Source organism: Dreissena polymorpha, chromosome 6 (genome assembly GCF_020536995.1).
Source record: "Dreissena polymorpha isolate Duluth1 chromosome 6, UMN_Dpol_1.0, whole genome shotgun sequence".
NCBI classification, from domain to species: domain Eukaryota; kingdom Metazoa; phylum Mollusca; class Bivalvia; order Myida; family Dreissenidae; genus Dreissena; species Dreissena polymorpha.
The window spans coordinates 26,008,402-26,152,580 of record NC_068360.1 but is presented as its reverse complement, the minus strand read 5'-3'; the positions used below and the strand labels follow the sequence as shown (position 1 = coordinate 26,152,580).

The 144,179-nt window shown below is 34.2% G+C and overlaps 6 protein-coding genes across 7 annotated transcripts; 3 read left to right on the top strand and 3 right to left on the bottom strand.

Annotated features, from left to right (window-relative positions):
* Positions 1-37,765: 37,765 nt before the first annotated feature.
* LOC127836536 (LHFPL tetraspan subfamily member 6 protein-like) lies at positions 37,766-68,666 on the bottom strand. The gene is made up of 4 exons (XM_052363192.1): positions 68,449-68,666; positions 61,390-62,072; positions 45,582-45,680; positions 37,766-41,089 (listed from the first exon to the last, which is right to left on the bottom strand). Exons 2-4 carry the CDS (start codon positions 61,793-61,795, stop codon positions 40,965-40,967), a joined length of 630 nt encoding a protein of 209 aa, XP_052219152.1. The 5' UTR covers positions 61,796-62,072; positions 68,449-68,666; the 3' UTR covers positions 37,766-40,964.
* An 11,279-nt stretch (positions 68,667-79,945) lies between these two features.
* LOC127835133 (uncharacterized) lies at positions 79,946-95,952 on the bottom strand. Its single transcript, XM_052361435.1, has 5 exons — positions 95,936-95,952; positions 91,536-92,102; positions 89,662-89,814; positions 86,459-86,708; positions 79,946-84,679 (listed from the first exon to the last, which is right to left on the bottom strand). The coding sequence occupies exons 2-5, from the start codon at positions 91,982-91,984 to the stop codon at positions 84,503-84,505; spliced, it is 1,029 nt and encodes a 342-aa protein (XP_052217395.1). The 5' UTR covers positions 91,985-92,102; positions 95,936-95,952; the 3' UTR covers positions 79,946-84,502.
* Positions 95,953-97,124: 1,172 nt separating this feature from the next.
* On the top strand, positions 97,125-100,799 carry LOC127835539 (uncharacterized). The gene is made up of 4 exons (XM_052361974.1): positions 97,125-97,513; positions 98,536-98,699; positions 99,965-100,122; positions 100,416-100,799. Exons 1-4 carry the CDS (start codon positions 97,125-97,127, stop codon positions 100,797-100,799), a joined length of 1,095 nt encoding a protein of 364 aa, XP_052217934.1.
* A 2,179-nt stretch (positions 100,800-102,978) lies between these two features.
* LOC127835538 (uncharacterized) lies at positions 102,979-103,998 on the top strand. The gene has a single exon (XM_052361973.1). The coding sequence runs from the start codon at positions 102,979-102,981 to the stop codon at positions 103,996-103,998; it is 1,020 nt and encodes a 339-aa protein (XP_052217933.1).
* A 2,131-nt stretch (positions 103,999-106,129) lies between these two features.
* LOC127834536 (caspase-7-like) lies at positions 106,130-115,487 on the bottom strand. The gene is made up of 8 exons (XM_052360438.1): positions 114,934-115,487; positions 112,584-112,661; positions 112,119-112,151; positions 111,695-111,805; positions 111,298-111,491; positions 110,880-110,967; positions 110,195-110,371; positions 106,130-107,761 (listed from the first exon to the last, which is right to left on the bottom strand). Exons 1-8 carry the CDS (start codon positions 115,250-115,252, stop codon positions 107,535-107,537), a joined length of 1,227 nt encoding a protein of 408 aa, XP_052216398.1. The 5' UTR covers positions 115,253-115,487; the 3' UTR covers positions 106,130-107,534.
* Positions 115,488-119,926: 4,439 nt separating this feature from the next.
* Positions 119,927-142,017, top strand: LOC127834537 (U6 snRNA-associated Sm-like protein LSm5). Of its 2 annotated transcripts, none has more exons than XM_052360442.1 (5): positions 119,927-120,053; positions 134,350-134,445; positions 136,687-136,714; positions 138,683-138,755; positions 141,080-142,017. In XM_052360442.1, exons 1-5 carry the CDS (start codon positions 120,014-120,016, stop codon positions 141,110-141,112), a joined length of 270 nt encoding a protein of 89 aa, XP_052216402.1. In that variant the 5' UTR covers positions 119,927-120,013; the 3' UTR covers positions 141,113-142,017. The 2 variants fall into 2 exon arrangements, with proteins under 2 accessions (XP_052216402.1, XP_052216399.1); XM_052360439.1 differs by lacking the exon at positions 119,927-120,053 and adding an exon at positions 122,884-122,970.
* The last annotated feature ends 2,162 nt before the right edge of the window (positions 142,018-144,179 follow it).

Sequence of the window (144,179 nt, the reverse complement as noted above, 5' to 3'; positions counted from 1 at the left end):
TGGAGATTCAAGTATTTGACCTTTAAATGTGGCCTTGAACTTGAACCGGCATTAATGACATGTGCCTTCTGCAAATTGTTTAACAATGAAATATACATGAAAATCAGGGAAATCATTGAAAGTGGATAAACTATCTTTATAGGCAGACACAAAAAGAATCTGTGTTTGTGTGTTTAGTGGTTTTTCGCATTTTTCAACAGTATTTTATTCATATCATGGCAGATTACTAACTCACACTTACCTGGGTTAGCTGGTTTTACAGTACTGAGTGCACATAACGTATGCCAGTAATTACATACCTGAGGTAATTTTTAAGATTAGGCGTTTACCGATCCCCGTATGGATGAAGAAAGATCAGTAGAACTTACACCTAATTTTGTAAGATATTATCTTTTTACATTTAACAATTCATATGAAATACAATTACATTTTTACAATCAAACCCTTAATCGAGAAAAAAATCACTCGCTAAATATAATTCGAACTGCAAGCTTGATACTGTTATCATGTAGGCCGCAAAAACCAATAAGAACGCGGGTAGGTACGACTATACTGGTTTAGCCCCAAGAAGAACGGTGATTTAAACATTGAATTGATGTGTCATACTTTACACGTGATATACATACGATATGTAATTGCCGCTTATGATACGTTGAAATCTTACCATATGTGGAGATATGTGGTATACCATAATGTATATAAATACATTTCTATGAAGAACACAATGCATGAAAGCATTGACAAAATTAGGTTATTATTGACTTTTTAATAATCACCTGCATGAACGTTTATACGTTTATAGCAAAACAAACAGTAAAGACCGGATTCATTTAAATTTTACCAATATACTAGTGGTAACAATGACTAGCATATATCAATATTGTTGTTTAATTCGAGAGAAACGTCTGCAAAAACTTGTTTGTGTTCATAAAAGAAAACATTTTTCATATCTAGGTTACGAGTTTATTTAATGAATAATTGTGTTGATAACTTCTTTTCGGCATTAATACCAGGAAGCATTGTCAGGGACAGCCAGTAAATACTTCATAGTCGTGTTGCTACTTGTCTTGCTATTTAATATATTTGAAATAGGAAAAAACAGAACAATAATAATAAATTATGTTTAGCTTTGATAAAATACACTTCATTGAATAAGTATATTTACAATATTAGAAAATAGACACCCGACGTTGAAACAATAATAAAAAAACACAAACATCAATGAACGCATGACAAACAGTGTACGGGATCTAAATTGATGCACAGAACCATGAAGTCATGTCATTGCTTGTAAATTCAGGGGTAGTGGATTAACATTAACAAGACAGAAATTATATTTGGCATTTACGTGACATGTAATGGTTAATCATTGAATCGGCTCTCCCTTCTTAGATAACATGGGTTATCCACTGGAACCACTTCGTAAATAATATAAGTTTAAATAGAAAATGCTATGTCATTGACTGTATACAATGTTATTATTTTTTTATTGCTTCGTAAAACTGTAAAAATGTTTTTTTTTTAACTTCAGAAGTTTTTCATTAGAACGAGTTAATTTATTGGAGGGTTTTGTTTGAAAAATGGGGAGACATTCTGCAGCCTTTAAAGCTGTGAAGCCCCAACAATTAAAAGATACTATGAAATATTCACTTTCCATGGTCGGAATCCTAAAGACTGTGGGTAAACAGTGTATGTTGCAACTGAATTCATTATGTTACACTGGATTTGGTTGCCTTTACCTACTGACTTATTAAATGGAGATAGCGTTGTCATTGACAACAAAATCAGCGGTAAAATCATCAGGTGGTGTACATTCTTCTTCGGCGTCGAAATTTCACAAGGAAATGTATACCCACGTCCACTACCACACCAAGCGATGTGTCCATATCGATGAATCGTACAGTGGTTTTGATCTGAATCCGTTATTAATCAAAATACCAGACGGATTCGAAATCTTTCAATAAAATGTAGTTCACATACACGTTACTTGATACAAATAAATGTAATAACATTAAAATCATCATACCTTGTGCAGTTGTTAGTGCTTCTACCGATTGTTATAATTGTTTGGTAGCGTTGGAATCTATCGGCATGTTTCGTCAACAATGGGATAACATTTGAACAGTTAATTCCAAAATCCCAACCCCTTGTTGTTATAACAATATAAAGGTTTGATTATTGATATTGCAACTGTAATTAAACAGTGTGTAAGGCAAAGTTAAACATACAGTGAAACATATCACCTATACCGGCATTAATTCCTGGGCACAGCGTCATTTTTCGCACGAAAATATTTAATTGTAACTTTAATTCTTACTAATATATATGTCAAAATACCTTTAAAGGACAGTATCCTGACTGGTTCTCATTAGCCCTACCAGGAAGCTCACTCAAACATTTTTATTACGCTTTGCATGCGAATGCTTGCATTTGTCATTTGAACTGTAACATATATTAATAAAGGTAAATGTATTTTGATTTCGTTGTGTCGTCCCATATTATTGGAAGTTCTACATGATTTCAAATTATATAAAGTCATATGAAATAGCGGATGTTCGACCAAGCTCCTGTTCGGTGATTATGCGATAGTTTCTATGTATGACAAAGTCCTGTGTTAGTTAAATTTTACCAACTGAAACATTATAAATCTCTCAGTGACTATAAAGTAAGGTTATGACATTGAAGGAAGGTTTGTGATTATTTCGCATGACATCCTGTATTAAATAGATTGCCATAATGTTAAATCCATAAATAAATGGGTAAGTTTGCTATAGAGCTTTGCTTTGAAACAGATGAACGCTCAACATAACGAGGTTACCTTCTCCTGCATAATATATTTTGGTATTTTATACGCTACTTAAATGTTCTAGTAAAGGAATCGTTCGTGTCTCGAGAGGTTTTAACTTTGTATATTTATATGTCATAGACCTCTTTATCTTACCGGCATGTTTTTATTCTAATTGATTGAGCTATGGCTTATTGTAATTTCCTTGCAGCAGTGTTTTGGATGTCAGGTGAAACTGACCCACACCAAGACCATAGAAAGGTGCAAGTTCATAATATTATAATCCCTAATACTTTAGGGGAGTTTGGATTCAATAATAAAGGATACAAGTAGTATGCTTTAAGCATTTCAACATTACTTACAACCACAATAAATATATGTTTATTATTAATTGACATGCGTTTCATAAGTCCTAAGCATTTATATTGGAGTGCGAGTATGCATTTTATATTTGTTTTCAGATTGGAAAAAAACACACTATTTGTCCATGATTTATTTACATTTCATATCGCACAATGAGTTTTTAAATAATGATGTACACGCGTATTCAACTCTTAAAAACCTTAAGGTTGGTATTTATAATTGTAGTGGCTTCTTATAACGTCTACACTTCATTCCGATAAATACTGACACTCAAAATCTCTTCATTTCAATGCGTTGCCCCAACCTTATTTGTTAGCATAGATCAATACACTATTTTTTTAATTGTAGGTGGAATGGTAAAACACGAATAAGCAAATCATATTGTAATAAAAGAATATACAGAAGGTTGTCTAAATATGAGTGATTTGTTTGCTTTTGTAACATCTCTGAAGTGCTCATGGATCCATAGAATGGTCACTAGAAATGGAAAATTGACAAAATATTGTTAATACTTAGATTGATTTTCAAAAATTATACATCTGTTTTCGCTATCCTGAAAACTTAAATAACAAGATTCAGAATGAGTTTTGGAAAGATAAATTTAAATCATTAATATACCTTTGTAGAAAAGAACCATCTAAAATCAGCTTTAGCTTCAAAATCCAATATCCAATAACCCAGACATAACAATTGGTAGAAAAAGTATGTTTTTTAAATCATGGTTTAAAAACCCCATTCCTTTTATTGGGGATTAGATGCACAGCACTCAATTTGTAACCGTTTATAGTATGAGTTTTGCAAAGTATATAACTTCAATCCACACTATTTATGTTTCCCATGAATTATTAACGCAGTGACAATATACATGATGCTCAGAAGCTCTCATGACACAATTTTTATGAAGCCGTTTATCTCTACTAGCCTACGGCCTATCTTGATAGACACAAAACGTAAAAAACCTATGAATGAAATAATTTCCAAAATCGAGTCTTCACCAGTATGTGTGGATACATGGTCTAACTTTTTTTTAATATTGAAACAAAGTAATGGCAACATAATTTTGATATGCCTCTTCTTATTACACAGAATACCAATTAACAGTTGTTTAAATAAAGAATTTTAGATCGAATTATAGGTAAAAATTCGTTTTTATTCCAAAATAGGTTGTGCCACTCCAGCAAACTGTACTTTATGTGAAACTGAATGTGAAACTTTTCAGCATATATGTTTTGACTTTTAGCATGACAATCAGTAAATAACAGAATTGATGTCTGAATGTTATCATCTTTCGAACCTTCTAAATATGCATTTCTTTATAGTTGGACATGCAAAACACACATGGGTCTTTCAATTTAATATTTGTTATCATAATTTTATATTTATAATTGTAAAATGATCACAACCTGACCCATTCGTGAAGTTGCAAAATCGTACCTGTCCTTGAATTGTCATGCACTAAATGAAATTAACAATTATAATGATTTGTGTAAAAATAAAGAATGGGAACTACTGTTACCTCTTCCCCAGTAGGTGCGATATGGGATTTAAGAAGTATTGTATGGTTAACTGTTTCTTTAAACATATTGTTTATATTGTTATGTAAAAGCTATTGATTGTTAAATGTATTTAAAGTGCTTAAATATGCACATATAACATGTTAACTATGCAAGAAGTGAATATTCTCGATCCTCACATACATATTGAAGAGGAAAATAAAATATGTTCAAAGGAAACAATTTGTTTAATACCGTGCACACGGAAACTGTTGTTATTGTATTCTAACCCGATTATAAGACGCCGAACACGCCGGACATGCCTGTTTGCGGCATTGTTTGTATCAAACCGGAGCAAGGATACATCGCAGTAAAATAACGCAGCTTCATAGTCTCCTTCCATTTCAGAGCAGTGTCCAATCAAGTTCAATGCAGTCTCTGGATGATACAGGTTGATTCTATTTCGTATATCCCACATAAAAGAATCAAATACTCGCAATGCACGAAGCTGATTGTTACGTTCACCGAGTCCCCCATACGTGAGGTACTGTAGATAGTGTAGGAATGGACGAGCATCCACCTCAGCGCAGTCCATCAATTCCTTGTCGTCATTAGTTCTTTGAGCCACTTCCTCTTCAGTGATATTGCGATTCACTTCAAACAATAATACGAAAGGAGTGCAAAACGATTCCTCCCTTCGAAACTTGACACAGAATGCAAATGGCAGGTCACTGAATCCGTTGACATAGCTACCTGATACCACGTTAACAAACACCTGGACCTCATGGTCTCCTTCAATACTTCTGCATCCGCACACAGGCTTAACCTTGCTGTGATACCTCCTATCCACGTCCTCCAACACTTGAACTGCTGCTTTCATTTGCTTTCATTTGCCCACAACAGTACAAAATCGAAGCCAACTTTAAGAGACTAGAAGCGACATCCATGTTTAAGGATTTTTGAATCGTCTTATAATTTCGTTATCAACAACGCTACGTAGTCGCAAACAGTTAGATGCTTGCATAGAATTATTTAACGGATAAATCTGTTTAATAAATTCAAAAGCAACCCTTTTCAATATGACATCCGTATCGTATCGACATGGTGAATTAAAAAAATGATATCTTGCTCGAAGGATGTAGTAAATTTGTGTATTCTTAAATGCATAAGACATTTTTGCAAGCGCCGATATTCAGAAATAAACCTATGCCTTAACGTAAGCATAGAGGTCCAAGTTCTCCAGCATGTCGAATTCGCCGAATACTGCACGTTTGTAAACGACATCTTTAATTATCTAAACCAATATTAAAAACATCTTGTAAGTTTTTCCTTATCATGGAGTCCACATACACTAAAAGGTTTCTCTGCTGGCGCTTAGAGAGTTTTCCATCGAACAAATTCACTCCCCTTATGATATAATTATGTAGCCTTCCCAATTTAAGCCATTTCCTTAATATGTGTAAGTTAAGCCAAAGAAGAAACATAAGGTTATTTTCGCACCACAGACAAGGAGTTGTTCTTTCTAAGGTGTAAAACATTATAGTTTTACAATTAAAGCTTGTTATAGAATCTCCGACAATTTTAACAAATAAAGATTTTTTAATAAGTTTTAATAGAATTCAACATTTTATTTGTATCATGTTAACGCTAAACATCAACATTCGTTCTATCAGGTTTGGAGACAGTCGCCATTCCTCGCGTTTGTAATCGCTGTCTGGATGTCCGGCAGGGACCAGGAAACAAGGAGTTACCCGTGCTGCATCAAGTAGCTGGGCAGGTGGCCAGTGTCTACCTGTACATCTGTCTATCCAGAGTTGTATTTCAGGAAGAGGTCTGCATACGTGAAATGCAGTTACAATATCCCAATCAGGAATCCAGCTCACAGAAGGTCCAATTGTGATCTCTCCTAAATATCTAAACATATTCCCTATGTCCTCTTTCCTTCGTTCAGCACTCAATAGTACTTGAACAGAATGTTTCCTTACAAACATGTCATCATACAGCCTGGTCTCCGGTTCTGGTGTGTCCTTTCTGATGACTTGTAACAAGTATTGTTCAGGTGGAGTGATGTCGTCGTTCAGCATCAGAAGGTTCCTCATCCCAGCCTTTCAGTCTCCCCAGACCCTCATGATATTCACATCGCTGTCACTTACTAGAATATCAACATCAGACTGAAGACCGGGAGTTGTCGTCCCTTCGGATTGGCTTCCGAAATGAAAACATTCATGATTGCCTGCTATAAGTTGCGATATTATCATGTCCATGCGCTCCCTGTAAAAGTATGTTCTTCTGCGCTCCATTACGGTATCTTTTCCGGCTCCACTGCCATCAAGCGCTTCCGACATCCGGATCGACAGTTCTGCGAAGTGCTCAGGAATCTAGATATACACATATTATTTAATTTTTGGTCAAAAGCAAGTATTTTTGGTATATCATTATAATGTTCGTATGAAAAGATTATACAAAGTTATATAACATGGATGATATAAATATTTATGCAATTTGCTTTAATTGCAAAACAAATTTATTTATTTCTTGATAATTCTTTACGTGTGCATCTCATTCGAGAGTTGTGTACCAAAACATTGGGTGTTATATATGAAAACCGAATGTTTATCTTTTAAGATTAACTGTTTTAAAGTGTTATAGTTAAATGTGTAAAAAGAGTTGAACATGTACATGAGAACCGATTGATCATTACATGCGCATGCACAAATAAATAAGACAACATACAGTTTGATGAAGTTTCAATTATCTCGTAAAGTGACCGAACGCTCGCTCAGACGAACCATGCCCACCATTCCGTCTGGCCACCTTCTTTCCTTCCGCAAGCAATGTATGTATATAAGTCTATCTTGTTTGTCTTGTCAGTCAGATTTGTTTTGTCGGAAATGTTTGTTAGTCGGTCAGTCGGTTCTGCTTTCCGTCCGTCCGTTAGTCGGTCATTCCATCTGCATGTCTATATATATACCTGTTCGTCGGTTGACCCATTGTCTGATACCGTTCTTTTATATTTATTATGTTCAGTGTAAACTATAAATAAAATAAACCTAATTTATATACCTGCATGCTTGTTTCAAGTTAATGACCCCGCTTGTTGTTCGACAACTGTGATGAAGTGAACTAAATGCACGCTTTTCTGACACGAACATAGCCCTCCTATTTGTAAATATGCACCTTTTAAATCATGAATAAAATACTAGAAACTATTGTAAACAATGCACAATGGGGATGAAAATGTAATAGCAAGTATAATACAAGTACTAGCTTGTTAATCACATAGTCGAATATATATACATGAATGGATTTGCTGAAAGCAATTTTTATATTATATTTATTATTTGTTTTGCTGAAAGCGATTTTTATATCATATGTGTTACTTATTATTTTATCATATTTACATCATAACAATTGTACACAACTAGCATGTATAAATATCATATGTTTAAGAATTGATAACTGCAAACCGATTATGTATTCAATAATTGTCCGTCTAAATTTAAAGCATTTTAAAGAAATATTGTTCTATACTTTTTTAGCCAAATTTTACAATAGGCACTACACTTACTGTTGAAATGACTACTTAATTGAAACACTATGTCTTAAATATGATAGGTGCGTTATTCTAATGGCGGGAAAGCCCACAATTGCTATTAAATTGGCATTCTTTTCAAAACTCAACAAACATAAAAAAGAGCATAAATGTTTCAGTCTAAATTAAAAAGCACTGGTAATGTGCAGTATTGATCTCAATTCAATATTCACTTTAACGTGTGCTATATTTATGATCAATGATCAGGTCTCAATTGAATGACTTCAAGGTTAGAATAGATGATTGCCTTTTGAACGTTAAGTATACGTAAGCATACCCATGTCTTAAGTGTATCAATACACAACAGAAGATTCGCCATGAATAGAATAATGCTCGACTCAATATGTCCAAGTCTTAATATATAAAACACATTTAGTATATAAATGTTTATATTGTATCGTATGAGCTTGCTTACATTTACAATTTACAATTAATAGTCATTATAAATAAATATATTACGATTTACAGTATTTACTAAAATAATTACAGGTATAATTAAAAGAAATCGTAAAACCGTGTTGGATGTCCAACAAGTTTCGCATTGTTAATAGCTGTAAAAACATATTATTCTTACATATGCAAACAACCGTACTTAACTAGTTTATGTATTTACATACCTGATGTCGTTTTTAATAGGTGTATAACTATGCCCGTATGGATGAAGATATGTCTGTTGAACGCACACTTTTGTTCGATATAAACTGTTTACATTTAACACTTCACGTCATATAAAAACTTACATGTTATGACCATCAGCTTTATCAAGAAACAAACTAACTTCATATTATATAAACTACTAGCCTGGAACTAGTATTACGCAGGCCACACTACTAATAAGCACACTGGTAGTTAAGACTAAACTGTTTATCCGCAAGACGAACGGATATTTGGACACTCGTTTAATTGTTCATAGTCGACATTATTTTATTTGCAGCTACATAATGCGTTAAATTACGATCATGTTTGAAGATAGGTTTTATAAGTTAAACTATATAAATAGATTTGCATGAAGAACAGTATGCATAAAAGCATTAAACCAATTAGGATATGCGATACTTTAACAGCCAAATAGTATCTATACTTGCCTAAGCGAAGTAAACAATATCACCTGGAGCATTGGTATGTTTTCTAAATTAATGTATGAAAATGGCTGTTACATTAAACTATATTGTAGCGTGTATCCACGTTTTTAACATCCAAGTAGTATCTGTCATTTCCTCAGCAAAGTAAACAGTTTACACAAAAGATAGATTTCATTAAGGGTGTTTTTAAAAACAAAACGGTATGGGCCAATAACTCCGTCGGTTGGTGGCAGGTTTGGCGTGTGTGTCTTTCCCAACAAAATGTTCTTTATCCTGTGTTACGTTTTGATATAACGGAGGGTTTTAATATAAGAAATAATTACAATCCCAATGACTACACTATGTGTTGTGCACCACTTCCCGGCTCCTCGGTTAAAGGTCATTGTTACAAAGTATCAAGATCATGAATTTATTTCAGCTCTATAACTTATTAATGCATTCAAAGATTGCAACATAATATTACCAAGCGATTTTGCGCTTATAACTTCCATGCTTTTTGCAAAAACAGCGCGTTGTTGGTTGATGTTAAAACCTAATTTGATCACATTCAAAATGGCAAAAATTATATTTCTCCAAATCCAGTTCGAAAATATGCAATAAATTGTTTAACTTTCAGTTGTTTGGAAATAGAGTCGTTTAGTGTAGAAATAAAGCATTTCGAGGTTGTATCCAGTTTACTTATTGTATTATACATGTTCTGTTTCATGCAAGATTTAAAATAAGTACATACCATTTTTTTAAATAAACACTTACACTGTTTTTTAATGTTTAAAGAAATCGCTTACATTAAATCGGTGTATGTCATATTATCAAAAAGCTGAGAAAACCCTGACCAATTCCATAATTAAAGGCCAATTCGCATGAATTGTTGTTTCCGCTTTGTAACATTCTCATGTCTTGAAGGTTTAAGATACAACTTCAAAGTGTAATACTCCATATAACCCATTCAGGTCCATGAAAACGTGCTCAAAGGCTTCAAACCAGCATTCAACATATTAGTTTATTATGGGCTGTCAATCAGACATATGCTTCCAAAGGTTCACAGAGCAATGACCCACTTACATTTTGACCAAACAGTGTACAGCCTCACTTTATGTACATTTCATCCATTACGATTGTACTTCTACCGATTGTTATGTGCGTGATAAACGTTCCTTTGGGGACAACAGTTTATTATTATAAAAATAAACATTTTAATGAGCGTTTATGAAAATAAGACATTATTGTCAAGTAACCTTTAATGCAATCCTTTAAAAGCTAGTATTGTTCTTGAACGTATTGACGGTCGATTTGCCCTTTAATAACGTACATGTAAAATATGATCACTATCATTCGACAATTCAAAAGGCGGGTCTTGTACCCATCCTAGGTGTCATGATTCAGTACTGATCAACTCTATATACGTTATGATACCCGTTGTGAATAAAACTCTTCGTGATTGCCAAATCATATATAATTAATTGTTCGCGACTTGTTTCAGAAAAATTGTGTATGATACATGCAGGAAATTGTTATCTCGAAACGCAAACGAATCCATTACATTTGATTACTACAGACTTTAAAAAACCGAAAATTTATGCCAAAATCCAGGACGGCAAATCATTGAATGTTTACTTCAAATTATATTTTAATAATGTCAATTAAACTGTCTTGCAATAACTTAATTTGTAGAACAATACAATATTGTAAAGTCATTTTAAACTTAAAGAAAAAGAAGACATGAAACCCTCACCCATTGCTATGAATAAATTAAGATAACTGTGCATAGTGTGTCTTTAAGTCTTTAACTATAACCTCACTTCTAATAGTTGTGTGAGAGCGTGCAGATTGTGTACATGACTCACTTCGTCCGTTCATCTGTCCATTGATCTTTTACACTTCAAATCTTTTTAAAAACATTTCTTGTAAACAAATATGAATTCAAGTACATATGTGTCCGATAGGTATCTTACAACAGTCACTTAAACAGGTTTATGTCGTTTTTAGTAAGAGATTAAGTTTTAATGTTCTTATCCGTCAAGCAACACGGACTATAGGTATAATATTATATTTCACATTTTACACAGTATTGTTCAACGATATTTCATTAGGATATATACCGGTTCCATGTGTTTTTGTATTAAAAAGCAATAAAATTTAGTAGTTCTGCTACAGAAGTCGTAGTAGTAGTACTATTAGAAATAGTAGAAGTAGTAGTAATTTTAGTATTAGAAGTAGTAGTTGTTGCTGTTGTTGTGGAAGCTGTACTTTTTGATGTCGTCATCGGAATATTTCTTTAATGCACCAAAATACTTAAATCAAATGCAGCTGGCATGTCCAGGATTATCGCTAACACTAGCAAAAAGGAACGTGTTGTTGTAATCGAAGGAGTTGGTAAATGATATATCTACCTCTGCTTAAACCACGCTGATTTGTATTGATAATATCGATGGTTTCTAAACAATGCCCAAGACAGTTTTTTGCCGTAAATCACATCTATATATCAGCTGCCTAAGATGTTACAGCAAGGGGTCTGGTAGATTTATAATTATTCGTATCCTTTCCATAATTGTGCAATTGCATCACGCAGGCATTCTTTCCGCTCGCTCGAAGCCACCCAGCTTAGTACATCTGGTTGAAGAGATGGAGCAAAATAGCCCGACCATTCTCCGGCAGTTGTTGATAAATGATTAACGAGACTCTGTCAAAGACAGCAGCGGAATTCTTCCTGCTCAAGATCGCTGTTTATATGCAGTGGCTGTGAATGGAAGATTTAATGGAGTGGTGCCATGCCCATGCTCGGTTAAAAATGTACTTAAGTTGAGTTTTAGTCTCCTTTTAAAATTTTAAAGTGTCTTAAGATATTATTGAATCACTGTTTTGTAGTGTTTTATCAAACAAACTGAGCCTTGTCGTTCGGTTTTAGCGCAAGTGTATCAGTATTTTTAAGAAGATGTGCAGGATAATAATAATTTACTTTCATTGTGATTTTTGTTTAAAAAAAAAATTACCGATTTACAGGATGACTGCAAATGTTTGTTTTTTTTCCCAATATTACACCCTTAATAATGGTTCATCAAGTCCTGTAGTATTAAAAATTTGCTGGTGAGGGATATTTCTTCAATTGTTTGGTCAATAATGTTTTCCACTGGTATACCGCATTCGTGCTGTGTTAATTTCACCACGGAAAATGTACATGTTTAAGAGTTTTGTTATTTGAAGGATTCGGTATACAGTTCTCTGCCATTGTTGTCAGTCTATCTGTAAAACATGTACAGAAAACTTAATTTGAGGTACGGTATGTGATTTAATGTGAAGTTATCATCACAGATATATCCCTCTGCGTTGTTACAAATATTCTCATTATATTAAGTTCAGTAAATGCAAGTTGTTTTGCCTCGGCGGTTCATTCTGGGATAATTATCATTACAAATAATTAGATAATTTTCATCTGCTGACTCCACGACACATTTTCGAGTATGGTCTGCATATTTCGAGCCCCAGGCTGAATGATGTGCATTGATACCCCGGAAATATAAATTTGGTCAGAGTGGAGTGCATTTTCACTTCTTGAAGTTGACCTCCCAGGGATTTTCCATCGCAACCCGTGGAATAAAATAAATTACAATGATGCAACTATACTTGGTATTTACAAGTACGTTGATGGCTTGTAATTTCAATAGGGTCACCCGTTTTCATCACAGGGTTTAGATAGTATTTAATTACTGACTCTGTTTATGTTAATTTAATGCAAAAGAAAACATGTTAAGCAATAGGACTTCATCATTTTCATGTGTTATTGTCTTATTATTATTGCTACACGAGATCTAAAATGTATAAGTTTGTTTACTGTTGCTATGACATTTTAGCATTATTATTTATATACATTCACATAAACTTTTTGTTTTTAAACGGGGTATTTAATTGTGCAAGGAATACCAGTACAACATGCTTTTAAACGCGCTTATTAATAGCATACAATAACCGATTTCAAATCTACAATTACAGCATTTGTTTACTGCAATTAGTTGTATGGTAACCGAATGTCCCAAATACTTACATCCCTGCAAAATTTGAATACATTTTAATTCCCGCGTTTGTTTTAATGTTTCGATTAAAATAAAAAATAAAAAATAAATTTGTGTATTTTCAAAGGCGACAGTGCTAAGCTTCCAAGATTCATGCACAAAAAGAGATAAGTTCATTTATTTATGTACAGTTATATATTTTAAGTCTACAATTAAAACCATTTGTATTAACCATTACATTACATGTATTTAAAGGTGTAGTAAGTCAATGTCCAACACCCTACATCTGCTTTCAAAGGGAAGCAACTGTTCAGTGGCATTGCGGTCGTTTGTTTAAATGTGTTTCCCTTTACATACTAATGAATAAAAGGAAGAGAAGTGGGTTAAAATGATCATCAGGGGCACAATCATCAATAAAGATAAAAATATTTGATAAACCATCATCAATGGTGAATTCCTTATCAGGATTTAAATTACCAACAGGAGCAATCATTATCAGCGTAAAATCTTCATCAGGGGCGAATTCTTCATCACGGGTAGACTCGACATCATGGGCTTAATCTTTAGGGGCAATATAACAATCAGGCACAGGCAGGAGCCAGATTAGTAACACACATCGTAATTTATTCAAACACATGTAAAAGATTGTTCAAGAAATATCATTGCAAAGCATGTCGTAATGCCTTTTGCATTTCTTTACTGCTTTAACTTTGTTACCAAGGCATCTTTATGTGAATACGGCTTTTTTTAAGATTTAGTTTAAGTTTCGACTTAGGTATAGTGTTAAGTGATGTAAAAGACGGTCGTCGTCTTGCTATCTCTGTCCGTTGAACATGGCATGTAAGGAAATTTACTGTACTTTAAACATACATCTAAAAGCTCATATCATTAAGTGTCATCCTTCTGGTAAGGATGTGCCACATTCATATTTCTAGTAACTATTCGGATACAAACGGAGATAATTATTCTTTCAAAGAATAAACTTGTCCCCATGAACATTGAAAACTATGTATATAAAAATCTTACAAAAAAAACAAAAACATTTGGGGGTTCATATTTAAGTTTTGGCATTAAAGTCATTACTCTAGCATATATGTTTACACATGTTTTACGAATGTTTAAAAAAAAATACAAATTATTTAAGTGTTCGCAGACAAACATTATTATTTATTTATTGTCAACAATGTGTACGTTATATATTGTATGTTGTGCCGTATATTAAAGTAATGTATTGTGTTTTCATTCAAGTGTTGTACAGTTAAGCAAACCAGAAACAGTCAAATACATTTAAACATTTTCTCTTAAATATTAAAAAAACACGAACTTCTTAATTTACTGAAGCCGCCAGGCCTAGTTATATCGAAGTTCTAACTACATTCAGTTTTACGACAATAAAGGTGGTTTTCTTTTAACTTTGACTGAAAAGGTGACCTATTCAATGAGAGTAACCATCCGATTTGTATGTTGTACAAGTAAATTATTTTGTTCAACATTTAAATTCAAATTATGACATTTCCCTTTATTGTCATCATTTGTTTATTGTATGAAACACAGTATTATATAGATAAGAATGTGTGGCAATTTATTTCGAAGTCATGAAGGAATTAAAACATATGTAAGAAATAAAGTGTTCTTACTGGATCTTTGATATTAAAGTATTACCCTACTTTCAATACTTATTTTACAATATTTAACTTTAAAGAATAACCTGGGCCTTGAAAACAGTTATCAGTTTTTTGTGCATAAAAAATTGTATGCTAAAGATTAACATTTTTTCTACAAAATTTCAGAATCCTTTAATAGATAATGAAAATATAGCCTTATATAACATTTAAATTCTTTTTTTTCGACATTTGATTTTTACATATGACCTTGACCTTTGAATTCGCTGACTGGTATTTTTTAGCAACACTTTGTCTGCCATCGTGTATCAACTATGCCAAGTTATTTTGAAATATGTTTATTTATCACATGCCATACCCTGTTTCCCATGTAATATAACCATTACATATTTTTTTTATTACACATGTGTAATACAACATTTTTAAGCGTTTTCATTGGCTTAGTTTTCGTTTATTGACCAATCGCATTTTGTTATTTTGCTAAAATGACGTTGTAACGTCAAATGACGTCACGAAATGTAAACAACATTCGGGATTTACCATTATGTTTGCGTAAATATTTATTTAATTTGCTCATTTAAAAGCATGTGATAAAAAAAATCTGACACTCGTTGTCATATCATACCATATTTTATTAAACTCGTCCTGGAAATTCGTTACAAAACAAAATTCCTGAACTCGTTTAATAAAATATGGTATGATATGACAACTCGTGCCAGATCCTAAATATATGAAAAGATATAGCTTAAATAAGCCCTACATAACATTAAATATATATATTTGACCTTTAGGTATGACTTGGCCCTTAAACGAAGCTATTTGGTGGTTTATATGGTACTCGTCATCTAAAGTGTGTAAACATTGCGCAAAGTTATTTTAAAATTCTTGAACACATAGGGAAATAGATGTAGAATATTCCTTTATTGAACATTCAAATGCTATTTTTCGCTTTTGACATTGAATTATCAACTTTGCTTTCAGCGAGATATCTGGTTTTTGTACCGTCTAATATAGATTTACTTTTGAACTCCTTAAATACACAATGTTAAAGGTCGGATAAAACGTTTAAGCGCTTAAAAGGTCACTTTGAAATATGATATTGACTTTAAAATAACTGATCGTGATTGTGCAGCCAATCGACAACCGAAAACTTGGATGTTGTTATTTCGTCAAATATTGCCCCACCCCTGGCATTCGAGTGAACAGATTAAATGTCATTTCGAGTTTAAATGCCTTGAATAACGACTAGTTTGGGTTGTTCTTGCGCGTAACCTTTCTCATTTAGATTTGCGATAAACTTATAATCGTGCGATACCTTAAGGCAGCTAGATTCAGGACTGGTTTCAGAAAGGGCAGACACATACCGACAGATTTCGTGGATGAAGTGATTTGAGCATATGCAATTCATACTGGGAGTGGGGTTATACAAGCCGCAAAGTGTGTAATATTTTTAAGCACTTATCGTAAAAATACGGGACAAGATCGGTTATGATGACGACATCGGTCTCAAGGGAAAGTGGAAGTATTCGTTCAAAGTAGTCACCGCCTATTGCTGCACGCATAGAGCAGTGTTACACAGAAGGCTGATGACGACCGTTTTGATTTCGAACATTTCACTGTACTCTTTGATATAACTTTATAATATATGGAATATCTACAACAAAGAGTTCTTGTTTCAAATGTTGTTGCACGTTAATATGTAACAAACACATATATAAGATTTAATCCAGTATTTGAAACATTTAAAATCATGCAAATGTATGATAGCCACTGATTAGAAATATCATTTTTAATTAACTCTGTCTGAGATACAAGAGTTTGAAGTTAGAGTTGCTAATAATGTATCCAGTACAATTTGTTCACCAAGCAAAAAACGGCCTCTTTGAAAATAAAAACCTATTTCGAATAATTGGCTTTCACGTGCTTTTCAAGTGATTCAGTGGCAAGTACTTCAAAAGAAAACATCCAAGTGAGCGCCTTACAGAAAAGAATGTACTTTTAATGAAACATAATATAGAAACGCAGTGAAACACAAACACTTTCTGCACTGACATTGGGCTAATTAAATAAATACTATAAAATCGATGCACTTAGTGTCCATTTGAACATGGTGTTTGTTTTCGTATTTGTTTACCACATTCTGTAAATTTTACCACACTCATATCAATTTTAATACAATACTGACATCATGCATACATTCACTTGTATTCATCAATGTAATGCGTAAAGAATTATAAGATGAACAAATATATGATATTTGAGTATATCGAAAATGTTGGTTTTGAATTTGTCCTACATTCGATGAATTATTATCAAACGAGCAATATTATTATTACATAAAAAGTCACAAAATGGCATAATCTACAATCTAGGGCCCATGCATAAATTGTTAAGGGTGACAATTATAGTCCCACCATGTATTAACCAATATTTGAATGTACTACGACAAGGATTTAATAACAAACAACAAAATCTTTTTATTTGATTCGAAGTTAAATTAGAAATGGCGCGGCAGAGGCCGACGCGTATCCCCACGCCGCATGTTTGACCCAGGGGGCGCCCCAGGTTTGGTAATGGGGCCATGCATAGTCGAGATTGACAGTATTGTCATAAGAGATGTTCAGTATCAATTTGAAGTAAATCGGTGTAGAAATGAAGAAGTAATAGTAAAAGGCAATTTTGGGTGGGCGTGGTCTATGTGGGCGGGGGCGCCCCAGGGTTGGTAATGGGGCCATGCATAGTTGACCGTATTGTCATAAAAGATGTTCAGTATCAATTTAAAGTAAATCGGTGTAGAAATGAAGAGTTATAGTAAAAGGCAATTTTGGGTGGGCGTGGTCTATGTGGGCGGGGGCGCCCGAGGGTTGGTAATGGGGCCATGCATAGTTGAGATTTACCGTATTGTCGTAAGAGATGTTCAGTATCCATGGGAAATAAATCGGTGTAGAAATGAAGAAGTTAATGTAAAATAACATAAAACATGAGTGAAAATCTCTGACCCGGCCCCACCCAACCCCCATAACTTTTGACCCAGGGATCAGATCAAAAATCGAAATAGTGCAGGGTCGCACATATGCTCATAGCTACTTGTGTGTACATGTAAGTTTCAAGGTTCTAGTGCTTATAGTGTAGGAGGAGATAGTTTCCAGTACGGACGGACGGAAGACGGAGATAACCACAATATCCCCACTTTTTCTCCGAAAAGCGTGGGGATAATTATTATAGGTTCATACTACAGTATTTCGAAGGATTACTTTTGTATTTTAGTGGTAAAGCATGGATTATCTTAATGCTAAATCAAAATAAAAACATTTGAAATGATTTTTGATATCTTGTTAACATAAGTTTTAGTACCTTAAGCTTTAAGGTAGAAGCTATCATTAAGCAATACAATTTGGCAAGTAAATTTAAACATCGGAATATTGGAACGTCAATGTTAAGATATATTGGGCACGACATATTGATTATGTTGATGAATATGAAAACGTAATTATGGATTTAACTTTCAATGAAAGTCATAAAACAGTTCAAACAAATCGAACATAAACTCAACAAGCGTCCATCTTATTTATAATTATCCTTTGTGTAAACTCAGTACTGGGATGACAGATTGACACATTAATCTCATCAACACCCAAAACATGCCGATAGAATGTTCCATTCCCAAATATTGTCCATTTAAGTGTTCGCATGCTACACACATTTCTGGTAGTATCTTAACACCAATTATCAAATCGGAACAACTTTATTTATTTTGACATATTTAATGGAGTAATGTTGAAAGCAGACGAAACGTTCGTACAGGCGGAGACTGGGCTTTATTTTCATAGGAGACATAATTTAATTTTCTGATGAGGCATGTCCTCTTTTTCTAATGAGGCTTTTGTTTCTTTGTAGACATGGCTTTATTTGCTGAGGGAACATGAGGTCATTTTCTGAGGAAATATGACATCTTTTTCTGAGAATACATGGCTTCATTTTTCGAGGAAACCTGATTATATTTTTGGGAAGGCATAACTTGATTTCTCAGAAGACATGGCATCAATTTTCTTAAATGATAATTATGCGGTCGCTCGTGTATACATATAAAATGGGGACAGTATTTGATGAGTATTTATCTTTCTGAACGATATTGAGCAAATAAAACACTGCTGGAACTGTGAAGTGACCTGATGTTTCATACAGATAATGCATGCATATCGTATTATACTTAGTGATAAAATTAATAAGTGTTTAAATTTTTTATTTAAACGCCATCAGTTAGTAAGCGGCATTATTTTACAAACCAGTGTGTTTACTTCAAACAATTGATTGATTCTGTTGAGCATTATTCATACGAGTTTAAAGCCATATACACTGCATGTTTCATACAGATTATGCATGCATATCGTATTATGCTTTGTGATAAAATTATTAAATGTTTAAAAATTTTACTTAAACGCCATCAGTTAGTAAGCGGCATTAATTTACAAACCAGTGTGTTTACTTTAAACAATTGATTGATTCTGTTGAGCATTATTCAGACAAGTTTATAGCCATATTGACTGCATTTTATATAAATAAGTATATGTTATAGACCAATATAACATTTTTTGTACCATACATATAGCTCGACAATATTGACATGATATTCGTAAACTCATAAATTCGACGCATTGATTTGCATCTTTTAATCACACCCATTACGTTTCGTGCATGTGTCTTTCGAGATAAATGACAATACAGAAGTAACCTAGTGTGATATGTTTTATTTTTTTACCAGTGAATTGTATTACGTAAATATATTTTTCTGAATAACAGTTCTCACACGCATGCATGCATTGTTTATGATTTCGATTGTTACTAACTGTAAATCATTGTCTGACAACTTGTTAAAGAGAAAGATTTAAAGTACGAACGTTAAGATAAAATGTCACTGTAGCGGGAACGTTAAGATAAAATGTCACTGTAGCGGTAACCAAACGAACCAATGCAAACGTAGCAATTTTATATGATGCAAAATAGACATACGACACTAAACACTCAATATAAAACTATTTAATAAGCCAAACGTACGGATACTTGAAACATTTATGGTAGACACATCACAACTGAGAATAGACTCTTCAAACAGTTGCGATAAACACAGGACAACTGAGAACTTGAAACTGTTATGATAGACACATCTCAAATGAGATTAGACTCATTAAATAGTTGCGATATGCACAGCAAAACTGATCGATTGTACTTGAAGCAGTTATAAAAGGAAAAGCCCGACTGAATAAAGACACTTGAAACAGTTACTATAGGCAAAAACAATTAAGAAAAGAACATTTATAATAAACACAGAACGTAAAAGCAAGGGAATTTCAAAAAGTTATGATTAGCGCATAACAGCTGATCAACGGAACTTGAAATAGTTATGGCTGGCACATAACAACTGTGCAAGGGCACTTGAAAGAGTTATGATTGGCGCATAACGACGCATAAAGGGTACTTTAAAGAGTAATGTTTGGCACATAACAACTGAACAATGGTAATTGAAGAGTTATGATTGGCACATATAAACTGAGCAAGGGCACTTGAAAGAGTTCTGATTGACACATACCAACGCGGCAAGGGCAAATGAAAGAGTAATGACATGAAACGCGTAACTGAATAATACAACAGTATGATCAGTATAACACATGTAAGTAAAGACTGAAACAGATATGAAAACAATCTTAGTAAAGGCTGAAACAGAAATGATGCAAACAACAAAACTTAGTAAACACTGAAATAGATATGATAGCGCATCGCAACTTAGTAAGGGAACTTCTTGCAAGAAGAAGGATATTAAAAGCACAGCTGGAAAATGACAATTGCAACAGTTATGATATGCACAACAAAACCGAGAACAGACTGAAACAGTAATGATGCGCAAAATACAACTGAAGAAGGGCATTTGAATTAATAATAATATCTAAAGCACAACTGGATAATGACACTTGACCATGTAGCATTTGGGAAGATCAGATGATTGGGGGTACTTAAAAAGGTTATTAATGATTAAGGGCATTTTAACAAGTGATGATTTGCACGGTCAAACTAAGTATGGACACTTGTACATTCTATGATTGGACAAGCGTAAATGAACATGTATGTCACCATGCACGTTTGAAAGCACTTAACCAATATAATAGATGTATAGTATGGCTGTAACTAGAAAAGGTTAGTTTCTAAATCAACGGCTGTGTTTGGCATCATTAGTACAGAAAAACAGGAAGAAAACACATACCAAGTACAGCGTTTCTTCTTACTTCTTAAGAAATTTAAATGAAACATCACCAAACAATACAAGTGTGGTGCGAGTAGTGACTCATAAATGTAATAACTTCAAAGAATATTAATAATTTCTCTTCAAATAAGTAGATACATTTCAATTTATTTTCCGTTATACGTTAATTTTAATGTGAAGATATTCGTATCATAACAGCCCATTTTCATTTTTAAAATCAATCAAACAAACAAACAACGATATCTGTCCATTCAAGACTGTTCTTCATGGCGTTTTCGTGAACTCTATGCGTCTGATCATTGCGTAGTCAGCACTAGTGCCGAACCAGAAAGCGACTTTCCGCGCTAGAGAGGGGTTAACGACGCTGTCATATTTTAACAATTCTTGTCCATCCAGCATAACCTGAAATATGTTAAGAAGTCTTTATTGTACTTTAATCATATAAATAAGTTTTGGTAGATATTTTTTCTAAAGAATATGTAGAAACATCAATGATTTCACAAATCCGCGGTTATCGGTGAGCGGAGTAGTAGTAACGCGGACAAATTAGTATCATTATTAAAACACTTACTGATTATGTCGTAACTTTAATTATAATATGTTTTGATGTTAGTATTTATATTAATATTGTTCTCATTATAATTAATACTATTATTATTAGTTCAATGGTATTAGTGTTATTATAACCAGTACAAATTGCTCAAATTACATTATAATCCGCCTAAACGACAACAAGACAGAACGGCGAATATACCAGCCAGAACGACAAAAAGAGCAATAAATGCCATAATTGGTGTATAAATGCCCTTTTGTCGTTCTGGTGGGTAGATTTGTCGTTCCCTCTTGTTTGCCTGTTGGAAAGTTTAAAAGTTCCAATAGGACGACACGACAAAAAAGAGTTTTTTTTAAATGCGACAAATTCCATATGAATAAGCGCTCTTTGTTTCGTCCTGGCAGGTATTTTTCATTCCCTAGTGAATTGAACTGTTTGGCAGACATCAGCCATCCAAAATTCGAATGACCAGAATAATCGTATTGCCAAATTATAGATGTCAATGAAAAATGTGTTGGTGAAAGCATTCTCTGTGAACATTGATGTATAAGTCATGCCGTTACAACATATACCTATACATATGTAGTGACACGCCAATTTGGGTAAACTGGTTCTGAAATTAAACTTGTCTTTGGAATTTTCTACCTGGCCGAAACATTATTTACTACCTCATGCTTTTTTATCAAACACATGAAGTTGCTCTATTTAGATTCTTAGTTCTACCATGCATTCACATAGAATTATTCTTCAGCCATAGAGGTGCAGTACTAATAGAACTAAAACTCTGTAACTTATATACATTTCATCAATCTTTTATCTTTGGGAATATATTCTATAGTACTTTACTCGCTTTGAAACGTTCCTGAGATTGCTCTCAGAGGCAGGATATAACCGGACACTACTGGTCTAAAAGGTGCACATAATATCAATAACACCATTGACACCTCCATTGACAACATTTGTGACTTACCTTTAGAGTGGACCCCTTTTGCAACGTTAATGATAAAGTGTGCTTTATGCCGTTTGTCAGTGAACAGCCTTGGAACGTCTTCGTGTTATTAAACGTGCCATTGGGGTCAGCTCTATCTTGCACCACTGTTCTATTCTCTACTTGGTTAAACACCAAGTGTATGAAATATGCGTTGCTTTCCGTCTTAATGCTTACTTTCAGCCTATAATATAATAATAACAAAACACATGATTTATATCATAGTCCATGTCTTCACAGATACGAGAAAAAAAAATTCAAACGCAACTTTAAAAGACAAGATATACCATATAAAAATGAAACTACATAAATAATATCTTTAGCAAAAGTCATCCTTTTGTCATTGATTCAATATAGACTAAGTTACCAATTGCCGAAGAAAAACAGGTAATGACATACATTATACAGCATACCCTTCGTTTTTCTATAAAACAAAATACTAAGCAAGATGACTCTTAACGGTCAATTCAAAACGTAAGTGTCTTAATCGTTTGAATGGCTACCCAAACATCACACTAAGCCAAAATTCATCTCAAAATAGGCATGAGTAAATAAGGATTAACCTCATAGAATGGCAATTCAAATTAAACATCAATACAATACAGTTATTTCTTTATTTCTTTTGCATCATGATTAGATTCCACAGTCACGTCGTGAATTTGAATACTATGCCGACATTTTAGTACACAATCATATACAGAAACTGTTTGCCTTTCACGTAAAACTTCTTGCCCTTCAAGTATATGTTGTTTTTGTGTATATAGCACATTGACCTAATAACTTTTCGATGTGAACTATTACAATATTTGAGGCATTCATTATTAAATGTACTAGCCATCGGGTTAATTTGCTTTACACAAGTATCAAAGTAATTCATTTTAAATCATTACAGGCATGTAAAGGTAAGAGCTCTGAAACATTAAAAATAGTATGTAAGCTGCACTGTGCTTTTGTTGTGTATTTAACCCACTTATGCCTAGTGGACTCTCCCATCCTTCTAAATTGGATCAATTTATTTCCAAAATAAGGGATGTCTAGTATATTAATTTCTATATTTACAATATTTCTTACAGAAATTCCTTTAAGCAAACAGCGCAGACCCTGATGAGACGCCGCATCATGCGGCGTCTCATCTGGGTCTACGCTGTTTGCCAAGGCCTTTTTTCTAGACGCTGGGCATAAATGGGTTAAGTATAAGGATATTGATATACACATATCTTTAACCTTGTATTAATACTCTGACCTTGAAGACAGCTATCTGTTTGTTGTGCATAACATATTGTATGATATAGGGATTAATATAAATGCCAAGATCTTTAGAAATCCGTTAACACGTGAGGAAAATGTATATATATTTTAATTTTAAAATGATTTTTCGAGATTTGTACTTGAAGTATAACCTCGACATATAACTTAACTGGTGCGTAATAGTTAAACTTTGTCTTACATTGTGAAATTATAATGTCAAGTTATTTTTAATTATTAAGCCCTAAATTAACATTTAAATGCTATTTTTCTACATTTTTTTCGTGTGTATAAAACACCGTCTACATTGTGTAACAATTTTTGTTGTTAAATCCTTTAAGTTATGCGGAAAATATAGCTCGAATAATCAATAATTTAACATTTATATACTATATTTGCCTTGAAGTTTGATCTTTACCTTTAAGCAAGGTTTGATCTTTACCTTTAAAATCCTTCAAAGCGCGAAGTTAGAGCTCGTACACATCTTTAACACCGTACTACTTTATTTATAAGGAAGGATTCTGGAGAGGTTTCGGGACGCGGTCAAACAAACCGACAGACTTTGTGGGCAAAGTTATTCTAATTCTGGAAGTCGGGTTATCCAAGCTGCAAAACATGGATAAAATATACGCACACATTGCCAAAATACGGCACAAGATCGATGTTGATGATGATACCGGTCTCAAATGGAAGTGGCAGTCGGCGTTCGAAGAACGTGCCAATTGATGCACGCATCTGGAATGGAGGATATAATAAACACACGATCATTATGTATCCTGATCAGTTCGTGAAAATGAATATGCAAAAGCACGTAACCTTTTCACAGATTTTGGCATTTTTTAACTTATTCATTAAATGCTTTATATCGATAAATGTAAACATTGGATCGTAAAAGCTCCAGTAAAAAATCAAGAATAAAATTAAAAAAAGGAAAAGAACATTGCCCGGACCAGGTTTCGAACCAGTGACCCCTGGAGTCCTGCCAGATTCCTGAAGTAAAAACGCTTTAGCCTACTGAGCTATTCCGCCGAGTACACTTACTTGATGTATTTTATACCTTACATAAGCAATCTTCGTAGTGTCACAGAATTTAACGACAAAAACAGAACTCTCCAAATTATTCAATCGTTTCGCGTTGCAACGCTTTATAATTTTTCGGTTTTAAAATCGTCAAAAGATGCATATAATGGCTATATTCGACCATGGTAAATGTTCAGTATTACTGTTTCCTCACAAATATTATAACTAAAACGAAAATTTGCGAATCTGAAACAACTTTTTTCAATTTTGTCAATTTACCAAAGCGTGAAAAGATCCCTTTAAACTAAACTTGCTAATTTGATGAAACGCCTATTTATATAATTATATTCAATGGCGTTGTACAAAACATATATGTACATAAAATTGATAAAACATAAGAGGTATTGATAATATTATGCAGCATTAATTAAAGGATTAATGATCTTAAAATGTGTGATATAAATAAGAATGCTGTTAGGAACTTTAGCAATAAAACAATATCGGTTACACTATTAAAACACAGTAAAAGTAAAATATTATGTAATAAATTGATATAACTAGAGTTAAGACCATAATTATAATGATAATATGAGCAAATATTTGGCAACATAAAGACACTGTTTTTCATTAACTAAAAGGATACGTAAAAGAATATTTCTACACTCTGGCTGTCGGATCTCACAGCTACCGGTCACCTGTCATACTTAAGGACACTTCTTTTGGGCTTTAACCTTATTTGAACTATCGTGACTACAAGTCACAAATAGACTGACCAAGTGTGACTACAAGACACAACTTGAAGGTTAAAATTACAGTGTGACTATAAGACACAACTAGAAGGCCTAAGCATGACTAAAAGACAGCTGGTTGATGTAATTCAATCATTGAGCAAAGAAGCCCTAATGATTCTTGGTTACCAGTCACTTGTACAATAAATATCCTTTTCGAGCAAAGAAGCCCGCATAATTCTTAAATTGCTTGGTCCTATGAGTCCTAGTGACAAAGAACGTTAAACTTGTATTTATTCGACATTCAAATGTTTCAGTGTGTAATGTTTCAGTGTGTAATTTTTTTCTTTCGCACGGTCGTAAATCACTTCTTTTTTAAGATGTATTAATAAATGAGCCGATTGCGCTAAGGACCGGATATTTTTTTAATTCACAGATTATTCTACAGGGTGAGGTTTATATGGGTTGTTGTTTGTTTTGTTTTTCTTTAAAATATTTTGCATTATTTTTAAAAAAGGGGCAATCTAGTGAGATTAAACTAAGATTATATCATCTACAAATGTACAATATATTAAATCTCAATCCATTTGGAAACGTGAGGACCTTAATAAGTTGTGGCACGGTGGATTTTTTGTAAAGCCAATAGGTGTATAGTGTCTGTGTGCCGAGAAAGTTTCCACCCAATTTAATCGCTAGCTACATCAAACTCTTACTATGAATATGTACACGTTTTTGCATGCACTAACAGACAGTGGTTTCTTGACGATCTCGTAGAAAATGCTGCATTTTTTCCAAAAGAGATGTAGCCAATATCTAAGAAGGTTGCGCGAAGAACAGGATGAGGCGCCAATAAATATGTTTAGCTATTTAAAGTGACATTTTTCGTTACGGTTTCTACGTAATATTTTTCCAATATTTATATTTGTAAGTTGACTACTTAGTACTAAGATTGTCAAATATATCATTTGAGTCTCGTACGTTTTGAATCATCAACCTTTGGACATTTGGAGTAAAGTCTTGCACTTACCCCTACTTGGCCATCTTGCTGCTACAGTAAGTCATGTATTTTATACTTTATATAAGCAATCCAGATGATTAGAAAAGATGACGATAACTACAAAACTCTCAAAATTACTCAATCTGTTCGCGTTTGTAACGCTTTATAACGTTAAGGCTTTTTAATCGTCAAAAGATGCATATAATAGATATTTTAGAGCATGGTAAATATTCAAAAGTAGTGTTCCCTTGCAAATACAACATTTTGTTTTCAATCTTGTCAATTTACCAAACTGTAATCCGGTGTTTTTAACGTTAAACAACTTTCAGTGAATGGCAGTTAGCATCTGGGGTCATTATATATTAATGATTCGCATCTATGTTATAACTAGAGTAATCCCTCTGTTAAAGGTGGAATACTGCACAGATGGTAAGCAGTACATGTATACAAAACATAATAATCATAAAATGCAGTCAATAAAATCAGTTTGATTTGTACTTACATTTGTGAACTGTGAATGTAAACGTTAAGGCTACAATTTTGTAAAGCTAATTTACATATGGATATTATGGAAGTAAATGCTCGTGGAATGAGAGCATCAAATATGCGCATTTAAATGAGTTAATATGTTCGTATTCTTTTTTATGTTTTTCATTCGATGACTTGATTTTTATTTCCATGAATGGTTTGAAAACAGAAACGTGTAATTGGTCAACATGAAAACATGAACAAAGCTGCAATGCTCGTGGTTTACATTCAAGCTGCACCGGTATTGTTGTAGAAACACTTATTCGAGAATGTTCAGATTTTAGTTATTGGATTAATGGAGAATGTGGTTATATATCAACAAATCATTTTCATTTGGGTTGCTTACTTCTTAATTGAGATGGTTCTTATATTTTTTAATATTTCATATTGTTCTTATAGATTGTGTATATTTTCGCTAAGGCTTTGGGCTAAGGTATTTATGTTTTAAAATAAAAAGAAATATAAAAAGGAACATTATCTATCATATGCAAGTCATGTGGCTGTTAAATCATACATCGAGCATCGGCGCCATCTCCTGCTCTTAACGCCACCTTTTTGGCATTAGCTACATTTTCTTTTAAAAGTAAATTAGCTATTAGGTCTGCAAGAAGCCAGTATGTTAGTGCATGCAGCAACTTGTACAAGTTGAACGCAATCATTTGCCGGCGTTTAAAAATTCATTTGGTGGAAATTTGCTCGTCATGGGGAAAAAAACACATTTTAAAGTGACACTATGCAACGACTTATAAAGGGTCACACGTCCCCATATGGGTTGTTCTAGCATGTTCCTGTACATTTGTGGATGAATTTATCTTCGCTGCATCGTACTACATATCCCGATATTTAATATAATGCGAACTATGTTGAGGAAAAAAACTACTCACCCTGAAGAATTATCCGTGAATTTAATTTAAAACAACATCCGGTCCTAAGGGCCACCTCTAAAGCAGCATTGGCTCATTTAGTTGTGCATCTCAAAAAGGAGGTGGCGCATGTGATAAACGGCCGTGCTTTTAAATGATGATAATTTAATTGTTCACTATACACGCGTTCTAATTAACGTGTAAATGTGCATCAATAAATTGTTATCATGTAATTACAATTGTTATTACTGATGGGCACAGGAACGTGCACATATTAATGTAAATCATACAGTAATAGACTTGTTTTTTTAGGGGATTATACTGTTTCAAAAAAAGTCATCACTTTTCAATAAAATATATCAAGAAAAAGAAGTTAATGTCAATTTTAATAGATCTCCACTTGATCGTTAACTAACTTATAAGAATGTATTAATATCAGACGATTATAATATTAATTAAACAAATGTATCTCACCCCTCCTATCTCACTGAAGTCTTCCACATTGTGCTTCTTTATTGCATTCCCAAAACCACTTTCGTACACTGAGCTGTCGTACCAGCTGGAACTCAAAGAGACGCACTCCGTCGCATCAATTGCAGAAAACTGCAATGCTGCTGTTTCGAATTTCTGATTTAATCTGCCGCACTGCATCAAATTCAAAAGCACTTTCTTGTCGGAAACTTGCGCGTTTTCAAGAGCGTATAATGTTGACATCGCGCATTGCGCCGTTTTAAACAGTATGGTGAAGGCAATCGTTTTAATACCGAACATTTTACTATACTCTCGAATATAATATGTATTATTTATACAACATGCGGTTCTAACTCCAAATGAAATTGATGTTTAATTTTGTTAACAAATATAAGCAATATTGTAGTATTTATTATATATAAAATTAGACATTAATATGATTGCCACTTATTAAGATTTTTTTACTGAACTCTGTCTTAAATACAACACATCTGTTTTAGGAAGTCCAAATACTTGCTAACAATGTATCCGGTACACTATTGGTTCAACAATAGAAAATTGCCTCTTTAACTAGAAAAAAAACGTATTTCGATTCATAAGCCACCGATCCGACACTGGCTTTTCAATTGATAACTTCGCAAGGACAACCTATTATCGTTACCGACTTCTTAACTTATAATCAATTTTTAATTACTGAGTTCTTCGTTAGAAAACGTCGATGTAAGCGTCTTTCACAAAACAATTTTAATGAAACATTGAAACGCAATCAAACGCAAACACTTCCCGCGGTGACTTAAGGTTACTTTTTGTTAAACTATAATCAAAAATCGATGCGGTCAGTGCTGATTTTAAACAGTTGTTTGCTTTCATTGCTTACCTTTCTGTAGATAATTTTCATCTATTAATTAGTATTCAGTACCCACATTGTTGATTCAAGGTTAATGTTTCTGAGGCAAACAAAATTCGTGTATGGAACATAACTGTGTAGACAATAAGTACGATAAGTATGCAAAACAATTATGGGTCGTTTTCTATCGAGTGGAGCGACTTATTTTAACTCGATTGCTGAAAATAGTAAGTTAACAATTTTTGAGAAGTGCGTCCTGCATGCTTGAAAGTTTATTCAGAATTTAACAGAACAATGAATCGACATAAGGTATAAATGTCAATAAAAGACGAAGGCAAAAAATACGTTTTTGTTATTCTTATATAAACACTTCCAAATTTCATATGAACGGTGGAATGCTTCTGTTCTGCCCATGTGTGGCAATCGCCCTTATACTGTCAAATAGTTATAAATTTTTTGGGCATACGTTATGGACAAGGCAACACAAGGTGCGCCTTGAGACGGTTCTGTAAAGACTAAAGATAAACGAGAGAAACTGACTCATTACAACTGTCAAATTTGATATCATTGTGTCTTGCAGTCGTGTCAGAGGGCTGTCAGGTGTCATTTATTCGTGTTACCTTGAATGCAGGGGTTGTCATAAGGCACTTCTCGTCTTGCCTTGTTCCGCCAATGTGGGGTGAGAATAGCAGTTTTATGCCATTCAATAAGAGTGTTTCATTTCCAAACTAATTTTCATTGTGCAGTAGTCTACATGTGACCTTGACCTTTGAGTAACATGCCCCAAACACACCAGTATATATGGATAAATACATCAAGAGTTGTGTACAACTAACTATTTGTTAAGGTACAACTACACCGAGTATGTGAAAGTGCAAAGGTAAGTCAGAGGTGGCTATATTGTATAAAACTTGGATATCTTATCCGCCTGTTATCTTTGTCCACTGCTTAAATTTGTCCAAATTGGTTAAGACCTTGGTTAACTTTAACAACAACAAAAAAACAATATCCAAAGCATGTGATGGTCTCGTTAATCTTTTTATACAATTGGAATCCAAATTAAATTATCCAAAAACCAGAGATACGTTTACACGACTGACTGCAAGTGTACAAAGTTAGAGGTGAAAACCTTTGATAGGTGTCGAAAAATGGACACCAGTCACACACTTAAACAAGACTGATGTCCTCAACTACAATGGTCTTACAACAATAACTCAACATGCGTCAAAAAGTAGAGCTAAAACACATTAACATGATTAAATCAAGCAAGGGCAAATACAAAAAAATAATAATGACACTGTTTATTAAAGAAATTATTTATTTAAAATAAGACAGACTTTTTGTCATATCACAGCATAGCAATCAATGTGAAATCAATGTTATCAAAAAGTTAAGAAAATAAGTAAAAAACAAGTACTCCGCGGACGAAATTGTGCTACGGACGCAGGCAGGACATGAAACATTGTACCATAAATAGAGATTTAACCTATAAGTCTTAGTGTGACCTTGACCTTGGGGTAGGGACCTGGCTGTTCAGCATGACACATTGGACGATGATGATGAACATTTGTGCCGAGTTAAATTAAATTCACTTGAAAGATGACGAAGTTATGCTTCAGACACGAATGAGACATGAAACTGTATCATATATGGAGATTTGATCTATAAGTGTGATCTTGACATTATAGGTAGGTACCTGTGTGTTTAACGCGACACATCGTCTAATGATGGGGAACATTAGAACCAAGTTAAATGAAATGCGCTTAATTAATGACAAAGTTATTCTCCGGACACGAAACATTGTACCATATAATCATATATAGACATTTTACCTATACGAGTGACCTTGACCTTGGAGGTAGGGACCTGGGTGTTAAGAGCGACACATAGTCTAATGATGGGGAACATATGTGCAAAGTTAATTTAAATTCGCTTTATAAATAACGAAGTTATGATTAGGACACAAAACATTGTATCATATTGTCATATATAGACATTTGACCTATAAGTGTGACCTTGATCTTGGGGGTAATGACCTGGGTGTTGAGCGTGACACATCGTTTAATTATGGGGGACAAATCTACCAAGCTAAATGAAATTTGCTTGATAAATAACGAAGTTATGCTCCGGACACGAAACACTATCATATTGTCATATATGGACATTTGACCTATAAGTGTGACCTTGACCTTGGAGGTAGGAACCTGAGTGTTAAGCGCGATACATAGGCAAATGATGGAGAACATTTGTGCCAAGTTAAATGAAATTTGCTTGATAAATAAATGTTTCGGACACAAAACATTATATCATATATTCATATATAGACATTTGACCTATAAGTGTGACCTTGACCTTGAAGAATGGGACATGGTTGTTATGTGCGACGCATCATCAAATAATGGGGATCATTTGAGCCAAGTTAATTAAAATTTGCTTGATAAATGACAAAGTTATGCTTCGGACACCAAAAACTGTATCATATTGTCATAAATAGATATTTGACCTTTAAGAGTGACCTTGACCTTGGAGGTAGGGACCCTGGTTTGTAAAGCGCGACATATTGTCTTATGATGGGGATCACTTTTGCCAAGTTAAAAGAAATTTGCTTGATAAATGACGAAGTTATGCTCTGGACGCGAAACACTATCATATTGTCATATATGGACATTTGACCTATAAGTGTGACATTGATCTTGGGGGTAGCAATCTTTATTTACGGCGAGACACATCGTCTAATTGTAATGAGCATTTGTGGCAAGATGAGTGAAATTTTATTAGTAATAAATGGCAAAGTTATGATCCGGACAAAAACGGGACGGACACATGGACGGACGGACGATCGCGATTCCCATATCCCCATCCGACCTATCGGGGGAGGGGGGGGGGGGGTAACAACTTAAACTGAAGGATATAAATTGCGAAAAAAAATGAAAATTTGTGTAATACAGAACTATTTCAAACTCTTCACAGACAGGCCTTTTAAACTGAGTAAGCTTAATTAAATAAAAATCTCAAAGATGACAATGTATAACATTTATGTTCATTGGTATTTGCTTTTTTCTATTAAAATGTTACTAAAAGTATACATTAATAATTTATTAAATGTTACTAAAAGTATACATTTTTTATCATAAAAATTAAGTTTTAACTTTGTTCTCTAGAATAAAATCTTAAAAAAATTACCGTTTTACATAAAGGGACACAGTTTCCTTTTCATTAGCAGGAATATTTCTACCAGCTATCAAGCAATGTCTGGGGTGAATTGAAAATGTATTTTATAGTTAATTTTACAATATTTATTATTTTCAGCCTTATCAAAAATGACTTCCATTGTCTTAAATTTGTTCATTGACACTATTGCTAAAATATACACTTTCATTGTGAAAGAAATGTAATCTGGAATAATTTCAGCAAAATATGTTATATATAAAAAAAATATCCAAATATTTACACATGTTATGTCAATCTGACATTTAGAAATTTGAAATCAATATCCAAATTTGAACAAATAAATATCCACTCTTAAGAAACCCTGGTTTAATAAGTGTTCTATTAGAATTGTAAAAACATAGCAATTATAAAACACAATCCAACAGTACACAAGTATACATGAACATATATGCTGGCATCTCATGTTTAAAACCCTCAAGTCAAATAACAAGGCCAAGATGGCGCTAAATAAGTCTTTGTAAAACTATTTACCAACAGGACAGCAAGGAAATCAAAAGAAGAAATACTTTGTGCTCAAGTGTGTAAAACCTAATTTCCAAAATAATGAAAAAACATAAAAACATCATGAGTGTGACCCTCCTTGGGTATTTCTTAATACGGTTCATTAAATATTGATTAAAACTACATAGTTTGAGCTTGGTTACGGTTGTATAAAAAAAAACACCGGGGTTTTCATTGGTTAATCAATCTTACCCAACTACTCCCTTGCCATAAATCAGTCCAAGAAATACAGTTTTATTAAGTAAAACAGTTTTTTTTGACATGTTGAACTGATACCTGCAAATGGGGCATACCGAACCCATTCTTCGCAGCTGCAAACGTAGCACAGTATGTGTCCACAGTCTAAAAAGGTATCTCAATATCTATCTCTGCAAATCTGGCATGTTGGAATTCTAGGATAGGCAATACTCTGAAAAGAAAAAAACAAAAACACTCACAAAAGACCATACTAACACTTTTAACACTTCATGTTAAATAATTAAGGTCTTACAAGGGTTTATAAAGTGCCTCAGACACAGCACAAAGTAAAAAAAGCTCTGGGACAGCTGTAACAATAAATACAAGTTTACCAATGAAAACACTGATTTTTATTAATACGTGCCTTCCCAAATTATATTAATAAAAGAAGTGTAGAAAAAACAACATTCCAAACATGTTTAATAACAATAAATATCACTCTATTATACAATTAATAGATCTACTTTGTATTAGTTAATTAAAACATACTTACAGACCACGCGTAGAACACCACGTTAGGTATTCACGTGAAAGGCTCTGAAGTTCATCTATTTTTAGATCTGGCAACTTTCGCGAATATTTTAAGGTTTCGTGAAAAGTTTTCAAGAAAAGTCAGGTTTCATGAAAAGTTATCTGTTTTCGAGAGAAGTGATTTATTTTCGTGAAAACTTTAATTTATCTTTATGTGGTGGCAGTTTAGAGCACTAACAGGAAAACATTCGTGTTAACATAATTTATTTTATTTTCGTGAACATTTATCTGTTATCGAGGAAAAAAAATATTTTTCGCGAAAGCGCCATTATTTTCACGTTATTTCATCTGGTAAGTAGTGGCACAAATATGCTTCCATAAGAAACACTTCATAAAATCAATAGTTTACTGACGTGACCATTGAGATATGAGATGTTAAATATAGTGTTCTCTCATAAAACACAGTATTTGTGCATGTGTTCTGTAAATTATGACAACAAGCACGTGAAAAAGAACGAATAGGACGAAATCAGTTGCAAATAAGCACACTATAACACATCAATCGTATATGCATGCACCCTTTTTCAAACTGCGAAATAAGAAGCGTAAACCCGTTAGTAAAACTTATCAATGATGGCGCCCCCATCCCATCACCATCAGAAAATCTTAGAACCGGCCCTGTAAACACACAACAATAGCTAAACATGATCACTCATGTAAACCATTAAAAAGAAAACATTGTTATCAACGTGTTGTTTGTCAACCAATGCCCAGGTATTAGGGCGCTTAGTTCAATTGTTGTGTCACGTGTTCGACTCCGAAATTAATCTCCAGAAAATGCGATTAAACATTTTTTAAAGCTTTCTCTCGATGCTCAAATTCCCGCTTTAAGTATTCTTCTTAACAAGAAAGTTTCTAGATATGCTAGATTTATTTACATTAATATAATTATTTCAAAACTTCATAAACAATATAAATTACATGTTTTTAAAGTTTAAAAGGAAAATAAAAAGAGAAAAATATTCCGTACTTTATTCTGAGCTTTTTTTAGAGCCTTTATAGCTATTCATTAATGTGTTTAGCCTTAGATATGATTTCATACCAAGCTACAGTTTAAACCAGTTTATTCGAAAAACCTACTGCAAACCTTTTGTGAAATGTTGGTTCTTCCTGAAGTTCATATTCTGTTAAATATATAATCACTTAATGTTTACCAAAAGATCTTTGGATATTTGTATCACCTAAGTAAATGGCCATAACTGTATAAATGATATCATCAATGGTGAAATAATTAACATCGATTGCTTTTCAAATGACCACAGGTTTTATCCCAAAGCGACAGAACGACAAACATACGCGCCTACACGACGAATGAAGGTACTTAATGTTGTCGACCTTGTTATGAACGAAGAGGCTAGCAAATTAACTTAGGGTTTTATACAGGAGAAAGTATTGTGTTGACAAGTAGAACGAATACAGATCAAATGCATTTTCATTGTCATGTTCGTTCTTACTGCAATTAACATTTCTAAATAGATATTTGCACACCCAAAGGTTGCTGGAAGGCCATTCTAGACCTAACTTGCTAGATGCCTGTAGGCAAATTGTCGACCACACTCTAAATAATGCGTGTTATTAGCTGCACTATACTCATAACATATATCCCATCAGATCTTTAGTGTGTTATTGACCTTTGGTAAAGAAGCCCAAAAACTAAAATCCTCACACTGATTTTCTTATGTAAATTATTTATAAAATGGCATGATAAATAATGCAGTTGCTGCAAAGACAAACTGTTCGATGACCAAATTTGACATGTGTACAGTCTGGGTAACCTTGGCATTTGAGCTATCAGTCTGGTCATTCAGTCGTCAAGTCATTGCTCTGGGTAACCTTGGCATTTGAGCTATCAGTCTGGTCATTCAGTCGTCAAGTCATTGCTCATAGTGAACATTTGTTGTAAGTTATTTTGAAATTGCATGAAGAAATGCAGTATGATCAAGCCGTTTATAACATTATAATTGTTGAGTTCTTTAAGAATTGCATGATGACTGAAGTAACAGTTTAGACTTAACCCATGTCTTATTGTGACATTGACCTTTAAGCGAAGGAGACAGTTCTTAATGACCATAGTGACCGTTAAAAACAGGTGGCCGTAGTTCTGTGTCCACTTTTTAGATGGTTTGTCAGTTGGTAATATTGCTTAGTCGTAACCCCACCCAAGCGTCTGCCCACGCTGTAATGTGAACACATGCTTATTGCCAAGTAATTAGAATAACTTACATTGTTTCTTGTGAATAAAACAAATTAATATGTTATACGTTGACTTTATACACACTTGTTATTAAACTTATGAGTTTATAAACGATAAACGATAATATTTTAGTTAACATATGCATCTCGTTCATTCAGTAAATTCGACAGTCTAGTCGTATTGCGTTTATTTGCAGATATTTTTTATAATGACGGTCGTCACATGTAATTGATGTCACGTCCGTAAACGTATTAATAGCGCATCGATCTTATAAAGCGAAAGTACGGCATGGCAGAATAATCCATATTCAAAGAAACATACACTTAAAGCTTTTAAAATTTAAAATGGAATTGGTATAACAGAAGTGTTACGGGAAAAAATCCCCACTTGCATAAATGCTGAAAATTTGCGAAAAGAGTTGCAATTCGATGTCTGTTTTGTAGCCAAAATAGACGACCATTTATCATTGTATCGCCTTCTTTATATCAACACTCAACTTTTTGCACCACGAAACGACTGACTCGTGACCGCCATTCCCAGATTAAATATGGCTTTCGGAGTGAAATATAGTGGCATTTGTAGACAGGTGGCCGTTATTAGCAGTTGTTATACAGAAGTGTTTTTTCAATGTCCATACTGACCGTTGTCGTCAGGTGATCGTTGTTTTTAGGTGACCGTTTAATCAGGTTGGACTGTTTTAATGATGAAGTTGAAGAGAGTAAAAGTTTTGTTAAGGTTAATTTAACATTTAACCTTTATGTGTGAACTTGAACTGTCAGTTTTGATGACGGTTGTTACATTGATCTCATCGTCGCTACATGGCTAACATATGTGGTTTGCTTTTTTTATATGGCATGATGAATTACAGACGGGGCAAGATTTTTCAAAGCCAATTTTTATATGAACTTTAACTCACCTGGATTATTGAGGAATGAAGACGGATTTTTAATTAGACGTATCGTATTCTTATGTTGGCCATTTGTTATAAGTTTTAACAAAATTGCAAACGGCTGTAATTCTCTCAACTGCAACCCAACGTAATAAAATGTTTGTTCAGCATTTAAAATGGTCCGAGAACCATTTTACAAACTTGCCAATATCTTATAACAACAAATTGGCTAAATAAGTTTTATAATAATTTTGCTAAATTTGCTAAAGACAATTAAGTAAAACTGCCTTGTCAACGGGTGGCCATGTTTTTGCAAGGGACCGGTGCCGTTTTGAAATTCAGTCGAGACATAATTGGGGCAAATGTTTTGAACTTTTCATGCTTATTCAGCAAAATAAAAAGAATTGTATATTGTTCACTGGCTTTATCTTTAATTTGACCTTAAGACATTGATTTTTCTACCTACGTTTTAAACAATGATTATATATTATTAAAACGAAGTTCCAAGTAGATTGCGAAATTAATGTCGCCTAAAGAGTCTTCAAAAATATATTGACGGACAGGGAACGAAGGACTATAAGTGATCACAAAGCTAATCATGAGCATATTATGCTTGAATGCGCTAATAATAATGCATTATGAATGTCATATGTTACGCATACAATCAATCATTGTTACTGCTTTATCACACTTTTTGCGAGCCAGCTTAAAAATCAGGGCTGAAAGCATTCACAACTCAACATTTTGTTTTAAGCATTTATTACTGAATGTCGGTTCATACAGCAGTTACAAATATATTGCACATGCAAAGGTAAAAGTAAGTTGTTTTACTTATCATTATGGCAATAAAGCGCTCAACGCGAGTGAAGGAACACCAATTTTCAAAGACCTAGCCTGTTACTGTTTGTAATCCCATGTGAGCCAGATTTGAATATGAAATATTTAATTATTTTTAGATAAATAATAGTTTAATAAAGACTGAGTCAAAAATGTGGCCTCTAGAGTGATAACAGGGTTTTTATAAGATTTGACCAAGTGACCCATTTAAAGACACTCGTTACACAAAATCTTACTCGGCCTAGATAGTGTTAAGATATAAATTACGACCATGTATAACCAAAATTGCGTTGTAACACACCACACACAACAGACCCCGGGCATAGGATGACCATGATAGCTCACCATTAACACTTTGTGATCAGGTGAGCTAACAACTTCTTATAAAGAATAAATACATAGTAAATAATATATAAAAACATATAGGCAGATCAAAGACCTAAAAATCAAAGACATACGAAAACACCCAACAATGACATATAAAACATCAAACAAGCACATATAAAAACATCAAACAAGCACATATAAAACATCAAACAAAGGCATATAAAAACAAAATACAAGGACATACAAAAACGTCAAACAAGGATATACAAAAGCATCAAATAACGGGCAGGATACAAAATATTAACCGTTTGTACTATGCAATATGCATTATACAATGAAACATCTGCTTTTTGTAAAAAAACATATACAGAAAAGTGTAAGAAAAATAATGCAATTTAGCAATATCTTAGGCGATTAAGAATATTGTAAATCATTTATGTGATATGGTTTATCAGTGCCATTGTTTAAAATTTAATATGTTTTTGGTGATTGATAAAAATTTAAATATGAAGTCCGTTGACAAGCTAAAGCATATTATACATAGGAAATTAATATTAACAGAAATTTGTTTCGGCATGCTCAAAATATAAAAGCAACACAGCCAATTAAACAATACCAATACATTTTCTTAGCTTGTTCTTCAAACGATATATTTTACTTTTAAAGTTAGGCTTGATTTTACAAAAAAATAATAATGTTTTCTTAATTAAATCTCGACTTGACTTTATGCAATCAGATGAATCCCCCCCAAAACACATACAATTTAAATATACAATACATGTGCGCTGTGCATTATATTACATTAACATTATGTAATATGTACATGTATTTACATTGATTATACCATAAACAACCATTAAGCAGGGAACCCCATTTTTTTTTGGATGTTTACACAAATTTCTTTAATATAAATAAAAATAAATAGTTCAGAGTAATATAACAAATGTTTGCATCTCGATACACAACTTTACAGCCTCAACATGTTACCTCAGATTAAACAAATCATGCAAGTAAATGTGAACATTTCTATTTGCACTAAGCAATAATTGCTGCTACAATGACAACCAAGGATGCTTCAAATGCAATACATGGCTCAATATTGCTTGTTTAGCATCAATGAAGTCAATTCTTTGAAGCCATTTCTATATATTTCAAACGTTCCAATGAAAAACTCTTCTTTTTAAAGCTGCAGAGTTCTGATTACAAATAATACAAGTTCACCCAAAAAAGAAATCTGAATTCCCACAAAAGTCATGATAGTCATCAATCCAGATCACAACAATAATTCAGATCAACACAAAAATCCATACGGATTCAGACCACTCACTGCAGCATTATTATGTTTACATGTCAGATTTGGAATCTCTGATGTTTTTGAGATTTCAAATGTTTTTTTAATAAAAACATTTATTTGTAACAAATTATATATTTGGTTAAATATTAAATTGCTTACAAGAAATTTACAAGGAAGTAAAAAGAGATTGAACATTACTGGTTTAATCACAATTTTTATAAGTTAATACATGTACACCTGAACAGGTAAAAAAAAATCAAAATAAAGTACCATCATAATCTGCGAATGGCTCACATTCTTTTCAAAGTGGCGAAACAAATATTAAAATGGTAAAAATGGGTGGCAAAAGAAAAATAACCCAGCGAGAGCCCTGCAGTATACAGGTAAAAATTAACAAAACGGCTCTATTTCGCTCACCTGAGAGGAGTCGGTTCATTCAATCTTTACCAAATGTCAAACTTGACCTAGATATTGTCCAGACAAACATCCTGGTCAAGTTTCATCATTATTTCATCTGCGAGTCATGATCAATGTACCTATGAAGTTTCATGATCCTAGGCGTAAGCATTCTTGAGTTATCATCCGGAAAAACATTTTTCTAAGTTGAGTCACCGTGACCTTGACAGCCATTGTGTGAATACATTTTTTGGCACTGTGACCTTGACCTTTGACCTAGTGACCTAACATATGATAATTAAGTATGTAAATTAATTCACTCATTTTAAGAAGCCATATCAAGAGATTTGTTAACTGACATTTTGAAAGATCTCCACCATGCCAAATGATTAAATATATATTTTTAAACTTTAAACAATATTTAAAGAAAAAGTGTGTTTGCATAAAAGAAAAACCATCAACGAGTTATCAATAAGATACATCGACATCATTTATAAACATGTTATTAAGAAAAATAAACATATAAAATTACCAGAGAAATATATATAAAAAAAACTGGGATAAAACAACCTTCATTTAATTGTATGTGTATCATATCTATGATTAGCAATCATTAAGTCACCATGCTATAAATAATGGTAAACTAATGGTTTTATACTAAAAGGTCATAGAGTGACTTTGTGTAAAGTATGACAAAAAGCAATTGAACTGTATTTACAAACAAAATTACATTAAAGATTAGTTAATTGTTAGTTGCTTAATGTTTGTATTATTCAAACCATGGAACTGTACTGATGACATGATCTTCCTGAATGCTCTGTGATTCACTCATACTTAAAATGGCCTGTCAGATCTTCAAGCAACTGTAGTAGTTGAAAATCATGACCAAGACTGATATTTATATAAACAAGAAATATTATATTGGGATATAATAATTTTATTAAAGCTCCTTGGTACAATTCATCTCTGCTTTCTGGGCGCATTCCAATAGTATTAATACCTCGACAAAAGAACAAAATGTGTAACCATTTCTCTCTCGTTGTACCATCTAGGGGAGGTAACTGCTGCTGACTCTTATCAGGTTGTCTCACAGTGAGTATCCAGCCATGAACTGTTTCTGTTTCGGCGCATGAAATGCTAATGCGGCACACATCAGTGTCACCAGTATCCCAGCTGACGTAACATAGAAGCACCAGGACAATGAACAGTCTCCTACAAGATAAACACAAACAATCAAATTTAGTCTATTGTGTCCCCTGGTGATGCTTCTCAACTACCCTGTGCGCTTAAGGGTGTTAACAATAAAAAGGCACTACTTTCAAGACGGAGGCAACCAGAATCCTAGATCAGTATGTCAAATCATTAATTAATAATTATACTTTTTTATCAAATTATAAAGCTTTTTTGATGATTTTGAAAAAGCGCCTGGCCTTCCATTTTCGAGAACAAGTAAAGACAAAACTGCAAATGAGAATATTTTATTCTTCTGCAAATTATATTTAAGTGTATGCACATTCAGTAAATGTGCTTATTCATCCGTGTACAAATAAATGTAACATAGTTATGTAACATTAGGTATACAACAAATTGTGACCCTCTGGAATAAGGTAAACAAACTGCAAAATGTTTCAATGCTTATGGGAATAAAAAATGTAAAGCAGAAATAAATGGAGCACTAATATTTTTCTTTCATTTTAATTGAATTACAAGTACAGGTAGCAAACTTCCCAGTTTGGGTGAAGTGATAACTGCGTGCCTGTCAGCAACCTATCAAGCCATTATCAATAATATGCTTCTAAAATTTGTATAAGCTGAACCATGGTTTTAACTTTCTACTTAAGTATAAACTTTACCCTTGAAATTAGGGCAACTAGGCCTTTTCTACATGGTTATCATATTGCATTATGAATGATGCGGTCACATTCTTGACAAGATTGTTTTATTACCAAAACTATAACCTTAAATTTTTGGAGCCTGATTTTACACATGCCATATTGTTTTGTCATGGTGGACTTTTGAAATTGTCTTAAGTTAAAATTACATGATGAATGGCAATGTTACTGCCCCCCAAAAGCTCCTGTTTGGTCAAATTTTACATAAGCTTTAAGTTTGACCTTCACCTTAGAGGCATGGAGACTGAGTTAACACATGGCACATTGCTTTTTCATGTTTTTCTCATGATGAACATTGGTTGTAAATGTATTTTAAAATTGCATGATTAATGAAAATTAACAGTCCAGACAAGCTGTTTTATTGCAAAATTTGACCTTAGACCTATTAATGTGACCTTGAACTTTGAGGTTTACACCCAACACCTTCTCTGATAATAATGAACATTTGTGGTTACAATTTCATGATTAATTCAACTGTTAGAGTCCTGTTAAGGTAATGGCAAAACTTAACATTTGATTCTTAGTGTGACCTTGACATTTGAGGATGGGAGATGGGTGTTACATGCAACATAATGTCTTGTGATGGTACACTAATTTGGAAAGTTTAAATGCAAAAGTTACAGTTGAGACAAGCTCGGACCCTTACAAACGCACACACACTTTCTCATGCATGCATTGTGAGTGCCATATTGAACTTTCCAAAAATAATAAATTGTAAACTTTATTTACTGAGATCATATATAAATTGTGTGACTATTTACCAAGTGCTTTACACAGTGTACGAATGCCTTACATCCCTGTGTCTGTTAGCATTATGATGTTGGGTTAGAACAGCCAATGATACATGCTTTTCTTGACATCAGGCTATCGGGTTTTTTCAAAACCATGCAAAAGCACGTTTGGTATATGAATATCAGAGATGTGTTTCATTTCCATTACTCTGGTTTCCTCACACAGCACAAGACCAACAACAAAAATTGAACATCTTTGAAATATAAACAAGCAAGTTCGTTGAATTGATATCCCTTGCAAATATGCTTCTGGACGCAAAAGTGTTATATTTGACACTCAAATCATTTTTCAAGATACAAATGGCCATAACTCCATTATTTACAGATGGTGTACAATGCCATTTGGCGTGCATCATCCTCTTATCCATATATATACTCATACCAATTTTAATGAAATCTGCCAAAGCACTTCCAAGATATGGCTCCAGACTGACGGAAAGACGGACGGACAGACGGACTGACAACGCCAAAACAATATCCCTCCGCCTATGGCGGGGGATAATAATTGGAAAAGGCAGCTATCATCCAAAATCTGACCCAACTTTTTTTTTGGTGAGTCTAGTTAATTATGTCATAAGTGGAATTATACACCCAAGCACTTAACATTGCATCAGGCTTGGAGGAACCTCAAACTTTGATAATACAAGAGGGCCATGATGGCCCTGAATCGCTCACCTGACTCATTAAGATCAGATGAAAACTATGACCTCTATTGTCTACACAATGTTTTTCTATGATTTGACCTAGTGACCTAGTTCCTGACTCTAGATGACCCAAATACAATCCCAATCCAGATTTCATCAAGATAAAACATTCTGACCACAGTTCATAAATATTGGATGAAACTGTGACCTCTATTGTCAACACAAGGTTTTTCTATTTATTTGACCTAGATTTTTACCCCAGATGACCCAAATACAATTCCACCCAGATTTCATCAAGAATTCTGACCAAATTTCATAAAGGTTGGATGAAAACTGTGATCTCTAATGTCTACACAAGGTTTTTCTATTATTTGACCTAGTGACCTAGTTTTTGACCCCAGATGACCCAAATAAAATCCCAACCCAGATTTCATCAAGATAAACATTCTGACCAAATTTCATAAAGATTGGATGAAAACTGTGACCTCTATTGTCTACAGAAGGTTGTTCTATTATTTGACCTAGTGACCTTGTTTTTGACCCCAGATGACCCAAATACAATCCCAAACCGGATTTCATCAAGATAAAAATTTTACCAAATTTCATCAAGATTGGATGCAAACTGTGACCTCTACTGTCTACACAAACAAATAGTTGACGGACGGACGCATGGACACGCAGGCACGCACAACGGACGCCGGACATCACATGATCACATAAGCTCACCGTGTCACTTCATGACAGGTGACCTAAAAATATGTGTCGGAGATAAACATGAACAGTTGTGGTTAAAATCCCATAGAAACAAGGGCTGTTTGTAAAACATGCATGCCCCCCTATATGGGCTATAAGTTATAGTAGCAGCCATTGTGTGAATACGTTTTTTGTCACTGTGAATGGTGGTGGTGGTGGTGTAGTAGTAGTAGTAGTAGTAGTAGTAGTAGTAGTAGTAGTAGTAGTAGTAGTAGTAGTAGTAGTAGTCGTAGTAGTAGTAGTAGTAATAGTAGTTGTAGTAGTAGTGGTAGTAGTAGTAGTAGTAGTAGAAGTAGTAGTAGTAGTAGTAGTAGAAGTAGTAGTAGTAGTAGTAGTAGTAGTACTAGTAGTAGTAGTACTAGTAGTAGTAGTAGTAGTAGTAGTAGTAGTGGTAGTAGTAGTAGTAGTAGTAGTAGAAGTAGTAGTAGTAGTAGTAGTAGAAGTAGTAGTAGTAGTAGTAGTAGTAGTAGTAGTAGTAGTAGTAGTAGTAGTAGTAGTTGTAGCAGTAGCAGTAGCAGAAGCAGTAGCAGCATTACAAGACCAATACTTAAGAATGATCAAATGGGAAAAGGTAACCTAGCACTGGCAGTAAATATGGGGCTCATTTACAGGTCAGATTTGGAATCTCTGCTGTAAAATGAGATTTTGAATGAATTAAAGGGAGGCAAATCTGTAATAAAAAGAACATGCATAAACCGTAGTTGTTTCCCTTGTTTGAACCATGCTAAATCCTTACAAGTTTGGAAAGAATTGGATGAAAAATTTGGACTTTATTGCATAAACACCATTTTCTCAATTCAAGGGGAGGTAATTCTGTACTTCATGGACCAATAATGCTCATTTTTTAGTAGGGTTCGTGTCCTCATTGATATAAAGACACTGTGCAAATTTGGAAAGGATCGGACAAAAAATGTGGAAGATTTTTGAAAGTTTTCACAAAATAGGCAAAAACGAATAAACATGCAAAGTTCAACGAGCTCCTGCGGCCATGTTTTTTGACGAATCAAATTTCTTTGAACAACTTTTTCAGGGGAGCCTTCAAAGATCATCCCTGTGAAATTTTTTGAAAATCTGATGAGCGGTTTCTGACAAGAAGATTTTTTAAGGTTTTTACCATATATGGTCATGGCGGCCATCTTGGTTATGTGATCAAATTTTTTTTAACAATTCTTTTGTCCCATGACCTAGGGATGCTCCACATGAAATTTAGTTGAAATTGGCTCAATGGTTTAGTATAAGAAGATGTTTACAAATTGTTTACAGACAGACGGACGGACGCCGGACCCTGAGTGATCACAATAGCTCACCTCGAGCTATCGCTCAGGTGAGCTAAAAACACACACAGAATATGTTTTTGTGTTTAAAACTAACGTGCTGATCCATCTTACAAAATAAACTGATAAACGAAGTTTGTCCTAATCAAACACTTTGTAAAGCATTGGTACCAATTATCAAATATTTAAAACAAAAAAATCTGTTACTAATGAATTACAGAAAGACACCATACAAAAATACACTTCTAAAATTATTAACTTTACAATCTAAAAGTTCTACCTACAATGCTTATACAATATTAGTAACCATACCAGAATTTGTCTCCTTTTCAAGCAACTCAAGAACATACCTAAACTGTAAGATTTCGATGTAAACCCACATGCCTGCTGGACCTCAGGTGCATCCCAGCCATTGGGATAAATGCCCACGCCAGCTGCCATCAACAAACCTGCAAACACAACAGCAGTTTTTGTGTGTGGCAAAGTCAGGCTGATACAAAGTGTGCATTGTTTGTTTGGATTTTGCACTGTAATTCTTATGGTCAAGACACAACAAAGTCAAGCTGATTAAAAGTATTCTTTGTTTTTTGTTTAGTTTTTCACTGTAATTCTATCTGTCAGTACATCAGTCATTAGATGTGGTCATACATGTGGGCCGATCTATTTAAAAGTGCCTTTTCATGTTTTGCTAAATCAACAAAAATGTAACAAGAGCTGTCACCATAGGATGACATATGCCCCCCCTATAAACGCTTTGATAGAAAGTTATAGCATTTTTCGAAACCTAAATGCAGATTTCCAAACCTAAACGCGGACCCTAAGTTCAAGGTCAAGGTCACAGGGGTCAAAATTTTTGTGCATATGGTTACTAAGGCCTTGTCCATATAAACATGCATACCAAATATGAAGGTTATATCTCAAGGGACATAGAAGTTATGAGCATTTTTCGAAACCTAAACAAAGATTTTGAAACCTAAACGCAGACCCTAAGTTCAAGGTCAAGGTCACAGGGGTAAAACATTGTGTGCGTATGGAAAGGCCTTGTCCATATACACATGCATACCAAATATGAAGGTTATAATTCTCAAGGGACATTGAAGTTATGAGCATTTTTCGACACCTAAACGCAAAGTGTGACGGAAAGACGGACAGATGGACAGTCTGATAACTATATGCCCCCTTTTCTTCGAACGGGGGCATAAAAATTGTTTCAGATTCGAAAATTTTCGATGTAGCTATAATATTTGCGGGGAAGCAGTATGATACTTAATATTCACCATGCTCTAAAATCTCCTTTATATGCATCGTTTGACAATTTCAAAACCTGAAAATTATCAAGCGTTACAAACGCGAAACAAGTGAATCATTCGGAGAGTTCTGTTGTTATAGTTATATTTTGTGACCTTACAATGATTGCGTGTATCAGGTATAAAATACACCCCTCACTATATGAGCAAGGATGGCCGAGTGGTTTAAGTGCTAAACTTTTACTCCAAGGGTCAATGGTTCGAGTCCAGTTGAGGATTTTTTTTTTCTTCCATTTTATTCTTGTGTTTTTACTTAAGCTATTGAGTTGCTATGCTTACATTTATCAATTAAAAGCATTAAATGACAAACTTCAATACATGTCAAAATCTGTGAAAAGTTCGCTTCAATATTCCTTGGTACTCAATAAGTTCCCCTGCGAAATGTTGTTCTGCAGTTCACGAATAATTCGTGAACAGTTCATGAACTGTTCGTGAACTGAGTTCATGAACTGTTCACGAAGTGTTCGTGAACAGAAAATGAGCCATGTCTGTGAAAAGTTCTTGGAATTTTAGTTCATGAACTGTTCATGAACACTAATGGCATGAAATGTTCATGAAATATTCTTGAAACCTAATGGCATGAAGTGTTCATGAACTATTCTTGAACCCTTATGGCATGAAGTGTTCATGAACTATTCTTGAACCCGTGTGGCATGAAGTTATCATGAACTATTCTTGAACCATTATGGCATGAAATGTTCATGAACTATTCATGAACATCAATGGCATGAAGTGTTCTTGAACAGTTCATGAACAACACAATTCTTGAAAAATTCTTCAGGGTTTTGCTGTTCACGAACAGTTCATTAACATTTTCCTTCTATTTTTCAATGGCTCATTTTCTGTTCACGAACTGTAAGTGAATAGTTCATGAACCATAGTTCTTCAAGAGTTCATGAACTGAGGTGGCATGAAGTGTTCATGAACTATTCATGAACAAGAATTTGTCAATTTATGCAAAGGTTATCATAAGTGTTACTAAAGCTCAACAAACAGGTCAGGGTAAGAAGAAACAAGTCTTGTATTAGCACTTAACATATTGATAGCAACATATAACAATAATTTAAATATAACACTAATAACTGAGATACAAGTGGTTTGATAATACTCTTTAAATTTCATAATACAACTTTGCACTATATGTTCATGAATAATTCATGTATTGAAAAGATTATGAATAGTCTCATTTTCAGTTCAAGAATCATTTACTAATCAATGGTTTCCCTGAAATGGTTACACTTACAGTGCCAAAGAACTTGAAATGGAACCAATGGCTGATCAGTTCAGCCGGTAATTTATTAAAGACTTACATTTTCAAATATAACATAAACCATGTGCCTTCCGTTTCAACATCCTGTGCACACAATATTCTTTCTTTGTAAAAACAGCAATGCAATGTACATTGATTTCTTGATATCATCTTAAACTGTTCTTGAAATAAGTTGTCCTTAAAACGTTCTTAAAAGTCTTTTAAGTCTTCCAAGAACAATGACAGATCCTTTTAAGAACATATTGGATTCTTAAAAAGTCCATCATACGTTCAAAAACATTGTGTAGACCTGTTTAAGAACATCAGAAGGAAACATGTTGTTCAAAAAAGTTCTTAAAGTGTTCAAGAATAGTTTAAGAATAATTCAAGAACAGGAAAGGTCCTTAAAAAGTTATTGAAGTGTTCCTGAAGGCAGTTCTTGAACAGTTCTTGTACAAAAGTTCTTAAAATTCTCTAGAACAGGTCAAGAACTCTAACTTACAGTGGTGAAAGTACTATGCATATTCATGCTAACTTCACAGGTTTCACAAATCTACAAGATTTGTATGCTAGACATTTCAATATTACTTTCAAAAATATGTATGAAACATCTAGCACAAAGGAATTCATGAATTATTCATGATGGATCCTTTAAGTCTGTCTCAGAAAAGTCATTAGAAATACTTGTGCATGAAATGTTCATCACTAAGTATTTATGGTTAGATGAAGAACTGTTCATGAACTTTGAAATGTTCAACAATAATTCATAAACAGTTCATGAACATGTCTTAAGAACAGTTCATGTCCAAAAGTTCATGAACCAAGCTCAGGAACTTTTTCAGAACCGTTCATGAACAGTTCTTGATTGGCTTGAAGTGTTCATGAAATCATGAACAACAATTCGCTGGGGTTGTCAGCGTAGCTGGAAAAAGTGCAGTGTGTCTACTTTTTCAAGGACCCAGGCCTGAGAGAAATATGTAGACGTCCTTTCATTATGCAGCCTTGTGTTTGATAGTTGAGGCTTAAAACCTTGAAACAACATGAACAATTAGGCCTAAAAAACTGTAAATACTAGCATCCAATATTAGCACAAGTAAATATTACGTTTGATCCTTTTAAGGGATGTGCTGTTATATGAACATATGTAAAAAACAACTACATTCTAGAAACATACTAGTACAAAGGTGACATTAAAAACAAACTTGATTATGGATATCTATTTGACAGAAAGCAGCTTATTCCTATAGAAAGATTTCTGACAAGTGATGGGAGAATACTCCTTACTTGTAAATATAAACATAATACATAGTTACTTCCCTTGATAAATAGGCTAAGCTGAAATTTCGGCTATCATATTTATTTTTAATTCCCTGTCCCAGGTATGTGAACGGTATCCGCAACTCCATGCATAAATCCAACAACGGCGAAAATATGCTGTCGTGGCTGATAATCCAGTCAGATAAGCCGATAATTATTGATTTTATCGATAACGCGTAATAGCTTCACGTTGTTAACCGAGATGACAGTTTAACTTGGTAATTTAAATCCCGATGGTCACGTCATTTGTTATTTAATATTTAAAATTTATAACATGACCTACGCTCCAGGAGTGAAATAACGTAACGCTCAATTTTGTTTATTACACGGGTGTTATTACACTAGTTATATAAATGTGAAATGACTTCATTTTTGACGAAATAACTTCATTATTCCAGCGAATTTCTTCAGTTAAACTCTTTTACAATGTGAATAAATGGTGAAAAGAGCATAATGATAAAAAGAAAATGTGTTGGTCATGTTATAAATAGAATCTTATATTCGTGGTCATTTTGTATTGCATTTATTAAACACGTCATCTAAATAAAGATAAAATCTCGGCAAGCCTCGTTTTTAACTTTATTTTGATGACTTGTTTAATAAATTCAATACAAAACGACCACTCATGCAAGATCCTATATGTTACCCATTTAAGAAAGCTGAAATGTTGCTCTTTCTAAATATCTTATTTATATGTCAATGCATAACATATTAAAAAAGATATGACGAGTTAAACAAAACGTAATTACGGTTTGTCTTCCAACTGCGGCTGAGTTTCGGGTAAAAAATATCGTCACCTTCACTGTAAATATATATTATTGCACTGTCATTTTTAGTCAGAAATTTAACAAATAACATTCATTAGAAAGCTTATACATTGGCTTTTTTTCTGTTATTTTCAATTGTTTATTTAAACTATTCAAATATTTACCATTTTTATTTAAATATTTAAGAAGTAACCATCGTATGAAAGCTTGAAAATTGATTGATTACATTAAGAAATTTAATAAGAAAACAGATGAAAAATAATACGGAAATCGCGATACCGATTTGTTGTGTTCTCAATCGCGTCAGATATTGCATCTGTGATTCTACATCAGTTGCTAAAAAACTATTCACAAAGAGACGTTTATTTATATAAATGAATCATGTAATACAAATATCAATTAAATTGTTTAAAAGATTAATTATATTCTTGTGTTCTTCTATCTTGTGAAAAGGTTTACAAAATATCCATAAATGCAACTTGAAAAGAATAAACTTGTAGTAAATCATGAAACAGATTTTTAATAGATGTAAACATACTTTTGTTTTAAATTGTAAAATGTGCATTTGGATAAAAAAAAATCCCTCATTCCAACTTAAATAGCATTAAAATTACTCGGTAGAAACTCACAATGTTTTTGCAAACCATTCAGTAACATCTGTTTAGTAAATTTGCAGCTTCCATTTATATTTTAAAGATGTTTAAATACATTTGATGCTTTGTCCAAAATATACCATAAACTTATTGTTACCCCTACAATTCCGCCATTTTCCCTCAAATTCCAATCAAGAAAACCAACAGAATGAATATCTTATCTGCCTTTCAAATATTTCCAAGACAACATACTATTCATTATCCATCAGTTTATATAAATTTTAACAATCAGTATAATCTAATATAAACTTGATGATTCTTATAAATTGGTACATGTCGGCTTGTTTAACATACATTTCCGCCATTTTGAAATCTATCCTCTACCGAAGGCAAATATTTTCAACCCGAATTAATGACTTAATCAGCATAATCTAACATAAATAAACATGCGTAACTGATTTTGAAAACATACCTGTCATTATACTATGTCTATTTGGTCTCGATTCCCGTTTAATAACGGTGATTTAAACATTTTTTTTACATAACGAAAGAGGTCTGATGCACTATTTTCGTTTTCGGCTTCAGACAAGTGCACATGCGCGAGCATTGCACGACAGCATGTTTGGCTTAAAATCGAGTTGCGAATACCTTCTATACACATACCTGCCTGTCCATATAAAAAAAGCATATAAGAATGCCATTAAAATATATGAAAATAAATGATATTTATTTAACTGAAAATATTCCAGCTGTCAGAAATACATTTAGATATGATTATTTTTTAACATGCATGGTAAGTATGAAATATTTTAATGGAATTTTTATATTGACTATTAAGTTTCTTGAGTTAATAAGATAATACACATATTTGTACAAGTCAATTAACCATGGGGATATCATAATCTATTACATATATAGAAAGATCATACGTAAAAGTTAACAAATCTGTATATACCACTATTTCATTTAAAATATTTCACATGATACATGTGATAACCATCTTATAAATTAATGAATGGCAAATCCTTCATTAGACATGTGTAAATCATGAACTGTTTGCAAATTATTGTACATGAGTGCATGGCTGTTGTCACATATTTTTCTTTAAAAATGAGGTCAAATATGCAGTCTGCTGTGGTGCATTATTATTAGGAAATAAGCTGCACTCTGGGAAAACAGGGCTTAATGCATGTGTGGAAAGTGTTATTCCAGATAAGCCTGTGCAGTTCACTTTCGGCTTAAATGGTACTTTTCATCTAAAGGAACTTCTATGCGAAAATTCAGTTTAGGCTGAAAGACAGTCGCGACACGCCCCAGATAATCCTATGACATTTTATACATATGCATAAGGCCTTGTTTTCCACTAGCACAGCTTATATTTTTGCAATCCCTGGCCACATTAATTCCACAGAAAAAAACACATAATATGACACTTAAATGATAACTTGTGAACTTGACATTTAAGCCAACATTTTACTCATAAACTCTGCATCATGTTTTGAAATATAATACCCTAATATAATATGATGTCACAGAGTTAACCATAAAGTCACAATAAAGTTCAAGCTAAGGCTGTCTTTCCTTTTTACAAAAAATTTCTGACAATTGATTCCAAATTTGTTTTGACTTTAGAAAGAGTTATAAGTGGGGGTCTTTTTCCTGAAGTACTGTCTCTTACAGTATTAAGCTGTGTTCAATTATTTATAATACTTGCACATTAAAATATAATTGCATTGGGAAGGTATTAGTATATATCCAACAAGTTTTGGGACAGACTGAGAGATGAACCATTGTAAAAGACAGAATAACAGACAAACAGACAAAATGATACACCATCACACAGACATACAGACCATGGCAGACAGACAGACCAACAAACAGAATAGCAGAATGCAATATTATTATAGCTCCTTTATTTGTTAAAAATTTTGTTAACAATTAACAGCCTTTTTGATTTTGACATACTGACAAGAATAATAACATGCACATTTGTTGAATTGATATCCCCAACAAATAAATTGTGTTCATGGATGGGTGCAAAATCCCTTAAAGGGATCTTTTCACGCTTTGGTAAATTGACAAAATTGAAAAAAGTTGTTTCAGATTCGTAAGTTTTCGTTTTAGTTATGATATTTGTGAGGAAACAGTAATACTGAACATTAACCATGCTCTAATATAGCCATTATATGCATCTTTTGACGATTTTAAAACCTAAAAATTATAAAGCGTTGCAACGCGAAACGATTGAATAATTTGGAGAGTTCTGTTTTTGTCGTAAAATTTTGTGAAACTACGAAGATTGCTTATATAAGGTATAAAATACGTCAACAATGTGTACTCGGCGGAATAGCTCAGTAGGCTAAGCGTTTTTACTTCAGGACTCTGGCAGGACTCCAGGGGTCACTGGTTCGAAACCTGCTCCGGGCAATGTTCTTTTCCTTTTTTTAATTTTTTTCTTGATTTTTTACTGGAGCTTTTATGATCCAATGTTTACATTTATCAATATAAAGCATTTAATGAATAAGTTAAAAAAATGCCAAAATCTGTGAAAAGGCCCCTTTAAAAGGTTTAATAATCAAAAACAAAAAAATAAGTATAGGGTAATTGTTTTAATGCACTGCAAATCTCCTCATTGATATCTATACATCCATGAAGTTTCATGTTGAAATCTTTTATCGTATCTGAGATGTAGCCTTGAAAACTTAAATCATACAAAAACAACAGAGGGCAATAACTCGTATTTAAGAAAGTGTTGGGTTATGGTTCTTGTGCAAGGCAATTCTTCTCATTGATCTCTACACACCCATGAAGTTTTATGTTAAAATCTTGTATCGTATCTAAGATAGAGCCTTAGTTACTTCAGAACTAATTTGGTTTCTAGGTTGCTCATTTGAAACTAAAGGAACAGAACTGTTTTAAGCAGCATTTGTAAGGTTTTATGAAATAAATGTGGCTAATTCAACCTTGCTTTGTAACCTGTAAACATGTTTTATTTGGCTGAAATATCATAAGAACAAATTGTCGAAGCCAGTTGCGTGACAAAAATGGGTAAATTTTTGAATTCTGGAGTGTTCATGATGGTTACATATTATAACCATATAAGGAAAACTGCCTCGCCCCCTGACTGCCATGTTTTTCAATGAAATGGAACCATTTACAAAGTCAGTCCATATTATTACTAGAACAAAAGTTCTGAGCAAGTTTCAACAAACTATCTATGTAATTTTCATGTTGATTAAGCAAAAATATCACTACTTTTAGTTCACAAATTCTTTTGTTAATCTGACTTAGTGACCTAGTGGCTGACACCCTCATGGCCAAGTTATGAAAGTCAGCTGAGATATCATTGGGAAAAATGTCTTTACCAAGTTCCATGAAGTGTGGGCAATAAATGTTGCCTCAAGAGCATTTATAAGGCAATTTTTATGTTGGTGATGGACTTTAATTGGACTACAAACGACAGACTAAAGGTGATTACAGAAGCTTACCATGAGCATATCATACATTCACCAACCCATTCTTAGGCTAATAAGAATCAAGAAAAGACATTCACTTAAGAAATCTTACTGAAAAGTTGAAATAGAGGCAGGCTAAATTCAATGGTGCTTATGCCATGAGCACTGACTGTTCTGTATGATGAAGGATGTTATTTGAGGTGTCAAATGTCAAGTACATGTAAGACTCAACAAGGAACACTTTTTAGAACTTTACAATTTTAAGAATATTCTTTATTGTCAGATCAAATCTTAAGATTTGATTCCTTAACCCTTTGCATGCTGGGAAATTTTTCGTCTGCTAAAATGTCGTCTGCCGAATTACTAAAATATGCATTTTCTTCATTTTTTTTCAAAGAATACTTATTATCAGAATAGCAAACAGTTTGGATCCTGATGAGACGCCACATTCTGTGGCGTCTCATCTGGATCCAAACTGTTTGCAAAGGCCTTCAAAATTCGGTTCCAGCACTGAAAGAGTTAATAAGGGCAGGTTGTGCTCAGGTGAGCTAAAAACAAAATATAAATGATAAACATGGTAGAGTGATTTCTACTGAACTACTTTGGGAACAATAACAAAATATTTGCATAAAGCAGCTGATAAATCTTTGCTTTTTTAGACCCATTATTTTTTTCAGAATTAATGGCCCATAGCATTTTACACAAGACTGAAGTCAGTTATATTATGATTTATAACCTTAAGTATACAGCAAGGAAAACTTGGTGACCGAATAAATTTTTTAAGTGCAGTCATCCTTATCACAATATTATTGTTCCTTAGGTAACACCTGTTCAAAATGGATGTGTGTTGATCATGAATACCTTAGTCATTGAATAACATTTCTGTATACTTGTTTTCTTAAAATCGTTAAAACTGTCATTGCCAAAAATTTTACAGGGGCATATTGATGGCTTATTCATTATCAAATTTTCAAGAATATCACTTGAATTATTTATTAAATGATTGCTTTGTGCACAAGTTTTATTTAAAGAGATGGTCAGAAAACATATCTGTAATTATGGAAAAGTTGTTCGACGTTTTACTTTACAAGTGTTGTAAATTTACTAATGAATGGCTAGAACTGTAAGTTTTGTAAATTACATGTACATCACAATCAAACTATAGGTGGATTGTTTCCTCTAAGCTGCAAACCAGTTTAGGCAGAACGTGTTGTCCCTGATTCGCTTGTGCATACAGCGCAGGCTAACCTGGACGATACTTAACGCACATGCATTTAACGTCTTTCAACAGAGCACTGCTCATTTAAATTTTAAAAACCCCACCAAAGTAGTGTCATTCAACTGTGGTTTGCTAAGACCACACAAACAAGGGATAAACATTGTTCATGTAAAGCCCAGCTTTGTCCATTCATACAAATGAGTAATTGACATGCTAGAAAAAATCAGGTGACCTTTCAACAGGAATGGTTGAGTACAATTTATGACATGTGCCTAATAAAGAAATACTATACCTTCCCCCCCCCCCCCCCTTAATTGTTAACAAAATAAGCAGGCTTGCATGATGAAAACTGGGATAAACATAGGTTTTCAATGAATCAACATAGCAAGAATTGGAAATAAGAACATTGATCTGTTGACATGTTATTCCTCAGTCACAGGCAATGGAAAAGTATCAAGTTCTACCAACAAGGTTTACAAATGCATGTTTGTCATGCGATTTGCATTGTTTATTAGTACAACACTGTATAATGGTCAGAAAATGAAATCAATGGTTGTGGAAGAAACCCCTCTCATTGTATTGATCATCAGATATTTCTAGTTAAACAGGCCTTTTCCGCTCTGGAATTTTGGGAATTTTGCGTCGTGAAAAACCCTATTTTTGGGAAAAAATTAATCGCAAAACTGGCCCAATTGGGAATAAATTAACACATTTAAATAGTGTTTCTTATATTTCAAAGAAGCCGTTAACTGGTACATAACGACTATTTTGATAACATATTATTAAAATTTTACAAAAAAATTTGAACATGTGTGATAGGTGCAGGTTTTTTTATCTGATTTGGGGGAAAGGGCCTGGCCTTTTTTTAGGGGAAAAAAATTGCATGAAACGCCCTATTTTGGGGAAAATAAGGAAAGTCTTAAATAATCAATTTAACATATTTTACTGTTTTTAAAACAAATTCAAGGCGACAGATAATTTAATTATGCATAAAAAAAAATATTCTATTTTCTACACTGGATCAGGTTAACTTATATATTTAAAGGTTTACAAAAAAAATTGTTGTTTTTTTTGTTTTTTTGGGAATTGGGAATATTTTTTTGAATTGGGAAAAAAAACAACCGGATTTGCATTGGGAATGGGGCCAAAATCCGGACCTGTGGCATAGGGCAGAAAAGGCCTGTTAAAGAAAAGAAGGGATTAGAACATGTATTAAGCTTTTGTATCAATTAGTAATTTTGATGACACAAAAATAGTCTAGAAGGAACAGGGGCTCAGTCAGTGCATGATTGGAAGTTTTTATTTAAATATGCTGATGAATTTGTGCATAGTCTTATTAAAGAATGTACCCAACTGAGTTCCCTTTCATATTAGACTAAAGATGGCTTAGAATGCTCACCTGTAGGCCATTGTTTTACCCTTTAACACTTAGATATCAGGGATTTCAATAGACGCAGAATCCTGCATTTTGACGCTAGCAAATTAAAAATGACTCGTTTTTGACGCAACCCTTTTTTCTGCCGTGCGTCATTTTGAGGCGTCGAAAATTTAACCCGTGCGTCAGTCAGTTTATATCTTGAGTTCCATGGTAATAAATCCTGCTGTGCTCCTTAGATTGAAATTAATGTTTCAGTACTTGAAACTCAGTCTATAATCAAGTGAATACCTCGGGTGTTGTTTATCTTATCTCATCTCTTCCAATACACATGTCACCGTCTAAATAGTGCATGCGCACTAACTGGGTAGCAGCAGTAATTACGTGATAATTGATTGACCATCCGATAATTGCAGGTTTTTTTTCAGACTTTGCAGACGGCACGGTTAAAGAAAGTCGGCAAAAATAATTAAAGAAAAAACAAAATTTATCAAAGGTCTATTCATTACGTACATCCACTATTAAGTCCAGCGAGTTTTGTAAGTTTGTTAATCCACCGATAATTACGAGTAACATCCACCTTATATAAACTGGAATCACAGTTCATTTTTTATACTAACAAGTCATAATACTACACATACCATTAAGAAAAACATAAATTATCCCAGTAGAATCAAATTGCTACGTCATGACCTTCGACATTGTAAATGGCGGACGTATTGTAAATAAACATTCATCCCGCGTTCAATTTATCCCGTCTAATAACGGACAACGCTTGCCGCTTTTATGGTATACATTGGTGTATTTTGTTTGCAGAAAGTCTCTTCTTAGCAATAATCTAGTTATGGCAGAAAGTGTCTTCCCTGATTACCTGTGCAGACTGCACAGGCTTATCTGGGACAAAACTTTAAGCACATGCATTAAACACCCTCTTCACAGAGAGCAGCTTTTTTATGTTTGGAGAAAACTGCAATTATAATTTTAATGGATTGATAAAGTAAATGAATGAAATTCCACCATTTTCAGATTTTTAGCTCACCTGATTGCTCAGGTGAGCTTTTGTGACCGGTCTTTGTCCGTCGTATGTCCGTCCGTCCGTAAACATTTTCTCGTAAACACTCTAGAGGCCACATTTCTTGTCCCATCTTCATGAAACTTGGTCAGAAGCTTTGTCCCAATGAAATCACAGCCGAGTTTGAAACTGGGTTGTGCTGGGTTTAAAACTAGATCACTAGGTTAAAAAAAAGAAAAACCTTGTAAACACTGTAGAAGTCACATTTCATGCTCAATCTTCATGTAACTTTGTCAAAAATTTTGTGTTATCTTAGTTGAGTTCAAAAGTGGTTTCGATCCCTTGAAAAACATGGCCGCCAGTGGGCGGGGCAGTTTTCCTTATTTGACTATAGAGTAACCTTGTAAACACTCTAGAAGTCACAATTTTTGCCCAATCATCATGAAAGTTGGTCAAAACATTGGTTCAATTGATGTCTCGGACGAGTTCGAAAATGGTCGAGATCAGTGAAAAAACATGGCCGCCAGTGGTCGGAGCATTTTTCTCTATATGTATATAGTGGCAGTTAATTTTCCCCATTTGGCTATAGAGAAACCTTGTCAACACTCTAGAAGTCACAATTTTTGCCCAATCATCATGAAAGTTGGTCAAAACATTGGTTTTATTGATATCTCGGACGAGTTTGAAAATGGTCGGGATCAGTGAAAAAACATGGCCGCCAGTGGGCGGGGCATTTTTCTCTATATGTATATAGTGAAAACATGTGAACACAGTAGAAGTCACATTTTTGGCCCAATTTTCATGAAATTTGCTCAGAACATTTGTTTTCTTGATACGAGAGTTGCCTTAAAAAATGGTTCTGGTCAGTTGAATAACATGGCTGCTGGGAGGGGGGCAGTTTTCTCATTATGCCCCCCCCCCCTTTCGAAGAAGAGGGGGTATATTGTTTTGCTCATGTCGGTCCATCCGTCCACCAGATGGTTTCCGGATGATAACTCAAGAGCGCTTATGCCAAGGATCATGAAACTTCATTAGGTACATTGATCATGACTAGCAGATGACCCCTATTGATTTTCAGGTCACTAGGTCAAAGGTCAAGGTCACGATGACCCGAAATAGTAAAATGGTTTCCGGATGATAACTCAAGAACTCTTATGCCTAGGATCATCTAACTTCATAGATACATTGATCATGACTCGCAGATGACCCCTATTGATTTTCAGGTCACTAGGTCAAAGGTCAAGGTCACGATGGTCTGTCCGTCCGTTAACATTTGCTTGTAAACACTCTAGCGGCCACATTTCTTGTCCCATCTTCATGAAACTTGGTCTCAGAAGCTTTGTCCCAATGAAATCTCAGCTGAGTTTGAAACTGGGTTGTGCCGGGTTGAAAACTAGATCACTAGGTTAAAAAAAAAGAAAAACCTTGTAAACACTGTAGATTTTACATTTTATGCCCAATCTTCATGTAACTTTGTCAAAATTTTTGTCTCAATGATATCTTAGTTGAGTTCAAAAGTGGTTCTGATCCGTTGTAAAACATGGCCGCCAGTGGGATGGGCAGTTTTCCTGATTTGGCTATAGAGAAACCTTGTAAACACTCTAGAAGTCACAATTTTTGCCCAATCATCATGAAAGTTGGTCAAAACATTGGTTCAATTGATGTCTCGGACGAGTTCGAAAATGGTCGAGATCGGTTAAAAAAACATGGCAGCCAGTGGGCAGGGCATTTTTCACTATATGTATATAGTGGCAGTTTTCCCTATTTGGCTCTAGAGAAACCTTGTAAACACTCTAGAAGTCACAATATTTTCCCAATCATCATGAAAGTTGGTCAAAAAATTGGTTTTATTGATATCTCGGACGAGTTTGAAAACGATCGGGATTGGTGAAAAAACATGGCCGCCAGTGGGCGGAGCATTTTTCTCTATATGTATATAGTGAAAACATGTGAACACAGTAGAAGTCACATTTTTGGCCCAATTTTCATGAAATTTGCTCAGAACATTTGTTTCCTTGATACGAGAGTTGAGTTAAAAAAGGTTCTGGTCAGTTGAATAACATGGCTGCTGGGAGGGGGACAGTTTTCTCATTATGTCCCCCCCCCCCCCTTTCTAAGAAGAGGGGGTATATTGTTTTGCTCATGTCGGTCCATCCGTCCGCCAGATGGTTTCCGGATGATAACTCAAGAGCGCTTATGCCAAGGATCATGAAACTTCATAGGTACATTGATCATGACTCGCAGATGACTCTTATTGATTTTCAGGTCACTAGGTCAAAGGTCAAGGTCAGGATGACCCGAAATAGTAAAATGGTTTCCGGATGATAACTCAAGAAATCTTATGCCTAGGATCATGTAACTTCATAAATACTTTGATCATGACTTGCAGATGACCCCTATTGATTTTCAGGTCACTAGGTCAAAGGTCAAGGTCACGGTGACCCAAAGCAGTAAAATGGTTTCCGTGTGATAACTCAAGAACGCTTATGCCAAGGATCATGAAACTTCATAGATACATTGATCATGACTCGCAGATAACCCCTATTGATTTTCAGGTCACTAGGTCAAAGGTCAAGGTCACGATGTCCCGAAATAGTAAAATGGTTTCCGGATGATAACTCAAGAACGCTTAGGCCTAGGACCATGAAACTTCATAAGTACATTGATCATGACTCATAGATGACCCCTATTGATTTTCAGTTCACAAGGTCAAAGGTCAAGGTCATGGTGACCTGAAATAGTAAAATGGTTTCAAGATGATAGCTCAAGAACACTTATGCCTAGGATCATGAAACTTCATAGGTACATTGATCATGACTTGAAGATGACCCCTATTGATTTTGAGGTCACTAGGTCAAAGGTCAAGGTCACTGCGACCTGAAATAGAGAAATGGTTTCTGGATGATAACTCAAGAACGCTTATGCCTAGGATCATGAAACTTCAAAGGTACAATGATCATGACTCGCAGATGACCCCTAATGATTTTCTGGTCACTAGGTCAAAGGTAAAGGTCACGGTAACCTGAAATAGTAAAATGGTTTCTGGATGATGATGAAGAACGCTTATGCCTAGGTTCATGAAACTTCATAGGTATATTGATCATGACTCGCAAATGACCCCTATTGATTATCAGGTCACTAGGTCAAAGGTCAAGGTCATAGTGCCAAAAAACGCATTCACACAATGGCTTTCAAGGTCACGGTGACTCAACTTAGAAAAATGGTTTCCGGATGATAACTCAAGAATGCTTACGCCTAGGATCATGAAACTTCATATGTACATTGATCATGACTGGCAGATGAAATAATGATGAAACTTGACCAGGATGTTTGTCTGGATAATATCTAGGTCAAGTTTGACATTTGGTGAAGATTGATTGAACCGACTCTCAGGTGAGCGAACTAGGGCCATCTTGGCCCTCTTGTTATTATATATTTGTTGCCATAGCAACCAGAATTTTTGACGTAGGAACAAAATGAAATGACGTGCATAATGTCCATATTGCCATCTATCCTGATGTTTCAGGTTTCATGAAAAAATATTAAGAACTTTAAAAGTTATCGCAGGATCTAGAAAACCTCCATTTCAGCAGTATTTCTAGTCTATTTGTTGCCATTGCAACCAGAATTGTTGACGTAGGAATGAAATGAAATAACGTGCATAATGTTCATATTGACATCTATCCATGTTCCAAGTTTCATGAAAAAATATTAAGAACTTTTAAAGTTATTGCAGGATCCAGAAAAGTGTGACAGACAGACTGACTGACAGACTTACTGACTGACAGACTGACTGACTGACAGACGGAGCGCAAACCATAAGTCCCCTTTTGTGAAACCGTTAGGGGACTAATTAATGCATACCTGAGCACATTTGTAGAATACCAGCAGACCTTGCCACAGTTGCTATGACAATGCCCTTGACACAGATTCCAAACACTGAGGTCAAGGCCACAAGAAAACACAAACCGCAACAAAGTCCAATAATCAGGGTTGCTATCTGCCAGGAGACGCTTGGAATATCAGCGAACGTCGTATATCGTCCACATTCCATAATCATCGTTAGTTTACCATCACTTCCCATAGCAGGATAATTGCATCGACGAAAAATGCCAAAATGCACTGGAAATGTCTGCGTTGATTTTTCAGGAAAGTTCAAGGTCAAATGACCTCTAATCCAATGTGGCATGAAAAATCCAACACTTGAAAATAAAGCACTCACAATGGACAAAACTGCCCAGAATACTCCTACACCAGACATACCAGCCATTTTTAGTGAAATGACAAAGTTTTTACAGTAATGCCTGTAAATGTTTCATGAATGGCGACTCACATACTTTATTGGCCACATCCTCTCCAATTTCAACCTAATGAACATTCACATTAGTGGTTCACATTTCATTTTACTTTCATTTATGTATCCATGATTGTTTCACATTTGTAATACATTAGTTTGGAATTGATACACTTGGCAGAATTCTCTTGTTCACAATTCCACCTCATCATGTGGTATCATATTTCAATATACCAGTAAGCCTCATGGGAATCTGAAAAATATCACATAATTAATCAAGCTATAATATTCAATGAATTCTAGAACAGAAACAATGTGAGCAATTTAGAAGGTGTGCCATTTTTGTAACTTAAAGGGATCTTTTCACGGTTTGGTAAATTGAAAAAGTTGTTTCAGATTCGCAAATTTTCGTTTTAGTTATGATATTTGTGAGGAAACAGTATTACTGAACATTTACCATAGTCTAATATAGCCATTATATGTATCTTTTGACAATTTTAAAACCTAAAAATTATAAAGCGTTGCAACGCGAAACGATTGAATAATTTGGAGAGTTCTTTTGTTGTCGTTTAAATTTACGAAACTAAGAAGATTGCTTATAAAAGGTATAAAATACTTAAACTGTGTATACTCGGCGGAATAGCCAAGAGGGCTAATGTGTTTTTACTTCAAACTAACTCCAGGACTCCGGGGGTCACTGGTTCGAGCCCTGGTACCGGCTACTTTTTTTCCTTTTTTTAATTGTATTCTTGATTTTTTACTGGAGCTTTTAAGATCCAATGTTAACATTTATCAATATAAAGCATTTAATGACAAACTTCAAAATATGCCAAAATCTATGAAAAGGCCACTTTAACCCATTTATGCCTCTAAGAGTGGACTTTTCCATCCTTTTAAAATTGGATCAATTTATTTCCAAAATTAAGGATGTCTAATATATTTATTTCTATATTTTGAATATTTCTTACAGAAATTCCTTTAAGTAAACAGCGCAGACCCTGATGAGACGCCGCATCACTGGGCATCTCATCTGGGTCTACGCTGTTTGCCAAGGCCTTTTTACTAGACGCTAGGCATACATGGGTTAAAGAGTGTATGATAACTGCTTCCATTTGTTTCACTGGTGTTATAACATGAGCATAACCTTAAAAATATTACATATTATAATATTATATGCAATAAACCTTAAAAATATTACATCTTATAATATTATATGCAATAATATACAGTGAACAAGGTAGTACCAATAGTTATTCTTCTAAATAGCATTTACTGACCAGAATTATTTGTAACAGTTTTCTTTTATTATTTTAAGGTTTTAATTACAATTGGATTAAATTTGATTCGACAATTACAGCAATGGTGTTACATTACAATAGCCAAAACTTAACCCATCATGGGTACACAAATCCACTTCTAATTGCTTTTGTTCATTAATTATATAAACTCAAATGATAAAAGCATTAATTAATTAAACTGACAATCATACAATTTTGCTTTTTTACGAATAACATCATGATGTCCATCTCAATGATGTCCATCCCAATGATCAAAAGTCACGCTGTATAATAACAAGAGGTAACACATCACTTATATTAACCCTTTGCATGCTGGGAAATTTGTCGTCTGCTAAAATGTTGTCTGCTGAATTTCTAAAATTAGCATTTTCTTGGATTTTTTTTCAAAGAATACTTTCAAATACCAAACAGTTTGGATCCTGATAAGACGCCACATTCTGTGGTGTCTCATCTGGATCAAAACTGTTTGCAACATCTTTTCAATTCAGGACCATTTCGAGAACATACCAACTTGAAATACACAAAAAACTTTCTGATTTAATGTTAAGTATGACAAAACGTATAACCATTGACATTGTAAAGTTTTGAAACAGGAATCTTTAATATGCTCATTTTCCAAAGGGACACAGTCATTATTTCTCATCCGATGAACATCTTATATCAACACATATGATTTTCATTGTCAGACAATCCAAACCAATGCAATTCCAGGAATAAATACTTCTCTTTGACCTCTTTTTCTACTGAAAATACTACAAAGACTGAGATTTCAACTTTTAATTAGTGCATGGCCAAAAAGGCTAATGGGTTTCAGAGATAAAAGCTAAGATAATGGCAAATCTTGTTCCTATTGCTCCTATTGACTCAGCTGCCATTTTCTCAACATCAAAAATGGAAAAAAGGCCTGCCCTTTATGTAAAGATAATGTTTTCCATATTCCCTATTATTTAATTTGGGTGTGATCTGAAGGCAGAAATGTGGTTCCAACCCATAAAAAATTTAACATACTTTTTTCCCTTCTCAACACATTTGTTCTAACCTCACTTGGCCTTATTTATCTAATATATATTTTTAATTATGTTGAAGCGTGTTTGCTATTTTCAATAAGTATTTTGCCATCTTATTGCAAGATAGTGTTCTTATATAATATTCTATGAATACATACATTGTGTTAAATTTTGAAGGGAAATGTGAAAAGGGTTATCATTTGTGCCAGTTACATGTATCCTAAATAATTACGTAATCCTTCAATGGATTGTAAATTGTGGAGCAGACAATGCCAGTTATGAAACATATGGGCCGTGCTCTATGAAAAGGGGCTTTAATGCATGTGTATTATGTCTCGTCCCAGATTAGCCTGTGCATTCCCCACAGGCTTATCAGGGACGACACTTTCTGCCTTAACTGGATTTTTGCTAAGAAGAGACTTTCTTGAAACAAAAAATACCATAAAAGGGGAAAGTATTGTCCCTAACTGCACAGGCTAATCTTGGACGACACTTTACACACATGCATTAAATCCCCTTTTCACAGCACGAATCTTTTTTTTTCCAATCCTCTTAAGCACCCAAAAGTTGTTGAGTGGACAAACAATAATTTTACAAAGAAAATTGCCGTCAAGTAGCGTTAATTGATATTTGACCTCTTAGTATGACCTTGGCCATTTTTGTACAATAAAGTGCTGTATTTTGACATTTGACTTCCAAGTATTACCTTGACCTTTAACATAGCAAAACGGTTTGTTTGCACAAAAAGGCATCTTTGTTATACTAATATATCATATTTCTGCAATACAATAAGTATTTCTGAAGTCTATACCATTTCATAGAATCAGATCCAAGCACTGGCGGAATTTCATGTGATAATGAATTCCATTTGTATATGCGTAGAGCAAATACATGTCAATTTGCTGTCAATGTCACTATCGTCTGGACATGTTATTATGGATGAGAAAATAATCTAATATATCACAAAATCCATCTGCTGAGTAATTGGTACTGATTTGATTTCCTGTCTAGAATATGCAAAACTAGACCTTTTGAGGGAACTTCACCCTAATCATTGAAGTGTATTACAGAATACCAAATTTTAAAGTGAATAACAAGAGTAACAAAATATTTGCTACTTCAAAATTTACATGCCGAATACCTGGTAGCCTTTATATTTAATTAAAAGTTAAAATGTCCTTGTAGTGTTATAGCTGCCCAATAATAACCTGGCACACACCTTTATGCATGAATATATTCCAAGTATAAAGGCTCTGTTGAATGAGACCAGAATTTTAAGTTTTTAGACAAAATGAAATTTACCTGTTCTTTTGTAATTACGAAAACACCAGCTCTTCTTAATATAACAATAAAATAATAAAGTATTACTGATTCTTTCAAAGTAACAGCTGGTGAGCTAAGTTAATGTTATCAAATAAAACTTTCTTTGGCACTGCACATGTTACAATATGTTACAATCCATATGTTACATTAGTAGTGACAGATATTATGCATGTGACTGTTACAGCTTCCTTTGTTGCCATTGAGACAGGATAACAGCTGCCATTGCTAGCCTGAGTGTGTCTTTCAATGCATGTAATGAATGTTTATATTAACTCTTTCAGTGCTGGAACTGAATTTTGAAGGCCTTTGCAAACAGTTTGGATCCAGATGAGACGCCACAGAACGTGGTGTCTCATCAGGATCCAAACTGTTTGCTATTCTGATAGTATTCTTTGAAAAAAAATCGAAGAAATGGCTAATTTTAGATATTCAGCAGACGACATTTTAGCAGACGACGAATTTCCCAGCATGCAAAGGGTTAATTAAAGGAGAATACATATTGCTGATATATTAGTCAGTTATCTACGCTCAATACATAATTGGAGGCTCACCAGTTCCCCCCCCCCCTCTTAAATACATAATCTGAGACTTCATTCAGTAACCTTCAATGAGTATATCAATACACAAATACTGACAACAATTTTAACTACAATAGGCTAAGGCTCCCACACACCAGAGGCCCATCATCCGAGTCCCACACACGCGAGGCCCATCACCCCAATAAAAAAAATTACCCAAGGATTCAATAATGAATTTTCTTTCTCTGATCTTGATATATAAATACCAATATGAGCAGTCTCTACAAAAAATGTTTAAAAAAAAAACTTTTATGGCAAATAACTTACATAAACTATTGACTGGATTTTTTTTTACTAAACTCTGTATTGCTTTAACGTTTAATGTTCATTTTATTTTACTTTAATAGTCTTTGCATTACATTTAATTGAATTCATTCAATTATGTTTTTATTTTAATGTACTACAGTCAACTTTCATAAAACCGTGAATTTAATTTTAACAACCTTGGGTTAAATGATCTCAGTGAAACATCAAAAGACTTCTGCTGAACATGAGCAATTGAGCAGATACAGAAAACAAATGTTGCTGAATATAGTTCAAATACACATGCATATTATTCCAATAATGAAATAATAAGATCATGTATTGATACAAACTGAGGAAGTAGCATGCAAGTTTATTGATGTTGTTGCCCAGAGATGCAGTCAAAAGAATGATTAAATATGAACAGTATAGGGAGTATTAAAATAACTCTAAAAATCTATTAGAAATATAATTAAACACACTGTTACAATAACTCACATGCTGTTTGAAAACAAATCTTATACTAAGCTCAGTTAATTAACATATTTACAGCTATAATACAAGTACAAGTAAATTGCACTCAATATTCACTGAACCAGAGGTATTTGTTAATCAAATTTAATATCTTAAATCATTGAGAGTTAAATGCACTGAGAGGATGTATTTTATTTCAAATTTGTAAATATAATTTATTTCTTACAAATCTGTAAACATTATTTCAATCACATAAAACAATACCGACACACAGCATGCCAGAATTTTAGCAGGAATTATACCACAAAGGCATAAATTATGGTATTCTGATGATAACTCATCTGAATGGCAATTTGAGTTGTTTACTGGTTTATAAACAATGGCTGTCTGATAACTGTATCAAATTCCTACAAGCACCAGACATTGATTATAGAAAATAAAGTGAGAACTATATTATCAGATTTAGCTACACTATTATTCATGAGGAAGACTTCTTTTCCTTTGTTAATTGGCTAATTTAACAATATTTCAATATATTGTTCTTTGTATATATCGAGATCAACCAGAGCTTTGTCAAAATGTCACTCAAAATACATATGCATCAATTTGTAACATTCATAGAAACCATGCAAAGTCCAAGGGCACATAACTCAAAAATAAATGTATCACAGCACAAGAAAATTGTGTTTGCATATCTACACTTCATGGTTTTGACATATTTCTTGTTTCAAAACAATTTCTTGAGATATGCTAAAGTAGTTCCCTCCACAACCTTTAAACATTTATGCTTCTGTAATAAAAATGGCTAAATCAGGGGCAGATAACTCAGGGACATGTGGATCTCTGCACATCTTAACTATACACATTTTGGAGACAACATCTTTCTTCCTGCAATTGAATCACCTGAGAAATGTTTTTGTTTTTTCACCACAGATTATGAACATTTGAATTAAGACAGACCAATCAATGGACAAAACACTGATGAATTAACAAGTTCTTATATTATAAAATTGCAAGTAATTTGAAGTAATATGAAATACCTGTGAATTGCCACGGAATAGTGGATATGGTGTCTGCGTAGCGATCGGAGGGTAACAAGTTCGAACCCTACTGGGAGCGTTCCCTCGATCTCCACCAAATACACTGGTTAAAGGTCCGAGAAACCCACTCGAGAGGGTTATCATAAGCCTAAGGCTTTCTATGTAATTGAGCCAAATTAAAAAGTTTTAAGCTAAATACCTGTGTCTTGCATACTTTTCATCAGTAGGAATTATTGTTGCAGATTAAAAAAAAATAACAACAGAATGCATAATACAGATGAAAATAATAAAACAGCCAACACCAGCAGCACATCTTTATGCAAAATAAAACACTCCTTGATAAGATGCAACAAAGATGCGACATGCTATCCAGTCATCTGTCAAAAAACTTTTTTCTACAGGATAATGTATGGGTTAATTTGCAATACATTAAAGAATTTACAAACCTTCAAAAGCAACAACATCATCAATTTTGATAGTAATGAGCAATTAGGAATATGTTTTTATTTGAAAAACACTCAACAATTATTATGTGTTTGTATAATTGTACCATAATATGGCAAGCCCCAAAATTCTGATTAAAGAAAGCATTATATTGCATTGTTACACAAGCATTAATTATTTAAACGTAAAAACAATTATAAACTCCGAGAAGAAATTACTTACTGTCATGTACTCCACGTTTCTTTGCCTCAAGACACACACATAATTAACAACAATTACAACAATCTGTCTTCTAAAAAACAAAACAACAACCCTTTTAAGGACGATCAGTCATGCTTAAAACACATTCTCCGTTTGAACTCCAGATTTTTTATTTTCTTTTTTTCCCCCCAGTAGCTATAATCCCTGAACCATTACAGTTGTCAACAAGCTTTCATAGCCGAGGCAGGCGTTGCTATTAAGAAGTCATCGATTTGCCAGCCCACAAAACTACCTCTATAACAGCCGCCTGCCTGCAGAGGGGAAGTGGGGGCTGAGCTCAGTGTGCTGCTCTGTTTTTATGGCCTTCAATGAATTAATTATGACACCATTGATCGGTTCTGATTGAAGTTGAGTTTTAACAGGATGTGGATAAAAAATTAATATCTTTAGCGTTATGGTTGAGTATATTTTATAATGAATGTGACAGATACAGTTAACTTAGTGATCATAACAGATTGTATCAATATCAAAATTAAGTTTTGTTAAACTTCAAGAAAACACAGTCTAACTGATACCACAACAAATATAAGAAGATTAAGTTCTTTTTAATTTCAAAAAATAATTTAATTTGAATTGATTAATTAGTCTCTCATAAAAGAAACTAGCAAACCCAATCAAATTTAAAAAAAACTTCAGTTTTTGTTATTGCCTTTATTTCATTTTATTCCATGAACTTCATTAAGCTTAAATCTGTTTAATTTTTTATACATATATTTATGAATATGACAATTAAAAAGACTTACTGTTTCCTAGGAAACAAAAAATAAACATTGTTGATGGCAAAGTTAAATTATACTCCATTTTAATAACTAAACCAACATTAAACAGATTTTCATAAATTAATTCAATCATCTGTTCTTCAACAGCAAAGTAAATATAAATGTGTTCTTAAATGCAAATTCTGAAATTTTTACATAAATATTAAACAAAGTTAAAACATTCTTAAATGACATGCAAAATTGAAATACAAAATATAATTATTTTACTGGACTCTTCCCCTGTTATTGTGTATCCATCTATATTCCCAATGCTTTTAAGTTTTATGACAAAAACAAGTAAGCACATACAGTTAAATAACAGGGTGTAGAAAATCTCAAAGCAAACAAAATATTTACTCTAGTATAGTCTACATTAATAGGAGCATTTGCAAAATTAAACAATATATCACAATAAACTAGCTTAAAACCAGTAATTTGATCAAATACCGCAATTCAAAAAGTAAACCTGCCATACTGCCTGCTGCATTTATTCAACTATCATTGTACATTATCAGAAACTGAATAAATTGGCATTAAAATGAAATTCTATACTGCCATTAAACCTTTGGATGTCATATTGGTCATACTTTGCAAAAGATTTTTAATCTATTTGCTTTGGCTTGCAGGCTCAATAGAATTATCTACCCAACAGGACACCCCCCACCCCTGGGTTATTATCCTAACAGCAGTCAGTAAATTGACTTTGTTTTATTGCTTGTTCCTTTTTTTGGCGTAGCTGTATTACATGGTTCACACCAACGGCGCTTTGATGGCGCTTTAAAGCGGCACCAAATCGTAACAAAGCTTGATTAATGCGTCAGTGTCGTGATAGATCGTGGGAAAGCTTGGAGTAAAGGGGGACATCCGGCAAGAACGCCAAAAAAATTTAAACTGTTTAAAAATTTTGGGCGCTCTGTCACGAATTGATTTAAGCGCAGAGAGCGTATCAAAGCTTAAAAAACCATAACAAAACGCAGCAAAGCTTGACTCAAATCGTAGGAAAGCTTAACAGAGCTTTGTTCAAAGCGCGGACCCCAGTCTTCACGGTCTGTCACCACTTGACACGCTTCGTTAAGATGTCTAAAGATTTGCTACGATCTGGCATGAAGATATGGGGATACTACAGTTTGTTTAGCAACGATGTTAACTGCGTATTCAGCATGAAACAATTGTATCTCTAAGGATAAGGTTTGAGAGATAGAGCAGTTTCACACTCAATTCTCAACATCAATACAGAGTGTGTGCCCCTTTATATTTAGAAGAATCAGAGTGTTTGTACTTATTAAAGGCTGTGTTCTCATATTCAGTAATTACTACGATATTGCATTCTGTACACTCATAAATTTTAGATCATATAAGTATTGTTGTTCAGTAACCTGATATACGCTTTGAAAAAAATATTTAAAATTGTTTTCGAAATAGACCGTAAAACACATAAATGTTTAAATCTTTAAACAAGCCGTCGTTCCAGCAGTAGAAATGTTACCTCACTTTAATGCCTTGCATTCCAACCCGCAAGGTATCAAGGTCAGTTTGCGGTCAGTTACAGAAATCGTTATATAAACACTATCGCGTTAACTAATGTGCAATTGAAGTTTATTTTGATCAGAAAGATACTAAATAAAGATATTTGGCAATATTATTATGGTATGTCAATCATAGATTTTTAATGCGTTTTCAACAATTGCATGATAAGGACCAATTTGGATAAATTTAATTAGAAATATTTATCCATTTAGACCAATTTATTTAGCATGAGCACGATGATTCACGATACTATTAACAATGGAATCAAATAAGATTCATGTGTTGCCAGCTGACCTATATGCTTTCATTTATTTTCATGCTCTTGTGTTTTTCTATTCTGTAAATATAGATATCTGAGTAATAATATCACATAAAGCAAAATAAGCCACGAAATCTGGCGCAACACCCTGCAATTTATTTGCTTGTGATGCAGCTAAGAACTGCACAGAAAAAAGGCATTCACTATTTTTGATCTCATAGATATAACTTTTGATGGTTCATAAACACCTACCACAATCACGCTGTATATCTTTTTAAAAGATATTTCTTGTTTCATTTATGTTCCATTTCCTTTATTTCACTGTATAGCTGTCTAACCGGCAGGCTTTGACCTTTCTCATTATATTCAATAGAATGTTGAAACAATTTCCCACCAGTAGACTGGAATTAATAAATCCTATCTTTGGACTGGCTAATTTTCTAGATGCTCCACCAAACAATGGCTGTTTTTTCGGCGTAGCTGTTTAACGTCACTTTGGACCTTTAAAGGGATCTTTTCACGCTTTGGTAAATTGACAAAATTGAAAAAAGTTGTTTCAGATTCGTAAGTTTTCGTTTTAGTTATGATATTTGTGAGGAAACAGTAATACTGAACATTAACCATGCTCTAATATAGCCATTATATGCATCTTTTGACGATTTTAAAACCTAAAAATTATAAAGCGTTGCAACGCGAAACGATTGAATAATTTGGAGAGTTCTGTTTTTGTCGTTAAATTTTGTGAAACTACAAAGATTGCTTATATAAGGTATAAAATACGTCAATAATGTGTACTCGGCGGAATAGCTCAGTAGGCTAAAGCGTTTTTACTTCAGGACTCTGGCAGGACTCCAGGGGTTAATGGTTTGAAACCTGCTCCGGGCAATGTTCTTTTCCTTTTTTTATTTTTTTTCTTGATTTTTTACTGGAGCTTTTATGATCCAATGTTTACATTTATCAATATAATGCATTTAATGAATAAGTTAAAAAATTCCAAAATCTGTGAAAAGGCCCCTTTTAAAGGTGACCTTTAATCATGACAGGTAAAATTCATATAAAAATTCCCCCGGCTAGACACAAATGAATACACTTCATTTATACCATTGGCTCATTTGAGCATTATACCACCAGAAAATTGGAAACATTACCGCGTTTTTGTAACACTGTTTTACTGCGTGTTCAGCATGAAACAATTTTATCTCTTATGAAAAGGCTTGATAGATAGAACAGTTTTACACTCAACTCTTTACATCAATACAGTTTGTGCGTGCACCTTTTATTTTCAAAGGATTGCCATCGCCAGAGCGTTTGTACTTAAGGCTAATTTCTCATATTTAGTAATTACTTCCATATTGCTGTCTGTGTACTAGTATATTTAAGTTCATAAAGGTATCATTTTTCCCTATCCTGATATTCGTTTTGGCCAATTTTTTTTTAACCATTTTAAATTATTTTCGAAATTGAACATTAAACATGTAAAAGTAAAAAGTTTTAAATAAGCCGTCTTTTCAGCAGTGGAAGCGTGGCCTGACTTTAATGCATTGCATTCCAACCCCCAAGGTAGCAGGGTCAGTTCGCAGCCAGTAAAATAATCGATATATAATATAGACGCTATCGCGTGAACTAGGTGAACTGGAATTTTCTTTAGACCAGAAATATGTTAAATGAAGATATCCAGCGATATAATTATGGTATGTCAATAAAAGATTCTTAATATGTTTTCAACAATACCACGAAAAAGATTATTTTTGATTAATTTAAGGAGAATTATTCCACCATATTGACTAATGTATTAAGCATGAGCGCGATGATTCTCGATACTGTTAATAATCAAATCAAATAGCAATGCCCGACAAACCACTAAAACAGGTTTGTTCGAATAACGCGCGTATAAATATTTAAAATATGTACATATACTTCGCATGTAGCCGGTTGACTCATATGTTTTAATTTCACTTCCATACTACTTTTGGTTTTGTTTTGTATCTATAGGTTTATGACCAGCAATATGTCATAATGTTAAATAAGCCGCGAAAACTCCGCATAACATCCCGTACTGCGTGTGATGCAGCTTAGAACTGCACAGAAAAAGACATTCGCTATCTTTGATCTCATTCATTGAACTCTTTACCTTTCACCGACTCCAACCACAATCAACGCCGTATATCTTTTTTAAAGATATTTCTTGTAAATTTTTTTAGAAGAATGAGAAACAATGTCTTATATTTGTTTTAATTTTCTAAACTTTTGTAAACTGTAATTCAAATGGCACAGTTTTAACTTCAAGTATTTACCAAAAGATCTTTCACTTAAAGCGAGATTATACGATTTTGTCAAATATTTATGAATTTATATAAAATTTGTACAAAAATTACTATATATATATATATTTCAATATAAATGAAAATAAAAGTTAAGAAGAACATGTGTCGAAAAATGCAAAATAAGCCAGATATTTAATTCTGAAATCTAAAATGTCTGTGCAGTCGAATTCGCCGGCATGTATATCATGCATGTACGATGTGAATCTAAATTTAGTTTAACGGTTATTTTAAATTCCTGCAACGATATATATTCATACGACACACGAACACTAACTCTGATCCTAATAAAAAGACGAATGCGTCGGTTATTGTAGGAAAATATGTACGAAAATCTTCGTCACAATCGGCTCGGGGCGCTATTTTTTCTTTGCTGCATTTTATGAAATTCGTCTTCAATGTATAATTTTTCTTGCCTATTTTGTGTTATTGTAACATATTTTATCAATATATTACAATTTAACACATATAGAAAATCGTATAATCTCGCTTTAACACTTATATTTCTCTGATTTAAGATTTTGGGGTAAAAACCTATCCTTTAATTGTTTTAAAACATTTCTGATAATTTGTACTAACGACACTAAAACACAAAAATGTTAAATATTATATTCTGTCTGCATAGGATTACTTTTGATTAAAAAACATTTCAGATGTGCCTTTGGTTTGTGAATAATTCTGGGGCAATAAGTGAGAGGTTCGGATGGACCGAAAACTGGTTCTTAAACCCCCAATGCTTTGCATACACCATTCCAGGATGGTGATGACAGTTTTTATCATTTAATTTAAGTAGTTTGCATTCGGTTATAATTTCTGGACTTTCAATGTTTGCTACATTGAATGTCCGTCATCTCGAATCTAATTTGGCATGCTTAATTACTCAAACCCTCTGGCAGAAGAAAGGAACTTTGTGCATTATAATTTTACATCACCGAATATCTATTTTAAAGATACCTTGATTTTGTTCTGGTATAAAAATACAGGTTGGAAACATTAAATTGGTGTAAAAATATACTTGAGTGCCTTTTTCAAACTCCTCTTAAAATTGCATTAAATAATTAAATACAATTAAAATACAAATCACATTTATCAACTTTTATTTGACATGCCTTATCATCTATTTGACACAGATGTCCGAATGCAAAGCCAATGAAACAGGAAGACACAGGAAGACACAAAAGAATTCTTTGTTACAAATATAAACTGAACTTAGTGTCTTTGAAATAGAATGCCATCCTGGGTATTGAGAGCCATCAATGTGTCTGAATCATTGTTATCTTACTTAGCATCACAGGTAAGGGAGAAGTTGAACAGGTTCATGAAGAATTTAACTGCTTTATGATAGGATCTGGGTGTGAACATCAAATGCATCATATTCATTAAAGTTAAACCAAGCAAATTGATTGATCGATTGATTGATTGATTGATTGATTAAATACCCCAAAACAGATATTTAAGATTTTTAAAAAAAGTCCTTCAATATCGTAATACTTCAAAACCTAAATCATCTAATACAAAAACACATACTAAATATAGTGTGAAATATAATATGTAGAGTTTTAGTTTGCTTATATTTGAACACAAGATAAGTATGATGATGCATTGAAAACTTAGCCATAAAAAAAATTACAAACAAGTTACAAAAATCTGACTAAATTTTGCAAAATCTGTGATACAACTTTTCTAGAAATAATAAAGAATATAATTAAGACAATAACAAAAAAGCATCTTACAAGTCTGTTTCAACTCATGTCTTTTCATAAATGACACCATATTTTGGACATGTTTTTTGTCAGCAGTGTTATATTTTTGCTTATATTTATTATATTCTGTATTTTTCTTTTGTTTCAAAATCCTCTAAAAATTGCCATTCTGAGAACACTGGACCGTCCCATTAAAAGATGATAGAAATATAATCCAATTGGCATATTATTGTCAGGATTTAAGAGACGGGCATTGCTTTTAACTAAGATGTAATAGTTTGGAAAATTAAAAATACTTCTGATCATTTGAAGGAGGCAAATTCATTTTAAAAACAACTAGAAAATGACCCAAACAGAATAAAGATACATGATGTATTCAATCAATACATTTCACATGTTTCTTTGTTTCAACTTTTTGCCTTAAATTGTTTCACAGTATTTCATTCATATCACAACAGTCACTTTCTCCTCAGACACTTGACCTGAGCTGGCTGTATTAAATGCACATATTAATGCCAGCAACTGACAACTTACTACTGCCAATCAGAGGTAGAGAAAGAATGGATGTAAAAATAACATCATGAATTATCCTCACAAACATTATTTGGTTGAGGTCGGCCCCGATAGAAACCTGTGACAGTTGTGTAGTCCTGAGTGTCCAACTAATAAGCTCAACTTTAAGCTGGCCCGGTATATGTTACCATGTATGTATATTTAAGTTTACTCAGGAGTTTTAGATGCATTGGCATGGTATATATGTAAAAAAAATCCAATCATGCAAATTTCTTCCATATTTTAATATGAAGCGGAGTTCTTTAAAAATTTGCTTTGCCCAGGATCACATCACAGGTACTTGTAAAATTTGTTATTGGTTCTGATATATCTCTCTTATTATATATATATAAGGACCAAACAAAGTTTTTCAAGTACCTGTGGATCAGATTGGACTTCACATTCATTACTGAAGTTTAACAGCCAAGGGTGGTAAAGATAACTTACCTGGGGAAACACCCTGCTTTAGTTCTGGTACAGTTTACTTTATGGATTTTTTTTGTTTAAACATATTCACTTCTAAAAAACAATCCAGTCATAGAGTAAAGAGGTGTCCCTGATTAGCTTGTGCGGACTGCACACTTAATACACATGCATTAAGCCCAGTTTTCCCACAGCAAGGCTCAGATAGGGCTTAATCTTCTCCATTTAACCCTCTCCCCATCAGAAGATAAGTGAAAATGGCTGTATGCAAACAGCATAAAACCAGAACAGCCTGGGAGTAACTCGCAGTCTGTTCAGGTTTTATGCTGTTTGCTGCTCATCAGTATCTTAGGGTTGGAAATGAAGCCTTTCAAACTTGAATATATTAACCCATTTATGCCTTGCGTCTAGAAAAAAGGCCTTGGCAAACAGCATAGACCCAGATGAGACGCTGCATGATGGGGCCTCTCATCAGGGTCTATGCTGTTTGCTTAAATGAATTTCTGTAAGAAATATTCTAAATATTGAAATAAATATACTAGACATCCCTAATTTTGGAAATAAATTGATCCAATTTAGAAGGATGGGAGAGTCCACTAGGCATAAATGGGTTAAGAAAGGACTTAAATTTAATTTGATTTTCTAAGGGACTTCAAATGAATCAAAGCGCGTTTCTGAGTGGTAAAGGGTTATGTTCAACAGTGGGTGGCACAGATTATTTACCTTGGGAAACACCCTACATTAGTTCTGGAGAATTAAAATAATATCAGGCAATTAGCTACTTCTCATCAAGTTCTGTTTGATAAGGCGTTGGTAGTAAATCTACATTCAAACACCATGACAAGATAAAAGTGTATATTTCAGGGAAAGCAATTGATAAAACACACATTCAAGTAATTTTCAAGTAAATTTCCTTCCATTTGATGGTTATTTAGATGAACCAAATTTGTTACTGCCTATTGCATCAACAATCCTGAGAATGTTAAAAGTTAAGCTATTTTCTTGCAATATATTTAAATACACTTGTACAAATATGCTGATGTATACAAATCAAGTATGAAAGTATAAAACGCTAAAAAATTGAGTAGATGTTCATCTGACTGGCCCCACCTAAAATGTGTGAAATGAAATGAAAATACTTTTAATTTTAATAGCGTATGCATGGACCATCTTGTTTATTGTTTGTTCAACATTTTTTATTGCGTTTTATCAAAACCATTCCATAAGTATCTACACATTTGTTTTATTCTGCTTGTTTGTGCTTGCCTCTGGTTACATAAAATAAAAATTAAAATATTTTATTGCGCTTGCTAGCTGTTTGGGACTAAATTGTGTCGATCAACTGATCAATATGTCGTTTGCTAATAATATTACAGCATAAATCTTTGAAAAACTAACTACATTAAACACATTCAGGCAAAAACTTTTAATATTGATAATCATTTATTTGTTAACATAAAAAATCATACTTACAAAACAAATCTTTACGAAATCCAAGTCACATTAAATATCTTCATCCTTCATGATTTTCAATAGTTCAAGTATTTCAGCAATTTGTTCATGGTATTGATAAAGTTGCTTAAAGAATTAATATTTTATGTCCAAAACCATTTTTGCTCAATTATAATTAATTTCTACAAAATTTTAATCTTCCAATGAATTGAGCTCTATATTCACACAGAGTTCACCAAACGACCAAAGCACACAAGTTTATAACAATTTTACAACAACAGAGACTCTGTTTTTCTCACAGTATTTCATAGGTTATCTACTTTCTGATCTACTTTTTGTAAATGGCTGTAAGAACACTACATATTAATAAGGTTTATCCACCAAGATACAGCTTTATTACAACTGTTCCCTGTTATTGCTTTTAAGTCATCAAATATTTGCTTCTCTGGTCGAAATGACCAGGGTTGGGTATAATTTGTTAAATTCATATTAAGATAAAAGTATGGCAATATAAGCCTTGGAAGCCCACTGTTTAACAGAAGATCAATGACGGAATTTAATACCACTATTTCATCTAAAGTATTATTACATTAAAACTCAGGGACACGAAGGCACACTTATAACACAAAATTACCAAATGACACTTGGTTTACTATGGTAGTGCTAAATAAAGAGTTATTTGAGAAAGCATAAAACATGAAAAAAACACAATATTCTTTTTAGTGGTATTACCAAATATTAGTATATATTTAGAAACCCAAAGACACAAATGGCCTTCTTATAAATGTAGTTTTTTACATTTTCTCCTGTCATTCTGTGTGCACATATAAAATGCATTTATGCTTGCTTGCTTCCCTTCATAACACTCTTCCAACATTGTGCATGCTATATATAAATTGTAAAACTTTTAGAACCATCGTCTTCAAGTGTCAAGGTTTTGTGACTGAGTTTTTTTTTAAGGAGTATTGGCCTTTGTTAAAAAAGTACGAATAAAACACAATAAGTGCACATTTTTTCCTACATAGTGCTTGCAACTTTTTAAAAACTTTTACAAAATAATTATAATTTTTATTCAAGTACTACACTGGGCCTATTGTTAAGGTTGCGGGGTTGGGTAATTTTTAAGAGTATCACCCATTGTTTTAAGCTTCTGTGTGAACTTTTGCAGGCAATTTTTGTCAAACTTTACAAAATAATTATATGCAAGTGCTTACCTGCATAATATCAAGGTTTTGTGGTAGCACTATTTTTGAGGATGAATTCTCCCTTTGTTCTAAATTAAACAAAAATCTTTTCAAAATGCATACATTTAGCATTCAATTTTCGCCAAACTAGAATACAGGTTGTCATCTTCATGCCCTATATAAGCGTAAATTGCTAAGGTTTTTAAATTTAGTCATTTACCGTATTAAACAGTGATTGCACTTTATTTAAAAACGCATATAAAAGTTTATACTCCCAATTTCTCCAATATTTTGCCTGTTTTTTACGTAAAACTTTGACTGAATAATTATCTCCCAGTTCTACAGAGCATTTAAGGTTTTGTGATTTCTTTATTTGTAAAGAATTTTTTTTCCCTTTTATTTAAAATTAATATAAAAATAACTTCATCCTATATTGAGCATTCCATATTTGTCAGTCTGTTACTGTTACAGAATAATTATAACCAAGTGTACCAATGCAAAATGCCATGGTTTCACGATAACATTATTTTTTAAGCAGTGCCATTTTGCCTATATTGCAACGGTCACATCGAATACAATATCTGTCCCTGCTTACTATTAAAATGATATGAACAATCAAATTATGAATATGATTTGTCGTAAAATAAAGGATAAATCAAAATATATTGTTTCTAGTAAACAATTCCCTTAAACCTAGAAGACAAAAGTAACAATATGGCTTTGAGTTACCACAAGCAATTCATGTCAGAGATAATTAAGTATATATTCAGAGACAGACTGCTTCACTGTTCAAAATATAATCATAGACTGGAACACCCTGATACAAGATATAGATAAACTTAATGTGTTTTCATCTTGTCTGATAAATGCCATGGTGTGTCTTTTAGCAAATAAAGATTTGCTTATACTGAAGATCCTGGAAACTAATAAGCATGTGTGCGAATTTGTTTTCAGAAGTGTGCCTGCTAAAAAAATGTGTACCTTACACTTGTTGTTTGTAATTTGGTTAACATCGACAGTGTTGTATGCGTACCCGAGGAAACAATGCAGACATAAAGGCACATAATGATCAAGCAAAGATTAAATTTTATTCCTACATGAGCAAACGACATATTCTGCAATCCAATTGAATGCAAAATATATTTAATAGTTTTTAGCAATCATTTCATGTTTTTCACTGACTCCAAACAATACCAAATGCAAATGTATCTGGGCTGAACAGTTTCAAACTTTATTTGCCATTAACATGTTAGTCTACACATATCAAGTGATAAAAAGATTTCAAGTTTTCTTAGTATCTATGGGGAATAAATCTGTACAATAACAGAGTTATAAACAGAATATGAGAATTGCCTTTCTGTGACACACAATTTGTACTAAAGATCTTCAAATGTGAAATAAATATTCAAAATATTACAGACATAACCAGGAACAGTACGGTGGCCATTTTTGTAAATCATGCAATTTTCTCCAAATGTCAAGTTACCTATGAAAACATTTTCCCGCTTTCTCACTTGTTTCAATTTATTTGAGCCTTGTTCTGAGAAAACTGGGCTTAATGCATGTGCGTAAAGTGTCATCCCAGATTAGCCTGTGCAGTCCGGGATGCCACTTTCTGCCTAAACTTGATTTTCGGTAAGGAGGGACTTCCTTGGAACTAAAAATACCATAAAAGCGGAAAGTGTCTTCCCTGATTAGCCTTAGCAGACTGCACAGGCTAATCTGGGACGACACTTTACGCACATGCATTAAGCCCAGTTTTCTCAGAACACGACACATATGGTACAATCATACAGAACATGCCAACAATTAGCTGAACTTCATTTTTTTATTCCATTCATGGCACTTAACTCATAAGCTTGCGTGATTAACAAAACAATTAATATGATAATATTGATAACTAATAACAGAACTAATAACAGCTTTAAGGGGTGTTGCAGCAGTTTTTGGGACTGTATTTCACAATAAATAAATATTTTGCAAAGTTTGTCTGCAGTTAATACTAACAAATACTATGTGATAATAAAAACATAGGGTCACGGGCCTTTTTAATTTATTTGCAATTATGCAACATGCAAGTTTTGACTAAAACTACTCAATTCTACTAAATTATATGTAAATATTATCACACATAGAAATTTAAACTGGAAAACTTTCAATACTTTGTAAGATCACATATATATGTACATGTATGTATATATAGATTGAATGAAATACAAATTGTAAAGAAATTGAATTTTTATAATTTCAATCAAACATATTAAATTCTTACTAATTTCAGCCACATATTTGATGTTTATAAAATTATAAATAAAAGAATTTTGTAAGTTCTTAAATGTTCTTCTCTTTATGTTCTCATAATGAAACAAGAATATAAAATAAAGGTAATCACACTACTTTTGAAAAAAAATAATAGAGCACAACAAAATATCACATTTGAATAACAACAAATTTTGGCATACTTACAAATCCGAAGTAATATGTCCTATATAATATGTTTGTATTAACGTACAACATCCAATAGTTTGTTATGTTATTTTGTTATTCAATATCATAATTTCACCAAAAAGATGATAATAAAAATTATACAATATCTGTGGCTATGAATCCTTTTTTTCTTTCCAAATCATGTGCGTATTATAAACACAAAAATCTGGAATGTACATGAAAACAACATCCCAATATCCAGAGGCACTGGTGATACGATTAAAATATCCTCAATATATGGATCTGGTGCAACAGCCCTTATTACAACTTATTTTGTAATTACGGTAATATTCTTATAAAATCAAGCAGTTTTGCATGCAAACATCACATGTTCCCTTTTATTTCTTACCATTAAATTACATGTACTATCATAGGTCGTCCCAAAATAAACCCAAAAGGCTATAATGAAAATATACAAGTAATAATAATAATAATAATAATAATACAATGTTATTACAAGAAACTGCTCACTTAACTAGTTTTCCATTGTGATACTGAAAATGTAAAGTATGTTATATGTAAGTAGCCAAATATAATGACCACAAAGACACATCAGGAATTGAACACATTAAGTTACATTGTAGATGTAAACACAAAGATAAAAATGCATATATTAAAGCAATAATTGTTATCATGCACAGAAATAAGATAATAAATTGTTTACCTTTCATTTTGCCGAACTTTATGAACTTTCAATGCAAAGGTTTGCATGTAAGCTACCTATTAAGACAATTACAGTACAATTCTTCCCTCTTGAAAAAAGTTATTGAGCGTAAACAATTTATATACTTTTAGTAACTGCCTCAAAACTCAATCTCAACATAGCTCTGCATCAAAGCTACCTTCAAAGAAAGTTACAGCAAATTACCCCCTCTCAAACACAAGTGATTGTGTGGGAAGTGTGTTTTTTTTTCAAATTTAGTAACAGTGACCTTTATCCCACTGGCCTAGAATGCAATCCCAACAAAGGTATGCATAGAAATTTCAATCTGTGACCAACACACAACCCTTTTGAAATATTTATTTTGTGTTTTGTTGTATATAGCTGTCAAAATGTAAATCTAACAGACATCTTACATAGTAATCTTGGTACAAAACGTTTGGAAATGAATTACAGCATCATACACAAGTATTACCCAATTTAATTGTCACATCATATGTGTGTTAAAAAAACTGCCTATACTCATATACACCCATGTACACAGTAATAAATGTTAAGCAGTATTTATACATTCCGTTTACATTAAATCTTTTATTAATGTTTAACAATTTACATTCATATTTGTTTTTCTTGTATGAACTTACGAGTCCCTTTTGAACTCACGTGTCAAGGTTGAACTTATGTGTCTCAAAAAAGATATTGAACAGACACTGTTCTATTATTACGTATTTATAAAATTGTTAACACGTTTGTTTAGAAAGTATAAACTTGACCGTAGACCTGTGAATTGTAACCATTATAGTCATGCACAACCTACAGGAATCTAACGTCTCCCACAAAGGGTTTGGTCAACTGAGCAACAGACTTATTAATATCAGACATTGTGGTTCAGATTTGTAAATCATCATTTTACACAAAAGTATAAATATACCAAGACTTGCACTTAAGGCATAATAAAAGCATAAATAGGTACTAAACAAAATAAAAGAGACAAATAACAAAATATCAAAAGCTGTGATTATAAACACTGAGTATAATGATAACGTAAAAGAACAAAATTAAACATAAACTTCTAATAAACCACAACCCTTCTATTACCCTTCTTTGTTCAAATGGCAAGAGCAGTCCCAAGACAGCACACTCAACTATTCATTTGCTTTGATAGTTAAATGTACATTTTCTGAAATAATGAGTAAACAAGAAACCGTCGGAGACGGTGATGCTCCTGAAAGTTTTTTTTTGTCACAATATTGCACTATATATTCAGATAAAAGGAAACATCTTGAGGGGCATAACTTTGGACAAAATAATACGATGGATGGTTTAGCAACTTAAAAATTTCAAAGGGCCATAACTCTCTAATTAAATCATCTAACCAGAACCCACAAATAACATGCGCATCTCCTCAAGGTAGTTAAGCTTCCCATAAAGCTTCTTTGAATTCCAGTCAGTAGTTGGGGAGAAATAGCCCAGACAAGAATTGCACTATATGTACAATTTATAGAAAATTTCAAAGGGCCATAACTCTGTGAAAAATCATCGGACCATAACTGGCTGATAATATGCACATCTCCTTTTGGTAGTGAAGCTTCATTGAATTCTGGTCATTAGTTGCTGAGAAATATCCCGAACAAGAATTGCACTATATGTACAATTAATGGAAAATTTCGAAGGGTCCTATCTCTGTGAAAAATCATCTGACGAGAACCCGCTGATAATATGCTCATGTCCTCTTAGTAGTGAAGCTTCCCATAAAGTTTCATTGAATTCCGGTCATTAGTTGCTGAGAAATAGCCCGGACAAGAATTGCACTACATGTATATGTGCAGTTAATGGAAATTTCAAAGGGCCATAACTCTGTGAAAAATCATACGACCAGAACCGCCTGATAATATGCACATCTCCTTTTGGTAGTGAAGCTTCCCATAAAGTTTAATTGAATTCCGGTCATTAATTGCTGAGAAATAGCCCGGACAAAAATTGTGCACGGACAGACGGACACATGCACGGACAGACGAAGCGGCGACTATATGCTTCCCCAAATTTTTTTAGGGGAGCATAGCAAGTGCTTGATCAAAAAGTGTAAATATTGCATTGTTGAAATTAAATATTTATATATTGCCCTTTGTATAAGCATGTGTTTTGTCAGCCAAGTATACACTCACAATATGGACAAGTAAACATTTTGTTTAAAAATCCTATCAGCAGCAGTATCTTTTGGTAAAGATATTCCTTATAAGTTAAACAGCTAAATCTTAATGATAGACTCTAAAGATTTAACAACGAAAATACTTGTTATGGCAAGATTATATAACAAAAATCTATTTTTGACAGAAGTTATTTTGATATTTATGCAGTGTATCAATTGTCAAATATTTTAAAAGCAATTACACTAGAGTAGATAAAGACTATTATATAGACTAGTTAAAGATGTACACTCTAGTAGAGCAAAAGTAGCACAATATAATCCAGTCAAAAACCAAAAAGACAATGACCTTACTATATACAAGTGGGCAGAATACTAAGCCACACTTAAAATCACTAAAACACTAAGAGTCTGTTTTTTAACCTAGTGTGCACACATGATATCATTAGGAATCACTAGATAGCACTAGGAAACACTAAGCACAATTGTTGAACACTTGGGTATGTAGGTGATTTTTTAATACTAGGGTTTACGTGTCATCACTAGGAAACTATAAGGGTGATGTCATATTCATAAATGTGATTGAAGCCAATACGTCCTATACGATGGTACCCTAGTTTTTCAAGACTTTCCCGCCCAGTGTCCTGATTTGGCTGATGAAGAAACTCCACTATGATGTACATCGGACGAAAGTCAAGGTCCATCCACTGTTTTAATATCTGAAGAAATTGTATAGGGCATATTTGTTGATTTCAGCCATAAATGAAAAACCTGTTACATATACATGTATCTAAAAGAAGAATGATAACCTGTTATATATATCTACAAGCAGAATGATAACCTGTTTTATTTTATGCTTTCCAATGGTTTATAGAGAAGTATCAGAAAATTAAAACTGATAATTCACTGTTTCAAACAGTGAAAAATAACAGTGAACATTATTGATAATTTTGATTGTTTTACCAGAACTATTGTTAGATATCTTTGGTTTCCCCATTCTGATCCACAATTTTAGCAAAGGCCACTACATGTAATAACTCTGCATTGAATGTTTATAAAAACATATGGATTAGCTTCCTTTTAACATACCGTACATGTAAAACATTTCTGGGCGCCCAAGGGGGAATTATATTGTTTGTAATGACAAAAATACAAAAATGATCATTTGTAAGCATAAAATTAAAAGAAAATTTGTTGAATTTGGTGGAATATCCATTTAAATTCACTCCTGATCATAGAAAAAAAATATTTTCACTTGTGGCCAAAATATAATTTTCTTTGATCACTCGTGTATTAAAATCAATATTCCACCAAATCCAACAAATATCCTCTCTATATGTCTACAAATACAATGATAACCTGTTAAATATGTCTAAAAGTAGAACGATAAACTGTTTTATATATCTACAAGTAGAATGATAACCTGTTATATATATCTAAAATGTACAAGTACAATAATAACCTGCTATATATATCTACTAGTCGAATGATAATACGTTCTCACACGTCTATGAACAAAGTTTCTATTAATGCTTTTTCACATGGAATTCATAAAAATGTGATGATGTTTATTCATCTTTTTTTTTAAAGTACTTTTTAAGCTATTCCAATAAATTACCCGGTACCAGTGTGAAATGATTACTTATAAATCAATTAGCAGGTAAATAAATTGGCACCTGCTTGACTTGACTTGCTTAGTCTAAGGTTAAAATTTTACTTCCCAATCATTTATTTTTTAAATATTTAATTTGAATTGTATTCTATTATCTTCTGTTTCATATATGTCTACCGGGGTAGATCATTTTACTTTAAAATTATCTGACCCTTTAGACTTGTGACATTTGCTGGAAGCTACTAGGGGTTACTCACAAATTGCTGAAAACTTGTAAAACAAAGTCTTGTATTGTATACATAATTGACCTGTATGTATGGCCTTGACATTTTATCTAGTGACACAGAGATGGCATGTTAATCTGCAGTGCAGACACGTCGTTATATATTCCCATACTTGACCATTGACTTGTTAAAGTTATAGATCGGTTACAAAAGTTTAATTCTTTATGGTGTTTATAAAAACATGGTCAGCATTGAAAATCCCAAACAGTGAATATAAAAAAGAAATCATAAGACAATTTGTTCATTAAAAGAAATCTTAAGTATACTTGTTTACATGACTAAAAGGCAATTTGCAAATGATAAAAAATAAAAACAATACTTTAAAACTGTTATAACCACTATAATTGTTTCATCACTTCTGACCTTAAGTACTTATTGCGTTATTGAAAATGTTTACCTCATCCATGTGACACAATACATGTTTATTCCACGTTTGTTGTATATTTATATTATGTAACTTTAAAATTATGTATATCAATATATATGATCAATATAATATATATTATCTATGTTTATGATCATAAGTCGAAATTAACTATTCCATATTCTGTTACTTTGAAGCCATCTTCCCTGTACCAGTTTATCATGTCTCCTAAAATTACCTTTACATCCAACCCTTCAGCATCTATTGAGAGAATTCCAAAATATTTCGGAACATCATATTTTTTTGCAAAAGTCTGAACAGAATAACTGTTGACTGTGATTGTAAGGACACTATCTCCTGAATTTGGAATAACCCTCGTTTCCATGGAAACCACATCTGGCGACAATAACATCGTCTCCGTTCCATCATGATCACTGATAACCCCCTCAACAAATGTGACTTTCTGACCTGGACTTTGATTTGTAAATCTGAAAATAAAAACGCATATTCAAAAACAAATCATATATTTTGTAAATACATATTACATGACATTTTGCTGGTATATATACAGTACACTCCACGCGTTTTCCCCAATTTCCCTCCATACTCCGCGGGTTTCGACCTGGAGGGAGATTAAGAAAATCCCGCTATACGCGGCGTTTGCATGATTTTGGACGCGGCGGTTAACGATCGGCAAAACTGATAAACCGACGCGGCGGCCCTCGGCGTTAGCAACGCGGGGGAAACTCCGCGTTTTACGAGATAACGATCAATTTAATTTTGTTTGACTTCCTGATTTTCAAATAAAATTACATTTATTACAAGTACATACATGTACATGTAGTATAATATTTACAATTAAAAAAAACAACCAAGATAGATCGATCCCGACGTGGTTGTAGAAGTAGTTGTGGTTGTATAGAAAACTCGTTGATTTACGACACACAAAACGTCGTCTTTTAACTAATACTTACCAATTAATATAAACACAGTTTGCAACATTGCTTTTATTTTGATAATTCAATCCAAAGTTTTCATGTTAGCAGGTGATTTTCTATAATGAACATGTATACAAATGACCAAGGACCCTAAAAATCTCGCAAATCTGTGTGAATTGACAGTTTGACGTAATCAAAGAAAAGCCGCTTCCTGTCTAAAGGCATAACTTACTCAAGTAAACACGTTCAACGAATGCATAAGGAATGGTTTTAATTGTCGGAACAAAGTCTATTATCTGCTCGCTAATGCATTGATTTTCTCTTTGTTTGTAGGTTATTCCATTGATTGCTAAAAGGTGGTAACTATTGAGTTGATAATTGCATTTAATATTCACAGTTGTATTCTTGTTGCGTCGACATTCTAAACAATGTTTACCAGTAATTATGGACCAAATCGGCAGAGTGACATTCACACATGTTAATCCCTTTTGTCAAAACACCGAATACAGCAGTCTACACAATAGGTCAGTAGACAAGCTTTGCGTGTTTTCATAACGTCAAACACTTAAAATCCAGTTCCGCCCAGATGTCTTCTGTAATCAGTTTACAGTACAATTAGTGTTAAAATAATTACTCTGCTAAAATACCGTAACGATAAAGATTCGGCGTGTTCGATTTGAAATTATTTTAGAGGAAATATCAACTTATTCGCGATATAATTTCGTTAATAAATACCAAAGAAACTTTTAACCGAAATCAACAATGTTCTCTGCGCTACAAAGTTATCAATACACGCACGCTTTGCAGGAGTATATATTGTACCTTGACCTTGTACATTGCAGCATAATTTTCGCGCGCTTTTGTCGGGAAATATACATGACTGTATATTGGAAGCATTTGTAAACGTCGTGTTAACAATTAAAAATCGTAGTGTGTTTCGGATTACTAATTATTATTCTCATTTGGAAATTTTACGGAACATTTATTCTTGTGTCGTATGTGTTATGATTTAAATATTAATTTGTCAAATGTATTATATTAGACTAATTCATATTGTAGACGTACCTGTGAATTAAAAAACATAATTTTTATACGTATTAATTTTCTATACAATTATCTTTTTATACATGTACTACAGTATTTAAACAATTTATTATAACAATGTTTTTATTTTTTGGCATGCCCAGTAGCACACTGCTAACGCGGCGTTGCGCGGCGATCACTGATAAGAACGGAAGGTGTCTGCATTTACCGACTAGCCTAAAGTAATACACGCCGCGGGAATTAGCGAACGCGGCGTAACGCCGAGCGTTTTATCGAGTTCACCTCGCTCTTCCAACGCCGAGTGAACACTCGCTAGCAGAAAAAACCCGCGGAGGGAGCGCGTTTTTTGGGGAAAACGCGTGGAGTGTACTGTAGATAAATATACATGCCCTGCAAAGGAGCTTAAACCTGTGAAATAAATTTGATATGATTTGCTTAACACAAGGGAACAAACTCCTGTTTTATCTTAATTTATGTAAGGCAAGAATTATCTTTTGTATGCAGAAGACTGTGCCTCCAAAGCTCCTAAAAATCATGTTTTACTTACTGAAATTCCATATAACTTGTACTTACCAAAATTTGATTATTGAATCATGGGAAAACACAAATCATCTGTTGATTCTTTACCAGAATAAAACCCAAATTAATGCTTAACAGTGATCAAAAGATAGCCATGAATATTTGTTATTCACTGCTGTTTGTTTTTTATAATTTTATTATAACACATTTCTTTGTGTTACACTATTAATATCAATATAATTTTCACTTTTATAGCATAATAAACATGTAGAATATCAAACAATTTTCAAACTTTTTCTATTGACAAGTTCTGAGGGGAAGCAACTCAGATTCTTGATTTTCATCAGACAGACTGGTAATATTTACGTTGTCTCTAGTAATCATGCAAGTATGTCTGCTTATAAACAAGCAAATTCGTTGAATTGATATCCCCCGCCAATATGCTTCTGGACACAAAAGTGTTACATTTGACACAAAAAAAAGAGGATTTTTTCAAAATACAAAGGGCCATAACTCTGTTATTATCAGACCGTGTACAATGCCATTTGGCGTGTATCATCCTATTATCCATATATATACTCATACCAAGTTTCAATGAAATCCCCCAAAGCACTACCAAGATATGGCTCCGGACAGACGGAAGGACGGATGGACAACGCCAAAACAATATCCCTCAGCCTATGGCGGGGGATAATAATCCTAGATCTGGGAAAACAGGGCTTAATGCATCTGCATAAAATATCTTCTCAAATTAGACCAGTCCGCAAAGGCTTAACAGGGATGACACTGGGAATTTTTCGTTTAAAGTAACTCTTAAGTAAGTTTTAAATGAAAATGAAAATCCAGTCAAGGCAGAAAGCCTATTAGCCTGTGCCACACTTTAAACACATGCATTAAGCCACATTTTCCTAGAGAGAGGCTTATATATCAATTAATTTACCCGTAAAGGTTCTTCTTGGCCATCTCCAGTTGCCCCTTCTGCGGTTCCACAAGAATAGCGCTCCATCCGCGCTGAATGAAGTTGAAAGAGTTACTTGACATGAGTCCGTCATTGGCCCCGATGTCAACCACCAGCTTCTGCCACGGTTGGTGTCTGAAATTGTTAAGGGACTTATTACAAGATTTTTTGTAAAAGACTGGATTTTATTTAAGTATTTATTTTTCACTGGTAAGTTGATGTTTTCTTCTCATGGTCATAAAAAAAATATTGTTATGCCCCCGGATCGAAACCTAAACGCAAAGTGTGACAGAAAGACGGACAGACGAACAGACGGATGGACGGACTGATGGACAGACGGACAGTCCGATCACTATATGATCACTATATTCTTCGAAAGGGGGCATACAAATCTGAAGAAGTAGAAGCCCAAAATAAACGAAAGATTAGTTTTATTGAATTGCAAATAATTGTCTGCTGAACAAAAGAATATATTGGGTGCAGATTCGTTCAACGCCTAGACACAATTTTGGTTCCACAACAAATACAAGTAAACATGTTGGTATCGGCGTTTATTTCCTTTAATTCCTTATTAAAAATTGTACAGATGTAAACAATGTTAGATTGATTGTTCTCTAGAAAAATTGTTTATTAATTTCATTTAACATTCTCAGTTATATTATTGTGTTATTTTAAGAGTGCAATAATAAAATGTTCACAACATTATAAATTCGCTGCCTTCATGCATTTTGTGATGTTCTGTCCCTATATTTTTCCAATTCTAATGGAAATGCAACTTAAGTTAGCTTGATTGTTATGCTTGAGCCATTGATCTCAGGGCTGGCAATTGTGTTTAAACTTCTAAGATACAATAAATAATTGATTTACGGAAAACAAAATTTAAAAGAAGAATTGGTAATAGGACATAGATGCCCCCCACATTCCACTTTTGTTTTCAAACTTGACCGACCTCTTATTATGACCTTTACTCTGAAGGCAGGAAGATGGGTGTTACACATGACATGTTGTTTCATGATGGTTTACAATTGTGACAAGTTATCTTTAAATTCATCAAGATATGGCTAAGTTATGGCTGTGACAGGCATTTTCCAATTTTACCTTGACCTCAAAGTGTCACCTTGACCTTTGAGGTTGAGAGAGCGGCTTTACACACAACAGGTCACCTTATAATGGTTTGAATTTGTTCCAAGAAATTTTAAATTCCATCAATATTTAGCAAAGATATGTCTAAGAAGGGAATGTGTCACATGTTTTGAGGGCCAATTGGGATGTTTGACCTCTAAATGTGATTTTGACCTTTAAGATTGGGCAACACATTGTAGCATGATGCGTTACATTTGTGCCAAGTTATTTGAAAATCGATTATTATATGGCAAAGCAATGGCTGACAATGGAATTTTCAAGCTGTTTTATTTGCAAATTAGGCCTTTGAAATCTAATTGTGACCTTGAACTTTGAGCTAGGGAGACAGGTGTTACAAGCAACACTTATGTCTTATAATGGTTACCATTTGTGCTAAGTAATTTTTAATTCCATCAATACCTGGCAAAGTTATGACTGATACAAGAATTTTCAGATGGACTTCCTGACACTCTCACACAAATGTACAGACATACAGTGCTACTGCTATATTCCACCTTCTTTGAAAGGGGATAACAAACAGACGAGTAAAGCTCAACATAAGGTTGACCAACTCTTGAGGATGAGAAAACAAATGCAGATAAATGGAAATTAAGTTTTCCTTTACATATAAGCAATAAATTATTCAAGGATTTCTCAAACTAATGCAGATAAATGGAAATTAAGTTTTCCTTTACATATAGGCAATTAATCATTCAATGATTTCTCAAACTAACCTGTATTTTTGCATTTGTTTCATTACAAAGGTTGCTTCTACTGAACTTGAAACATCCAAACGGAGTGTGTTAATCCAGTGGCTGCCAGGATCTGCTGCAGAAGTTTGTTGATTGGTTGTATTGTTGCAACCCCAGTCACACGGCCGATCGTTCTCTACGTACAATCTCGATAGAGTATAGTCCATTAAATGTTTAAATCCTCCATTTTTTCCACTATGGACAGCTTCTCTAAAGAACTTGTACTTGGAGAGAACGTTGGTCATTGTATCGAGACTGTACGGGTTGCTTAATATCAATTTTACATCAGTCAGCAATTCTCTGAATTGCCACATGAGGTAAATACAGGCGATGTTTAAGAAAAGGAATTCTATGAAAAAAAGTATATATAATATTGAAACACATTTCATGAGGTACTGTCTAGTTACTACTGAATATCTTAAAAAACGCATCTTGGTCCCTGATTGTTTTCTTTGTTCCCTCTATTATGGTAATATAATTAACTTTCAGTCTTGTAGTGGTAACTAACACAAAAAGCCACCAACCATACTGTGTCTGTTAATGTTCAATCTGAAAAAGAAAATTCAAAAAAGGTATGTTTAAACATATGAAAAAAACTTTTTATTTAAGACAACTGTTATATGAGGTCACAAAAATATAACACTAACATACACAAATGGAGGATATTTGATCAAGTGTTTTTTCACCATAATGGGAATAGGGTCGGGCCTTTTTGATTGGAAAAAATTGTGTGACTGAAATTGGGAAATGAGTTTGTTAGTTTTTTTGCTAAAATTATTTTCAAATTGAGAATAAAATAAATTCCAACAGGACATTAACTTAGGATTAAATTATAAATTATAGAACTGGATATGATATGAACAAAAAGCTGAGACTTATTAAGAAAAAAAAAATTCATTGGAAATCTGCCAAATTTGAATGCAAACAAAACCTGCATTTGTGAAACACAATGCCCTGAGCTTCATCTGTAAGTCATGTAGGTAGACTCACATGCCAAATATCAGCTACATATATGAAAGTGTTTCGTAAGAAACCTCCGAAAAAGGAAATTTCACAGTCCAAGACCCATAACTTCGCCAAAAATCAATGGACTGGAACGAATTTCATATTTTATCTTGAGTTCATGTAGGTAGACTCATACCAAAAAATCAGCTCAATATCTTAAAGCGTTGTGTAAAAAAAACACCTCCGGAAAGAGGTTATTATAGAGAACATTTCTCAGCCCAAGACCCATAAGTTTGCCAAAAGTCAATGGACCGGAATAATTTCACACCTCATCTGTAGGTCATGTAGATGGACTCATAACCCAAAATGAGCTCAATATCTGAAAGTGTCGTGTAAAATCCCCTGGAAAACAGTTTTGATAGAAAACAATTATAAGTCCAAGGCCCATGACTTCGCATAAATCAATGACTGGAATGAATTTCACACTTAATCTGTATGTCATGTAGGTAAACTCAATATCTGAAAAGCGTTGTGTAAAAAAACCTACGGAAAACAGAATGCCGGACGGACAGCAAACAGTTCTAACACCTTAATATGCCATTCCTACCTGGGGGGAGGGGGGATAAAAAAAAACACTGATATCAGGGTCAAGGTCACATCTCATGAGTGAGCGAAATCCACTCATGAAAATATCTGTTTTATATGACCACTAATGAAATCTGTAAGAAATATATTTGTTGTCCTTTACATATTATAGTTGAAAAGCATAAGATACTAATATGAATGGTTTACATGCTCATCCAGTTTGATCTTCAAGCTATTAATATGTCCTATATTGAAAGAATTCAATCAAATCACCCTGTTGTGCTTCATTGAACGTAACAGGTCTTGGTTAATTTAATCCTTGAAAAATAATTATTTGTCACTCACTTTTTTTTAACCCACACTTAATGTCTGGACTACATTTGTATTGATCACCTAAATGAATATATGTGTCAGCCAGCACCTCGTTTTTATCTTTCAATGTAAACACTATTGCAGCCTTCAAAATACTGTATTAAAGTTCTTATTGTGAAAAATGTCCCTAGTGAATTAATTATTTTTCTCCAAATCTATACATGTTTTTCATTTTTTCGGCGTTAGCTGTATACGCCAGCTTTTCACCTTAGCCTGACCTTTGTTAGCGTCCAATAGAATTCAAATAAAACTTCCCGCGGCCAAGTACAGATGAATACACTTCATTGACTGCATTGGCTGATTTGAGAATACGACCAGAACATTGGAAACATGTCCGCGTCTTTGTAACACTGTTTTACTGCGTGTTCAGCATGAAACAATTTTATATCTAATGAAAAGGCTTAATAGATAGAACAGTTTTACACTCAATCTCGACATCAATACAGTTTGTGCTTCCACCTTTTATTTTCAGAAGATTTTCAGCGCGAGAACGTTTGCACTTAAAGGCTATTTTCTCATATTTAGTACTAACTTCCATATTCCTGTCAACATGTTAACATGTTAAAGTATAGAGAGCAGTGGAAGCGAAGACTCACTTTAATGCATTGCATTTCAACTCGCGAGGTATATCGGGTCAATTTGCGGCCACTGTGTGTGAATGTCAGAGTTTACATACAGGTCATCGCTGCCTCTCTACCCTATGTGCTGATCGGAGTTCGCGGCCAGGAAAATAATCGTTACATAATAAAGACGCTATAGCGTGAACTAGGTGAACTGGAATTTTCTTTAGACCAGACAGATGTTAAATGAAGATATCCAGCGATATCATATGGTATGTAAATAATAGATTCTAAATGTGTTTTACAACAATACCATGATAAATATTATTTTTAATTCATTTAACAAGAATTATGCCATCATATTGACTAATGAATTAAGCATGAGTGCAATGATTCTCGATACTGTTAATAATCGAATCAAATAGCAACGCCAGACAAACCACTAAAACAGGTTTGTTCGAAGAACGTGCGTATAAATATTTAAAATATATACGGATACTTCGCGTGTGGCCGGTTGACTTATATGTTTTCGTTTATGACCAGCAATATGTAATAATGTAAAATAAGCCGCGAAAACTCCGCGTATCAGCCCGTACTGCATTTGCTGCAGCTAAGAACTGCACAGAAAAAGACATTCGCTATCTTTGATCTCATTCATTGAAGTCTTTACCTTTCATTAACTGCAACCACAATCAACGCCGTATATCTTTTTTAAAGATATTTCTTGTTTCTATATAAAATGATAATGTTAGATCTAATACACACAAAAACTTCAAAGACTTATTTCGTAACATGTGGAAAAACAAGAAGGAAAACATAACTGTCATGTATTGTTGGGGATTTATACAATACCAGGGCTCGAAAATTAACACTCGCACACTCGCAAAATGCGAGTGAAAAATACCGATTGCGAGTTAAGTTTTAAGCCACTAGTATTTTTTTGCGAGTAAAGAAATAGTGAAAAAAAAACAACAGTAATATTGCTAAATGCGTTCGACGTCCTGAAGGCTTAACCATAGGTCATGGAACGTCCTAATACCCGTATGCAGAAGTGTGCACCTTGTATATAGACAAGTATACTTATAGTACAGATACGAGGATGGTATTGGTACAAAGAACGTTAAACAGTCGACTAATTCACACGTGTTCATTGAACTTGAACAGACATGGCCTCGAAGCGAAAAATAACTAGTTTCTTTTTGCCCACAGATGGAAATAACAATACGAAATTAAATTATGTTTCCATCAAAATTTGCGAGAACGTTTATGATTTTGCGAGTTGGTATTAAAGCTTCTCGCAATGTTTTGCGAGTAGAAAAAAAAGGAAAATTCGAGCCCTGAATACCGAATAGATAGTGGTGTGCTTTTTTAAACTTAAAATAGGCCGACTTTGACCGCGATTTACAGGCTGACTCTGACCCTGCCATAAAATATTTTATACATGGTTAGAAACTGTGGATGTTCTTCTTTACAACGGTACCATTATAATTAATATCGGACGAATAATAATGCATTTATAACCATTTTTACCTTTTCCGGGTTTTACCTAAAAGATTTCCGGATATTTCCGGGTTTTATACCTGCCCTTTTAAATTGCACAGAGGTTTAAATCAAAGATGCAAACATATCCCAATACTATTCATAACTATACGAAGCATGCTTTGTATTAATACGGTGACGAAACCATTACTTTTTTCTACAGAAAATGTCAGTGGTACGAAACTGCAATGAGACGAACCCTCAGACTCATTTCCCCATTTGGCGAAAAATCTACCACGAGATAAGAAGGTTTTATCTGATTGTATATTCTGAAATCCCAAAGAATTGTACATAAATATGTATATTATTAAATGTGTTCCTGACATAAATTAGTTAAATCCCCATAAAAATGAAACTGAAAGTATCGATATAAATTCTTACCCTAACATGGTCCGACTAAACACCGCATATGACTTATATGCAAAATATCGAATATGACCCATGACGATATGGTCACAACTCATAAGGTGCGGGAAGGGGGCTAGTCTGTCGCAACTTCAGTGGTGATGGGTGAGAATTAATGGTCTTCTTAAGATCCAGTGACCCTCCCATGGGCACTCTTTCGTTCTTTCATTCATTTATTCACGTATTCAACTCATTTATCAATCATGTGCACATGGTTATTACGGGACCCGTCAATGAACTGGCGGTCTTTTTAATCATGCATTTCTATCAACAACAAAAAACCGCATGACCGAAACAAATAAAACCAAATTGTTGTGTGTGTTTTTGTTTTTGTTGTTTTCACCAAACAAGACAATAGAAAACAATCGATACACTTGTATCAACATTCTGTGTAAAGGTTCTGTAAAGGTAAATATGACATATTGCATTTACGACTTTTAATGTGTTCCAAGCATCAAACAAAGATGGATTGGTTTAAATGCGTCGTTAAAACCTAATAAAACCCAAAGCTTTTATACTGCATTTTAAGAAATATATAATTATTCCGTTAAATGTGAATATTGAAAACAAGCGTCAGACTGCATTTGGACCTTGTATAATATAGCACCATAGAAGCAATCCAGTTCTTCTTTGATATCAAGTGAATAAATTTCAGTTTAACCGTTTGTTGCAACAAAAACTTATTAGATAATATTTGATTAAATATGTAAAATCTAGGAACAAAAAAAACACGAGAGAAATTAAACGTTAACTGCAATATAAGAATACAATTTAATTCCCGAAAAAAATGATGTGCATATCAATAGTTCAATAACAAGAAGTTAGCGCATGGTTATGAAGATATCTATTTGACAATTCTTATTGTATGCATAAAAAGAATCAAAGAATGACAAGCGACTAACACACATCAATGTCAAATAAATATTATAATGAACATGTGCTGTAATTACATGTGTAATATAGGACCACGTAGTTCCTACGTCATTATAGCGGGAATTTTCCCGTGCACATAATATCATGACGTAAGACGTCCAGAAGACGTATTAGACGTGAAAACGAAACAGCGTCATGACAAAGACTGTCAATGTTTTCATTTGTCCACTGTATTTTATTGTTAAAAACATCGGCTGATACACTCAATAAAATGTCGATATTTCGGAAGCTAATGCGGCGAAAATCACATAAAATAGAAAATGAAGACGTAAAGGAAACGGAACAAGATACCCAAAACCTTGTTGAGTCCAAATTAAGACTGGACAACGATGGCGACTTCGAGGTTGAGATTCGACAACCACCATATTCTATGGACAAGATAAAGTCTAAAAATTCAAGGAAACAATTGAATCGACAGTCCACTTCCGAAGACGACGTTTACGGGCCTTACAAGCCTTCCTTTGCGGAAGAGGTAACGGAAGCGGAGACAGAACGGGAGTCTACGGATATGACATCGTCCTCCAGCACGGAAGACGAAACAGAGTCTTTTAGATTAGATAACAAAACACTGATTTTAATAGACAAGAATACCAGAATGATGTCGAAATTAGAAAAGTTAAGGTAAGTATTTATTAGTAGGCCTAGCAATTTAGTTTAAAATATGGGAGTTTGCATGTTTGTATTGTCTTAAAATTGAATTAATTTAGTGTTTCTGTTCGCTGGGGAAGGTGAACATGTATTTAAAAATAACGACAACAGAATCAATAATAGTAGTAATAATAATAATATTTATAGTTTCGAGCTATATAACTTAGACAAATCACATAGATTCAAAATATCTACAACTGATTAATTCGATTTTTTAACGCATTGTCTTTATTCAATTTAAGAATCACTCTGACATTTAAATTTTAAAATACCCTTATCATCCGCGGTCCAAATGTAACTGCGCTTATTACTCGCCTGACTTAATTTATTATAAAGCACAAGTGATGATCACCTTTTCCCGAATTTCTGTGTCCGTTTACAGTTGTTCAAGTAGTATATCCCCGCTTATTAAATCAAGTCATATTATGGAATTAGTTGTCATCATTGTGACGTAGTTTTTTTTCTTATACATACGGCAACATCCCCAGACACAACGTAATGCTGTATGTCTACTCTTTCTATTATGTTCAACTGAAACATGATATTCGTCGCTTTTAATTTCGGTTGTTCGATAATAAAATAAAACTACTAATAATAAAATACTAGTAGTAGTGGTGGTGGAGTAGTAGTAGTGGTGGTGGTGGTTTTGGTGGTGGTGGTGGCGGTGGCGACGGCGGTGATGGCGGTGTTGGTAGTGGTGGCGGTAGTGGTAGTGGGAGTGGTAGTAGTTGTTCATTCATATGAATGAATCGGCACATACTAATAGGTATTTTCCAACAGTGTAAATGTCATGTGTACATGCATTTTTCTACTGAACAACCGAAAATAATATTCGCAAATGAACAAACACTTATTGCGTTTTTATGTAATTATTATATTTGTTTTTATCGTATTGAATGTTAGTCCATTATATATATTGTTTAGATTGCTAATGGAATTTTGCTGTTTTTATCAGAAAATAATAACAAGCAACAACGATTTAAACTATTTTGCAGAAAGCAAAGAGATCGCTTGAAGCGCCAACAGAATGAAGTCATATGTATGGAGAAGGAGATTCGCCACGTCATCGACCTTATAGCCAGGGCCAAGGTGGACACTGAAGCATTGAAACACGACGCCCTGATGAAAAAATGCGAGCTTAAATATCTCGCAAGTCAAGGTAGAATCATGTTCAAACCGTTGAACGTTTTGATGCCCTCTGTTTCAGTAGAATTTTTATGCGGTGTTAATGTGAGCTTTTTTCGTTATTGCTTCTATAGCATTCAAAATTCATTAAAGAAATACATAATGTAAACTTCGGAACATAATAACATGTATCATGTTTTAATTGGCCTTAAAATATTGAACCATTGATTGAATTGCAACAACATGCAGAAATATTCACATATCCATTAAACTTGCTATTTAAGATTATTTTTTTTTGTAAATTTGACGTTAATTTAGCAAATATGAATGTAGCAACAATTGTCGCACTTAATTTAATAAAAAATGATCGAATTCAGTAAAAATGATCAAAAACTCGACATGGAATGTACACAAGTTTAGGTCGGTATAGTTTTAAGTCGGTCGTGCTAGGGTAAAGAAACACTCACGTCCGATTATCCTTCAATGAAAAAACTGACTATGTATCATTGTTCTGCAATCGAAAGTATCTTTAGGGTGCATAATCAATGGGCTTTACACGCGGGCTGGACAGAATGAAAACACACCACACAGAACTTTATTTTGGCAAATATTTAAATATGTTTGCGATAATCTTTTGTGCATAAAACAAGTTTTTCTTGCAGTTTTGCCGATATCTCAAGATGAAAAAATTTGTTATTGAATTCGTCTGAAATCGGTGCCAAAATTTCACGTTGCGTGCAGCATAACCGTGTTTATGAGTTGCTGTAAACATCGAATATTTGGCTAAAAACACCGGCTTATTAAATAAAACAATTCTGATGTTGCTTTTTTTACAAATTGCCATAAGCCGCATATAACTTTCTTTTATGCACTAGTTGAAAATCTTTGTTTTAAAAAGTTATTTGAAAAAACAAAGCACCACTTACCGGTGTGTTTAAATTAACATCCATATGTGAACCCCATAAAGTCACGTGATCCTGCACCCTGATCTTGTATGTAATGAGAAGGATTGACAGGACCCACTTCGCGTCTAACGTCTCCCTATGGTGTGTACACACAAAAAGTAGACTTCAAACTAATGGCTTGTCTTCTTACAATAGCATTGCTTTGAAATTGTTATCTGGTGAAATTGATTAACAAGCAATACTTTTGAATAGCGAACATCAATACAAAGTTACATTTAGCTACGGCGTTACATCCGACATGGAGTTTTTTTATAAATAAAAGTGTCTTTTGTTGGGGAAAATCATGAAAGCCATTATTATTATTCTCAAAGGGGTACCTTTTTCTGTTACTAAGTACCCGAGGGTTTCGACATGGAAGCTCGTCAGAAGGCGACGGCGCTCTACAGGCGCTACAGCCACATTCGGTCGCTCCCGGAAGCCAAGGCGCTCCTGCAGCACATCCGGCAGAAAGTTCGGACGCTCCAGTACATAGAGCTGCTCACGTACAACAAGGTGAGCCTCTCGCTTCCCGTGGTCAAATGCTCTTGAATATTGCACACATGCATTGTGCGTCACAATATTTTCAGTGTAAAAAGAAAAATGTAGTAAACATACTCAAAGTCACTTGACATCATTGCTACATGTATTATTTAAGTGTGTGCTCGTGCAAGTTGAAGAAATTTTCGTTGTATTTAAGTTGAAATAACATTATAAAGTGAAATCCTCAACGTTTGTAAAAAATGGTGACGTTTGGCCGATACAATGCGCAGAAAACGGTTATTTCTATAAATAATTCGTATTCGCAGGCGATGGAATTTCAACATGGCTTGAAGAAGGCCAGCGTGAAAAATGCCTTCAGCGAAATGCTTCAGAAGAATCCACAGCCGCTCGACGCCATTGTCGACGCACTCCGCCGTACCTCCGAGGCGTCCATGGCGAACACCACGACAATGAGTGCGCTGAGTGCGTCAGCGACGACGGCGACGTCAAACATAACAAGTAATTCAGACGCGCAATCCGGATTGTCTAGCACTCCGGCGACCACCACAGTGACTATCGAATCGCAGGAGGCGGCGATCGTGCCGACGTCTTACCCAGATTCGCCCGTAGTGCAGTCGTCCCCCTCAACTCCCCAGTACAGCCCGTGTTCGGACCTTTCTCTTTCCGGGCACCGACACTCGAGACTATGATATAGTGTGCTCGATTATATCCTCCCAAACACGCAGTCATGATATCTTGCAAAATGCAATTATTTAAAACGTTGCAGTAATTGGAAACCAATGTGAAGGTTACACTGAAAGTTTGAATAAACAAACGGCAAATTTAAAGGGTCTAGCAGTTATTATATCCTCACTGTCAAATGGGGCTGGGCAAACTTGTGAAATCGATTTTCCATTGTCACTCCGTCCGTTCGTCGGATTTTCGAGTCTAATTAAAAAAAGTGATTAAATTGTACATACATATTTTCGAGCATATGATATTGCGTACCTCCATCTTTTAACATGTAATATTCGTTTAGTTTTGAGAAGTGGGATGTGAGGGCGATATTTTTTGTCCGATAATTCATAAATGAGTGTTACATGTTATTGCTTATTTCCAAATCCATAACTTGAATATTGCATTTTAAATACCGAAACTTAACCGACGGTTAAACTATCAGCGATTAAGGCCTTAATCCGTGTGTGCAATACAGTGTAAATGAAAATATTGGCCGTTCACTCGGTAATCCGTCATAAATATACAGACGTTTGATTGAAAGTTTATTAAAGGGTTTTGACTCATACTAACATACTTCATTTGTGTAAAAGGTGATTTGCTGTTTTGTGTTTGTTTGTTTTTTCCTGAGACTCAAATTGCGACAGATAATCTCTTAATAAAATAGAGGATATTTTTGGAATCGGTGGAATATCGATTTTTATTAGCGAGTTATCATAGAAAATAATATTTTCACGAATAGCGCAGCCACTAGTACAAATATTTTTTTATATTATCACGAATGAATTAAAATTGTGCTTCAACCAATTTCAACACATTTTTCTTTTTATTGTATGCCTTTTCACCGTTTATTTACATTGTTAAAGAGCTTAGCTGAAGAATTTCGCTTCAATAATGACCTGATTTCGTCAAAAACTGTTTGAAACAGTGAATTATCATTTGTAGTGCTCTTATATTTCCTTATAACCACCGAAAAGCATCGAATAATCAAGTTTAATAAGCTAAGCCAAACGATTAACTATGTTCCACTTTCATATATCTCAAACTTTTTAATACTTTTTAAACTAAAAGCACGTTATTTACCACTTTAAAAATGTGCTATATGAAACGAATCTTACAAAATAACGTACCTTTCTTTATATGTAAACGTTAATTTTGCGAGTATGATGAGCAAAAATTATCGAAACTCAGCCTGCAATACCCAACAAAGTTTGGGTTCGTAATCAATAATAAAAGTTGGTCGATTTAGTGGAAAGAAACATTATTGTTCAAACAAATGACAACCAGATGTGAGGATGATATAACGAATTCAAAGTTGTTTTTTGGAGGAAATTTACATTTTCTAATTATTATTTATGTATACATTATTTAACTGTGATAAATGATTACATACAAATAAACTGTATTCAATCGTGTTATCAGAGCATCTTATAAGCAATGCTCCGTAAAACGAGCACTTATATACCACGAGCTAGTAAGTTTATAAATTGCGACTAAGGTCCTTTAATAACTACTTTTCAAATTAGCCTTTCGATCATGCAATGATTACAAACGCCAGATTCATTTGCCAAGAATCGATTAATTTAACAAAAGACAAATGCAGAACACTTTTATTTTGCACATGTATGTACCTATTAATGTGCTTGCTGGTTGCATTTGAAGAACATTCTAAAAAGGAACTTATTTTGTATGTTACATGTATGAAGGCGTTACGTGCCGGTGAGACTTAAACTGCTTGATAATGAACGTGATCGGAGAAATATCATTCGTGTAACGAGCAATACAAACATACGCACAAGAACCTGGAAAAAGTATCTTTGATGTGTAATTACATCAATGTGAACAACACGAATGCAAAATATATGGATATCAGGAACTATTTCGAGTGAACACGATCTCGAAGTTTTTCTCTTTGCACTTCGTTCATATCGAGCGAAACTTGGTTAGTAGTCGTGCTCAAACACTGTCTAGAGTAATGCGAAATAATGCAAAATAGTTATAAAGTGCCGAGCTTTTACCTCAAACCACTATTGTAAATAAATTCTGCAATGATTCTGCATTGCAATTCAAAGTAAATTTGTGAATAATTCAAGCGCAGGAAATGTTCGAACGCCAAGATAACTTCATTGACCGCTGAAGGCTTTTAAATACGCGATGAACGTCTTCAACCTAATATCTGAGGGCGGATTACGCCCAGTTAACGAATGTGTAAAAGGAAATCGTGATGTCATAGAGTCGCGATGTCACGACGGAAAGACACCGCTCATATATGCCGTCTGTGAAGCGAAAGACGACGCTAGAACGCAGATCGTGCGACTGTTATTACGTCAAGGATGTGACGTCAACGCATCGGACTATAACGGGCGTACGGCGCTCATGTTTGCGGCCATGGACGTCGATAAAATCGACATAGTGCGGCTCCTTGGCCGCTGCAAGTATTGCGACGCCAACGTTCGCGATTCGGAGGGCGAAACGGCGATAATGCACGCGATAATGGGCAACAATATACCGGCGTTGAGGTTACTGGTGAACTCAACGTCCATGAAAAGCCCGGCGGATCTAGAATTGCGCAACAGGAACGGTCTCACCGCACTTGAACTGAGCGTCAAACTGCAGATGGCGGAATGTTGCAGGATCCTGGTGAGTGAGGGAGGCGCGAACGCGAAGCAGATCAAGAACCAGATCGGCCTGATGCGACTCATGGAGGATGACCACCTCATTTCGCGAACAAACACTCCGCATTCTAGAAACGCATCGCGCCTCCTGATGAGACAAAAGCTTGGTTCCCCGATTCCGGAGAATAAACTTTTTGAAGGACCGTACATGTCACGTGACAACACGCCTAGTTACCAGGATGAGTTGAGAGAAGAATTAACCCCCAGGCAAAGTCTGTTTAGGTCCAACAGCCTTCACCGTTCTCATAGCAATCTTTTTAAACGTCGACCGGAAGCCGGTACTCGTCCGTCAAGTTTAAACAGCACAGATTTATTCGGGATTCTCAATTCGGACAAAAACGATCTAAAACGGGTTCTTACGCCAATTTCCGGACGGAATACGAATGTTACTCCGGAGACAAGAGACGAACAAACCGATCTTAACCGAACACGTTTACCCAGCATCCCTAGTGGCCGGAAGCTTTATCTTATACAGCAGCGCAACAAGCTGGAACGTTAGCGTTGTCTCTTTTCTGTCAATTAATTTTTTATGTTAATGAGAAGGTGTATTTCCATCATCCGCAGCAATATTGCTGACAGTTGTGATATAATTTACAAGTGAGTCGTGTTCTGAGAAAACTGGGCATAATGCATGTGCGTAAAGTGTCGCCCCAGATTAGCCTGTGCAGTCCGCTTTTATGACATTTTTCGTTTAAATGAAGTCTTTTCTGAGCAAAAATCCAATTTAGGCGGAAAGTATCTTCCCTGATTAGCCTGTGCGGACTACACAGGCTAATCTGGAACGACACTTTACGCACATGCATTATGCCCAGTTTTCTAAGAACGCGACTAAAGTTTATTTACATATAAGGCCTATAAGAGCAAACTGTTCACATAGCAATTTTATACTTTCATGGTTTACCAAGTGTGTTATTTTTCTGTGTTGTGTATGATTTTATTATGTTTATATTAATGACATCGACTTTAGTTTGATATATCATCGTGCCATTTTATTTGTACAACAATCACATACATGTTGTTTAAAATTGAAATAAATATGTTGTTTTTTTGCCAACATCCAAGCCAAAAATATTCAAAAGCATACTTTTTGTGTTTATGTATATGACAATATTTGTTTATGTAACCAACAGATATATAGGTCACAATATACTAAAAGATTTCCTTAACAAATTCAATTTAAAAGCAAAAACTTTAACAAAAAATAAACTCAAACTATTGTGCAAAGAGACTCTCCTAACCATACACATTCTTAAAGAACATTCCACGCCGCAATGATTAAATAATAAAAAAGATAGATAATGCGGTATATAAAAAAGAACTCTACGCGAATCAAAGTCCACTGTTTTACATCCATCTCTTTACGGGCTATTCGCCGGATGATGAAGATGTACCGCCAACTGTCATAGTATTATGTGGTCTTCAACCTTTCGGTAAAACAATTTATAGTAAACAATACAGTTTTCCTACCACATGACATGCACAAAGGAATATTTCTTTCTTTATTTTCTTTTCGGCGTCGCTGTCATACCCAAGTAATTGCCAAAATAGGTCTTTATCAACAGCAATATTATGTTGGAGAAATTTTCAGCCAGTAAGCCCCAATTGATAACTAGAATTTTAGCATTTGTCCTCGACGAATGTTTAATTATCATGTGATGAACGGCTTGAAAAATCGTTGTTGTGTAGTATTATATAGCATTAAAGTATGCAGATCCTTGGAAATATCCACTTCTTGTAGATTTGTTCAAAAGACACATAAACCCGATTTTCGGCGCTGCTACTTATAGTCTTATACGTGTCTGTATCAACATTTCGCTTATAATACTTACTGTACTATTGTATTGTCAATGTGTCAATTTCGGAGAAAAATTTAGTTTAACTGTAGTTTTCAAAAACGCGTATTAATTCAAGGTCTTCTAAGAAACGCATTCTATTTAAAATATTCATTTGCAAATTGGCATTCAGATGTGAAACAAGTCAAAATACGACTTAAAAACTCTAGACCAACGAATTCTGTTGATCGGCCACGATTATCATACATGAGACTTTGTATTAAAAATGAACCCAAAACTATATAAATGTAATTCATTTACACCTTTCTTAATGATGTTAAATACCTAAAATCCATTGTAAATTAATGATGTTAAATACCTCAAATCCATTGTAAACGGTGACTATACATGTATCGGTACACACGAAATTACAATAATAGCTATGCCTTTGAAAATGCGAGTACACTCAAGTTTATTTCAACATTAAGCAAAATCATCCTCAAGGATATACATGGACTATCTGTCGGTTTAAATGTCCTGGGTTGAGCCGCAATCGTGAAGAAGCCGGCGTCTGGTGCAAGACGTCACTTTGTAAACATTAATGAAACAAATCTGTTCAATCGCGGATGATAATATTTATACTTATAATTGAATAAATGTTTGTGATGATTAAATTAATTTTAACAGAACATATGCATTATCCGAGCCTGTCCGGAATCTCTGTCAAAAATGACACAATGCTCTCGTCAACTGTAACCCTTGCCACTTTTAGTTTCGATTATTTTGATCTCCTGCCACGTGGTGTACACCATATGCAATACAACGATGTTTTTGAACATCATAACACAAACACAAAAGTGACATGACGTCTTTTATGTAAGTCAATCATTTACATATATGTACAATTTGATTGCAACGCTTAAAAGGGACTGTCAACCACGACGACGAAGAAAAGAAAAGTTGTAAAATACCGTATTTTTTACAATTATTAGTTTATATTGATTAAAATATCACGACTGGTATATTACATTACTTGCAAAAAGTTGTTAAGTTTTCATATTTTCAGTATATTCGATATTAAATTTTACTGGTTATGTCTACCAGGTAACTACCAGTTAACTCTAAATGACGCCAGTAGATTGATCATCATCGTCACGTGGTAAACCCAGCAATGCAAATTGTGCATGCGTTGTGAATTGCATATATTTTATATATCAAATGATCAATCTACTTGCGTTATTTATAGTGTGTATATCGTTATGTCACCTATTTTCGCGATGAACTTTCGATTTCACTTTGCGAAATTTTATTACCGAATATACTGAAAACATGAACTTTTTTCAAGTAATGTAATATACCAGTCTTGAAATTTTAATCAATATAAACTAATAATTAAAAAAACCCGGTTTTTTAGAACTTTTATTTTTTCGTCATTCGTGGTTGACAGTCCCTTTACAAAATCGAATATGCAAGTTATATGAAAGGTATGGATTCGAACGTTATTTGATGAAATTAAAAATACGGACGCAGTTTTGGATATCGTAATTAATAACAGGTGAGGATGAGTATGATCAAAAACATGGGCTTTAATAATAATATTAAATTCTGCGAGATCATGTTTGACATAGAAACAATTCAACAAATATCAAAGAAATGAAACTATTATGTCATACTTAATCACGATACGTACAAACCATTAATTATGTCCGATTAAGTTTTATTTACAATGCTAGAATGTCAAATGAAATAATGCCTATGAAAATATCTTTAGTCGGTGTGGCCAATGGCACAACAAAGGTTGACTCCCACCTTTCTTTTGGTAAAGTCATATAATTCTTTTCATTTGAAAAGCAAATTTTGCCGTTAGAATACGACGTCCTCACAAACCCTTAGCTGACTTTCTCGGGTTGCTATCATTGCTATGGCAACGTTAAACTACTATACATATACTCTTTGCTCTAGGTCATATATTTCAATAAATCGTTCCTGAGCAAAACTTTAAGCTGCTGTTGTTTCTTTATGTTGTTTAGATCTTTTTATGAAGATCATATTTACCATATACTTGCCTTTATTTTAGGGTCGATAACTCAACAATCTAAAGTAGCGCCTAAAATCGCATAATCCAGGTCAAACTTACTTCAATAAGTAATACAATGTAACTACCATTAACTTGAGCATCAGAAACTAGATTACTTCTTTGCTATCTTGGAATTTATTATGGAAGTCGAGTAAGCGAATTCGAAGGTTACTTATATTTATTGAATCAGCTCTTTGTAAGGTACAAACGCCGAGTCAGCGTGCTCCAGACGCATGGCATCTGTTTCTTCCCGTCGTCTGGGCGCTCTAACTCCGCCACGCGTTCTCTGACAGTGATCAACATGTCCTCCAAGTGGTCTGATTTGTAATACTCTTGAAACACCTGTACGCAGCTTTGAATAAACCAAGAACCCCGGAAGCTTGTACCGCCTGTCTTCCGAAAGGACTTGTATCCTTTGAAAAAGAATAATATGCTCTGATTGTAGTGATCCCATGACTATTGCATCCAACCAATTAACCCGACCGACAATTTGTTTTCAGATATCGATCCTCAAACCACAAGAAATTGTTTCGACCCTGTACTATGAATTTACATACAAGGTATACAACTCGACATTGAACATGCGGACAACGGTTAATAACCACGAATTCAGTCTATAAATGAATAAATCTGACTAAAATACATATTTATTGATATATATCATCTTAAAGACAATAATTGATTAAAAGTGCGCTCAAATCTTACTGTACTCGTAACCAAGTAAGCATATAATACAAAGATCTTCACAATTTCATGAACTTTGTTCAAAACTCTGCCAATCTGTCACGTCGCAATGGATTATTTGATTGGCTATTGACAAATCCTTTATCGTATATCGAATGGCTCCCAGCTACAGTTCAAACGATTTGTTTGGTATCAAATCGAAGATGTATATGTAAGCAGTAAGAAAACAACCCTATTCTTTACACTTCATTGTTATACATGTTTCTAGAAAACACATATAACTTTTTATGGTATTTATTCAAAGGTAAAGGCCGTACCTTCCTGATGATATATTGGCAAGTAGCTTGGTTATGGTGAATATCTACATAAGAAGAAATATATGTGCATTACTGTGGTCCTTAAGAAATTCAGTTAAGATTAGTTCGGTGAAAGATTTTCGAAAACCGGGTATTTTAAACTTATTGCATTGAATGACTGCAATGGTGTCATATTGACTCCTTCAAAAGTTGCATTTTATGGAATGATTTATTTAGAGGCAATAAATAGGAAGACACGTATACAGGTAGCAAAATGAGCTCCTCGATCCAATACCTTTTATGCATACCAATGATACAATGTTGCTTGTCTGTTTCATTTCTACATATATTTGCATCCGTCTCAACAAGTCACTCATCTATATCATAATATATTAATTGGTACCATCACTATCATTTACTTTTTGAACGCGTTTGCTGTAATTGATTTTGTTCCTACAATGCAATGGTTGAAAAGGACCTTTACCATTGCATGGGCGGTATAGACGTCTTTATGAACAGAAGGATCAATTCAACGAAATTACTGTATCCGATTGCAATTATGTTATGTCGTTATACAACCACAAATTGGTCTCACATGATTCTGTCAGTATCATGTCAGGTTGGGAAAAAAATCAGTACATTGACGAATACATAAAAACATAAATGCACTTTCCTTACTAACGTTTTTGTATATAAGCCAATGCGGTGTGTTTTTTCTCCGACCTGACAAATATATCTTGTTGACTTTTTAAAGAAACATTTATATCACTGTTGGGACTCTTAGACCCCATTTAGAATTAATTTCTGCAAATGTGATCTTGACGGTTTGATGGCGCCATAGCAACCTGCCTAATCATTATGAGATAAACAATGTTATCCAAAGTGCATGTACTGTAATTGTATTTAATTTGAACTAGTTTTCAGAAAACTTCAATTAAAACTGATTATTGCTGGAACCTAACCGAGCAAGAATTCACCATCCTCACCGACAAACTCAGCAGGTGTGCCCAAAGACTGAGAATTCTTATCCAACATTGGTATTTAAAAGGTCAGGAATTCTATTCTATTGATTGCTATGGCCTCCGTTTCTGGGGTCTAATGGCATCAAAATGACACTTTTATACAGCATTTAACCCGAAAAAAAAGACAGAAAAGGACAAAAAGAACTTTTTCGATAGCTTTTTACAACCTGTTTAATAGCATAAATAACGCCTCTATGAGTTTTTATTATTTCGGGTGTTATGCATTGTTTATGTTTGCTTTTTAAAACTCACAAGCTCTGATCATTCTATCAAAAAATAGTTTTCAAGAAGTACTTTAAAACATATTTTTAAACTACAATTTTAATGTGTTGGTATCAAATCAGAAGTTATATATTTAAGCTGTTCGAAAACAAATACTTTGTTCAAACTTCATTTTTAACTGGTCTCTAGCCTCACATATTTTTGAGGAGTTTTCTGCTAAAGATAGCAGCCTCCATGTAATTTCTGATAGTAAATATTTTGAGGGTGCATTAATATCGCTAGTTGTCGAATACATTATGCGTTGTGATAGCCCGTAATGATAAGATGGCTGCCTATGTAGAAAAAATACACCGCACGATTCTGTTAATTGTCAAACCGTTTGGAATAATTTCGGAATATATATCAAACATTTTGTAGGTTATAACATAACAATTATTGATTGCTGAATGTATATTGGATCATATACACCTCCGATTCGATTTGCATTCAGAATTGTTGTACATCCGAGGTTACTTATCCGTTTTATACTTTATATAAAACATCCCCTGTGCTCCAATCCGGGCATTTCCGGAAACATACATTTGCTGCAGTTAAGGAATGTATGTGAAGGGCGACAACTTACCTGGTGTCGTCGAGAAGGCTAAAAGCGTATCGGCGTCAAGAGGCACTTTACTAATGATGTCATCTTCGTCAATTTCCGCTTCGGAATTTTCAGCTTTATCGTCATCCTCATCGATTTCAACGCCATCTTGGCGAACTGATCCTCTACACGCTTGAAGCAGGAAGATTTTTGGCCGCCCTGTAAAATTCATATATCAATTCGGTGTGTTAAGTTCACGGTCGTTTTCCATTTATCGAAACTCCTCACAGGAGTTATCTAAATAGCGAACAACCGCAATGACAACTGAAATAGTTTTTATATCTAGCAGAAAGAGCAGCTTGTAACTTTTTACTTATTTAATATAAATAAGTGCCTTTTTTCTACATATACAACCATTTTAGGTATCGTTTACAATCGTTTACAAGAACACGCAAATAAAAATACGAAATAAATGTAAAACTCATCTATAATAACACTCATACTTTAATCGACAATCATCACGTTGTTTGCAATGGCCTCAGCTATTTAATATGAGCTATGATTGCACCAGTATATTCTTTATGTGGAGGCATCCGTTAAAAACATAGACATCAAAATATGTGTTCGCATATCATCACCTTTGTAACCGTATGTAATCACAAGCAATATTTAAAAATTACATAACGTTAGAATTGGGAAAGCTACCTGGCCGTCAGAGGGCAAATACCTGTGTAATTTGGAATTGTGTCGTTTCGAAATTCCATTCGAATGTCTTCAGCGGATTTAAATTTGTCGTCAGTGGTTGCAATTCCATTCTGAAAACAATTAAGAAACAGAGTCATAGTTCATGCACAGAACGTTAAATATTGCATTATACAATCAAACTAATGAAATTATAGATATGGCTATAGTCAGATTTACCGAAATCGCAATTTATTAATACCGATTTAACAACCACACAATAAAACTTAAATTGCATATGAATGTTAGTTCTTTAATAGTACAACAATTTGTAAAACCGTATTCTTGACAAAAACTCTATTAATGATGGAAACGCATGTGACGAAAAAGTAAAATTAATGCAACTATATATGTATGTCGAATAGGAAAGCATGTAAACAAAAAAATAAGCAAATTACGCGTACTTGATTCCCATGCCCCATGATTGCGCATATAAAGCAGTATATGTTTTTGCCTAGTACACCATTGAGTTTGTTTTTAGCTGCCTCGAGATACTCATTCAGTTCGGCTAGGGATAGATCTTTGTCGTTGACATCCACCTCGAAGTGGACCTCGTCTCTGAAGAAGCTTTTCAACGCCTTCACATCATGATCTGCAGCTGTGGGTATTATAAGGCAATTAGTAGTTATGATAGCGTGATAGTTATTTTAATTAACAGTGTTAGTGAATACATACTAACTTATTTTATCAGATTGTGTTTGTATTTTTATTAAGTGTTGTTGTTGTTTTTTTGCCATAGTTGCAACCAGTGTGGTTTTTGCTGAATTATGAAAATACGATTGATTATCAGTTATTGCTTACCGTTTCGTCCATTCGTGTAGTTGATTATCAAAAGATAGCCACGCCTATCTTTATAGTCATAGCAACTACGTCCTTTTAGGTCACGAGTCCTTATTGGGTCCTCTTCATCAGCTGTGACATGATCAAAAGGATCATCAAGTCCAATTGTATTGTTCATATATTAAAATACATATTAACGAGGAGTATATTAACCAGACCTCTCTCCTTGCTTTTGTTAAAATGTTCATTGATACAGTTCGTAGAATAATACAGTAACTGTTAAATGTAAACTTCAATGACTGTTCGTTCTCTTAACGGAATTTTTTAAGATATTGGATGAAATCTATGCCTGTAAAAATGTTAAAAGAACATCGAACTGTTTTCTTTTACTTTTGAGAGAAGGCGTGGATGCTAATCTAATAACTTAAGTTAAACAGTTACGTACTTTCCAGTGACGACACCCGATTTTTCTTTGGTTCTGCAAAAAAGATAACCATTAAATTATACAAGGCATTGAATCGTCATTTAAAATGAACACCAAAGTAAATGTACATTCATAGTATGTGTCCGAATACGATGTAACCTGTCGAAATAATATCTGGGCGCATTATTGACTGTAATATGTTTGGTAACCTTTTAAATGGGTTATGCTCAAGTTAGTTTGACTTGGCATTGTTGCAATGTTGATAATCTGGTAGTATTTCATGCACGGAAAGTGACGAATTGGCAATACAAAATAGGGTTAAAACCGGTTGGATTACTTCCTTGCCCGCATACTTAGCCCAGAATTAATCACACAAAAACAGGCGTAAATAATAAAAAATCATAGCAAAGCAATTCAAATTAAAAACTAATAAAATAGAATATAAATTCATGATCACCATTCAGGTATGTATGGATATCAATATACCTCCAAGACGACAAGGCGGGTCCTCGGCAGCTCTCTTGTTTGTACGTGTACCATTTGATGTGCTGGGACCCGAAATATCTGTGCGAACAAAACGACGAATAAATAATTTGTTGTTTTGTTGCCCACAGTTCTTCCTATTTGCTTTTTATGCCCCCCCAATTTTTATTTGTTTTATTTTTTTTTTTTTTTGGGGGGGGGGAGCATATAGTCGCCGCTTCGTCTGTCCGTGCGTGTGTCCATCCGTCCGTGCACAATTTTTGTCCGGGCTATTTCTCGGCAATTAATGACCGAAATTCAATGAAACTTTATGGAAAGCTTCACTGCCAAGAGGAGATGTGCATATTATCATCCGGTTCTGGTCGATGATTTTTCACAGAGTTATGGCCCTTTGAAATTTTCCATTAACTGTACATATAGTGCAATTCTTGTCCGGGCTATTTCTGAGCAACTAATGACCGGAATTCAATGAAACTTTATGGGAAGCTTCACTACCAAAAGGAGATGTGCATATTATCGGCCAGTTCGGGTCGGGTGATTTTTCACAGAGTTATGGCCCTTTGAAATGTTCCATTCACTGTACATATAGTGCAATTCTTGTCCGGGCTATTTCTCAGCAACTAATGACTGGAATTCAATGAAACTTTATGGGAAGCTTCACTACCAAGAGGAGATGTGCATATTATCAGCCGGTTTTTGTCGGATGATTTTTCACAGAGTAATGGCCCTTTTAAATTTTCCATTGTACATATAGTTCAATTCTTGTCCGAGCTATTTCTCAGCAACTTATTATGGGAATTAAACGAAACTTTATGGGAAGCTTCACTACCAACAGGAGATGTGCATATTATCAGTCGATTATGGTCGGGTGATTTTTCACAGAGTTACGGCCCTTTGAAATTTTCTATAAACTGTACATATAGTGCAATTCTTGTCCGGGCTTTTTCTCCCCAACTACTGACTGGAATACAATGAAGCTTTATGGGAAGCTTAACTACCTTGAGGAGATGCGCACGTTATTTGTGGGTTCTGGTTAGATGATTTATTAGCAGAGTTATGGCCTTTTGAAATTTTTAAGTTGCTAAACCATCCATCGTATTATTTTGTCCAAAGTTATGCCCCTCAAGACGTTTCCTTTTATCTGAATATATAGTGCAATATTGTGACAAAACAAACCTTTGGGGAGCATCATCCGTCTCCGACGGTTTCTTGTTTTAAATTAGCTTTTGTTGTTTCCATCATACCAAGTTTGCCAATCTGGTCATGCCAGTATATAAATTGTGTTGACTTCTGCGCCGAAATTTGAGATTGATGCATGCGTGTCTATATTCATGTACATTAACAAAGGGTGTGTCCTTTATACTGTTATTAATATAATTATGTTCATATATTGTAGCATTCGAGCGTACATGTATTTAAATATTTTAGAATAGCAAATAACATCACTGTTGCGAATGATTGTTTTCTTTTTTATCTATTTTTAAGTTTACTGTACTACATTATATGTAGACTTCTAAAACATTGATATAAACCTGTATCGTTTTTCATTTGGAAGTGTTGTGTTCTAAATGACAATCATATGGAGTAGGTACCGCTAACAATTTACAGTGTGTGCAAAATATCAAGTGTCACAAGGTTATTATGATTTAAAACTTAATGTTGAACAATATCGTATTCGTTATGATAATTTTGATAAAGCAATTGGCCTTCTTCGTTTAAACCTTTGTACCTAAACTCAGTGCAAACGAGTTCATCATCTGTCGTTTGGCGTAAACAGAGTAATATTGTTGAACATTAAATATGCACAATAGTGCAAATGCAGAATGATTAATTATGTAAGCTGAATTCGAAACCAAAATTTGAGTACTACGAAACCAAAAGTATTATTAACATTCCTTCCGAATGAGTAAATGAAGTAAGCGATTAAGTGCTTATCGAGAAGTTATCCAATGCTTGACAAGAACATAAACATGTAAACCGTCAATAGCTAAATGCGCGTTAAAATGTTCCCATGCAGTGAATGTTTCGCTATATATGTATGTGTGTGTGGTTGGACGTGTGTTACAAGTTATATTTAAAAACTTATAAATAGAATAACGGAAATCTGAATTTAGATGAACACACAAAGGAAGTGAAAAACTAACATGTGAATCTTTTTCATGAAACCACATACATCTTTTCTTATAACCTGCATCAAGCGATCTATTGCATACTAATGTCTGAGTTATTAATATTCAGTGCATGTATACATAATATAGTATAGATAGATTAATATTCAGTAATTGAAGGAATGTTGAACGCTTACAGAAGCACACATTCACAAATGGCGAAGGTCTGACTCTTAAATTATTACCTTTCGGACAATCCGGCAACATTGACTTTATGTCCGCGTCCGCCGTCCTAATTAACGTAACGATATCTAAACAATTGCTTACGCTAGCTATGTTTATCAATGCATCATAATTTCCTGGTGCCAGTTTTCCAGAACTCTCCAATAATGTGAACTTGTCAAAAAGCGATTTGGCATTGCCCAGTTTCCCTTTTGGTATCCCTTGTGCTTTAAATGCTTCCACAAAAGCATTATATTCATCGCTGCCCGTCACAAATTCTGCTACTATATCCGTCTTCAATTTGACGTGACGTTCCCTAACTGTGTCAGGTATTTCCGCCATTGTTCAATTCAAATGTTTCGTCCAACGTTGTTCAGTGTATTACTCAATACTTTAACAAGCGTATGTTTTGCGGCAAAAAAGGAGTCAGTTTATCTATAAATACTTAAACATGTGCGGTAGTAAAGCAGCGTTTAACGTTTTGAGTTAAATCGAGTTATGGGTAATCGTTAAAGTGAGTCGATATCTCAATTTGCGGGTTTAAAATGCATGAATCACGCAAGCAATCTTTGCACATTATGAATTCATTATGGCAACATTTTGTGCAAAATCGTCTCTTATACCATGAAGAGCCCACGTGACATTGTGAGTCGAGGTTATAACACTTAAACTTGAAATAGTAGCGCATTGTTAAATCGTTCAAGTCTGTAAATTGTTAAATAATCAAAGCGCTGAAGGCACTGTAGGTGTTCGCTGTTGTAAAATGTCGTCCTTGATTACCTTGTGCGCATTGCACAGGCTAATCAGTAATCACAGCCTTATCTTATTTGACATGCATTAAGCCCCGTTTTCCCTGAAAGCAGCCAATATGTACAGATTTCAATGATAAACACTAGACTGGCCAATCTCGTCTAACAAGCTGTTAAACACTTTTAGTCACATAAACCCTATGCAGTGCACCAGTGGTGAACTATAAACAGTCAAATGTGGTGGTTATATTTCCATTTGTCGTCTGCTGCAACAGGCAGCGGTTGTATTTCCATACCGTACCTAAGGCTTCTAAGCACATACTGATTTGCAAAATATGATCTGTAACATCAGAAAAATGATGTTCGTGCTTTAAAGGGACTTGTTTGCAGTTAATGGCAATAAAATATTTTCATAAACTCAACAATAATTGTTTGCGTCGTATTAAAACATTTACGATAACACCTCTGGCTGAGATTTCTTTCAATTAATGTACTTACAATTGAAAATCATCAAGCGAAATCGGGAAAATAAAAAAGCGGTCTTTATCGATTATATTACCGCAATAATGATGGTCTTTCCAGATTTAATCAATGCAATCAAGTAATAGTAGTATGTCCAGAAAGTCCTCTTTGTGCTTTTTTTTTTGGGGGGGGGGGGGGGGGGCATTTTATGAACTATTATGTCTCTAGGTGGCCTTATCACTTCTGAACTAAATCTGTAAAACGTGGCTTATCCCGTTCCCGAATAGAGCAAATGTATCTCTTGGGCTGAAGTTGAACAGATTCGCAATTTCCTGAAACTGCAGGTTCAGTCTTAATTTGAGTCTTTTCTACAGTTGATCTTCCAATTTCATATTTTAAATACTCAAACGTTTCATAAAATGGACAATCATTAATATTTCGGACAAGAAAATTGAAAAGTTTCAAACAAACAAGGTGTGTGTAGTACTGAGAGATGTTTTTACATTAATAGTTTTAGAGATTGTATAGAATTCAGTTGGTCATTTACAGAGCCCTTAGACTTCAATGTTGTTTTGTCTCTTACTTAAGTGTACTGTTCACTCTCGTTAATTCTTCATTTCTGAGAATTCTGTAAGCCATTTGTTGGTGCATAGTTGCATGAACAGCTTGCATGTTGTTGTTTCAGTGCGTTGTTTTCGGCTGGTTTAGCTGTTAAGGCAAACATAACCAGATGCGGAACATCTAAAAGCAGACATAATATGAAGTAATTCTACATAAATCTTATCTATTTTCGGTTGCAATCATGTAGACAATGTATTATTTCAAGTAAGAGCGTGTGGTTCTCTTGAAATTCCAGCCAAATCTTAATGTAAATTGTGTCATTTTAAGTAAGCATAGTGACAACCTGTGACATGTCAGTATGAGACACATTAAGGGGCTCGGAAAATAGAAATATACACCCGTGTCCAGTGTTACAATGCTGTATTGGCTGCTAACGACAAATGAGAAACACAGTCTTACCATATGGAAGAATTGTGTTTAGGCAATCAATTATTAGTGAAAGACTTACAGTCATTCAAAGGCGAAAGCTTTTACTTTAGCCTCTTCCAGCATTGCAAAAAGTATGTACCACAAAAAGACCATTAACCACGTTTGTGATAGTGGTATCCTTGTGAAACCAGATTTTCCATTAATAGGAGCCGCGCCTGATAACAAAGTATGAGACAATGATGAGACAGTAATTTCGGAAATTAAGGTCGCAATATAGCTATATCAGATTGTTCAATCTCAGATACTGAGAACATTACTTAAAATAAAACGCACAAGCATTGATACCAATTAAAAGAACCAGCGTTTGTTAGCAGTGTGTACAGTTTTGTGAGTAAGTAACGAACACGAGACACGACTGTTTAATACACGAAGTTTAACCGACAAAGTAACCATGGAAATTTACTTGTAAAAATGTATGAAGGGTACACACTATATTTGGTTGAGCAGTTAACCTGGTTTAGAAACGGTTTATTATCTGTTCCCTGTAAATTAAAGTTAATCTTACTATAGTGTGTGTAAGATATTCATTTTTTGTAATTGATATCTATAGCAGCCAGTGTTATTTATAATGTGCTGAATTGAATGAAAACAATGTTTTGTTACTATTGTTGTTAACTGGTAATACAATAAAATATTGTTAATCTACATGGAATTAATTTAATTTTCAAGATTTATTTTTTTCCTTTCGTGGTTCTGTGTCAATAACCAGTAGCTTCTTTCATGCTTGTCTGACTGGTGTGGCCGTCTTACCTAATGTGTCAGAAGACGATGCTTCTTGAAACCGTCATGTTGGTTTCCCACTTTTAACAATGCTGCAACAAAACGCAAACAAGGCTGGGATTGAATATTACTAGATTTACCATGAATCGAGATCAATACTGCATAATATATGCTTAAATTATAATATTTAATGGAAAAAACTAATAAAGGTTAATCTGACTGTTTATTAAGATTGTGAATAATAATGCTAACAATTTTTATTAACATATGCGCACACCCGTGAAAAAAGTATGTATTAATGTATAGTTTAATTGTGCTGGAGCAAAAAGCTTTTTTAGACTTATTTCTAATTGCACCGTTTTAATAATCTCTTTAATTAAACACGAGTCTTTAAATAATGTTTGGTGACAGATGTGTTGTAAATTAAATGTTATTCATGCTTTTGTGCTGGTTTGGTGTATATGTGTTGTTTCTCGTGCTTTGTCGCTGTGTCGCGATGTTTGGCAATCGCTTTCTTCCTGTCATAAAGAGGAGCACCTGCTTCAATACGATTTTCTCCTGGACGTTCACATTGTTTACATGTATAACTCGTCAGAATGTATATCAAGTCATGCTATTAAATGCACCTGAAATGGATACACGAATGTTGAGTGTACTACATTTTAGCATAACTAGACCTTACTAGAGTTAAATGGTATACAATAATTTTCGAATACTCTTGCTATTATTTTCTGACAATATTGTTTTAAATTTGATTGACAATTGATAAATCAAATTACTGTACCGTACTGAAGTTTAAAGATTATTTTCAATTGTGACACTCTTTGGTTGTGTTCCCATTATTCACAATACATATATTTAAGTTAATTTAGTTATTTTCAAAGAAATTATGTGTCATGGTGTCCGAACACTCTTGTGCTCAAGAATTCGCGTTAATTGTTTGAAAGCGAACATCAATAATCCGCTCTTTGTCCTGTAGTTGTATATATATGAACAAAGCATCAACAGCGTGTTCAATGCCGATCGACTTCTAAAAGAAACTACTTTTTTTTATTCATCGAGCCCTTAGCTGTTGTGGGATCTGTTTAAATATATCGTTTTACTCGCTGTTCAGCAGCTTTTGCGTTTTACAATATCTTATATTATTTTTAATTAAAATAAAATCCGAATGTTTTGTTTTACCAGCAAGAAAAACAGAATTTGTAAATTAACATAAGGTCTCTGTATCTGGTTGTGGATGCACAGCCTATCAGCATTGACGCAACGGAAGAGAGAATGGTTAATCCCATTGTAGGGCTGTTGACCTGAAGTTGTCAACTGTATTGTCGTGACGTACAACAGTATCTTCTAGTTTATTCAAATCTTATATTGTCTTAGGGAAGAACGAGGGTTTGTTTTGTTAAGTATTGCATGGCATTTACTCAAAACAATTTGATTTATTTAGTGAGTAACGTTCGAATATATTTTCTGCCTTGAAATATAGAAAACAAAGTGCAGTAACTCTGCGTTTTGATTTACGGACTGGTGTTGTGGCATGGCAAGTCTGGCACCAGCCGCTTAACAACCTTAAAGAAAAAAAGTCAATCGGTTGGCATTCTTTCTTTCTTGGAGTGTAGGGATCAGCATGTCGTGTAGCATACTTGAAATGCAGCCTGGTGTTTTGTTGGAGTTGTCACCGGAAATGCTCGCTTCCTGCTCTGGGATTGTCTTAAGTTTTTCAATGTCCTTTTGTAGGAATGGGTCCCGAACGATGGAGCTGTATGCTAGAATCGACCAAACAATATTTCGCACGAGGACGCCAAGTGTGGAGTTCGCTTTTTCGAGATCTTGTTTATGTGAGAGTTCCAAGTTAAGTCTTTAGATATTGTTACCCCGAGATCTGTATGCTCCGAAACTTGTTCAAAGATGTGGTTCTCAAGCTGATAGAAATAAGATGATTTTTGGTTAATGATCTGGATGTATCATTTGTTTGATTGAAGCGCATTCCAAATGTTTTGGTCCAGATGTCTAATTAGTTCAGGTATTGCTGAATGATAGCGTAGTCCCGACAAACATGAATACCGTCTTTACACGTGACCGTTTTGACCGCGAGGGAACAAGCGTTTTATGACCCCCACAAAACATGGCGACTTTCACAAACCCGTCGCAACTTTTGCCACTAGGTAACATTAATCTGTTGAATATGTTGTCATTTCATAAAGAACTTCGCTTTTTATAAAGTCACTAATAAGATCTTTACAGGAGTGGTTTAAAAATCGCATTATTAGTGCGGCGTTAAAATCATACTACATTTGTAATTGAAAAGCCGGTAATTCATCAACGTCATTCAAACGCTTAAGAAAATGAAATATGGAATTATATGTTTTCCACTTAGTAGCCATTATGTATCAAAGTTGTTATGTTGTGGAAGACATATTACTTCATTTTGTGTGAGGCATATTTTTTGTTTGATTGTGGTCTTATGTGAGATAAACAGGAGGTCATGTCTGACAGACCAACACATTTTTGTATAAAGTACTGGTAAACGGTAGCAAGTCTGTATGAAAACATACACATTTTGGAAGTGAACAAATACCAAAACAAGGGCTCGACATTAAGGGTAGCCCAACTGTCTGGGACAACCAAATTATGAGTCCTGACAACTAAGTAAAAAATTTGCTAGTCAGTGCAGTGATTTTTTTAGCCCAAAATCAGCGCCCTCACACTACTTTGGGGGAAGGGGTCTGCAGCCCTTAGGAGGCAGGGGTGGCGAAATCAAATGTCTGAGTTGCCCTAGTCGTACATTTGCTTGTCTGGGCAACTGACTTTTTCAATTAAGTTGTCCGTGGACAACAAGCTTTTTAAAAGTCGCGTCCAGGTATACAAAAATACATTGTATTAAAGCCATAATTAAGTTTTACAAAACCGGATGTTGACACGCGATTACATTGTCAGTGCTATTTGCGGAGCAATCAAGCTTAAATACATGCACTTTCCTGCGCAGTGATCTCCCTTATTCTATATGAGACCGGGAGCATGCCGCATTTTCAACATTCGGCCCGACTGTTAGACAGTGTACAGACTGGTTTCTTTATTTTTACAATCAGACGGAAATAAAAAGTATCAATCTAAGATAATCAAAACACGGTCTACCTTGTTATTAAGACGACTTTAATGGTAAAGATGAAATTTTTTTTTTAATCTTCAACAACGGAGCAGAAACCCGAAGCTTTGAGCAGCCCACCTCCCAAAAAACTAAGTAAGATTATGATAAAAAATATGATCTAAGTAAACGCACCAGAACTTTTCAAGAAACTTGGCTAACCGATTTTCAATGGTTACCAGTTTATATAATCAAATTGCTACCAGTAGCGGAGCCTCAGTCTGATGAGGTTCACATATTGGACTAGTTTAATTTGTTAAGATTACAATGTACTTATGTTTTGCACATGTTTTAATAACACTAGCTTCGCAAGATTTAAAGTTTGAGAAAGTCTTTATATTGTTTATAATACAGGGTTCGACATTAACTTTTTTTACAGCAAGACCGTCGGACCAGCTCCTCTTAAAATGTACTAGCCCGAACCTGATGTCTACTAGACCACAAATGACATAGCAAATGAACACAATTGTGTCATGTAACTGTTTAATCAGGATTTATCAGTAAATAATCAGTGAACACCAGATTTTTTTTGATGCCTAGAGTAAAACAATAAAATAAAACTTTTTTTTGCTTTTCTCCGTCAAATTCAATCCATGGGAACTGAATCGATTTTCCATCTAGGATAAAATTGACGTTTTCGTGTTTCTTCATATTTACGTTTCGTGTCAGTTTAAGCTTTGGATTCTTTTTTATTAACTGATTTGTCGGACGAAAATCCAAACTTGAACAAAGCCATTCTTTAAATTACATTCTCTTGTCTGCTACGAACAAATGTTTACATTGACAATACCGATTTTCGATAGAAGTCGTAAAATCATGCTCTACAATTTTACGACACTTCAGAAAATCATATATATTCATGACTACTTTACCAATGGAAACAAGCAATTTCTGCAGGAAGCTCTCCTTTGCGTCTATAAATAGCGATGAATCATGTGGATGCTCCGCGTTTATTTAAATACACTAGTTTTGTTTTAATGTAAATAACGGATACGAGAGCAATTTTACACGTTAAATATAAAGGTTTTCACGCAAGTTAGTTATAGTTATATGAATCAGTATAGATTTTTTATGTACGACCAGTGGGACAAGCTAGCCCGCAGTTTTACTAGCCCGACCACCGATCTTACTAGACAATGTCTGTCGGACGTGCCTTAGTGTCGAACCCTGTAATATACTGCTATAATGAATGTACCATTGAAATACAATTATAAACAAAACAAGCAAATCATACTCATTTTGATATATTCCACATTATTTAACATTAATCAATAAATGCGTTTATAATTTATTTAAACATTAACGGACAAGTGTAGTTCAGCAACGAGCAAGTTAAATTTCCTAAATGGTTGTCCGTGGACAAGTATAGTTTTTTGAGATTTCGCCACCCCTGGGAGGGGGATTTTTTTGTAAATGGGGGAATTTTTTATAACAAAACACAACAACTGTGTTGAACTGTTATAAACATATATTTCTATATATGTGACTGTCTATAGGACAGAAAGGTGGACTTATACTCAATCTTTATTACAGTAATCTTATTTTAAAGTCCAAATAAATTGCGGTTGAAGGGGTCCAAAGATCGCGACCTAGATATATCCGGCTTGCAATATACATTGTCAGGTTATAATTGCATGTTTAAGTATGCATTAGCATAATTTGCCAATCTCAAAACACGCTTTTTTCTTACCTTATTGAAGTATGTATTTTATCCATATGTTATTCATTGGTATAAAACAAAACATTATTCCATGTAAGTATTTTCAAATTCGTATTATTAAATTTGTAATCCGAAAACAATTGCCAAGTTTTATTGTTCAAGCAAGCATGCACAAATTAGACCCCATGTACAAAATAACAACAATGACGTCATCTTATCCTCATGGAAAGCATGGTTCATTTTGACAAACTGAGGGAGCTTTGCCTCTCAATTAAAAGTCAGTAGTTTACACTGTATCTAACGCGCATTAATTGTTGAGATAGGTCAGTATTGACTTGTGACATTTACAGTTAAAATTGTATACACCTTCATGTGTGCACTGGTGCGTTTTGGCAGTTCAAAGCAATTTCAAGAGAGAATGTTAACACCCGAAATGACCTGATGTTTGGCAAGAGGAGTTATTGTTTATCGCAGTACACAGGTGTTACAGTGATGTACAATGAAACCAAACAATTTGGTCAAAACTGGATTATGAATATCTGATTAAACAGAAAATTGAAGTGGGTGAAAAAAAGGGTAAAATACTAGCTTGTACCTGATTTTATTTCTGCAAATTCTCAGATTAAAACATGTTATTTGGGGATAATGCTCGTCACATTTTTGGGAGCCATAACCATAGCCGATTTGTGATATATTGGACAACGCAATATAACGGACAGTGATATATTGGAGTCAATTTTCAACTATAAATCAGCGATTTTTTTTCTCATTTTTTGAAGGGAAAAAAATCAGTTTTGGGGGGAAAAAGTATACTTTTCAGGTAGGGGACTGCCGCCGAAATTCGGCGGCAGCAGGGTTCGACACTAAGGCACGTCCGACAGACATTGTCTAGTAAGATCGGAGGTCGGGCTAGTAAAGCTGTGGGCTTGCTTGTCCGACTGGTCGTACATAACAAATATATACTGATTCATATAACTATACCTAACCGAAAACCTTTTTCTTTTAATGTGTAAAATAACTCTCGTATCCGTTATTTACATCAGAACAAAACTAGCGTATATAAATAAACGCGGAGAATTCACATGCTTCATCGCTATTTTTAGACGCGAAGGAGAGCTTCCCACAGAAATTGCTTGTTTCCATTGGTCAAGTTGTCATGAATATTAATGATTTTCTGAAGTGTCTTAGAACTTTACATCATGTTTTTACGACTTCTATTGACAATCGGTATCATCAATGTAAACATTTTGGCGTAGCAGACGAGAGAATGTTATTTAAAGAATGGCTTTGTTCAAGATTGAATTTTCATCCGACAAATAAGTTAATAAAGAAGAATCCGACGGTAAAACTGACACAGATTATGCTGGAAAAAGGGCCTTGGAGCTGTGGTTGCATGGAGCACAGCGGTCAAGGAGGCCAGAATTTGATGACCTTGAATAAATGTCACCTGCTGTACAGACATCATTTATTTGACTGGTGATAAACAGTGAAATTATAACAAACAATTTATGTTGTTAAATAGTTTTATTTTATTTTTTACTCTTTGCATCAAAATGACTTTCTTGTGTTCAATAATTATTTACTGATAAATAATTGATTAAACAGTCACACGACACAATTGTGTTTATTTGTTATGTCATTTATGGTCTAGTAGACGTCATATTCGGGCTAGTACATTTTAAGAGGAGCTGGTCCGATGGTCTGGCTGTAAAAAAAGTTAATGTCGAACCCTGGGCAGATTTGATAGCTTGAGGGCCCTGAAAATTACCGCCGATTTTCGCTGCTTCCCAATTGCAAAATTCCACGTTTTTCCCAAAAATCTGCCAAAAATTTCCCCCAAAAAAGCCCAATTCCCCCCCCCCCCCTCCAAATTTTTTTTTTTTTTTTTAAAGAAAGAAGTCTCTTTTGACTTTAATAATTATAATTTCAGGGCTCCCGCTGCCATTCGCAATTGTCGCCAAATGCGAAAGTTTTAGAAGAGTGGCTATTAAATCTGTCAATTTGCTAAAAACTAGTGGCGAAAAAACATTTTTTTTTTTTTTTGCAAAACAAATGGCATAAGTGACTTGACAGGAAACAATTTCCTGCATGTACAAATCTCAAACATGTAAATTCGGCAAAATATTCTGAAAATCTAGCCAGTCTTCCCATAGCTTCTCCCCCTTCGTGGAATCTACCTTGCAGGAATGAGCATTCTCAAATCATAACGCAGTATTTGCCACGCATAAAAAGCGTGCATGTTTTGCACACGTGCTAAAATAAGAAGTGTCGTCATATTGGAAGCATTTTACAAAGCTAATAGGTTTGTTTGTTCTGATGTTACGTATATGCAGGCTGTCAAGCGGTCATACTTTTTAACCAGGTTTTCCGAAGGAAAAAACTGGTTATTAGATTGGCGAATGCGGGCGGGCTGGCTGGCGGGCTGGCTGGCGGGCGGGCGGAACAAGCTTGTCCGGGCCATAACTTTGTCGTTCATTGTGAGATTTTAAAATCATTTGGCACATTTGTTAACCATCATTAGACGGTGTGTCGCGCGAAAAAATTACGTCAATATCTCCAAGGTCAAGGTCACACTTTTGAGTTCAAAGGTAAAAAATAGCCATAAATGAGCTTGTCTGGGCTATAACTATGTCATTCATTATGAGATTTTAAAATCATTTTGCACATTTGTTCACCATCATGGGACGGTGTGTCGCACGAAAGAATCACGTCAATATCTCCAATGTCAAGGTCGCCACGACTAAAAATAGATTTATTTTAAAACAAACTTACAAAGGGGGTTAATTTTGTTTGTTCATTTCAAAAGTTCAGTTTGAGTTGTCTCCCTTTATCAGATTTTTTTTCACAATGAAAACCTGGTTTTGTGACAATTTTGTCCCTTGTTCCTACTTTTTCATCAGGATCCTACTTTTTCCTATTTTTTTACCAAATCTACTATTCCTACTTTTATGCACCTGGTAGGGTGGCATATAGCAGTTGAACTGTCCGTCAGTCAGTATGTCAGTCAGTATGTCAGTCTGTCCGTCCGAAAAAAACTTTAACATTGGCCATAACTTTTTCAATATTCAAGATAGCAACTTGATATTTGGCATGCATGTGCATCTCATGAAGCTGCACATTTTGAGTGGTGGAAGTTCAAGGTCAAGGTCATCCTTCAAGGTCAAAGGTCCCAAAAAATAATAATCAAAGTGGCGTTCTCATGAAGCTGCACATTTTGAGTGGTGGAATTTCAGGGTCATGGTCATCCTTCAAGGTCAAAGGTAAAAAAAAAAAAAATTCAAAGCAGCGTTATAGGGAGCATTGTGTTTCTGAGGAACACATCTCTTGTTCATTTTCAATGGAGAAAAAAAAAATCTTTAAGAGTTTATTTAGTAAACTTGCAGGATGAATGAATCTATGGCATGACTGTATCCCTGTTAAGGTGCATTCATCTAGATGAGACCTGACAACCCATGCTGACTGTCTGCTAGCACCTTTTCAGGAAGCATAGATATTTATTTCTTATGTAACTTTTGAAATTATTGAAAAAAGTTTTTTTTTAAGTAACAATAGTGCCTTTTTTACTTCCTTAGCATTTGTACACTGCAGACTTCACTACCTTACAAAGTTCCCAGTGATGCAAGAGCTGAGGGAACCTTATTGTTTATTCCAGTTTTATTTTGTTTCACTTGACAACAATTTGACCAAACCTTAATTATGCATGTTTACATGATATTGCTGTTTGGAATGTAGAGATATAGAGATACATGTATTGCATGAGTGGTTATGTAATATTGAATTTATTACACAAGTTATTTGAAAAAGATAAAACTGATGCTTTGCCGAGTTTTTATCATTTACAAAATTTACATAATGTAATAAATTCCTTATTACATGACAACAGATATGATGTCCTATTGATATCATAGGTACATCATGTTTATTAATTAAAGATAAATGCACAGAGCCTTAATGCCCTGATACATTTTCTGATGATGCCATAGCTAGTGAGGTAACTTCCAAGGTGTTACAGCGTAGTATTAAAAATATTAAACCGCATCATAACACTCCCGCGACGCCATCATTGATGTAAAAACCATTATTTGAAACTGGAATAAACAATGTAGTGCAACTGTTTCATTGACCAATCAATGACGTCATAAAAGATGTCAGGTGATAAGGTTATAAGGTCCTTTCTCCAGTTGCATAATCTGCTCTGCAATGACCAGTCATTTTGAATGTAACTTAAGTCATTATAACTGCACCCTATTGTCAATTTAAAGGTTTCAAAATGTAGCTGTAGCAGAGCATTGACACTGCTTCATATACTAGTATTAATCTTGTACAACAAGTTGGTGTATCACTAAATAAATTTGTCATGCACAATATGTTACCATTTTTATATTGAAACAACAGGTTTTTTTTTCCTTCTTTGTGACCCGCCGAAAATTGGCCCTTTCCCCTCCGATTTTTTGTACTCCGCAGCTGGTAAACTTTCCCCTACATTTCATTTTCCCCTCCAAAAAAAAAAATATTTTTTTTTTTTTTTTTTTAAAACCTTTAAATATATAAGTTAACCTGATCCAGTGTAGAAAATAGAAAAATATTGCATAATTAAATTTTCTGTTTCCTTGAATTTGTTTTAAAAACAGTAAAATATGCTTAATTGATTATTTAAGACTTCCCTTATTTTCCCCCAAAATCCGGCGTTTCGTGTGATTTTTTCCCCCAAAAATCCGGCGTTTCGCGCGTTTTTTTCCCCTCAAAAAGGCCAGGCCCTTTCCCCAAAATCAGATAAAATAAACCTCTACACAGAAGACCTCTAACCTCTTATTTGATGATATACCAAATTGAACAGCATCTAATTATACTTCTTTAACAGGGTAGTTTTGCTTGAAGCTTAATTATCATTGATACAGTTACACTATAAGTGCTAAAATGCCTAGTGGGAAAACAAAGTTTAACCCTTCATGGATGGAGAAGTTAGACAACAGTGGAAATACACTTGGATCGTGGTGCAAGAGAGATACTGGCAATGAGTTTGCAGGATATTGTACTGTCTGCATGAAGTCAATCTCGTGTAGTAATCATAGGCGGATCCAGGGGGGGGGCGTATGCCCCCCCCCCCCATAAATCGTCATTTTAAAGTAAAATCAATTCATTCGATGTTTCACACTTAACTAGATCTAAATCACCTATTTAAACTTGTCAAAGCCTACAAAATCACTAAGATGGTGGAGCTTCCAGGGGGCTTCGCCCCCCTGGACCCCCAAAACTATAAACTATGCACTTTTTTGGCATTATAAGAAGGTATTTTAATGAAAGTATATAAGGCGTGACATGCTCCAGAAGTGGTTGTCAAAGCCTTCAAAATCATTAAAATCGTAAAAGCTTCCGAGGGGCAAAGCCCCCCTGGACCCCCAAACAATAAACTATGCTCTTTTTTGGTATTATAAGAAGGTACTTTGAAGAAAGTATATAAGGCGTGACATGCTCCAGAAGTGGTTGTCAAAGCCTTCAAAATCACTAAAATCGAGGAGCTTACGAGGGGCTTTGCCCCCCCCTGGAACCCCTAGCACGGCTTTGCCTTGCACCCACCAGGGGCCCTAGCGGACCCCTGGACCCCCAGCGAATCTTTCAACCAGAAATCCTGGAACCGCCCCTGGTTATTCTGGTGCTAATCAACTGAGTCATGCAGACGGACAAAAACACCAGGAAAACATGAAATACATGCATGATAATTCACAAAAAGCGTTTGTTTGGAAGTGCTCCAAACCCAAGCAGCTCTTTGAGGGTGGTGGGGATAAATCTATCTGTATGCAAGTACATACGTCACACAAGGAACAGGTACAAAAGGATGAAATCCTCTGGACCCTTAAGGTAGCTTCAAGTGGGTTTCCATTCAGAACATGTGATGGCACTCCTGCTCTGTTTCACGCTATGTTTCCTGGACCTGTGTCTAAAGATTTTGTATTATGTATTCCTATTTTTGGGGGAAAAGTTCCTACTTTTTTCCTACTTTTTTTCCAAAAGTAGTTCCTAATTTTTCCTACTTTTTGAAAAAAGGTCACTTGACAGCCTGTATATGTCTGTTCCGTATCAACACTTTGTCATACTCTATAATTAATTAGAGATGGACAAGTATAGTGTCAATTGATGATCTCACAGTTTGAAAGCGACGTTACAAAATCGGTGCTGATTAAAGTAATGTTATGAAGCAATTATGTTAACAGGGTTTTTTTTGGCCCGATTTTATAGCCGAAATTCGGCTATGTTCCCAATCCCAAAAAGTATACTTTTTTCCCAAAATGTGGCAAAAAATTCCCAATTAAAAAAAAAAAAAATACTTTTTTTTTTTTTTTTTTTTAGAAAGAAGTCTTATGTGTATTTTATCTCAATTTTAATTCAATTACATCTAACAAAGTATTATATGATTTTTTTTTCTTTTAATTTGAATGATTATGAAGAGTTAAATCAAATTTAGTATTTCCCTAATCAGTGGACTTTTCGTGTGGAAAAAAAGGCTAATGAATTTATTTTCCCAATTTCATAAAAATACAGATAAAATTCCCAATTCCAAAGCCATGGGCTAGCTTCCCAAAAAGTGGAAAAAAAACCCTGGTTAAATTTTGTGCCGATCAACAGTTAAATGATATTAGTTTATTTTATTTGCAATTAAAATACCCCCAAACTATTGCCAGTTAACACATGTAATAAATTGTTAGAAATATAATTATATTTCAGGTGTAAAAATTAGTTTATTGTAAACAGAAATTTACTTACACTTGTTTTAGGACTTATTTGTTGGTGGCGACAGAGGGGGGTCAAAATTAGACCCATTTTTTCAAAAGTCTGTCAATATTCCACCCTCCCCTCCCAATACATTATATAAAATGTTTTTAATTTAATTGATTTGCTGTTGTAACCCTCAACAATGAATCATTTTGACGGTTATATGCATTTTATAAAATGATCAAACGTTGGGTACCTACTTTTAAAAACTGTGCATAATATGAGATCATTTGCATGCCATAATATGTATGCTACAGATTAACAGCTAGATAGTAAACAATTATCTTGACAAAATATATATTGTTGTATGTCTTTATGGTGAATATAAATAAATATGAATGACATACATTTCCCTATGTTTGAATTGTATTTGTTGGTAAAAAGCTACACACTACGGAAATGAATTGTATACACTTTGAATAATAGGATTTAAGAATGGCTACAAAATGGCTCATATTTGTTTAAAGTGGCGAAAACAAATTTTTTAATAAATGGCGAAAATGGGTGGCGAATGAAAATTATAACCCAGCGAGAGCCCTGGATTTCTTAACTCTAGATCTCGATTTTATTTTATAAACATCCTACAAAATGTATACCTTTTGTTTAATTTAGTTCTTTTTGTCGATAAATAATTCCCAAATTTGCCACTTTCATTTATCCAAAATAGAATCCCAATTTGACCAGACTCCTTTTCCCAAAATGGCTAGAAAAAACCCCTGAATATGCACTTAAAAACAATATTAATTCTGTTACTTATAATCATATTTATAATGCTTAATTTTTCCCAATTTCATGGTTTATCGCGCAATTTTTCCCAATTTCACGGTTTATCACGCTAATTTTCCCAATTCAAATGGCACAGGCTGTAACAAATAAAAGCAAATAAAAGAAAAGAAAATAAAATCACTGAGTCAGACAGGATAAGTGGTTGTTATAGTTATAATTTAATTACTTAGAAAAAATGCCTTTAAATCCGTTATTTCTGTGGAGTTACCACAAACCTTTTTGGATTATATTTTGTTTACGTTTATACAACAAAGGGCAAGATACCGTTATCAGAGCTCCAGATAAGGATTTGTGAAATTAGTAACGGTACTGCCACTGACAGAAAGAAAAGGAGTACCGGTACACTGAAAATCAATTAGTACCTGTACTACCATATCCAAAAATACAGGTAGTACTGTACTACCAGTATTCTTGGATATTGAAGGGTGTATAACTGACTTAACAGAAACATTTGCAGCAATAAATATATTTAGCTTCTTAAACAGTTACTGTATTAGGTTTTCCATTCTGAATTATGATGCAAATACAACTACACATTAAACTAATGACTAAATACTATTTCTTCATTTGTCTTGACAAGAAAACACAAGCCAACTTTGCAACTAGTAAGCTAAGTAAATAAACCTTAATTTCACTGTCTCATCTCAAAAAAATCATTGCTTTAGCAGTTAACTGTCAAAGTTGGCATAGCAAATTTCCAATTTAACCATAAAACCTCTTCTATTTTCTCGATGACGAGCCAATCATATTTGGTTTTCCAATCTTCAACAGTTTTTGTTTGGATCCGTTTCCCATCGTGTTTTCTAACGTTTTTAGCCACCGATGCAATCAAATCGTTTAATATCGGGGCGACAATGTCTTTTTCTGAATGTCAGGATGGTTAGACGACCGTATGTAGCCATTTATGATTGTATGACAAGAAAGTGTTTTTTTGAACAGCTTTCGGTTTAGCCGGCCTTCCCTTGCACGCAGACATATTGTTTTTGGCGGGTTTACGAGTTACCTGAAATCACGCGACGTAATAGACAATAATACCGGAACCCAGTCTACAACTTTTCTGTAATTTAAATTAACGAAAAGTGCCGTTAGGTTAGAGACCAACAAATCACGCCGCGCTGACGCGGATGTATCGGTACGGCCAGATTTTTTCGGAAATGCGTAAAAGGGATATTAAAGTCGTAATTGTACGTCAAGTTTTTAAAAATAAATGCGTAAACCTTCATGAAAAAGCCGTATTCACAGCTGTACGGCCCTTATCTGGAGCTCTGCCGGTATTCTGATAGCTACATGTGATACTACACCATACTGTTCACAAGGGAAGCAACCCTTAACATTTTTCTTTGCCAAGATAACAAAAATATTCTCCCTTGTAAAGAATATGCATTTTATGACACTGGTACACATCAATCTTACAGACAATTAACGTTGTGACGTCATCTTTATGTATAAAATGATTTTATGACATCATTACCATTCGTGGTTTGTTTTCGTTAGTACAATGCCGTCTGCTTAAAAATGTCATATCTGCATTCCTCTGGTTTTGTATGGCCCTGGTAGGGTGGCATATATCAGTTGAACTGTCCGTCAGTCTGTGCGTCTGTCCGTCCGAAAAAAACATTAACGTTGGCCATAACTTTTGCAATATTCAAGATAGCAACTTGATACTTGGCATGCATGTGTATCTCATGAAGCCGCACATTTTGAGTGGTGGAAGTTCACGGTCAAGGTCATCCTTCAAGGTCAAAGGTCAAAAAAGAAATTAAAAAAAATAATAATTTCAAAGCGGCGCTGTAGGGGGCATTGTGTTTCTGACGAACACATCTCTTGTTGTCTTCAAAATCACAAGAAACTTCAAAAGGTATTATGGCTTTGTATAATTTTTAAAAATCAATTATCTCGAGTTTTCCTGTTCTTCTAGTCAGTTCTTTTTGTATTGAAATTGCCTACAATAATGTTAACATGTATTTTGAACGATTAAAGTCTTTATGATTTGAGCATCTTGTATTATTTTATTATTTTGCAAAGTACTGAGCAGTATAAGATATAATGGTCAGGACAAGTTGCTTTTTGGTCAGGACAAGTGAAATTTTGGTCTACTTGTCCGACTGGACAAGTGGCTTCAAAAGTTTATGTCTAGCCCTGACCAAAACACACATTTGTTATTTGTCAATCTATAGTTTCATGTGTATTATTGGACATAACAACGAAAACTGCATGTAAATCGGCATTGCTTTTACAAAATACTGGCTAGATTTAGCTACTTGTAGTAATCTGTCTCATGTACAATGGTTCTCATAACATCGGCCCTTCTGATCAGTTGCTTAGATTTGTTACAATGAGTATGTGCTTGTTCTTAAAAAAGTATATTAATGAAAAAACGAAACTCTAGCTCATGTTATGCTTAAAATATTGTTACATTTTATTCAAAAATAAGCGGCATATAAAACATTGGATAAAGCTACTATTAATCCATAAACAAACTAACAATTGTGTGTTACGTTATTTCTTTCTTTCTTTCTGTCAGTGTATGTGTCTGTCTGTCATTGTATGTGTGTGTCTGTCCCAAAACGTTAACCTTGGTCATAACTTTTGCAAAATTGATGATAGGTACTTGATATTTTGCATGCATGTGTATCTTCTGGAGCTGCACATTTTGAGTGGTGAAAGGTCAAGGTCATCCTTCAAGGTTAAAGGTCAAATATATGGCTTCAAAGCAGCGCAGTAGGGGGCATTGTGTTTCACAAACACAGTTTGTTTTTTTTCGTTAAAGTCATGATACCATGAAGATGGCCAATACTATGAGAATAAGGGATACTTTCCAAATCAAGCAAAAAAAATTCTTATTCTGTAATTGGCCTCAGAAAAGATTCCCAAAGAAGAAAAGATGCAGCAGTGTTGTTCCAAAACTGAACTCCCTGCCAGTGAACACATCAAATCAATAAGTTACTATTGTGTTACAAAGTGTAAGATCAATTTAACTCTTTCAGTGCTGGAACCGAATTTCAGAACGTGGCGTCTCATCAGGATCCAAACTGTTTGCTATTCTGATAGTATTCTTTGAAAAATATCGAAGAAAATGCCAATTTTATAAATTCGGCAGACGACATTGTAGCAGACGACAAATTTTCCAGCATGCAAATGGTTAAGTTTTATAACACAGCACATGCAATCAATGGACCTGTTCCTGTTTCCAGTGTATTTTTCCATTCTCCATCTTAGTTCATGTTAAACCTGATTGTTGTTTTTACTGATATGTGGCATACAAGTTAATACTTTCGGTCACACAGGTGCGTTCAATTGACAAAGTTTGGCTTCACGAAAAAGGCTAGGGCTTATAGATTTCTCTGTCTATTGAAGTATAAGAACAAAATCACTGAAGATGCCTAATTCTAGAGACTACTCAGAGTCATTTAGGCCTGTTTCCTGTGTTAACCCTTTGCATGCTGGGAAATTTGTCGTCTGCTAAAATGTCTTCTGCTGAATTTCTAAAATTAGCATTTTCTTCGATTTTTTTCAAAGAACACTATCAGAATAGCAAACAGTTTGGATCCTGATGAGACGCCACGTTCTGTGGCGTCTCATCTGGATCCAAACTGTTTGCAAAGGCCTTCTAAATCCGGTTCCCGCACTGTAAATGTTAAACACCTAGTACACTACATCTTGGTTACATGTCACATGCAAAGATCGACATTTAAGTAGCTTTAAGGGGTTTCCACAGTTTTAATTAAAACTTGTGAAGTTTGTCATGTAATGCTTTCGATTGATAAATGTAAATGTCAGAACTAAAGAGCTCCTGTATTTTACAAGAAAACAATATTGTAAAGGAAAAAAAAAAAATTAGTTCTGGGCTGAAATGAGTGACCTTTAGATTAAAAAGCTACCTTCTTAATCAGTGAGCTGTCAGAGCTGTTACATCACTAAATGATAAAAGCAATTATTATTTGAAACAAAATATTTATAAAAAATGTATTAATTCACGCTTGTAACATTTTATTATTTTTATCTATTCTTATGATTTCTCATAAACTAAGGTCTATTTTCAATAGGACTTTAATATACTTGATATATATTATAATCAATTTGTGTTTTTATATTTTAGAGTTAGTGGACAAATGTATTGGATCAAGGATACATATAATTATGAAGAACGACAAGGAGCTGGTAGGAATACTGCTGGGTTTTGATGACTATGTCAGTATCCTTTGTGGCCAAATTGTGGGTGAAACAAATGAGTACCAATACTCTGTAATAGTTTGGTAGTCATTGTAATTAAATTAATATCTGGAATATAGTGTTAAGATTTTAAAACTAACTGTTGTGAAATGTTTTATTTTTTATACCCCCACAAAAGAAGTTTAGGGGGGTATATAGTAGTGAACTTGTCTGTCTGTCGGTCTGTATTAAGTGTCTGCTCTCTAATTCAAGTAGTTTTCATCCGATCTTCACCAAACTTGGTCAGAAGTTGTATCTAGATGATGTCTAGGTCAAGTTCAAATTTGGGTCATGCCGGGTCACAAACTAGGTCACGGGGTCACTTAGTGCATTTAAAACATTAAGCATGTTGTCCGCTCTCTAATTATCATCGGCCATAGGCGGAGGGATATTGTTTTGACGTTGTTCATCCGTCCGTCCGTCTTTCCGTCTGTCTGTCCGGAGCCATATCTTGGAAGTGCTTTGGCGGATTTCATTGAAACTTGGTATGAGTATATATATGGATAAGATGATGATGCACGCCAAATGGCATTGTACACCATCTGTTTATATCGGAGTTATATGGCCCTTTGTATCTTGAAAAATTGCTTTTTTGAGTGTCAAATATAACACTTTTGTGTCCAGAAGCATATTGGCGGGGGATATCAATTCAACGAATTTGCTTGTTCAAGTAGTTTTCATCCAATCTTCACCAAACTTGGTCAGAAGTAGTATCTAGATAATGTATAGATCAAGTTTGAATATGGGTCATGCCGGGTCAAAAACTAGGTCACGGGGTCACTTAGTGCGTTTTAAACCTCACCATGTTGTCCGCTCTCTAATTCAAGTAGTTTTCATCCAATCTTCACCAAACTTGGTCACAAGTTTTATCTACATGATCTCTAGGCCATGTTTGAACATAAGCTGTCGGGCCAAAAACTAGGTCACGGGGTCATTTAGTGCATTTTTTAACATTCATTTTGGTGTCTGCTCTCTAATTCAAGTAGTTTACATCAGATCTTCACCATGCTTGGTCAGAAGTTGTATCTAGATGATGTGTAGGTCAAGTTTGAACATGGGCCATGCTGGGTCATAAACTAGGTCACGGGGTCACTTAGTGCGTTTTAAACAATTAGCATGGTGTCCGCTGTTTTTTGTGAAGACAACACGCAAAATATTCTGTGTCAATGCGGCATGTGGGGGTATTTGTCACGTCTGTGACAAAGCTCGTGTTATTTTTAGGTAAAAAATATAAAATAAAGAAAATGTAAGAACCCATTGTACTGGTATACTGGTATGCTGAATGATATTTAATATAGTGTCAGCACCCATCAATGTTTTGACTTTGTAGTCAGCTAACACGAATCACAAAGCTTTTCAGTTCTTTAAAGTATTCCAGTGTTTTTATGCTCCCCGAAATAAATTTTTGGCGGAGCATATAGTTACCAGTTTGTCCTTACTTCCTTTAATATACTTCCTTCTTTCACACTTTTGGTACCGTTTCTTATAGCACCTTAAATACTTTACCATTCTCTTTCATATTTGGCAGGTACCTTGCATGGACCTCTACCTTTTGATGAGGTTTGAGGTCACTTGGTTCAAGGTCAAGGTCATCGAGGCTAATAATAGATTTTCCGTCACGCTTTTGTTACAGTTTCTAATAGCACCTTTAATACTTTACCGATCTCTTCCATATTTGCAATGTAGGTACTTTGCATTGACCTCTACCTTTTGTTGAGATTTGAGGTCACTGGGGTCAAGGTCACCGAGGCTAATAATAGATTTTCTGTCATGCTTTTGTTACAGTTTCTCATAGCGCCTTCAATATTTGATTGATCTCTTATATATTTGGGATGTAGGTACCTTGCATGGACGTCTACCTTTTTGAGGTCACTGGGGTCAAGGTCACTGAGGCTAATAATAGATTTTCTTTAGGTCACACTTTTTTCCACACAAACCATATATCGACAAAGCATCATTGGGGAGCATCCATCAGTTTTACTGATATCCTTGTTTTTCATCATTTTGGGAATGAGTCTGGGTCCCTTGGATTGGGAAAAAAAGACGTTGTTTTCGCTAAAATTGGGAAATTAGTGTTGTTGTTGATTTGCTAACAAATGCTTCAAAATTGACAAGTAAAGTGTTTTCAGTAGTATATTTACTAAGGTTATACTGAAAGAGCTGGATGGGAGATGTACTAAATGTTGAGATCTATTTAAGAATATATATCCTTTACTCCTAGCAGACATGGTATTAGAAGATGTAATTGAGTTGTAAGTATTCTTCATGAATTATTGAGCATTTCCACACACTAAGTATCTAGTAAGTACATGTATATACAATATGTGCACTTGAAGCTGTAACAACATATTGGTTAGAGTGATCTAAGCTTACTGAACAGTGTATGTCTTTTACTTTTGGTAATTATGTCTTAAAAGTGTATTCAACTTCCTAAAGAATAAGGATTTCATGTATAAAAAAAATATGTGATTCTTATTTTGCCTTGTATGTTATCAATAATGTTGACCAGTATATATTTAGTATATTTATGTTTGAACATTTACATACCTCTTTCATAATGCCAGATTTTAGTACCTACAAAAAACTGGCTTCTGTTGTTTTTAACTTAAATACTCACAAGCACACATATTTTTATCCCCCGCCATAGGCGGAGAAATATTGTTTTGGCGTTGTCCGTCCTTCCGTCCGTCCTTCGTCCGTCTGTCTTTCCGTCCGTCCGGAGCCATATCTTGAAAGTGCTTTTGCGGATTTCATTTAAACTTGGTATGAGTATAGATATGGATAAGGGGATGATGCACGCCAAATGGCATTGTACACCATCTGTTTATATCGGAGTTATATGGCCCTTTGTATCTTGAAAAATTGCTTTTTTGAGTGTCAAATATAACACTTTTGTGTCCAGAAGCATATTGGCGGGGGATATCAATTCAACAAATTTGCTTGTTTATCATCAATTGTCAGTTTATTTTATTTAATTGCATAACTTTTATTAGCTCACTTGGTCAGCTATTGTGATCATCCTAAGTGTGACATTGTGTGGTGTACAATGTTTTTTGTCAACTTTTTAGCTAGATTCTCTTAATGAAAAATGTTCAGATGCTTATTTGTACAACCTCTATGTCACTGTCCAATCATGTTTGTCATTAAACTATGTCACTAGATCATATCTTTTTAAAAACCTTGTCACCACTCTTTATGCCAAATTTATAACTCAATCTTGATGCACAAGGTCAGAATATTTGTATTGAAAATATCTTTTCCAAATTTGAGTCTGGGTCATTATCGTCCGAAAACTAGGTTACCAGGTATAACTTGGAAAAACTTTTTTACCATTCTAGAAGTCACATTTGTGACTCAATCTTTAAGAAACTTGATAAGAATTAGGCAAGATTTCAATCTGGGTAAGGTTTGTCCAAAAACTAAATCACCACTTTTTACTACCCTAAGAGCTTCATTAAGAAATCAATCTTGAGTTCACTTGTTTATCTTGACGATATTTAGGCCCAGTTTTTATCTTGGTCATGTGTGTCCAAAAAATAAGTAACGAGGTCATATTTTGAAAAAGCTTGTTACCACTCTAGAAGCCACATTTATCACTCAACCTCGATGAAACTTGGTCCGATTGTTTATCTGTGTCTTGTTCTGTGAAAATTGGGCAAAATGCATGTGCGTTAATTGTTGTCCCAGATTAGCTTGTGCAGTCCGCACAGGCTAATCAGGGACGACACTTTCCGCTTAAATGGTATTTTTCGTTTAAAGGAAGTCCCTTTTTACCTAATATCTAGTTTAAGCGGAAAGTGTTGTCCCTGATTAGCCTGTGTGGACTGCACAGGCTAATCTGGGACGACTCTTTACGCGCATGCTTTATGTCCAGTTTTCTCAGAACAAGACACATCTTTACAGTAGCTATGCCAAGATTGAATCTGGACAGGTGTTAACAAAAATAATGTCACTGGGTCAAATCATAGAAAACCAATACTACCATTCTAGAAGCCTGTATGACTCAATCTTGATCAAACTTTGTTAGAAGTTTTTCTTTACTATCAAGGCCATGTTTGAATCAAGTGTGGTAAAAAATGATGTCATATGACAAGTCTTTGACCATTGGTGCACTTGGAACTCAGGTGATTTCCTCAGGGCAATCGTGCTCTTGTTTCATAAATAAATGCCCTAGCAGGTTTTCAGTTACATAATCACTTGTTAGATACTTATATTTAAAGTGAAAGCACTCCAGAGGGAAGGCGAGTCACCAAGCTGGATCAAATCCTACTAAATGGGAACAACATTACCATGGTTAGTATAGCAATTGTATATCATGTGTTTTATGTGCAAATGATTTAATAAATATTAAATTTAAAAAGAAGTCCCTGTTCAGTGTTCAGAATTTTGACTTATAATTTTGGGATCAACTATTTTGCCTGTTGTGCCTTATGAGTTGTCAGATTTGTCTTTGGTACATTTTTCTTACAAGTAACATCTCCTCCTCAAGCTGATTGTGCTGATTTCAGGAAACTTTGCAGATGATTTTTGGGTGATTCTTGCAAAGTTGTGGTCTGCTTCATATAAAGAACTAAAAAAATATTTTAAAAATAGGAACTCAAAAAATATTCTCTGACATTGCAAGTGTCAGTGATTAAATTATCATTAGTATGAGTATTATTTTATAAAATTCCTCCACTAAAAGTGTTCAAATTCACCCCTGGGAATAATAATTGTAAAAATATCTGAAACCAAAAGGGTTAGTATTTGAATTTTTTGTGTGTGACATTGTATTTAGATGATTACTCAATTTTGTTTAACCGTTTGCATGCTGGGAAATTTGTCTTCTGCTAAAATGTCGTCTGCTGAATTTCTAAAATTAGCATTTTCTTCGATTTTTTTCAAAGAATACTATCAGAATAGCAAACAGTTTGGATCCTGATGGGACGGCACATTCTGTGGCGTCTCATCTGGATCCAAACTGTTTGCAAAGGCCTTCAAAATTCGGTTCCCGCACTGAAAGGGTTAATAATCCCTCTTGGGTCAAAGCTGGCTACACCCAAGGGGGCAACTATTTATATAGACTTATATATCAAATAACTTCTGAAATGTATGAAATTGCATGATTCTAGGGTTAAGTGTGAAGCTTGTAACTTAGTTTATCGGTCCTCTCCTAAGTTTGTTCAAATGCTCCAGGGGTCAATAATGGCGTTGCTCCTTAACATTGATGAGCAATTTAGGGACATCTTGGCCCTTATGTTTTATTTTCAAAGAACAAACGACATGCATCTGCGTTTGCATCTCCATTATGCTCTGGAGAAGATTAATGTGCAGCATCTCAATATCACTGTTTCTTCTACAGTTGTTCATTTAAAACTGTTAATATATTTGGGATCATTGATTTGTTCATAAAAAAACTCAGGTTAACATTTGCTTCCAACGTTTCCATATATCCGTATCAACCAAGAAATTGAAATAAAACTTCAGGGTGTTTATAGAAAGTCAAGGTCATGAACAACTACCAAGACCTAAACCTAAAATTGTAACCAGCTTTTAAGCTGGATTATTTCCCCTTAAACTTGGTGATCAGTTTAATATTTGTGCAAGATGATATTTTGCTTCAGGTTTGCATGTAGCAGGTACATATCTCTGTAACTTCTAACGATATTCAATTAAAACTCCACACGTCTTCAGGATCATTATGTGGGGTCACTGACAAAGTCCCATAACTTCCTCTTTCAAATAGCAGCATTATATATATATATGACCTTTTTTTGTACTTCAGGCAAACATTTGCTTGCAACAACTCTGTATGTCTACATGTATGACTACTACATGTGAATTCATGGCTATTAATAAATATAGTCAGTCACTGACTAAGACCTATAACTTTGAACCGACTTTTTAGCAGAATTATGCCCCCTTTAAAACTTACAAATGTTATTTTTGGGATCGTCATCTGAGGTCATTTTCCTAGGCTCATAACTCTGAATTTATAAGAATTATGACCCTTTTTCTACTTACAAAAATAAGGAAACACATTAATCTGTCTCTAGTTGGTTACCTAGCATGGTGTTGCATCAAGTGTCTATTGGGTCTAAGTTTAGGTAACTGCTGCTAAAAATAGAATAAAGTGTGCGCTCAGTACCTTTAGTTCTATTGGAAATATTGAGCAAAAAGTGTGTGTTAGGGTAGGTACATGTATAATGATCTAGCGAGAAATTATACAGACAGACAGACAGAGAGACAGACAGTTTATTCAGACTTATACACAAGTACATCATATTCATACAAAAGTATACATATTATTTTCTATCACGTAACTAGCTTATATGAAGGAATACTTTTCTCATTTTCATGATATATTGCCAAATAAACAACACTTTTGTCATTCAGTTGTGTTATATTGACCAAGTCAGGTTAAGCCCTCATGTTTATTACTTGCACATAGGGACTCCAAATGCCGGTAATGTTTATTACTTGCACATAGAGACTCCAAATGCCGGTACTACAATACTACATGTACATTGAAAAATTGTCTTATGAATTGAATTTGAATGACTTCATTCTTTGTGATTTATGGTAACCACCTCTTAATATTGTGTACAATACTTTTTTAATTGGACCATTGTTTACAGCTTGTTCCAGGAGGTGAGGGGCCAGAGACTTGAAGGTTTGCTACAGGGTGAAACAGTGGATTCTTCACCATACCGTGTATTGTATACAAAATCTGGCATCATCATTTGTTCATACTTCATCATGGAAACATTGCATTTGTTAGTCACTTATCTGTTTTTGGGTAAATCATGTAATAAATAAACATGTCAAATTTTTTCTTCACTTTTAATATACGTCTTTTCTTTAATTTAAGTTAATTTGATTGACATTTATTAGGCGTATTTTACCTTAACCCTTGTAAAATTTGTTACGCAAAGAATGTTAACGTATTAAGAATGGAAATAATTGTGTTTATACCTTATTATCCCCCGCCATAGGCGAGTGGAAATTGTTTTGGCGTTGTTCGTCCTTCTGTCTTTCCGTCCGTCCGTTCGGAGCCTTCAATTGGAAGTGCTTTGGCGGATTTCATTGAAACTTGGTATGAGTATATATATGGATAAGAGAATGATGCACGCCAAATGGCATTGTACACCATCTGTTAATAACGGAGTTATGGCCCTTTGTATCTTGAAAAATGCTTTTTGTGTGTGTCCGGAGCCATATCTTAGAAGTGCTTTGGGGGATTTCATTGAAACTTGGTATGGGTATGTATATCAATAAGAGGATGATGCACGCCAAATGGCATTGTACACCATCTGTTAATAACGGAGTTATGGTCCTTTGTATCTTGAAAAAATGCTTTTTTGAGTGTCAAATATAACACTTTTGTGTCCAGAAGCATATTGGCGGGGGATATAAATTCAACGAATTTGCTTGTTTAAAATTCCTTTTGTGTATGTATTCTCATATAAAAGACATTTCTGCAGGTGTAAATACTTGTGTTTAATTTAGTCTTCACTCCATTTCAACTAACATGCAGTAAAATAATTGCAATAAATCACAAAATGGAAAATTTTAATGGTGTTGCATTCTCACTTTTTAATTGTATCGAAGAAACAAGTAAAACTAAAGATGTCCATGAGAGAGCTATTCTAGACAAAACTTATAAAGGTAATAGAAATACTACCAATATTGTTACTCTGAAATGAAAGCAGCAAATGGGTAAAATGGACCTTATCTTAAAAAGACTTCTTCACAGATTAGGGAATTTTATTAGTGTGTCACTAAATGCCTTTTATTGCTAGAATAACTATGTATTCAATGGAAATCATACATGAGAATTGTAATAAAATTAAAGCTCTCGGGGCAACACAAGACCCAGCAAAAATTACAGGAGGTTTAGTTTAAAGTGCAAGGTAAAACATAGTTGTTATTGCACATAATTTAATGAAACAACATTTTTTGTTGGTGACCAACCGTGTTTGTTTGTAATCACATGGCAATAATAGAATGAAAATGATGGTTTAAATCCTTGGTTTGTCAAAAAATGCCAAAGAAAGCAGTAAAACTGCATTCAATTTGCTAGCCTATTTAATGGCATTATTGACCAAATTGTAACATATGCATCCATCCAAAATGAAACTATAATAAACGAGTATCCCCTGCCTAAGGCAGAAGGATATAGAATTGGGATGGTCAGTCCGTCTATCCGTCTTGTCATGAAACATTGTAGGGCTATGTCTCAGAAACTTGATAGGATATCAACATGATGTCAACATGAAACTTCATAGGTGAATAGATCTCAATGAGGAGAAGTGCCATGCACAATAACCATAACCCTGTACTTTCTTTAATGAGAGTTAGTGCCCTTAGTTTTTTTCAGGGCTATATCTCAGACATCATGCAAGATTTCAACATGAAACTTCATGGGTGTATTGATTTTAATTAGCAGAAGTACCATGCTTAAGAACCATAACCCTTTACTTTCTTAAATAAGAGTTATTGCCCATTGTTGTTTTTGTATTATTGAACTTTTTATGGCTATATCTCGTATATGACAGAACATTTCAACATGAAACTATATGGTGTGTAAAAATCAACGGAGAAAAGTGCCATGCGTTAGAACCATTACCCTGCACTTTCTTAACTAAGACTTATTGCCCTTTGTTGTTTTAGTATACTGTAAATTATCATGGCTATATCTCATATATGCTACAAGATTTCAACGTAAAACTTCAGGGGTGTATAGATATCAATGAGGAGAATTGCAATTCATACAAACAACTACCCTGCACTTAATTATTACCTATAAAAGGGGCCTTTTCACAGATTTTGGCATATTTTGAAGTTTGTCATTAAATGCTCTATATTGATAAATGTAAACATTGGATCTAAGAAGCTGCAGTAAAAACATCAAGAATAAACTTTAAAAAAAGAAAAAAAAGTTGGTTCGAACCAGTGACCCCTGGAGTTTTGGAGTAAAAACCACTTAGACCGCTCGGCCATCCTGCCAAGTATATATGACGTACGTATCTTATACTTTATATAAGCGATCTTCGTAGTTTAACAAAATTAAACGACAATAACAGAACTCTCCTAATTATTCAATCGTTTCACGTTGCAACGCTTTATAATTTTCAGGTTTTTAAATCGTCAAAAGATGCATGTAATGGATATATTAGAGCATGGTAAATGTTCAGTTTAACTTTTTCCTCACAAATATCATAACTAAAACGAAAATTTGCGAATCTGAAACAACTTTTTCAATTTTGTCAATTTGCCAAAGCGTGAAAAGGCCCCTTTAATTATTGCCATTAACTTAATTAATATATTTTATGTCAATGGATTGCACAGATCAATAAATACAATTTATTTGGCGGGGGATATCAATTCAACGCATTTGCTTGTTCATCTCAATTGTAAAGGTTAAAGGTGCGGTTTATAGTCTGCTTCGATATACATCTTAAGCCGACTTCACAATCAACCCCCCGATCACTGGGATTTAAGTCTTCCGTTAACATATGGCGCACCAGGCAGCCACGGCACATTGGCTTATTTCCCTCACAGGTACCCATTTATACACCTGGGTGGAGGAGCAAGCGTGGGATTAATTTTTTGCTCAGAAAAATACAGTGCCTGGGCGGGATTCGAACCAGGGACTTTGCGATCCCTAGCCCAGCATCTTACCACTAGACCACTGTACTGTGAGCAACATTATTACTAGTAAACACATTAATACCA

Excerpts from the sequence above, each read along its gene's own strand:
- LOC127836536 (XM_052363192.1), bottom strand. The coding sequence starts at position 61,795 with ATGGCTGGTATGTCTGGTGTAGGAGTATTCTGGGCAGTTTTGTCCATT. Across the intron at positions 45,681-61,389 it reads TATTCTACAAATGTGCTCAG|GTTTGTTGATGGCAGCTGGC; the intron begins GTATGCATTAAT and ends TTGTGTTTGCAG. Across the intron at positions 41,090-45,581 it reads ATCGAAATCTTACAGTTTAG|GAGACTGTTCATTGTCCTGG; the intron begins GTATGTTCTTGA and ends TTTATCTTGTAG.
- LOC127835133 (XM_052361435.1), bottom strand. The coding sequence starts at position 91,984 with ATGCGTTTTTTAAGATATTCAGTAGTAACTAGACAGTACCTCATGAAA. Across the intron at positions 89,815-91,535 it reads AAACAAATGCAAAAATACAG|ACACCAACCGTGGCAGAAGC; the intron begins GTTAGTTTGAGA and ends TAACAATTTCAG. Across the intron at positions 86,709-89,661 it reads GCCAAGAAGAACCTTTACGG|ATTTACAAATCAAAGTCCAG; the intron begins GTAAATTAATTG and ends TTTTATTTTCAG.
- LOC127835539 (XM_052361974.1), top strand. The coding sequence starts at position 97,125 with ATGCGGCGAAAATCACATAAAATAGAAAATGAAGACGTAAAGGAAACG. Across the intron at positions 97,514-98,535 it reads TCGAAATTAGAAAAGTTAAG|AAAGCAAAGAGATCGCTTGA; the intron begins GTAAGTATTTAT and ends ACTATTTTGCAG. Across the intron at positions 100,123-100,415 it reads AGCTGCTCACGTACAACAAG|GCGATGGAATTTCAACATGG; the intron begins GTGAGCCTCTCG and ends TCGTATTCGCAG.
- LOC127835538 (XM_052361973.1), top strand. The coding sequence starts at position 102,979 with ATGAACGTCTTCAACCTAATATCTGAGGGCGGATTACGCCCAGTTAAC.
- LOC127834536 (XM_052360438.1), bottom strand. The coding sequence starts at position 115,252 with ATGGCGGAAATACCTGACACAGTTAGGGAACGTCACGTCAAATTGAAG. Across the intron at positions 112,152-112,583 it reads CCCGCCTTGTCGTCTTGGAG|AACCAAAGAAAAATCGGGTG; the intron begins GTATATTGATAT and ends TCTTTTTTGCAG. Across the intron at positions 111,492-111,694 it reads CTACACGAATGGACGAAACG|CTGCAGATCATGATGTGAAG; the intron begins GTAAGCAATAAC and ends TAATACCCACAG.
- LOC127834537 (XM_052360439.1), top strand. The coding sequence starts at position 122,916 with ATGGAAAGCATGGTTCATTTTGACAAACTGAGGGAGCTTTGCCTCTCA. Across the intron at positions 134,446-136,686 it reads GGGTTTTGATGACTATGTCA|ACATGGTATTAGAAGATGTA; the intron begins GTATCCTTTGTG and ends TACTCCTAGCAG. Across the intron at positions 136,715-138,682 it reads TTAGAAGATGTAATTGAGTT|TGAAAGCACTCCAGAGGGAA; the intron begins GTAAGTATTCTT and ends TTATATTTAAAG.